The following is a 143,100-nucleotide window of genomic DNA, read 5'->3' as shown; positions in this document are numbered from 1 at the left end:
AACGCCGACTTTTAAAATTTAGGAGCTAAAATAGTAACGATAAAAAATGAAGATATGACAACCTATTTCTTTCCTAATGCTAATAAATAAGGATTAATAAGGAAAATATTCCTAAATCCATATTACACTTTTTTAATTTAGGTTAAAATTCTTGGAGAAAATAAGAGGACTAATAGAGAACAAACCCTGGGTACATGGAATTTCACAAGCGGGACGGTGTAAAATAAGACGCGGACGATGAAATATTTGTTTTATGTCACCACAAGAACGGGCTTAAGGTTAATATCTTTGGCTTTCTATTGGTGAAAAAAGGCATAGCCTTCACAAACAGCAACGTCTCAAGGTTTTATCATCGTCTTTTCCGATGTTCATAGCCTCCTTTCACTTGAAAGAGAATACAAAGTATTTTAAATTCGGATAAAGATAGAATAACAAACAAGAGGCAACTATAGCTAAAAAGTAAAAAACATAGCAAAGATTGGGGGAGATTTCACTGGATTTCAAAGGACGTACATAAAAAGAAATAAGGCTGAATTTTTCGAGGTGCACAAGCCGCCGTCAGTTTTAAGGTTTCTCCTTCCCATTCCTCCGTTAGCTTCGCCGGGCACTGTAACCTCAAACTCTTGGCCTACAATCAACGGCCGCGCAAGCATTTGGTCTGTCACTTGAAGCAGGTTACTGAGCGAATGGGCTGTTCACACTCATGCATGCTTTACCCACGAAGGAAATGATGGGTTAATGACTTCCACTAGACAAAATAAAGAAAGCACCAAAGGGGTCTTAGCCGAACCTCTGGAGTACGGGTATATACTGCATGGTAGAACGACATATAGTCACTCTGTAAAATTTCTTCAAAGTGACTATATGTTGTTCTACCATGCGGTATATATCCCCCTCGTGATTTCATTGTTGTCAGCTATATCTTCTGTATCCTGTAGTGTTTTCTGTAGCTCAGAAGTCGCAGGCAAAAACTCTTTTTCCTCAAATTGGAAATGGTTTTGTTTCTGCAACCGTGTTATCTATTTTCCCCCATTTATTTTCTCCTACGTTACTTCTGTATTATTCATTCCAGTTTTCAAATCGATATGCAATGCGAGCTGAAGCTAAACCCTTTCTTTGTACGTCTACTCGCCGAACTCTGACATTAGATATCCGATCATAAACTGCGGTGAAATACACCATGTAAAGAATACTAAAATAGGCTCGTGATTGCGTGAGGATCCGCGCTGGAGCATATCTCCGACATAAACTTAACTTCCCGTAATCATGAAAAATGTCATGTGTCGCTAATCTTCCGAAATCGTTTCCAACGAAACCCTGCTACGATACAAATGGTTTTAGTAGCTCACCTTTATCACTGAGTGTACGCCAACTAAATCACGACGTTAACTTCCCTATCGCCGACTATGGCTTCTGGCACCCTTCAAGGCCCTCCTGTTGGTCGTTAGACTGAGGGGAGGAGGTTTGGCCAAAGGTACCCTCTTCTTACTTTTGATCCAAGTTATTGGAAACTTTTCACCTCCTTTCTCTCTGATAATGACTTCGTAAATAAATTTCTTATGACAATCAGAAATGTCAGTGATAAATATGCTGACGACGCCTGCGTCAATCCCGCTTTAAAATGGAAGATGGTTAAATACATAAGTACATCGGTTATCTCTACGAAAGAAATTTGTATTTTTGGTCAGAAATAATCTGCGAAAAAAATTGTGAAATCTACTGTCCACTTCCTCTCTTTGCCTCTGTGAGGCATAACTGCCTGATACCAATCGACCCGTTTTTTTATAAATCATGGTACTCTTACGCCATCAGTTCAGAGGTAAGTTGCAGATTTATACAGTTGAAGTCTCGAATGCCTTTGCATCCTTGCATGAACAGAAAGAGCTTTTTAATGATAATGCAAATTTTGTCATTGGAAAAGGACTGCAATCTTCATTATTGAGGATTCATAGGAGCCAAAAAGGCCAGATAAGATTCCCCAATCTATATAAAAAGGATAATTTGTACACCAAAATTATGCAACATAAAATATAGGTCAGTGTTCTCAATAAAGAGCTTAAGACCATCGTCCCTTTTAACCTTGTCCATCTATTAAAATACATTAAACACGCCAATTCGCCTATATGACTACGTGATGTTTATGTACAGTAAAAGACGTGCAATGCAATACTGAGCAATCACATTAACGAGCTTCAGCAAACGAAGTCGTCAGCCATTACAACATATGCTAATATTCCTCGTGTAGATCGCTTTTATCAGTTCTTTGTTTAACTTATTTCTTTTATTCTTGACCGGAAACGCTTGATTGCACTCTCAGTAACACAAAGTTCCTCACTCCCCCCCCCCCTCCCCCAGCCTGGTATTTTAAAACTCAATACACCGACAATTTATACTAATATAGTACGTAGTTTCGAGATGGTCGAGCGGCAATCGTAGGCGCGCAACGAGTGCAAGAGAGGTCATCGAGGTCGCGGGTTCGAATCACGCTATAGGAGTTATTCTCAATCTGGCTTGGGGGCCGAATAACTTCTCCCCGAGTATGATTTAGAGCTGGCAGACAAGGAGTAACTCTCAAACTGGCTTGGGGGCCGAGGAACTCCTCCCCGCGGAACTTGCATTTTGTTTTTGCTGTTTTTTTTTTCTTCTTTTGCCCCTTATTACCATCATTTTTATCTTCTTTTTTCGTTTTTCCCTTTTTTGGCTTCTGAGCAGTTTTCTTTTTCAGGCCACTTTGTTAATTGTTATTTATATTCTGAATCCTGTGGTGTTTTGTGCTCAGAAGTCGCCGGCAAAGACTCTTTTTCCTTAAAATAGAAGAAGTTATTTTTTCTTTAACCGTTTTAAGTATTTTTTTACCTCTTTTCTCCCTCTGACGTTTCCTATGTATTATCCATTTCAAGCTCGTCATCCTTCGATAGGCAATGCAAGTTAGAAGGAGGTAAACGTTTTCTCAGTGTATCTACGCGCCGAACTCTGACGTTAAGATGTCGACATCCGAGCGTAAACCGTTGTGAAGTTCTCCTTGTCGAGAACAAAAGAAGAAAGAGGCTGGTAAGTGTTTGAGGATCCGTGCTGGAGTATATCTTCAACATCAGCTTAACTTTCCGTAACCAAACGAAATTTCATGTATCGGTTATCTTACGAAATCATATGCAACGAAATCATCAATCAAAATTGGACGGAGCCCTATGACATTAGAAAAAAGAGAGAAAATAACTCCAATATCATCTCATGACTAGAAGCAAGATTGAAAACATGGAATTAAAGGAAATATGTCGTTCTTGACGCTTGAAATACAGATAATGATTTCGTAAATAAATTTTGGACGACAATCAGAAGTGTCAATGATAAATATGCCGACGACACTTGTGTCAATCCCGCTTTAAAATGGAAGATGGTTAAATACAAAAGTACATCGGTTACTTTTACGACGGAAATTTCTATTTTTGGTCAGAAATAATCTGCGAAAAAAATGTGAAGTCTACCGACCACTTCCTCTCTTTGCTTTTGTACGGCATAATTCTCTGATACGAATCGACCCGTTTTTTTTTTGTAAATCATGGTACTCTTTGGCCATCAGTTCAGTAAGTTGCGGATTTATACAGTTAAAGTCTCGAACGCCTTTTTATCCTTGTATGAACTGAAAGAGCTTTTTAATGATAATGCAAATTTCGCTACTATAAAAGGACTGCAATATTCTTTATTGAGGGATTCATAGGAGCTAAAAAAAACCAAACAAGATTCCCCAATCTAAAAGAGATAATTTTTACACATATATTTTGCGATAGAAAAATATAGGTTAGTGTTCTTAATCATAAGCTAAAGACCATGGAACCTTTTGAGCTGGGCCATGGATTAATATACTTAAGTATATCGGTTACTTTTACGAAGGAAATTTGCATTTTTGGTCACAAATAATGTGCGAGAAAAATGTGAAGTCTACCGACCACTTCCTCTCTTTGCTTCTGTACGGCATAACTCTCTGATACGAATCGAGATGGTTTTTTTTAAAATAATGGTACTCTTTGGCCATCAGTTCAGTAAGTTGCAGATTTATTCAGTTAAAGTCTCGAACGCCTTTTCATCCATGCATGAACTAAAAGAGCTTTTTAATGATGATGCAAATTTTGCTACCATAAAAGGACTGCAATCTTCTTTATCGAGGGATTCATAGGAGCCGGAAAGGCCAGATAAGATTCCCCAATCTAAAAAAGATAATTTGTACACCAAAATTATGCAACAGAAAATACAGGTCAGTGTTCTCAAATAAGAGCTAAAGACCATCGTATCTTTTACCTGGTCCATCTATTAAAATACAATAAGCGCGCTTATTCGCCCATATGACTAAGTGATTTTTATGCGCAGTAAAAGATGTGCGATGCAATACTAAGGAATCATATTAACAAGCTTCAGCAAACGAAATCGTCCGCCATTACAACATATGCTAATATTCCTCGTGTAGATCGCTTTTCGCATTTTTTTGTATGATTCACTTCCTTTATTTTTAACCGGAAACGCTCGATTGCACTCTCAGTAACACAAAGTTCCTCACCCTCCACCCCCTCAGCCTGGTATTTTAAACTCAATACACCGACAATTTATGCTAATATAAGATGCAGTTTCGAGATGGTAGAGCGGCAATCGTAGGCGCGCAACGAGTGCAAGAGAGGTCATCGAGGTCGCTGGTTCGAATCACGCCATAGGAGTTATTCTCAATCTGGCTTGGGGGCCGAATAACTTCTCCCCGAGTATGATTTAGAGCTGGCGGACAAGGAGTAACTCTCAAACTGGCTTGGGGGCCGAGGAACTCCTCCCCGCGGAATTTGCATTTTGTTTTTGTTTTTGTTTTTTTTTTTACTTTTCCTCCTTATTATCATCATTTTTAACTTCTTTTCTCCTTTTTCCTTATTTTTGTTCCAGAGCAGTTTTCTTTTTCGGACCACTTTGTTAATTGTTAGTTATATTCTGAATCCTGTCGTGTTTTCTGTTGCTCAGAAGTCGCCGGCAAAGACTCTTTTCCTTGAAATAGAAATGGTTTGTTTTTGCTTTCACCGTTTTATGTATTTTTTTTTTACCTCTTTTCTTCCTTTGACGTTTCTTATGTATTATCCATTTCAAGCTCGTCATCCTTCGATAGGCAATGCAAGTTAGAAGGGGGTAAACGTTTTTTCAGTATGTCTACGTGCCGTTTTTTTTTCTATTCTTTCTCCTTCTTTTCCTTCTTTTTAGTTTTTTTTTTTGGAATCAAGTGGTCCGCAAAGATGTCTCCTGGGGTAAGGGCGTAGCTAGGATTTTTGAGAGGGGAATCGCAAATTGACTTCAACCCTGCTGATAGATAGGCACAATTCAATTGATGCAGCATGTCTCTCCCAGTTCATTACTAATTCCTAACTCTCCCATGATTTCATTGTGGTCAACTATATATTCTGAATTCTGTAGTGTTTTCCGTAGCTCAGAAGTCGCCGGCAAAGACTCTTTTTCCTCAAATTGGAAATGGTTTTGTTTCTGCTTCCGTGTTATCTATTTTCCCCTATTTATTTTCTTCTACGTTACTCCTGTATTATTCATTTCAGTTTTCAAATCGATAAGCAATGCAAGTTGAAGCTAAACCTTTTCTTAGTACGTCTATTCGCCGAACTCTGACCTTGGATATCCGATCGAAAACTGCGGTGAAATTCACCATGTAAAGAATACTAAAATAGGGTCGTAATTCTATGAAGATTTGCGCTGGAGCATATATCCGACTTAAGCTTTACTTTCCGTAATCATGCAAAATGTCATGTGTCGGTAATCGTCTGAAATCGTATTCAACAAAACCCTGTTATGCCGATGTTGCTTTTTCAGATCAAGTAGAGTTTTAATTAGCATCAGCTTTACGATTTGTTATGGTTTAACCCGATACAAATGGTTTTAGTAGCTCACCTTTATCACTGAGTGTACGTGTTTGCCAACTAAATCACGACGTTAAGTTTCCTTTCGTCAACTATGGCTTCGGCACCCTTCAAGGCCCTCCTGTTGGTCGTTAGACAGAGGGGAGGAGGTTTGGCCAAGGTACCTTCTTCTTACTTGTGATCCAAGTTATTGGAAACTTAACACCTCCTTTCGCTCAGATAATGAGTTTGTAAATGAATTTCGGACGACAATCAGAAGTGTCAGCCATAAATATGCTGACTACACTTGCGTAAATCCCGTTTTGAAATGGAAGATGGCTAAATACATAAGTATCTCGATTACTTTTACGAAGGAATTTTGTATTTTTGGTTGCAAATAATCTGCGAGAAAAATGTGAAGTCTACGGACCACTTCCTTCCTTGCTTCTGTACGGCATAACCCTCGATACGAATCGACCCGTTTTTTTCATAAATCATGATACTCTTAAGCCATCAGTTCAGTAAGTTGCAGATTTATTCAGTTGAAGTCTCGAGCGCCTTTTTATCCTTGCATGAACTGAAAGAGATTTTTAATGATAATGCAAATTTTGTTATTACAAGAGGACTACCATCTTCTTTATTGAGGGATTCATCGGAGCCAAAAAGGCCAAATAAGATTCTCCAATCTAAAAAGGGATAATTTGTACACCAGAATTATGCGAAAGAAAATATAGGTCAGTGTGCTCAATAAAGAGCTAAAGCGGACCATCGAGCCTTTTAACCTGGTTCATGAATTAAAATCCATTAAGCGCGCTTATTCGCCTATATGATAACGTAGGTAATTTAGTGTTAACAACTGGGTTGAAAACGTAAATTAGCCACCTTAAAGGGTAAAAAAGCTGACGTTTCGAGCGTTAGCCCTTCGTCAATCGCTCTGACGAAGGGCTAACGCTCGAAACGTCAGCTTTTTTACCCTTTACGGTGGCTAATTTACGTTTTCAACCCAGTTGTTAACGCTAAATTACCTGCTATACTCTCCCACCGACGCAGCACCACAGTTTCTTTAGAAACTTACCCCTTTATTTATATGATAACGTGATTTTTATGCGCAGTAAAAGATGTGCAATGCAATACTGAGGAATCACATTAACGAGCTTTAGTAAACGAAGCCGTCCGCCATTATAACATATGCTAATATTCCTCGTGTAGATCGCTTTTTTCAGTTCTTTGTATAATTAATTTCCTTTAATCTTGACCGGAAACGCTCGATTGCACTCTCAGTAACACAAAGTTCCTCACCCTCCCCCCCAGCCTGGTACTTTAAAACTCAGTACACCGACAATTTATGCAGTTTCGAGATGGTCGAGCGGCAATCGTAGGCGCGCAACGAGTGCAAGAGAGGTCATCGAGGTCGCGGGTTCGAATCACGCTATAGGAGTTATTCTCAATCTGGCTTGGGGGCCGAATAACTTCTCCCCGAGTATGATTTAGAGCTGGCAGACAAGGAGTAACTCTCAAACTGGCTTGGGGGCCGAGGAACTCCTCCCCACGAAACTTGCATTTTGTTTTTGCTGTTTTTTTCTTCTTTTTCTCCTTGTTATCATCATTTTATTGTTTTTTATTTATTGTTAGTTATATTCTGAATCCTGTGGTGTTTTCTGTTGCTTAGAAGTCGCTGACAAAGACTCTTTTTCCTTGAAATAGAAATGGTTTTGTTTTACTTTAACCATTTTATGTATTTTTTTAACCTGTTTTCTTCCTTTCACGTTTCACATGTATAATCCATTTCAAGCTCATCATCCTTTGATAGAAAATTCAAGTTAGAAGGAGGTAGACGTTTTCTCAGTATGTCCACGTGCTGAACTCTGACGTTGGGATGTCGTTGTCCGATCGTAAACTGGCCTCCGAAGAAATTCACAGTTTCCGCACCTTATTAAGCTGTGTCGATGCGTACATGCTGCCGATCGACCGATGAAACGCATCATCGAATTCCTTGGTCGAATTAGTCTCGTAACAAAGAGTTCCTCTTAAATTGGGGGGAAAAGTCATTCCGAATTTACAATGCAGTAAAGAAAAAGAAAGAAAATTGGGCAAAGTAAGCTAAGGAAAAAGAAAAACTTAGCTTCGATTTCTTCAGCCTGGGCTCTCTCGCGACTATTCGGCTGTTTGATGAATACTTTACTTATTAAACCCTATGCGAAATGTGCCATAAATTCCCTGTTGTTGTGTAATTGAAGACTCGATGCAAACAAAATGTGCAAATCGAGAGGCCTTTTTACGATTGTGACAAATACCAAAACCGAGGAAGATAAATGCTCAGAAACCAAAAAAGGAAAAGGAAAGATAACAATGATGAAAAGAAGAGGTAAAAATAGAAAAGTCAGCAAAAACACATTTTTCTGTGAACGTATTTATTATAAATAGATTTCCTTTACCTTATGTTACCTTATGCAGCACTCAATTGTTAGATTCATCCACAAAGACTTGAAAAAGAATGGAAAGGGAAAAGAAGCAAATGACAAGTACCGAAAACTGTACCAAAACCGCATAAAAAAAGAAAAAAACGGTGAAAACACTGGGAAGCAACAGTCTTTACCAAAACTTGAAACAGAATGCTTTTTTTTTTTTTGTTTGCTTTTTATGAGTTATGTCTTTAGTAGTTCCTCTCAATAATTGTCAAACGATTACCTCGTGCTCGATATCTCTCTTTTTTTTAATTATTGGATAGACATAAACTTCGTCACTGCGCAAAATTTTACCAAGATGGCATGGTAGTATTCTCATTTCTGGATAAAGCAAGCAGACGTGGGGTTTTAGCAAACATAAGTTATCAACAACTAATACCATTTGGAAGCTGACTTATATTTACATCTAGCGCGGGTAACACTTGTATGTCATGTATGCTAAAGTGAAATGTTCTGTAATTTCCGTGAAGCTTATATGGTTTCTATAGCCCTAGATACGTATCCGCTAAATACCTTTACACTTCCCCCGCCGGAGCTGCTACAAAAATGGCGACAGAGCCACTGGCGAAAAAAACTCACGTGGAGTTAAAGTTGGTAGAATCTTCGTTCGTCGTATAACCTTGAGCGATCGAATAATTTATATGTGGAATTTGCTACTTTTCGTTTTGGTGGGATAGTCTACTTTTTCAGCAAATTTCAACAACACTGTCTATAGTAGGTACAACTAGATGTATATTTTGTAGATTGTGTAGATAGCTGTACCTATTGTAGACAGTGTAGATAGTTGTATCTTCTCTAGACAGTGTAGATAGTTGTACCTTCTCTAGACAGTGTAGATAGTTGTACCTTCTGCAGACAGTGTGGATAGTTCTACCTATTGAAGACAGTGTAGATAGTTGTATCTTCTCTAGACAGTGTAGATAGTTGTACCTTCTGTAGACAGTGAGGATAGTTGTATCTACTGTAGACAGTGTAAATGGATGTATCTATTGCACCAGTTGACACAGTGATGTTCTACATAACAGTTCCACAAATTGACTCAACAACATAGCCTACATGATGAAAGTTTACAAAGTGACTATATGTTGTTCGACCATACAGTATGTACCAACTTCTTGGCTTCGAGTTATGAGATTAAAGCGTGCTCATCACCGCTTGCTCTCTGAGAGATGCGTTCCTGGCAGTAGATTTTCTGCAGCAGATTTACTGCAACAGGTAAAGCGACTCGCCCCGTTGAAACAGTTAGTGTTGGATTCCTCTATGTGCTCTTAGTTCCACCCCTGTAATTAACCCTTTAATTATCCGTGATGCTGTGGGCAAAATTGAACGTGCAAACCACATTTGATACAACTTCCTGCTAATAGCTGTATAAGGTATTTTTATTCTCCGGTTATTAACAGTTAATTGGAGTTTGAGGCTAAACTGGACCTCCTCTACCAACACAGTGTGTCAAAGTTTGCTCTTATTTATGTTCTTCAGTAAAAAACTAACCAGAAGTAGTGTCAAATGATATTAAATGGTCTTGAAAGATGATAAAACAGATAAAACGGAACAAAATTGGTGGGGTTGTTGCAGATCTAAATCTGTTTATTGGTATTTGAATCTGTGATATATATTTTACAAAGATGTTAACAATAAAGCTTCCGATCTTTTAATTCAGTCAATCCATAGACTCCGCTCATACGATAAAATTGCAATCCATGATGTCAAACCTCTAAAGACCGCGTGTGGTGATTTCAAAAACAAACAACAACACACTTTATTTGGTCACTTTTGGAAGGATTGTACTTCTTGCAGAAAAGTGTATCTAGGCTAAGGGTTATAAAGTGACATTGAGTGGTGATTTTGATGATTCCCTTTAAGAAAAAACGCAGTTAAAAGTGGTGCAAACTTTGAGGTGATAATTTGGAGATATTTTTCGTTTGGCGTGCAAACTACTAAAAATAAACTCAACGGTTCAAAACTTAGGTATGACGTGAGGTGAAAGTCGCTCGCCATCTGTTGTGAAAAACACCAAGACAAAAAATAAAATTCTTATTTTGTAATTCTACAACTTAAGACTTGAAACTACGACATTCTATTAAGTTTCGAGAGTTTTCCGTATATTCTGAGGCACTTTTCTGAAGGTTTTCAAGTGTTTGTATGACAAGGCGGCAATTTTTGTGGGCATTCTTCTGCCCATATTTGATGCAATCCTGTCAAAAGCTCCGCCCCTGTGATTAACGCTGACGACCAAGTATTGGTACAATTTCCTTTCTTTCACCGCAGATCACACGATTTCCGCAATAACAGAATAGCCGCTTCCTCTCTTGTTTGGACTATCGGATGGAGCTATCTCTTTTAATTTTTGAGGTGAGTACCAAAATTGCGTATACTCCTTTCTCTAATACGAATAATCGTTTTTGTTTGAAATGCGGTTGCGTCAAAGGTTTCCGGTGTTCAGCGATCTGCTGCATCTCCAGGGGTCTATTATTTAAGGACTGTTTTAGAATCGAAATCTATCTTTAAACATTAAAATGTCCCGTTGAGAAATTTCTGATAAAATTGTCGAAAAAATTGACAGTGGGTTTGAAATAATCCAGATTATTTCGAAACAATGTGTCTGAATATGCCTCTTAAAAACATGAGTATCGTTCATAACCTCGCCTCTCGAAGAGATCTCAGAACACCTTTCAAAAGGCAAATAGGCAAGCAAATTTCTATATCTCGTACACTTTCCTTCAAGGGTGAGGGAGACATTATAACTATCAGTATACATAACCAGACTGCTCTTTATGTGACGGATTTATAACAGAGGTGATTAATTTAGCGCTTAATTGAAGGGTTGATCATACTCTAGTGTGGACGAGCTCAAAAATGTAAAGCTTGCCCAGCACTCAAACAGCGATAATCTCTAAGTTTATTGGGGTCTTTCGATGTTCTGCTAATTCCACTTATCTTCATCCAAATGGAAGAAACGTTTTAACTTCTAAGCCGGGTGATGTCAAATAAGCTACGTTCAGATATCTTCAATCTGCAAACGGCGAGAAAATGAGAAGTTGGTTTTCACAGAATAGTTATGATAAAGAGTAGGAAGGAATAATTAGTAGGGAACAAAGGTAACTCTGGATAGATGAGATAACATGGCCTCAGAAATGACAAACTGTACCACATATAACGATACACGATCGTATCGGCTATGAACAAGACACCGTTCATGATCAAATAAAGCTGTGTTTATCCCCCGTAATTCGGATTGGGGCAACAGGCTTGTTGAAGCTTAAGTTTCTAAAGCTTTCCGGCTTACGAGTACAACATGATTTAACTCTTATAAAGAAGCGCCTTTATGGCTGTTTGTCACCTCTGGCTTATCATTAAACAAAAGTAGTCAGTATTTTAACTTGGAACCACGACCACAGATTTTTATTTTGCTTGTTTACTGTTTGTTTGCTCCTTCACGGGTTTGATCAAACAACAGCATATCAAAAGCATCATAACAAATATTACACTAGACAAACTCTCGCGATAAAAGATCGCGGGGTTTAAGACTTAGCTTTAATGATGTTGTGATGTGAGGGTCGCAATGGGGAGACAGAGCCTTTTACAGCTAAATGTTAAAATTTTGGCCAATTTACAGCTAACGGTCTGTATCTTTCTATTGTGGCCACCAGAAATTTTTCTACGGTTAATTTTTTTTTAAGGACTAAGGATAAAAATTCGTCAATTTTTACGCTTAACAGATAAACCTTTTGGCTGTTTCACGAACCTCCAAAGTATGTTGCCATTCCTAGCTCTTGGACGGATGTTGTTCCATCGCACGTATCTCTCTATCATTTCGTCAGTTTTCTGAGACAATCATTTACAGAAAATGTCTGGAAAATAATTTTTACGTGATATTGCTTCGTTTCGAGGACTGTTATTGCAACTTAGTCACTGCTGATGATAACTTGGAAGGTGTCGGTGATTTCCGCGTTATATTTATCTTGATGCAAGGTACACTCGTGTCAGGCAAGCACTGATATTAAACTGCTAAGCCTCAACGATGTTTTACATCAAAGTGAAGTAATTTGCTCTCAAGGATGTAAAAGAGTAGTTCACCAAGTATCTGCAACGAAGACTGAAGTGATTCGATGTTTATCATTGAATTTCTGAAAAGGAAATGAGATGTTCTTCTCGAATGCCTCCAGGATCACGGACTCTCTATCCATCTTTGAGCAGCATCAAATCTCGTAGAAAGTTATCTGCAAATAAAACGCAATTCTGTTATTGTAACTAAGCTCAATAAATATTTAGATTTCAAAGAGGGTTCATTCAATCACCCTCTGTTAGGAAAATTTTTATACAAACTACCTCATTAAGCCTAACATGCTATGAACATCTTACCATTTTAGCCTCTCAACAATACAATAGTAAGTAAGATATGACTCCCACAACGCATGAATTTAGCAGGTGATTTTCACATGTGTAGTGTCAAATGTTAGAGCCCATCCCAATAGCGCTATGTGATCTCCCAAAGGCGGTATTTGTGATACTAATAAGAGTAATTAGTAGTGATATAATAAGCAAACCAGTTCTAACCTGACAACTGCCGAATGGGCTATTGTATCAAAATGGTTACTCCTCGCAAATGTTTAATTCTTAATCTAGCAACATAGTTTCTTAGTAGAAAACCGCTTCAAAGGAAAAAACCCACTGGTCTCCAAACAAAACGGCCTCAGAGGTCGGAGTTATTAGAACGAGAGAGCCTTGAATGGGTTTGAAGGGGCAATTGGTTTATAACACTTTTGTGCGGTTATACCTTATGTTAAATCGGAACTTGTGATTGGTTTGTAGCTGTGAAAATTCTTGAAAGTCTTCCTTCTTTTGCACATTACAAGTTGTCGGCCGGAATGATAAGAGAGTCCAGTGTTTATCATTTTAAAATTCCCTTTCCACTCTCCGTTCAGCACTGTTGTTCTACTGCACATGTATCATTTTAATTTTTTTTTCTTTTCAAAAGAAGATTTAAGTAGCAACAAAGACATGCTGAAATGAGAAAATTGGCCCCATGACCCACTTTTTTAACCACCTTCCTCATCATCAATTACATCACAAAGATCTCTACCTGATGTTATAAAGATTTGAAGTCAAGCAATAACCTCCTGCAGAATGGTCATATGGGGGCTCACAGGCTATACTGAGATGAAAGCAAAATATTTCTGACACTTACCAGTACGGTGAGTCTGCCCAATGAAATGACTTAAGGCTGTTATCAAATCAGTTTCAAACTTTTCAGGATCTGATGTTCTGTGGATTGCTTCTTGGATCTCATTTCTGCCCAACATGTGCAAAGTGCTTTCTGTTAAAGAAAAAATAATAAACTGAGATGACAATTTCAGGAACACATGTAAACCAGGGACCAGGGCCCAGTTGTATAAAGGGTGGATAACGCTATCCAACGGATAAATCGCTACCCAGTGGATAAGTGATAGCAAGACGTACAGCGTTATTCACCAGATAGAGATTTATCCAGCTCAGTGGATAGCATCATCCAATCTTCAAACAACCAGAGCCAGTAGTTTAATTGAAGAGAGCACTTATCCAGAAAAATTTTTTTACATATTTCTAGTTCTTTTCAATAGTGAAGATCATGGCTTTATTTTCACTAAGAGTAAATTTCATCAATTTACTTCAACTAAATTTCTTAAGTCACTATATTATTTATTAGATACTATTAGATTTTATCACCCATGAAACTATGAGTCAAAGGTATTCCACTGGTGAAGCAGTTAGTACATGCACCCTTGCACTATTTTTCTGAGAAAAACAAACAAGCCATCACTATGAAGGGAGAAGTTTTTACAGAGATGGAATAAAAGAAAAAAGAAAATACCAGACAGTTTCACAGTTTCTTCAACCAGGAACACCTCACCAGTAATTATAGCCTTTAACAAATACTGTGCAAAAAGTTATGGCTCACCCTAATGTTAGTTGAAGTTATACAAGTACATATAATCTTATCATTATGCTAAATATTTGAAGTGAAATCTCCCACTTGTTTTTGAACTAGTTCCTGAATCTTAAGGTTGCTTTTACATGTCTTTCATATATCCACAAATCTTATAGGAAGAAAAAGGGCTAGTCATTCTCAAAACATACTTAGAGCCTACCTGGTAAAATATCAGCCACTGAAATGACAATCACTGGTGTTTGACAGTTGATGCCAACAGCTGACCTGGAATGAAAGCTGAACCCAAATTACTGAAGAACTTTATTGACTTATCACATATTCAATCTTCAAGTTCTGTATATCACAACCAAATGTTTGACTCCAAAGACATTGTGAGTGCTCAAAGAAATGCAAATAGGCAGAATGTTGAAGCTGTAAGAAAAACTTAATTATTAAGTATAACATTTACCTAATCAATTACCTAGGAAGGTTGTAGAATCCAACTTTGATTGAGTAATATTTTTCTAGTAATTTTTAGTCACTTGGTTTAGAAGGAGTGACATCTCTATTGCAATAGATGTACTATTGAAGTCTTTGGCATAATATAAGCAATATATTACTCAAAACATTTTTGGTTAAGGACTGGAATGAGCTACCAACCTAACTTTTCTGATCGGGGTAGGATCACTGACCGACAAAACTATCACTGCAAACTTGGAGTGCCTGCTATGTAAAGGAGCTTCAGTGGGGCTTTTGACTACAACAGGAATGATTCCACAAGTGAAGAGATATTGAGTTACTCTCGTCAGTAGCTGATGCTCTCCTGGAGGTAAGGCTAACATGCAGAGCTCTGAATCATACACCTAGAAATAACAATTACACCATGTTTTATCAATTACCTTCCAGAATCTACAGTTAAAGTACTGTTTTCAACTTCCAGTACTCTTAGTGCTGAAAACTTACAGAGGCTTGCAGAGAGTAGATTTGAATTGATCAATATGGTATGACACGAGGCACTAGGCCAGATCAAGATTGGACGAAATCAAGACTTAACTGTTCGTATGGGAGTTTCCTAAACTAATCGTAATTCATTGTTTCATTCTGTGTCACTGAAAGATTTTAAAGAAAACCAATTAAAACAATATCGGTGCTTAATCTTGTTGAAAGCTTGTTGACAACAATCGCTGATTGCCTACCTTTGGAGATTTCCTTTGCATATCTTGCCCATCACGATAAACTGAAGTCAGCTCGATCAGGTCTTCTCCTGATTCAGGAGAATCAGTCGACCACATTGGTTAATTCTTTAATTTCAGCCTCTGTGACTTGGGTACGTGCAAAAGAAAATCGGAGACGGCCTCGCCAGCGAGTATTGAGCTAATTCATCTAGATGACGTATCAAACACTTGACATTTTGCATCGACATCTTCGACAAAGGACATTGTTTTGAAATACGCCATACTTTCTGTCGTCATGATCGCCATCTTGTAAATAGTTCTCGATCCGCGAGAGCTTGGGTACAAGCGGAAAACTCCGCTCGAAAGAACTCATAAGAGCTGCATTAATTTCAACCGAAACTTTGTGATTCTTGTTAAGAGAAGTTCAGACCTTCCAACCCTCACGGTTTGACCGTGAGACTCACGGTTTGGGATGTCAACTCACGGTCTCACGGTTTTGCCCCTTAATCTCACGGTGAATCAGAAAGTTTTAAAATTGCCAAACAATTCCGGAAGGTATGAAGGAATAGCAAAAAAATCTGTGCTCATAACAGCCGAATCAGGCATCAAAACTAATTTGCGAGGGAAATGGCGCCAATGCTAGGCTCAGTCTCCAGTCGTGTCTTGTTGCGCCCAGGTTACTCACCGCTACCAGAGGATCGCGGGCGCACCAAGACACGGCCGAAGAATGAGCCCAATGCCAGCCTCATTCTAATGAAACATCGGTGCGCTAAGGTTTCTGGGAAAGCTTAACCATCGAACACAAATTTCAAAATGGCTACTCGTCGTCCAGCACACGAGAGTGAAACAAGTTCTCAAAATGACTCTGATACTTCGGAACCTCAGCCATCTACCGCGAAGAAAAGGAAACCAGCTACCCTTGGAGCAGCTAAGTATCGTACGACATTTAAGGTTGAGTGGAGCAATTTATATCCCGTGAAAGCAGTAAGAAACGACAAGCATTCTTTTTATTGTGTGCCTTGTCTCAAGACAATACGCTGTGACCACCAGGGTCTAAAAGACGTGAAAGATCATTGTAATACAGAATCTCACAAGTTATCGACGAAAGCAGCGAAAAATCAGCCATCAGTAGCGGGCATGTTTGGTTCAGGCGGTAGTGTTATACAAAGTGCAGTTACCAGAGCAGAAGTCCTAACAACAAATTTTCTGATCCAGCATAACCTCCCACTTGCAACTTCAGATCACCTTGGGCCATTGTTTAGGGCAGTATTTCCAGACAGTGAAATTGCTAAGCAGTATGGATGTGCAAGAACAAAGACTATGGCTATCATCAATAAGGCTCTGGGACCACATTGTCACAGATATGTTGTACAGCACTGTCAGAAACATCCATTCAGTATTGGAATTGATGGGTCGAGTGATACAGATGTTGAAAAGATGAATCCAGCAACCGTAAGAATTTTCGATGTAGAAAGAGCCAAAACTGTTACATCTCATTTTTATCATATGTGTGTGACAAGTGGCAGGGATGCGTCAAAAGCAGAAACTCTTTTTGGTGTTGTCCAGGAAAAGTTAGAGACTGATGAAATACCATGGAATCAGGTTGTCAGCCTTTCAGTAGATAACACTAATTCAATGGTGGGTGCTCACAATTCTTTGGCATCCCACTTCAAAGCAAAAAATCCAGAGACCTATGTATTGGGATGTCCTTGCCATTTGGCGCACATTGCAGCAAGTAGAGCTCATGACGAATTTGCAAAGATTATAGGAATCAGTGCAGAAGAGCTTCTTATTGATCAGTATTACTGGTTTGATAAAAGCACAAAACGGAAAGGGATCCTACTTGAGTACATGCAGTTTTGTAACCAGGAGTATGGTAAGATACTGAAGCATTCTTCTACCAGGTGGCTTTCTTTAGAACGCTGCGTTCAACGCACACTTGAAAAGTATACTGGATTGAAGTCATACTTTTTGAGTGAAGATGCTGGTGATGCGAGATTCAAGAGGTTACAGAAAGCCTTTGAAAATCCACTCACAGAAGTTTCCCTGTTTTTTCACAATGCTTCCATCCCACTGTTTACAAATTTTAACAAACTTTTGCAGTCAGACGAGCCATCCATTCACATAGTTTATGACTCTGTCATAAAACTTGCAAATACTCTTGGAAATCGTGTTATCAAGGTGGAGGTCATGAAGAAACCACTTAATGAAATTAATTTGCAAGATCCAACAATTTATATACCCCTTGCAGAAATTCACTTAGGAGGGACGACAAAGTTTACACTACAGAGGCTACTTAATCAAGGGGAAATATCTCAAACAGCCTACACTCGTTTCTTAACAGCAGCACATGAATATTTCAAGGCAGCCTTCCAATATGTTTTGAGCAAGTTTCCTATTACTGATGAGCTGCTGAAGCATGCAAGATGGATCAACGTTCAGAAACGTAGTCAGGCAAAATGGGAGAGTGTAGAATACTTTCTATCCAGGTTCAAATCAGCCTTGAACACTGTTAACATTGATGAGATGTATGATGAATTTCGTGATTATCAGTCTCTAACAGATGAAGACATTGGTGTGATTGCTTGGAAGGAAGCTAAAGTTGTTGATGGATTAGTTAATGATCAGGAAATTTTCCATTACAGAGTAGACATTCTCTGGTGGTACATGTCACAAATGGTAATTCCTGAATCCTCAGCAAAAAGATTTTGCCATCTTCAGAAGGTGGCAGAGCTGGTTGTACTTTTGCCACACAGTAATGCAGGGGAGGAGAGGCTGTTCAGCATGGTTCGCAAGAACAAAACAGATAGTCGGTCCTCCCTTAAACTGGAGGGAACTCTATCGAATTTACTGGCAATGAAGTTGCAGTACCCAGAGGAAACCTCACCGTGTTTTAAGTTCAACCCTGATGAGAATCTTCTCAGCTCTGCAAAAAAGGCAGCGAAAGACTACAACAGAGAACACTGAGAAGGTAAGGAATACTCTGAAACAAATAATCTGTCGTCGTTTTTTTTATTTGACGCATATTTTTGAAGTCTCCAGGTTTGAGGTCCTAATCTCCAGGTTTCTCTAGGCTTTTTTTTTTAAAACCTCCAGATTTGCATGTGATGGGGGTTGGAAGGTCTGGAAGTTGTGCTTTGGGATTTCGACAAAGACTGCAGAAAAAGGTTTGTTGATTAAATAATTTTATGTAAATTCGAATTTGGTGTGTTAGACATAAGTATCTTATATCTTTGGCATTTCTTTATTCAGATCAGTAATGTTTGAAGTTACAGTTACGCGTTCCCGCGTCAACAACTTCAAAGTGTTTTGATGCATTCTTGGATTGTCCATGTATTTTATGGAACATCTGTGAAATACAGACCAGTATTTTTATTGACTGTAAAGCAACCGTAATTATTTCCATCGAATTCGATCCGAATATACGTGAGGACACGTGTGTTCCAAGACTTTCAGCGACACTTTCGGATAAATTTGCTCAAGAAGGTTGCTAGAGAGTAATACGTCTATTTATTTCAGAATTCTGATTGGAGACACCTGTTGTTCCATTAATAATACACTCGATTAATTAAGAAGTGTTTGTTTATGGTTGTGGTATCGATTTTCTAGCCTCACAAGTACAATGCACATTGGCAAGGCGGTTGCGGATCAATCTCACGTGACTATTCCCAAGGGACCGGAAGAGGTGCACACATGAAAGAAAAAAAAATTGAGCACTTCCTCTCCCCGCGTTTCTGAATAGAAATCATGATATTAAACCGACTTTCAAAATTTAGGAGCTAAAATAGTAACGATAAAAAATGAAGATATGACAAACTATTTCTTTGCAAAAAAAATTATGCTATAAATGGGGATTAATAAGATAAATATTCCTAAGCCCATGTTCTACTCTTTTAGTTTAAAACTTTTTATGGAAAATAAGGGGACTAATAGGGGTACATGAAATTTTACACCCGGGACGGTGTAAAATAAGGCATAGAGGATGAAATATTTGTTTTATGTCACTTCAAGAACGGGCGTAAGGTTTATATTTTTTATTTTCTATTGGTGAAAAAAAGGCATAGCTTTCCAAACAGAAAAGTCTTATCATCATCTTTACAGATGTTCATAACCTCCTTTTACTTGAAGGAGAATACAAAGTATTTCAAATGACGTACCTAAAAAAAATAAAGCTGAATTTTTTCGAGGTGGTGCACAAGTCGCCGTCAGTTATAAGTGTTTCTCCTCCCCATTCCTTCGTGAGTTTCGCCGGGCACTGTAACCCCAAACTCTTGGCTTACAACCAACGGCGGCGCAGGCATTTAACCTGTCACTTGAAGGAGGTTACTGAGCAAATGGGCTGTTCGCACTCATGCTTCACCCGCTATAGAAATGATGGGTTAATGACTTCCCCACAGCAACATAAAGAAAGCACCAAAAGGGTCTTAGCCGAGCACACACTGAATTTTTGAGTATCACAGGAGTACGTTTTTTCACAAATGATATTCTCAAATAGGTGGAGACCTTTTAGTTGTTAGTTTAGATCAGCTGTTGTCAGCGTAGATGGCCAATCGGCGGCACTCACCAGCGAAACGCCTCTAGGTCGATCGAACAACACTTTACTTTATTAAACCTCACGCCATGCAGAGTCTTATCTTACAACTACTTCTATGATCAAAATCGCCATTTGTCGAACATATATCTTTCTTGATTCAAAAAATAGACGCAACAACCTTTTTTAACAGTTGTGCACTAACTACTTTAAATCCTCGTTTAAGAGTCAATTTTTGCTGAACGCTTAAAGGGGATAACTCAGTTTAACCTTTGTTTGTTACCTTTAGTAACCTCGCATAATAGGATGACGGAATCAGAGTAAACAAAATTGCTCATTCCAAATGGTTTGATCGCCAGAGGAACGAGTAAAAAAATTGCGCAAAACATATAAGCTAAACATCTTTTAGGAGAACGGAAAAGGAAAACATCACATCAGGGCTGTTAAGTTTTCACATAACTTCTTGGCTTCGAGGCATGAGATTAAAGAGTGCTCATCACCGCTTGCTCTTTGACAGATGCGTTCCTGACAGCAGATTTACTGCGACAGGTAAAGCACCTTGCCCCGTTGAAACAATTAGTGTCGGATTCCTTGATGCGCTCTTCGCTCCACCCCTGTAATTAACCTCAATTATCCGTTGAGGCTGTTGGCAAAATTGAACGTGTAAAACACAATTTGACACAACTTCCTGCTAATGACTGTCGTGATCGATCCCTCCAGCAGGTTGAGAGGCATCTTTATTCTCCGGTTATTGACAGTTAATTGGAGTTTGAGGCTTAAGTGGACTTCCTCTACCAACACAGTATGTCAAAGTTTGCTCTTATCCATATTCTCCAATGAAAAATAAACCAGGGGCAGTTTCGAATGATATTAAATAGTCTTGGAAGTTGATAGAACAGATAAAACGAAACACAACAAAAGGTGGGGCTGTTATAGATCTAAGTCTGTTTATTGGTATTTAAATCTGTGATATATATTTTACAAAGATGTGAACAATAAAGCCTGCCGATCTTTTAATTTAGTCAATCCACAGACTCCGCTCAGATGATGAAATTGCAATCCATCATGCCAAACCACTAAAGACCGCGTGTGGTGATTTCAAAAACAAACGACAACACACTTTAATTGGTCACTTTTTCAACGATTGTACTACTTGCAGAAAAGTGTATCTAGGCCAAGGGTTATATAGTGACATTGAGAGGTAACTTTCATGATTCCCATAAAAAAAATGTAGTTAAAAGTGGTGCAAGTTTTTAGGTGATAATTCTGAGATATTTTTCGTGCAAACTACTAAAAATAAACTCAACGGTTCAAAACTTAGGTATGACGTGGGGTGACACTCGCTCGCCATCTGTTGAGAAAAACACCGAAATAAAAAATGAATTTTTTATTTTGTGATTCTACAACCTAAGACTTGAAACTACGACATTCTGTTAAGTTTTGAGAGTTTTCCGTATATTCTAAGGCACTTTTCTGAAGGTTTTTCAAGTGCTTGTATGACAAGTCGGCAATTTTTGTGGGCAGTCTTCTACCCATGTTTGACGCAATCCTGTCGAAAACTCCGCCCCTGTGATTAACGCAGACGACCAAGTATTGATGCAATTTCCTTTCTCTCACCGCAGATCACACGATTGTCCCGCAAAAACAGAATAGTCGCTTCCTTTCTTGTTTGGACTATCGGGTGGAGCTAACTCTTTTAATTTTTGAGGTGAGTACCAAAATTGCGTATACCTCTTTCTCTAGTACGAGGAATAATGAAATGTTTGAAATGCGGTCGCGTCAAAGGTTTCCGGTGTTCAGCAATCTGCTGCATATCCAGGGGTTTATTGTTTAATTACTGTTTTAGAAACGAAATCTATCTTTAAATATAAAAATGTCTCGTAAAGAAATTTCTGATAAAATTCTCGATAAATTTGAAAGTAAGTTTGAGACAATCCAGATTATTTCGATTGAAACAATGTGTCTGAATATCTCTCTTAAAAACGTGAGTATCGTTCATAACGTCGCTTCTCGAAGAGATCTCAGAACACCTTTCAAAAGTTAAATAGGCAAGCAAATTTCTATATCTCATGCACTTTTCTTCAAGGGTGAGGGAGACATTATAACTATCAGTATACATAACCAAACTGCTCTTTATGTGACGGATTTATAACGGAGGTGATTAAGTTAGCGCTTAATTCAAGGGTTGATCATACACTAACGTGGATGACCTAAAAAATGTAAAGCTTGCCCAGCACTCAAACAGCGATAATCTCAAAGTTTATTGGGGTCTTTCGATGTTCTGCTAATTCCACTTATCTTCACCCGAATGGAAGAAACGTTTTAACTTCTAAGCCGGGTGATGTCAAATAAGCTACGTCAAGATATCTCCAATTTGCAAACGGCGAGAAAATGAGAAGCTGGCCTTAACAGAATATTTATGATAAAGACCAGGCAGGAATAATTAATAGAGAACAAAGGTAATTCTGGACAGATGAGATAATATGGCCTCAGAAATGGCAAATTGTACCACATATGACGATCCACGATCGTATCGGCCATAAACAGACATTGTTCAAGATCAGATAAAGCTGTGTTTATCCCCAGTAATTCGGATTGAGGCAACAGGCTTGTTGAAGTTTCTAAAGCTTTCCGGCTTATGAGTAAAACACGATTTAACTCTTAAGAAGAAGCGTCTTTATGTCGATTTATGGCTGTTTGTCACCTGGCTTGTCATTAAACAAAAGTAATCAGTATTATAACTTGGAACCGCGACCACGTTTTTATTTTGCATGTTTGTTTATTGTTTATTTGCTACTTCACGGGTTTGATCAAACATCAGCATATCAAAAGCATCATAACAAATATTACACTAGACAAACTCTGGCGATAAAAAGTTCGTCAGCACAGACATCTTTTTCAAGATCTCTTTTTTCAAGGGTTTAAGTCTTAGACATGGGGATTAACGGTCCACTATGCGGTAGTTCATCTCAGTTGAATTAGCTTTACTGAAGTTATGATGTGAGAGTCTCAATGGGGAGACGGCACCTTTTACGACTAAATATTAAAATTTCGGCCAATTTACGGCTAATGGTCAATATCTTTCGATTGTGGTCACCAGAAATTTTTCTACGGTTAATTTTTTTTTACGACTAAAGGTTAAAATTCGTCAATTTGTACGCCTAACGGATAAACCTTTTGGCCTTTTCCCGACCCTCTAAAGTGTGTTGCCATTCCCCTTGGACGGATGTTGTTCCATCGCGCATTTCTCTCTCTCATTTCGTCAGGTTTCTGAGACAACAGTTGACAGAAAATTTTATTTTTCGTGTTTGAAGAATAATTTTCACATGATATTGCTTCGTTTCGAGCACTCTTACTGAAGCTTAGTCACTGCTTATGATAAGTTGGAAAGTGTTGGTCATTTTCACGTCATATTAATCTTATACAAGGTACACTCGTGTCAGGCAGGCACAGACATTAAACTGCTGAGCCTCAGTGATGTTTTACATAAAAGTGAAGTAAGTTGCTTTCAAGGATGTAAAAGAGTTATTGAACAAGTATCTGCAACGAAAACTGAAGTGATTCGAAGCTTGTCATTGAAATTCTTAGAGGGGAATGAGATGTTCTTTTCGAATGTCTCCAGGATGACTCCCTATCCATCCATCCATCTTTGAGCAGCATCAAATCTCGTAGAAAGATATCAGCAAATAAAACGTAATTCTGTTATTGTAACTAAGCTCAATGAATATTTAGATTTCGAAGAGGTTAATTTAGTCACCCTCTGTTATGAAATTTTTTGTACAAACTACCTCATTAAGCCTAACACGCTATCAACATCTTACCATTTTAGCCTTTCAACAATACAGTGTTTGCCTTTAAACAGTGTTTCTTCTGTTCAGTTTCCCATAAACTTTCTTTGAAGTTTATGCTGACCACTGTGATGCCCTGTTCCTGATGACCTGTTTCAGGCTTTTCCTTTGTTCACGTTGTATTGAGCCGCAAAAAAAAAATTAAACTGATGTCGTGACTAAGCTTCAAACGGTACGAATGACTTCTGTCCCCTCGCGTGTGTTCTTTATTCATCTTTTTTTGGCTTACAACAAACGAGCAACGCATTTGGTCGTGTGTGCTAAAATAAACAAAAGGGAATTTGGTTGAATTGAACATTGTCTTTTGTTTGATTTTCCAGCTTACCTCTACATTGTGATCTCCAAGATTTAGGCAGATTTGCATGTCCCTGACTAAAAAATCGATCATGACCTTCTCTTGAAAGTGTTTTTATGAAGTCATCGATGAACCACCAGTTGTTTAGTTTCTCACCTTTGTAGGCACTTTAACGACTACCCCGTTGATCTTTAAAAAGGTTTGGCTCGTGTCTTTTCTTTATTTTTTAATTTGTTTATTTATTTAGAATAGTTTCAATTTATTCAAGTAATCCCTTGTGAATGACATACAAAAATAATTATTGCCTGAAGAATTGCTCAATTTTTCCCCTTACAAAAACTCCTCTCAGGCTATAAAACAAAGTATTTCAGAGTTCTTGAGCAAATGTGAATTTGTACGAAACCCCGACCCTTCTAGCATCGCCTGCTGTCACATTAAATTTTCTTATTTATTTTATTGATTCATTTATTAGAAAAAGCAATTTAAAATGGCTTCATCTTGAAAGCAAATAATGGAGACTGTATTTCATACTTTTCACTTATCATTGTAGATCAGCTTTTGGGATTATCTGTCGGCTGTTGGGCCTGTACAGGAGATTTTACAAAATTATTATCAAGAAGTAATTGGAAAAAAGCTATCGTTTCCTTTAGAAAAACAATCGGTTTAACCGTATTGTACAAAAACCTTGCTATGGATTGTTGAAAATATCGTTATTATTACAATGAGAAAAACTCTCGATGCGGTGAATCATTTTCCGTACCAAACGACATATATTTTATGATAGAAATTGTAAAATACCGGGAATAGAAAACAACAAAGTTGAAAAAAAATTCGCCACTGGATAATTCGTTTCACATGTTGTTGTTGTTCAGGTTTAGCCTTCCCACAGTCCTTCAGTTTCGGACAACACGATCGCGTTCTTCCTTTGACAAGTGGATTTCCGGCCTTGTCATTAGCTCGTAAATCAACATCACTTCCGCTTGCCAAGTATTCATGGCTGAGCTCCCCACAGACCTTATGTTAAGCAAATGGATTAACACCAGAAGATCTCAAGTAGTGATAGCCTCGAAATGTTGCCAAAAGTGCGCAAAAATTGCACACTCTAGAAAGTAAATTTGCGCAAAGTAAGATTTGACTCCCACAACGCATGAATTTAGCAGATGATTTTCACATGTGTAGTGTCAAATGTTAGAGCCCATCCCAATAGCGCTATGTGATCTCCCAAAGGCGGTATTTGTGATACTAATAAGAGTAATTAGTAGTGATATAATAAGCAAACCAGTTCTAACCTGACAACTGCCGAATGGGCTATTGTATCAAAATCGTTACTCCACGCGAATGTTTAATTCTTACTCTAGCTAAATAGTTTCTTAGCAGAAAACCGCTTCAAAGAAAAAAACTCGCAGGTCTCCAAATAAAACGGAGGTTGGAGTTGTTAAAACGAGAGAGCCTTGAATGGGTTTGAAGGGGCAATTGGTTTATAACACTTTTGTGCGGTTAGACCATATGTTCAGTCGCGACTTGTGATTGGTTTGCAGCTGTGAAAATTCTTGAAAGTCTTCCTTCTTTTGCACATTACATGTTGTTGGCCGGATTGATAGAAGAGTCCAGTGTTTATCGATTTAAAACTCCCTTTCCACTCTCTGTTTAGTGCGGACCAAAAGGAAGAGTAAATAAAGCGGATCGCAACGGGTTGGAAAATTTGGCTAAAAGAAATAGCTGGTAAGGTCCTTGCTAAGTAGCCTTAGCTGTCATATACTCGTATATCAAATTCTCCCCGCTCTTGACACATGTCAGGTAAGCGATGACATCTGTGGCAGGTAGCCCCGCTAGAAAACTCTCTTGTCATGCCGGTCATTGCTCTGTTATCTGTTGCACGCCGCAACATCTGAGTGGCCATAAGAGAGTATATAAGCACCTTGATTGTTTGTATTCCAGTCGCAGTTAAACAAAGTAACAACTTGCCTTCTGGCCGAAAATGGGACCGTCCCGAGCATGGATGCGGATCTTTTCTATGTTGATACTGTGTATTTTTAGAGGTAAGTGGGTTTTATCTCTTTCTGTAAATGTAAATATGTAATCCGAGCAAACCGATATTCGGTTCGACCGCCCCTTGTCGCGGGTCGCGAAGCTTCACTTGATTTATGCGAAAACTTCAGCGCAGTTTAAGCTAAAGCTATAAATCACTCACTGGGATTTCCTCTCGTTGTGGCAGATCCTTAATAGCTCCGAAAGTGGTTCGTTTAGAGCGAAAAAACAGCGAAATAAATCTGAAGCACAAGTCGGCGAGTTTACAAAAGCGTGTTTGTGCTGTCCGTCTTTGACAGCGGCACTGGACAGTGAATCGGAGTCGCGTCTAACTTGTAAACTTTGCTGCTCTGTAGCAAACTGAGCAGTCTCCAAGAAATAGGAAGTATTATGAGAGAAAAGTAGGGGTTTGAGTGAGTTTTTAAGAGTGTAAGGTGTAAAAATGACATATGTGTGAGAATGAGTTATGGTGTCCGGAATGTGGTCTGGAAGAAGGAAATGTACAGAGCCAAGATATGGTCAATTCGAAGCGAAACTTTGTGTTTGAAATGCACATTTGGGTTCTCAATCTCACAAATTATCGGTGACGTTAATTCCTTTAATCCTATCTGTTAGAAAAAGCGGAGTATTTAGCGAAGATTCTTTCATGAATAAAAGTATGTTGTGTGCGGACTCATGGGGTTTCAGTGGGGTCGTTCTTACTTCATTTTTCACTTTTTGACACAAACTGACTGAAATCCTCGGCGCCATACGTGGATTATGAATAATATTTGAATTAGTTTGTGAAAGTCGCACCAGCAGACACGCTACTCCGGAAGGTTTAAGTGAAAGAGCGTTTTTCGGCTCAAATGAGGACCAAGGACCATTTTTTTCTAACTGATTCAATTAAGAAGGCCTGCAGGAAGGTGACAAAAATTAACCAAAGTCGAACAGGCGCCTTGCCCGGATGTCACAAAGATTCCAGCGAAAATATTACCAATTACAGCTTTCCTACATTTCATGATTGAGTAATAACGTGGTGACAAAGTTCTCTTTTCGTCATCACTTAAATTTTCGCCTAACAACTAAGTACTGGGACTGAGGCTGAATTTGTGTGTCCAACTAATTCAAGCTTGCATTCATGAGAATTTTTTTTTCTTTGGCGGTTTCCAGTCTGCCAGACACCCATTCGCTTATACAAAACAGACATATGAGGAAATTTTTATCATCTCCTTCACCTCAACACCACCGTAGTAGCCAGGAATATTGTAAGCTACTACTGGCTCTTGAAGAATTATCGAGTTGTGAGATTGATTTCTTATGAAGGTGTTAAACTCATCAAAAAAAAAAATTCGTTGTTATCATGTCTGTAAAACTTGAAGTTACCGAGATGCGCCTTATTGTGATTCTCTATAAAAACAACATACAATGAGTGGATCAGTTTTCCGTAGTTTGTTGCTTTATCGATATTTGCAAATATGAAAAGCCGGGTGTAGTCAGAGGGCACAACAAGGGGATTCGGTGACTTAAAGCCACCGAACAAACTGAACAATTATTAGCGGAAGAATTAGTAAGATCATATTTATCGCGGTTTTGACCTTTGTGTAAGTTTAAATACAATTTTACACAATCCAATGTCTTTGTTTATCCCGCTGAAGGACATTCTTAAGCTTTTTTTTTAACATATTCCTCAAGTGGCAATTTCTCCTCAATAGAAGATTTCATTTTTTTTAAAGAATTAGCTCACTATAAAAAGATAAAACGAGTCCGACAGGATTCGAAATAGAAACGAAAGAATAAAATGAAGGTATAAACAGATGAAATATGCAATGTGTATGCAACGCAATGTGTATCATGCATTTGCCTTTCATTTTCGTAGGGAATGCGTAGACATTTAACGTGCCGGATATTATCCTCGAATGTAATTTTGTGCCGTGCATTTTTTCCTTTCTGCCTGAGTGCATTAAAAAATTTTTCTTTTTCAACGTGTCGGTCATTGTTACTACTAATTCTACATTTGTTATATCTCATTTTAAAAGTGAGTGTGCCTCGGTCTGTATTTCTGTGTCAACCTTAAAATGATGGCCTGGGCTGAGAATTCCCTCACTTGAAGGGGACATGTAGAAGAATGTGTAAGACAAAAAACTAAATGTGAAATCATTTGTGCGATAACTGCTTCAGACATAATAAAGTTGTAACTATTAACACGATGGTAAGTACACAAAGCGGATTTAATTTCCTTGCGTTAGGTTCATCCTTTGTTTGCAACGCAGCAAAAAAGATGATTGAAATAAATACAGCTCACCCTCATGAGTAGGTTAATGCCTTCTCTTGCGGATTTTTTTTTATGGAATTAGTTTCGAACCCGTTTTTAGGAGTAAATGGCCACCCTCCACGCAGAACAATAAATCTTTAATCCGCGGGACATTTTCGTTACCTTGTTAGAATGTACAAAGGTCAAGCTTGGATTAGTAAAGTGTTCTATGATGCGATTTAACTCATCTCAGGCTCCGACTCTTCTCGTTGGGTCACTCTCGTACCTCTCTCCATTCGCATGGGTCTGTAGTGCGTTTTGAGAAAAATTTAAATTATTTTCAGCTCACCTGGTCAGCAAGTTTTCTCTCTAGCATGTAGCGTTGATAACTTTGTCTGTAACGCGTACCTTTGCTGTCAGTTTTCTCGAGATTACAATTGATAATCGGTACATCTGATACGGCACAAGATATTTGCATAACAGAGATTTACATTAGATACTAGTGCGTTTATTGAAAGTTTGACTCTGGAGTTTTTGAAGTTAATTTATCATTGCAAGACCACTTTTGGTGCGGTGAAATATTCTGAAGAACATTGCATATTTTTCCCTCTGTATGTCAAACAATTGAGATTATTTTCTCTTTGTCAACGAGTCAAAGACATGTAAGTACATCGATAACTCAATCTTTATCCCTAAGAGTTTTCGCGCTTGACTGTTGTGCGCATAATCTAGTTACCAAAAAAATTATTTTAAAATAGCAAGTACAATATGAGAGTGAATTGGTAAACTCCTGCGCGACAAAATTTTTACATCAACATTTTAAACTAAGGCTCAGATGTAATTCCAGACGTCTTTGCATCCTCTGCTGTGAGTGTAACTGTCTACCGTGCTTGTAGTTCTTTCAAAGACTTTCAAAAATTAACCTAACCCTAGTTTTGAAAGCTTTTCCACTTTCCGAGATAAAACCTGAGCGCGGTGTCCTATTGGCGGAAACCGAGTTAACAATCAAAGGCGTCTGCGTGTATTTTAATGGCATGACGCGCGCATTACGTAGTACAAGTATTTAATTCATTTCCTCTCGACATGTTATTGCTAATGTAATCACTCTTTTCAAGACGCCGTTCGTAGTAACAGGAGTAACGCTGCAAGACCTCACAGACCAGTCGATCGATAACCTTAGCACTACTAATCAGGGAAGGGAACATTTCAGTCAACATTTAAGCCACAATGCGGATGAAAGTCTACCACGAGTTAAATTCGGGGAGAAAACGACCGCGTTGGGTGATACAAGTTGTAGTCCTAGGATTTATCTTGCTGCTTGTTTTGTTGGCTAATATCTTTGTACACATTTTTCTTCCATCCGGCGAGCTATTAGGTAAGTTTGCCACTAATTTAAACCACTCCTGCCCTCTGCTGTGATCGATTTTTTATTTTCTTTTAAGAGGATGCACTAATTCGAAAGGGGAAACAAATTAGAATGGAGGCCTTTGTGACTTCTGTTGAAAATCGTGGTGTTCTCTATTTCGCATAGCTTTCACTAAGCCCTAAACAATTTCAGTTAGGTCAATATCCTTATCATGAAGCGATTTCGTCAGCCAGCTTTGCATTTTGTGCGTCCCTTTCAACCATGTAGAGCTAGCAAACATGACTACAACGTAGAGACTGTCGAAATAACTACATTGTGATCACGCGCGAAGGATTAAGTTTTCTTAATTTTAAACGCCCGTCTTGATTCTGTTGATAGTTTCTGATACTTCTTTACTTAACTTGTGTGGTAATTTTTACCTGTTGGACCTTATTTAACCTCTTACTCTTTGATTATGTGCCGGGAAATTGTTTCGCGAGGCACTTTCTGCTTCAGTTATATTCATCTTGAATATTTATTACACAGGATTATTTCACTCTCCATGGAGGAAAAACCAATTACAACTGTAAACCCGTTTGACTCGGTTGATATAGCTCTTTCTAATGATGAGTCCGATCAGAAACTAGCTTGTAAACCTTGTTGAGTGTTTGAGTTTTACAAACCTTAGAAACAACATTTCAAAAAGCCGTTCCCAAATACCTTCCTTTTGTTTCGAAGGTATGCTTTCTATTTTCATGTAGACACATCAAGGTGTGAAATAATGATGTGGGTGAGAAAGTGACCCAAAAAAAGAGATTATACCCCAATCTTTATCAATTGGATTTCCCCTATGTTCCATTTTAGTTCTAAAATCTTGTTATTCACGCGGTACAAAGAGTATTTTGTTTTTGCAAATGCTTTAATGAAGCACGAGTTGCTCGCTTTCGTATTTGTATATGTTTTAATTTGGAGTGACGTGCGAGGCTAATGTAAACACTTGGTGCGGTTCATAATCCTTCCTTCACAATACGAAGCTTTTACAGGTCCATTATGTCACTTAAAAAATGTGACGGGTTTGATGATAAGCTAAAATCCGATCCTCAGCCTTTGTTACTTCCAGAAATGTTTCGATCGCAAGACAGATGCGCGAATGAAATATTGTAATGCCAAACGGCAACGCGATTATTCGATACTCTTGTCTCGACTTTCTCACCTCCCAAAGGAAATGTGTTCTGCGGTTTTCATTAGAGCGGCCTGAAGAATTGTGGACTAGTCACGTCTGTTGATCATACTTCAATCTTGGCAAGAAATGTTCGATAAGACACAAAAAAGTTTCTTGAAAAAAGGCCCGGACAGATCGATTTTGCTTGAATAAAAATATATTGGGAAATGGGTCAAAACAGGCCTTTTGGAGTCCACCCCCTAACTACCCCTGGGAATACTTTTGACGGAAATGCCTGCGACTTTACGTGGTGGTTTTTCAAGGAAGACAATGCTTTACTTGATGTGGTTAACATTCCAGGAAGCAAAATTAATTTACAATCCATCACCGCTAAAAATTTTGACAGCCGAAATAATATTACGTCCCGGTCTTATAATTTATCGCCAGCTTACTGGTAATTTTCTATCTTCGGGAAAACCGGTTCGGTTGTCTTTTCAGCACATGCGGTGCTGAACTGGTTAAAAAAAGTCTTTCGTTCAATTTACGAACATTTTTTCTTAATACCGAGTGACGCAAATACCTCGCCAGATGAACTACAGAAAACATATCCGCGGGAAGAACAGAACTGAAACATTTCTCCTTTTGCTGTACTAGCAGCAGAGGAAATGTTGTAATCTCAGTCTTTCATTAACGAACTTGTTTCTAATCGCGATCAGCATTGTTCAAAGAGATATTTCTTTGCCTAGGAATCTATCTCAACATAGCAATTTAAGATGTTACTGTTGGAACTCATGTAAAAGGTATCATGGTGGCCTTACATCGTTCGGTTCGAGTTTTTAATGTAAAAGATACTTATTTTAGGATAGCTGTTTTGATGTAACCATAAAATAATCTTTTAGCATTCCTGAAATAATAGAACTGAGGGCTGTTCAGGGAAATTTACACCATAAGTCGTGCATAAGTTAATCAAGGAATAAAAGCCGATAGAAGGATGTAGCACTTCTGGTTTCAAATCTTGAAAACTAGAAATGATCGAGGAGGATACGAACATAACATGAAGCGTAATATTTTAAATAATATTTTTTTATCATTATTAATATTATTGTGTTATGTGAAATTATCTAGTAACTAAACTCACATTGACAAAAAAAAGGCAGAACAACACCACTGAGGACTTCACTGCCATTAGTTACAACTTTACAATCATTTGGCTGTCTCTTGATTCTTATTTTGTCAGTCTTTAAGCTACTAAAAACAGCCTTTCGTTGTTACATTGAGTTTATTCCAAACTACAGCAGTCCCTCGACAGGGCGTGAAATTAACTTTTTTTTCTGATAGCCACTTGGCTCCTAAATTCTTCAAAGTGGTAGCCAATTCAAAAAAAGTTGGTCGCCATTTTCAAAGACAAACAAAATCTTTACGCTGTCAGCGTTCTAGATAGACCCTCCAAAATTAACTTAGGGAAAATATCTTTAACGTGCTACAAAGTGGACACTAGGATGGATGATAAATAACTTTCAGGCTCATCTAAATCCAAGATGGCGTCTAGTTATCGATCGAGATGCATATGCTACGTTTTGGAAACAAACTTGACGAGGAAGTTTGCCGCGGATTTATCTTTGCAAATCTTTTTAATTCACTATATCTCTTGGTAAGGTTATGATGAAACGTTCTAGTCGCCAATTTGGCGACTAACTTTCAGGATTTGGTCGCCAAAGTGAAAAATTTAGTCGCATTGGCGCCTGTATCAGGTGCAATTTCACGCCCTGCTCGAGTCTAACTTTTCTGAACCCATTTCATCCTTTCTCGAAGGTCGTGTTCTCCAATGAATTATACAATTGCAAGCCTTCTTTCCCTTCGAGAACATTTAACTACCTTCCCTGTATCACAAGAGACGATCAAGAAGCGACCTCAAGATAGTTACTGAAATTCTTTAGGGTTTCCTTCCTCTATCGCGGTTATACCGTTTGAATTTGGGCGTATCAAGAAAAGCATTGATATACACATGAGAAATACCGCAAGTGAAGTAGTTACTATTTTGGTCAGACTATAAACTTGCGCCGAAATATTTTCAATCAGCGGCATTTTACATGAAAAGAAGGACTAGGTCCTGGTGAGTTGTTAATTTTGGAATTATTATATGTTATGATGATTTTCGGATACTACGTGCTGACAGGTTTTCGCAAAGCCGCCTTTGACTCCTAAGAGTGACTGGCATCAAGTTTCTCCTTACCATGTCACCCCTGAAACAAACATTAAGGTCAGGAGTATAAAGGAACTGATCACCAACTTCAGAAGCTCTTGATTGTTAGACAAATTCCCCTTGTCGGCACCCTAGGAAATGTTGGAGAACAGTATGGAGAGTGTGCATACTGATGTAAGAGTGTAAAGGGTTTAATTGTAGGCCTCCGCCAAAAACCTTCATTTGAAGTATTTTAAGGATTAAGTCTCTCCTTATGAAGCCTCCTTAATTTATATTTTGAAGAGTGGCTTAAAATGGTTGAAACTCTATTCCTCAACACCTGATATGTTCTCGTTAATTAAAAAGTCGGCATTTTTACGGCTCCGGCAAGTCCGATCAGTTATGAAAGGAGATCTTTATCAAACAGTATAGGGATACATGAATGAAGAGAACAGTTAAAATATCAAGACATCTTTCTCTCTGAGACAGCAGATTGATTTTCAGTCGAAGGCTTAGTGTGCGAAAAATCTAAGTTATGGCTATCTGAACGATCAAAGTTATAGTTTTCTATTAAAATATATTTTAAGTAAAAATTCTACAGGATCAAAAGAAGGGCGAACTGATTACTTAAGACGCTCTATAAGAGATCGTGACGCTGCGCTTTAGAAGAGGTTGTGCTCGACTTTTAAATCGCAGCAAAAAACTGAAATAGAATCAAACGATAATTTTATTAGTGAAAGAGGTTTAAAAAATTACAAATGTCACGTATTTTATCTTTACCGAAACAGCTACTTCACAGTACAAATTCAATTAAGGGCATGGTGCATTGAGGTTGGTACATTGGGTCTTACATTATTGACTTGCGAAATCTAGTAAACAAACTGACAAATGGTTGAATGAATTTCTGTAGCTAATTAGTGTACAGTTGTACAGAGGGAAAGCTGGAATTGAGGTCAGAAGCTTACTGATACCTCACAAAAATTAACTGTAGAGGTAACAAGTAAGCTAGCTTTTGAAAGTTGGATTCGAAGAAAACAAACTTTTGGGGAATTGTGAATAATCAGTCGAAAAACTTGTAGGGGAAAACGACTCTGTTCTGATGTTGTCTTCGTGAGAATTTTTGTCTGATTAATATGTTACGGCAGGTGTTATCTAATGAACCACGCTGTTAAGCTTCATTGTTTCCCAGTTTGTGGGAAAAGCCTTTTTTCGGTTCAGCTACGAGGGAACCAAAACTAAGTAAATTTTAATTTCAGTGTATTTGCCTTTTCACAAACAAATTCCATCGACAAGTCAATGGTCGCGCACATTTTTATGTATATATAACCAATTCAACTAGTGGTTTATCTTAGAGTATTCCTCTGTTGAACAAAAAGTACCAATGAGAAATTTGCTCAGTTGAATGAAAATCGCCAAGCTGTTCGGCCGCGGTTGTTAACCTCTCGTTTCAAAGTGGGAGATCTAGCAATAGGTATGTAACCCCCATTGTTGATGTGTGACAGGAGATGCTGGCAGTTTTGTTCCTCTACCTTTACCTGATGCAGTTCTTAGGCTATGCTAGTGCTTCATACAGAAGTTCGGAGAAAAAATTATTTCTGTATCTATTTCCCGGATAGGTTTAAGATAAAACGACGATTTTCTCAATTAGGAGACTGACAACCTTCGGTTCTAAGATAATAGAAGATTGGAATGCGGTTCATCGAGAAAGCAAACACCATGGTTTAGTCGTGCTTCGTGTTAGGGTTACAAATAGAGTAAAACGATCTAATAAACTTATTGAATTAAACATCAAAGTTCCCCTCGATTTTGAAGAAAGGTGAAAATTTTCTCAATGCAAAGAGAACACTAAGTCAAGAAGATGCTTTGCAGTTGACTTTCGCTTGTGTCAGGATATCACTCGAAAATGAGAGAACCTTAACACAGCGTAAAGGACGTTTTCTGTGAAAGCAACTTGAGGAATACTTTTAACTTAATCAGGGACAGGTAGAAACAAACGGGCGAGTGCATGTTTTATGATATTACGTGGGAAAACTAAGCAGTCGTTAAAATATTTTCAAGCTCTATGAAGGCTAAGCTTGCAGGATCTCCTTACCCCTCAGTTGCTTCAATTATCGCTTAATAAATGGGCCTTGGGAATCTTAGCACAAAAGAGAGCAAAGATTCATCTTTGCAAACGTTAGTTTTACCAATGAAACTCTTAATCAGATGCCGTCTTTGTAGAAGCCATTTAGAAGCGGCGTTTTAGTTTTGTAGTGCGTTAAATAGAGTTCTGCCATTTAATTCAATACTTTGAAAAGTGTGCCTGTTGCCACGAAGATCGCCCAAGTTGTTCTGAGGCCCATGGAGAGTAAATTTCAAGGTTAGATTGTAAAACAAGAACAATGCACCTTTATGGCGGCAGTAATTCTTAGCAAAATTACTATTGCAATTGTCATACAATTCAATTTGGACTCAAACCGATTGAAAGTAGCCAAGTTATAGAACGATTTTTCAATTAACGATAAACGATCGTTTCGACTTTGAATATAATCGAATGTAATCGATTAATTAGCACAACTTAATAGAAATATATAACAACTAAACCGTAAGAATTTACTCGGAAATATCATAACGTAGCGTTTTTTTTTTCAAGTTCTCGACGCCAATATCATGATCGCAAACCATACAGCATGTCGAAGGCGCGTGTAATACAGTGATTACTTAAGTAGCTAGTGCCTTGGTCTGTGTGGCATGCCCCCGCTAATAGATTTAGGCTTCCGAACATGGAATAGAATGGATTCAATCGATTACTTCCTTCCATTAAAGTGTGAAAGTTGTTAATAGACCATCAGTGGAATATTGTTTTGTTTGATGAAGGCGTACAATCTTAGGCAACTACATGTTGTTGGTTATCCGAGTGGTCGACCAACGTCAGCTTTAAATAGCACTGAATACAACTCATGTAACATTAACAGAAACCCTACCAAAAAAAATGTATAATTGGTCTATGTTTCTCGCCTTGAAGTTATAATCACCTGTTTGTAAGAACACTGTAATCCCAAAACAATTTGAGGATGCCCAACACTAAAGATTAACTGTGGAATGAAACCTCTTCGAAACAACCAGAGCAATGTAAAACTGCGTTGGTTATATGTTGTGTTTTACTTCGTATCTGCGAAGAAAAAATGTTCTTTGGAGCCGAATTTACAAGTTACTTTTTAGTTTGAGAAGTGAAACATGAAGTAGAATGTTGTGAAGACATAACAGCCAGAATTACAGCAAGTTTCTACGTTGCGAAAGGTTTAGCACTCTGAGGACAGTAAGACAGTATTCAACCGACTTTTGTTTGCTCAACTGTAGCTGAATGACTTTGGTGTAATTTGCAAGAAATGAACTGAAACTTATACTATGATGAAAGCCCTGAAATGCTCTGAAATACCATTTTCCTTTAAGGGAAAACGAATCACTCCATCATGGTTCAGCACAAATTAATTTCACAGATCAGTTCGCCGTTACAATATACAAATATCAACAAGTTTGGTTTTGGCCTTGTTCACAAGGTAGAATTTTATTTAAGGCGAATCAAGAAAGATGTTTATCAGAGAAAAAGCATGCACATGCAACGCTCACCCAAATTGAAGACGCCACGAAACAAATGAAAGAAAGAGTGTCTGTTCTTTAGGGCGTTGCCATTCCTTTGTCTTCACCCGATCTTCCGTGCAGGCATCTGTTTCCATCATGCAGTTTAACTTTTTGTTTCTTAGCGCAAGAAAGTGCATCGTACTGATGGAGCTTCACGAGTGGGTTAAACATTTTCCAAGCAGAACCTTGTTAGCAGGATTTCATCAGTTGTTATACCCGACAAACAATAATGATTAATGATCTGTTGCCATCTTGTTGCGTGGTGTCAATTTACAGTTACGCGTCAGGTCTGGATCTTGATATGTGTTTATCTTTCTGAGCGTCACGGACTCGAACGCAACTCAGTTTATTTTACTCTTGCAGCCTGAATCAATAACTTGGATTAAGTTTTGAAACTTTAATATTGTTTCTTGTGTGTGATAAATGTCCACTTGCTACTTTGCCTTCTCGGTTAACAAGGGACACCGCAATCCCATTATCTTATCTCTGAATCGCAAATTCTACGAATGCTTCAGGAACGGGACCCACTTATCACAGAGCACCGCCTTTATGCTGGACCTCAAATTGGCCATTTATGTGACAATCAAAACATAGATATGCTGTCTTTCCATCACCTTTGTCTTAATCAGGAAACGCGCCAGTCAGTGGCTGATTAGCGCAGATAGTTTCTGTCTGTTTAGCAGCACGCTACGATCCATATCGAGTTTCTTCTGCATGCGATTGGACAAGTGGAGCGATGGTTTAGACGATTTATCTCTCAGGTTCAATCGGTTTAATCACATCTTTAAATGCTATTTTGGATTGTTTCTAATGATGAGGTGAAAAATCCCTTAAACGGCCTCTTGAATTTCTCAAAGAGACACTTCATACGAAAAAAAAAAAGCTCGGTTGAGTTTGGAATGATTTCCAAACGTGTACAGGTTGTTATTAAAATGTGTACCAAATTGAAACCTCTGTGATGATACCCATGTAACAATGAATGGAGCTTTCGCTTTACCCCTTTTTTTCTCTCTTTCAAATGGACTTATTTACCCATAGTTACCAGATTATTTAGCTGTTATTTTTCAGAACAAACAGCTCCTCCTCTCCTGTACAATTTGTTTGTTTTGAAGATTTTTTAACCCCTGTGTCAATTTACAGAATGGTTAGTTTATTCAACTTGGAGGAATGTCAAGATGTTGAAAACATTTCTTTCTTCGTCTTTCCTGTAGCTATGATCGTTAAGATAAATGTATTTCTGGAACTTTTAAGTCATTGTTCGTTAAGCCTTCTCATTGGAGGTTGCGAAGACCTAATCATGAAAAAAAGTTGACCAAATTGCTCAGTAGAAAGAATGCGTTGCAATGTATGCGGAGTAAGTTTGAAGGATGCGGATTTCCGCGTGCGGAATCGTTTGACGCATTTAAAAACGGTGGGTTAACCCTACCGGTGCTAACGACCTCCTCACTTGAAAAGTGTTCAGAGGGTGAAACGGCAACAACCTTGCTAAGCAGCTAAATCTCACAAAATGTTTCTCGCGAAGATTTCTCTTATTTTATATGTTCTTGCAGCAGTTAAAGTTGGTAAGTGTTGTAGAATGGGCAAGCGATGGCCTGTAGTAAAAAGGGTGACCCATTGCGTGCCGCCTGAACACAAAGGGTAATTAATCATTTCTAGACAATTTTAGAGACACACGGGAAGGAATTGGTTTTTGTAGTGCCTATAGAGTTCTTCAACTAGGTGTTAAACAAGAATCAATGTAACGGCGCACTATTTTTAATCTGTTGGGCTGTATTCTAGAAGACAGGGTACTTGTCTCACAGTTGTTGACTATGTTAAGCTTATTATAGCTTTCTTTTCAGGGTGGCTCGTTAATTTGGCAAGGTCCAACTTTTATTCGGCTTGAAACTTTCACTTGAGGTTCATTGAATTGAACAGTTAAAAATGATTTGATTTTTCGTATTTTCAATGTTGCAAAGTCACCATATTTCTTCTCCTACAAATCTTTACTAAGGGAGGATAACATTCCATATAGGTGACTCACAAGTCAAACTTATCTTGTGAAGAATTTCCTCACGTGTCGGTTTTAGTTTATGTGACATATTTAGGGATGACTCCATGTAATCCTCAATAGTTATTTCTTATTTCACCATCAAATAATAATATAAAGTGTACTACAAAGTTACTTGGGGTCCCCACAAGAAAGACCTTCAAATTTCGCTTAGCAAGTGTTCAAACTGAAAAAGATTTTTGGATGACAACAAATAGGAAATACCTCAGGAAATCAAACTTTAAACATTGCTTGTCCATCCTATAATTAACCATTTTGTTTTTGTTGGTGGAAAGCATTACCCCATCGATAAAGCTTACCGGTCTGAACTGGAGTCTTCTAGAAATAGTATTATCTTAAAGTTACTTTGAAACGTGATAGTGTAAACACGTCAGCTCGAGGCCTTCCTACCTTTCGCACCCCACAGTATTCATTTCTGTCTCTTTACAAGTCATGAACGCGCCGACTTTTGCAGCCATTGCTCTTTGTCTGCTTCTAAATCCAGTTTCTAAAGCTTCACTTTTGCCATTTCTGAAACGCGGTCTCGAAGAACTTAACCATTTTCTGAACATTCCTCATCCCTTCGTCTCCGTTTTGTTCCCAGAACCTGTCGAAGCCAAGAACATAACTATCAAGTTGGGCTTTATCGGCGCTTTAGACAACTCTCTTGGAGCCACGGCATCTCTGGGAAAAGAACTGGTTAGTAATTTGCTATTACCTATTACTTGAGGATTATTAGTGACCCAGCAGTTTGCTGCGTTCCTGAAACTCACCCTAATTGCTTTGTACTTTCAGAGCTCGGCGTTCAAGGTAGCAATCGAAGTCATAAATGAAGAGGCTGTCAAGCCGAAAGTTGGCAGTCAAATAAGACTTTCGATGGATTTTAAAAGTAAGAATTCACTTTATACTGTTTGTGGTAAATTGGCTTAAAACACCTACTTATACTCTTGAACACGCTTGAGAGGGAATTAAACTTTAGAACAAAGCAATCCCATCACGATCCTTTCCGTTTGTGTTTGCGCGCCAAGAATTGGCGATCTTTCTCGCTTTTTTTGAGTGAGGGTTATCCTTTTTCCTAATTAAAACCATGACATTTCTTTCGTTACAAGGCCGAGAGGTTTCCATCAATTGGTTTCACTCATCTTTTCTCTATTGGGAATGGTTTAGGGTATAATGTTATGTGTGAGGTAACGTTTCTCCTTAGAAAATTTTTGAAGAGTGAGGTTCATTTTGAGAAAAAGGAACAAATTAAATTTGGCATACTCAAAGCAGGGAAATTATGTTTGAAATTATCTAAGGAATAATGAGATTAGTCAACCCAATTATTAATCGAGTTATAGTAGAGCGTTCAAGCACTGAACATTAGAAGATACACGTATTTATTGATTTATTCCCATGATGGGTTAAGTGGCTGCCTACTTTTATAACTGTTCTTCTCTGATATAGTCTCGTTCTAGACATCCTGAAACAGATTTCATTAAGAGTAGAAAGTTAAAGATGAATTTCTTAATAATCGCTCTTACTAGTACGTATTGTAAGCATCATTGCATTCTCAAATTTTCTTCCTATTGCTCCCAACATGTAGCCAAGTCTGGGCAAGAAAGCAACCTGGAATGTTGCGTGTTGTTACAATGAAATTCGCATTTTTATCTAGAGATAAAGAGGGACCATCTCTTTTAAAAAAAATCTAGCTTAATAACATGTAGTAGCGCTATACTAAGAGGTCTTTTTCGCACTTCTCTAAATGTTTACAATGTTTCTCCTTATAGCCATGATCAAAGATGGCGGCACCAATCCATCAAAAACCTGTAAAATCGCCGCACAGGAGCTAGCGGCCGATCCAGAAATTGTTGGAGTTGTTGGAGCAATGCGTTCCTCTTGTTCCCAAGCATCTCATCAATACTTCAGAGACAAAGGTGAGCGAAAAAATTCGTAGATATTCAGTTCGTTTTGATATCAGGACACATCTTGTAACCGTGCGTGTCAATTTTAAATAAGAGTGTTGGTTCTTTCCTTGAATATTCTTCGCTATTCGCAAACTTTTCTTTACGAAAAGGCGTAGAAGTAAACTGCTTGGCGCCGAATTGTACTTCTAATTTGGAAATACAATTATTGTGCTGGTATCTGAGAGAGAAGAATCACATGGTATGCGTATGATTCACGCAGCTGAATAGGATGTAATCATTTACAACATTTTATTACAGTTGAAATATTCATTTTATCGCACTTACACATTAGAAGACAGTTGTGCCAATTTAAACCATCGTATAAGTGTTTCGCTGTAACGCTGCAACAACTTGAAAGAAAAACTTTATCAGCTTATAACAGAGGCAGTTTTACCAAGAGATCATAAATAGTTAAAGCTTTTTTTCGAAGTCGATTTGGTTACGGAAAACCTTCCCTGATCTGGAGTTCTCCGGACCCCTAATCAGTTTCTTTGCCCTTAATAAAAGTTGTAGTTTAACTGACGCAGACATAAGAAGGAGCGTAGCGAGATGACAGAGCAGAAAGGCACAACATTAAAGTGTTAAAGACTGGCCCCTTTTGCTTCTCGTAACGATAGTGCATGACAGCAGAAAGTGTCAGTGACACAACCTGATGTCGACTTTTACAAGGCGATGAAATCGTGAAACATCAGACATGTTTTTGCTAGCGTTAACACGTATGATTGTGACCTAAGAAAGTGGCGGCGAACGTGAAGACAAAGTGAATACGCCCCGACAATTGTGTTAACGTTTATTTGATAAAAAATTATTTATAGCTTGCTACGATGGGGGTGAACTGTCTTACATTAACAGTGTTTTTTTTATGGCTCTCTTTTAGCGCCGTTTATGACTCAGATATCTTATGCGTCAACGGCAGCAGAGTTGTCCAATAAGAAGAAATATCCTCGATTCTTCAGAACGTGCGCCAGTGACGTTGCCCAGGCAGAAGCTTTGGTTGGGTTGGTGACTCTTTTTAACTGGAGACGAGTAAGTATCAACCTGGCGTCTCCTTTAGGACACCTTTACCACGTGCTTACAGGCCTGGTTCAAACAAAAAATATTTCATGAGTAAATGGAGATGCGTTGTAATAAGTACATGTAAATTTCGTTTTCTTAAGTTTAGCATGTTTGAATACGTGGGGTACAACTCAGCCGTGGAATTAGTCTTAGTAATGGCTTTGCTTAGAACCCGAAGTGAGTTGCTCCCTGCATGTTTAGGTAGTTGCTTGATTCGTGAGTGGTCATCTCCTCTACTTGGTTCTGCCTAACTCTATGTTTAAAGAAGTATTTTTCTTTTAACTAAGCTTTACCTTTACTCACTTGGAATTTTTTGTTTTTGAGGCGAATATAATGGTAATATAATTTGATTTAAGAACTATTCCGTCAAACAATCAGAAAAGTTTTAAAGAATTGAGTTAAGAAATTCTTGGGCAATGATAATTGTATTCTTGCCAGAACCTGGTACGCGAAGAGGGTTAATGCTACATCTACATAAAACGCGGGGGTGAATGAGTTAAAATGTTGCTAACATTGTATTTGTAAGATAAATGATACATCATTTTTTGTATGTTTGTTTCATATAGTAGACACGAGTTTCGCCCCACAACCTTCTAAATCTTCTGCATTACCAACAAAAAATTCCTTGGGTTGAGGCTGCTTGTTGTCCGAAATTGCAAACATTCCCTCATTTCCTCAATAGTTCCTTTTGTCTTACCACGCAGGTCAGTACCATTGCTACGTCTGACGGGTATGGTAAAAACCTGGCTGATGCTTTTGAAACAGCTGCGCGATTGCAAGGAATTAGAATCCATGCATCTGCCCGATTACCAGCCATGGCAACCTCAGGAGATATAGACAGCAAGGTTCAAATGGTGAGGGACTTTCTTTTATTTTGATCAAAATGGTTTGTTGACATTAGCATTTGAAGGGTGGAGTTTAAAAGTTTACACCGAAATGGCATTTAAAGCATGTGTGTCAAAGTTTTGATGGAAACCTTTTTAGCGAAGTCAATGTGGTTTGTGCAGCTTGTCATTTCAAAACTGTTTTGTTTTGTCAAGTAATCGATGTTTACTTAAGAGTCGGATGGTTACACAACACGTCTTGTTACCACCCTGAAATGGTGTTAATGGCTTTGAAATTGCATCATCGTTGTTTATAAACGAGTTTTAACTTGACCAAAGCTAAAATTAGTCACAATGGGAAACACAGACTGTCTTTATCGGGACAGATTGGTGCCAAATGAATTGCTTTCTCTTTGAAGGTAAACTGTTATCTTTTGTTCTCTCTGGATTTTTTCTCAACGGATTGTTTCTGTTGTGTAAATCCACTTTAAAATAATCTAAGGTGTGAAAATACCTAAAACGCTTGATTATTGATATGCTTATTATTGGACCCCCACTCTCTCCACCCTGACAAATTATCACCTAACGAAATTGGTCATGTATTATAAGACCCTCCCTCTTGACGCTGGATTTTCGCTGAGAGTCGTTGAATGTCAACCGGGATTATACTTTGCATCCTGATTATCGGGATTAGCATGAGATCATCGCAAAATCGCGTAGGAAATGGCATATCTGTTTATTTCGTAATTAAAGCTCTTTACTTCTTCTCTCAAGCTGTTGTTACTTTGATCTTAAGTGTTTTTTTATGTTTTAATCTCGTAGCTAAAAGATGCTCAAACGAGAGTTAACCTCGTGTTTGCCTTACCAGAAGAAGCCCGCGCCATATTTAAAGCTGCAAAAGCAAAGGTGACTTAGAGTGATGACTTACAGTCATTTTAGTGATGTTTGTTTCGGTTGTTCAACTTGTTTGTTTCGGTTATTCAACTGTCGTTAGATTCTAGATTTCTAACATTCGCTGGACGTTTTTACTCTTCGATTCGTAATATTAACCGTATTGTCTTAACCTTTTAACACCAAAGAGTGGTTAACATCCAATTTCTCCTTGCAGAATCACAGATAAATCAACCATTAAGGGATATGATAGCCTACAAAAGATTTTACATGTAACCATTTGACCCTTAAGAGTGACTAGCATCTAATTTCTCCTTTCAATATCACCCTGAATCACAAATAAGGGTTAGGAGAATAAAGGAAGTGATCACTAACTAAAGACTCAATTTTTAAACTAATTCTCTTTGCACCTTAGGAAATGTAAAGAGAAAAGTATGGAGATCATGCATGTTAATGTTAGGGTCTAAAGGTTAAACGTTAAATTCTCCTTGTCAGTACTTTAGGGATATTTATAGAGAACAGTGTGGAGAATATCCATATCCATTTTTAGAATTTGGTCACCAATTGGGCTTTGTGGCTAAGATTATTTTATCATGTTTTTAATTTTTTCTTGCGTATACTTCCTTCCTTGCAGGGTATGACTGGGGAGGGGTGGGTGTGGATAGGAAGTGATGGTGTCCTGGCCACTCCACCGACCAATCAGAGCACAGCTACACAAGCAATGCAAGGAACTGTGGGAACTATGCCCAAAGGTACGTGATCAAAATTCAAGCTGCAGGTCGAGTACATCGAAAAGCAAAAAGCCTATTTTGATCGACTGAGAGAGGTGTTATCCTTCCTTGAGGTTAATTTGCCTTCACCGCGTTCAATTTTTATTTCACTCTCTTTTTATAGGAGGGATAGGAAAATGGATTCTCAGAATGCTGTTCAGGTGGATGAAACACAAAGACAACAGGAAACAGTATCCAGGAATTATTTATGACAATGTACGTCTGAATACAGGCAGTATATGTTTAATGCTGAAAAATTTCGTGCCGGGTTGTTCTTACTCTACTCTACAACGGTTTTCAGTTGAGCGTCGAAAATAATAACGTGGGATTGTTTGAGGTTCGCTCTACTGTGCGTTTTGTTTGGTTCAGGAAACTCTCACTTAATCGATCGCAACCGGGTTCATTTTTTCGGTCGGGAAATTTGCTTGTATTTAGTTTGAATTTTTGATGACTCTTTGCAGTACTTTACTCTGTACTGCTTGGCCTTTTGATTTTGTTACCTTTCATTTAAAGGCAATCGCGTAAAGTGGGGTCTATCAATTGATGCATCTCTCTCTGCGTGTAATGTATTAATTAGGGGTTTGACCGTTGTAAACTCCAGTCATAATAGCTTTTTTTCTTTGCACCTTTTAGATGCCTTGGACGTCGGTGTATGTCCCACAAGTGTTTGATGCTGTTTATGCTTATTACTTGGCTTTTGACAGATTAGCAAGACAAGGCAAAATATCTTCGGTAAATACAGTGTTATTTCATCGGTTAATACAGTGTTATTCTCGGGGTTATATCGGAAGTAATGCATTGCGCTCAATCTAAATGGAGTGTATTGATTTTTTCCTCCCCTCTTATTCGTTTTTCGCAGAGCGACTCTACGTCAACGTTAAGAAAGGTGGTCTTTGATGAGTTGAAGAAATTCAACAATAAAAACACAGGATTTGTCGGTGCTCAAGGTACGACAGAGATTCATAAGGATGGAACATTAAACCAATATCATGTTGTTTAAGTTTTATAATTTCGTACAGCGTTCAGATTTTGAAAACGGATTAGTAGTTCAGAATACATCAATTTAACGATCTCGATAGCGATTGTTTTATCACGACCGGTGAGAGTCTTCCAGTCGTACATGATAGGTACTGAAGGTAAGAGGGAAAACTGATCAGCTTTCTTTTCTTCCTAAGGTCCCACTTACTTCGAGTCTCCAGGATATGACGTTGGAAATCTTCAGGTTAGAATCACCCGAGTCTGTCTTTTTTTCTCATTCTATATTTCATTGTCTTTAGTCGATGAATGTTTTGGATTCTGCTCCCAACCCTCGCTTGTACGCTATCACAGATACTTGATCACTAAGCAGTAGGAAAACAAATCACCAACAGAAGCCCCTTGAATATTCTAGACACTTAACCTCAGGTTATGATACCACCGCAGTTGTATTTCTAGAAATACAGTTGCGCATCCACTCTCACTCCTATATAACTTGTCTGGTACTCCTTGATTTGTAATGAATCTTCATTGATAAACAATTCCAATTCTCGGGAACAAACTATAAGCGATTGCTATTAGCTAGTGATAAAAGGCAATAACCACTTCGTTCCGCCTCCTTCAGGGAAAGCTTTGGAAAAAGGTGGGGAAATGGAACAAAACCATCGGAGTCGAAAGAATGGATGTCATCATTTGGCCAGGCAATACCAAAATTCCACCAACTGACAAAGGACTACCCGGTAAGACGACGTTTAGAATCGGTTTCATCGCCCCGATTCACCCAGATTTGGCAGGACTGTCCGAACTCGGTAAAGAGTTTGAATCGGCTTTTCGCGTTGCTGTGGAGATGATGAACAAGGACCCAACGTTGGCAGTGGATTTCGATATCAAAATTCAAGATGGCGGTGTAGATGCTAATTCCTCGTGCAGAGCGGCGGCTGATCAACTTGCTAAAGACGGCGTCGTTGCTGTTATTGGTGCTTATCGTTCTTCATGCTCTCAAGCCGCTGCTACTGTTTTAGGTGAGTTCCACAACAGTCCATTGATTTCGCAGTATACTTGGTACATTATCTTTATTTAGTAAAAAGTACACTTCACTGATGAGGGGTGTAACTGCTACAAGACAGGCAATCACGAAGAAAGGAATCTGTTCATGGCATTTTCAGTCAGCACTGAATTTATATCTAGCCTTTTCTGCTGACGGTTACTCAGTGGGCGCGAATATACCGCCTTCACCCTTTCTACTTGCAGAGATGTATGACAATAGAACCACTCTATTGGGACTCCTCTTTTCAGGGTATACCTGCATATAAGGGACAACAATTTTGCTAACGACCGAAGCAAATGCCCTCTAACCTTTACATGTGGTGTCTTCATTTAAGGACTTATCTGTTCAACCTGTGGGTGTCTAATGAATGGTTATTCCTCTGTAACATTGTGTGGTACTGTCTTAACCCTTTAACCCTAAGAGTGACTGGCATCTACTTTCTCCTTACCATATTACCCCTGAATCAAACATCAAGGCCAGGAGAATAAAGGAAATGATCACCAACGAAAGAATCTCTTGATTGTTAGTCAAATTCTTCTCGTCAGCACCTTAGGAAATGTCTAGAGAACATTATGGAGAATATGAATACTGATGTTATGGTGTAAAAGGTTAATTTTCCTACTCCTATTTCCATTCTCAGGAACTTCAACCAACAGAATACCTCAGATCTCTTATGGCTCCACTTCGTCCGTCTTCTCGGACAAGACCAGTTACAAGTATTTCTTTAGGACTTGCCCATCTGATGTGCATCAAGCTGCCGTTCTCTCCGCTTTATTCCGAAAGTACATGTTCCCGGAGGTCGGCACTGTGGCTACAAACGATATTTACGGAAAAGATCTTGCGGACATGTTTGAAAAAGAAGTCACAGGCATGGCTGATGTGCCGGTCAGTGTGGTCAGCAGTCAACGGTTCGATGTAAATGCACGAGCAGCCACCGTCCGACCAAAAATACAGAAGGTAATTGAGCCTTTCGATTCGGCCTGAAATTTGGGGTGCAGACAATTATAATCGCCATACGACTGTAAGATTAGTTTCCTCGATTTGACCCGGCTGAAATTTCATCAAGAAAGTAAACACATTTAAAAAGTTCAATTTCATAGTTCAGCTATTTGTCCTTCTTGCCATACCATGAATTATATCTTACCAGTTTGTCTTCCGTTTTCTAGCTGAAATCGTCTGGTTCAAAAGTCCACCTCATCAGCATGGTTCGTCAGGATGCTGAGACGGTCTTCCAACAGATCAAAGAGCTAGGCATGACGGGTAAAGGCTGGGTGTGGATTGGAACCGACGGTGCAACCTCTTCCACTTTCAACCAACAGAAAGACTTGGAACGGGCTATGGAAGGTATGATAGGAACACAGCCAAAGAATGGAGAGGGAAGTATTTATTTGAAGTTTCTGGCAGCTTGGCTCAAGAAAGACTCCACAACGTATCCTGGAATTGTACACAGTAAGCCGGTGAGTGTAAGTAGTACAGATATAAATGTATAATTCGTCTCGCTTAGTTGGTATCCTTTGCATTAAAATCACATTGATATTGGGGTCTCATCACTCAAACTTCGTTGAAACTATCACAAGAATAGTGAATTTTACTTCAAGTAAAAACAGATAAACAAGAAAATTTCTCGAGGAAAAGAGGCGTTTAATTTATACATGCATCCTTGATAATATCCTCTACAACCACACCTTTGTTTTAGGAACATTGTAAAGGTTGATGTGATTTGTTTTTTTTTTAAACTGGTATCAGTTTTGCTTACGTTATTGCATCTCTGTTCATCCAGACTCCCATGTCAGCGGCATTCACTGCGCAGCTGTTTGATGCAGTACATGGTGTGGCTCTGGCTCTGTCAGACCTTGTCAATAAGAAAGTCATTAGCAGAACATCAGACGTGCAGACTGTGAGAGACGAACTGTATCAGAAGTTAAGAACATTTGATGACTTCAGTTCAGGATATCCGAGCGCGACTGGTACCAACAATGTGATGTACTTCGATCAGAATCAAGATCCCCCTCCTCTGTACGATGTTGTTAATCTTGTGGTGAGTACTTAATGTTGTTTTAAGGGAGTTTTGAATGAAATCTTCAAATGATAGGTTCCCATTGATGGTAGACATCAATATGTAAGCATGAGCAGATGGAGAGAAGCATAGATGAGATTGGAGAGGTTTAACACGAGGTATTTCAACGAGAAACTTCAAAAAAACTGAAATCGTGAAGGTTAAAGGACACTTAAAACTTCGTAAGGAGAAACTTATACCACATATCAGACAAATGATGGAACAAACTTTCCATAGAAATCCAACGTGATGGAAATTTGTCAATGACAAAACGGCCATTTAAATAACGTGGAGGAAAAAAAATCTGCACACGAAATAAACAATACGATGTCTTAAGAACTTGAATCTAATTGTTAAAAGCGAGAGTATACTTGATCCTTCAGGGTAACAATTGGATTACGGTCGGTCAGTACGACTCCAAAACAAAGAAAATCGGTTTGAGAAGAGATATAGTGTTCCCTGGTGGCGTGACAAGGATTCCTGGCAAAGATCGACCAACTTACAAGATCGCCGCTTTCTTTCCAACTCATGAAGATCTTGGGCCGTTAAGGGACTTGGGGCTAGAGTGGCAGGCAGCCTTCAGGATCGCTGTGGAGCTCGTAAATACGGGCCCTTTCAAGGTGGCCTTTAGCTATGTTCTTGTTGATGGAGGAGAAAATGCGGAAACTTGCCGACGTGCAGCACAGGTAGGATAATAACTTAAACTCAAGTTGTCAAGGTTTTCGCCGTTAGGTTGTCGGCTTTAATTGCTTATTTGTTCTGTGAATTAGTTCGGAATGGCTTTTATAAAGATATCACCCTACAGCTGATGAGATGATTTATTGTCATCTCTAACTTGCTGGTTAATGTATTGGTTATGTGAGTCGACCACTATGTCTTTTCTTTCAGAATCTTCCGGACGACGCGGATCTTATCATCGGAGAAGCCAGGTCGGCTTGTTCCATCGCAATTGCTGAAGCCACGAAACAAAAGAATATTCCTCAAATGTCGTACGCTTCCACGTCTGCGCTACTATCAGACAAGAAGAATTATCCACACCTCTTTCGCACATGCGCTTCTGATGTGTTCCAAGGGAAAGCTCTGGCTAAGCTGGTTGAAAGATACAAGTGGACGCAATTGTCCACCATAACAACACTTGATCTGTACAGTGAAGAGCTCGCTCGTAAGTTTGCCGTAGAAGTGCGGAAGAAAGGGGTCGACATTGTCACTGAGCAACGGTTTGAAGCGCAAACAAAATTGAGTATCAAGGAATATCTTAAAGAGGTGAGACTCTTAGCACCAGTGTATATATTATTACTACAGGCAGCCACTGAAAGCTTATCCCACATTACTTTTTAGCACTGAGTTTCGTTCTCCTTTTCCCCATACCCCCTCGACCTTCGTTTTTCAGCTTTTCTTGGTACTCCCTTCAGAGGGGTGACGAAATCGTGTTCAAAATTTCCTTATCTCATTTCCAACGAAACAAAATTTATAACAAATGTCTCTTTGAACAGATAAAGAAAGCTGGGACAGCAGTAAACTTGGTTAGTGCCACGACTGATGACGCAGAAAAAGTTTTTCAAGAAGCGATAGAACAGGTAACAAATTGATTTGTCATTGTTATCTACCCAACATATTGGGGGTTAAGTAGATTTAGTACTCAGATACTTTCGTTTTACACGGAGGAGTATATTCCCGTTTAAAAGAACCTCTTCCTCCTTTCCTGGCTTGAAGAGGCCATTTTCGATATAATAACACTAATACTTGGCTCCGAGGCTTGAGGAAATGAAACGTAAGAAATCACATTGACAATGAGAGATGAATAATTAATTTATTTTGTTTTATTCCCCCCTAGCCTTGGAGCCGTGTTAGAATTTCACATGGCTTATTGTGTTTGTCTTCCGTTGTCACATTGTTTCTTTTTTTTTTCCCGTTACCAGAGTATGACCGGTAAAGGGTGGACGTGGATTGGAACTGACGGTGCTACCACATCACCATTCGTGGAGTCTCCCAACTTACAACTAGCCATGCAGGGTATGGTAGGCACCAGGCCTAAACACGGTGAAGGAGCACTATACCAAAAACTGCTAAAGACCTGGAAAGAAAAAGACGCATCCATGTACCCTGGTCCTATCCATTCTCCTAGAGTGCTACAGGTTCGTTTGTATTTTCGTTATCTTATCCGCACTTCTCCCATCTTTCCCAACGACTTCCTTTTCGATGTAAAGTTTTTTTTTCTTTTTTTTTTTTAAGTTAATAGATTTAACCAGATTAAATCGCTGAAGCTGTATTCTGTATGCTCTTGAAATCCAATCGTATTTTAACCCAAGTTTACAGAGTTTTCACTAGAATTAGAGAGAGATCGGCGTCTTAATTATATTATTCAAATGTTAACTCCTGGTAATATTCTTTGTTTTATTATCCAAGTGTTAACTCCTGATCATTCATTCCACAGGCTTCAGCTTATGTTGCTCAGGTCTATGATTCTGTTCTTGCTTATGCGCATGCTTTAACAAGACTTCATGAAGCGGGAACCATAAATAAGGTAAGTTTGTTTAAAACTAAATCCATTTACGAACTAAAGGTCTAAAAATTACGTTTACAATTTTTGAGCTAAAGGACCCCAATCTAAGATGCTGTTCTTGAGGCGAATCAGGAACTTGAAATCAATCAAAATGGCAAACCAAACTGCAGTCCTACAGCTTTTTATCTCTTGTATTCGATCGAATCGGCAAATTTATTCGTGTACTCTTGGCTCTGGGTTTTGTTTAAGTCGATGAGGTAAAAAGCGGAAATTATTTGATAAACTTTAAACAACGAACCTTTGAATATTTTACCATGAAATATTGAAAGTGCTAGAGTGCTTGAGTGCTAAACTCTGAGTCTAATGACCAGCATGAGAACGTTTGCATGCTTTACGTGCCTACCTCTACCTTATTTCTCCCCCCCCCCCCCCCCCCCCCCCCCCTCTTTGAATGTTATTCATCCAAACGCTCTCCGCCTCGCAGTACTCCTCCCGTGCGGACGTGCAAAAGGAGATAATGACAGAATTACGCAAAATGAAAGACGCAAGTACAGGATTTGACAGCTCAACCGGAAGAAAACAGTTCTTCGATTCCAATCAAGATGCGCCGGCAATTTATGATGTTGTGAACCTAAACGGAGATTCATGGGTGAAAGTTGGTTCTTACGACCCTTCCCCAGATCATGGACTCAGTATAAGGAAAAAAATCGTGTGGCCAGGAGGGAGCCTAAATACCCCGAGTGATCACCACTCACCAAGGTATTAATTCGAGTTACCATAGTTTTTTTTTTCTTTTTTTCGCTTTTCTTTCTTTCACTCGCCAGTTACTTGAACACTGTATGTTTGCAAGACCTAAAACTATTTTTGGCTTGATTCGAAGTGTAATGTTGCTTATTTGGTTCTACTTTTACCCTTCACAGTGTAAAGGAATCTGCTGTAACCGAACCGCCTAAAGCAACAGGTGTCAGTGATGGTGGTATCATAGCTCTTGGCGTTGTATTCGGCACTTTTGCCGTCGCCATGGGAACTTTTATAGCTTACTTGATATACAGAGAGAAAAAGGGAAAACCCTCCTTTGGACCTCAGGTAAGAATATTCACATTTTCCTTCTTTCAACTTTGTTTTAATTTCTCTTTCAATAAAGACTTCGATCTATGTGGTCCACAGCCTCCTCCCTCTTAAACTCTCAATGAATGTACCTATGGCAATTACTCTTTTCCTCTTTTGTATGTGAGGATTTTCATTAAGAATACGGTAGTACTCAAGACAATATATATATTTACGATAATGAGTTCCCTATTCTCAAAACAAAATGCTTATTAAATGTGAGATCGGAATAGTTATGCTGTTCAGTTTTTTTGACGGTCTCTTTAAATTAATTGACGCGTAGTGTTTGTTACTATTTTTCTTCGTTGCTCTCTCTGGCTTTTCTTCTACGTCTATGTTGCTTATCGCGTGTGTTTAACATTGTTTTTAGGTCTTCAGACAAACTTATCATTCACCGGTAAGCGAGATAGCCTCTGTTATGGATAATGGAAACATACAAGTTATACGAGCAGTCAAAGAGCCTATAACATAAAGCTTACAGGTAAGATGAACTAAAGAATTTTTTTTTATGTTAATCTTCCGTTTTTGGACCTATCTTCGTTTCCTTTCACGTGGTTTTAAGAAATGAAGCTTCGTCGTTTTTTTCGCTCCTTCCTTGTTCAAGGGGTTTTTCCTTTTTGACGTGTCAGCCAAATTCAGTTGAATTGAAAATAGTCAGAGATAATTTAGTTTGCATACGATTTGTAGTGCTATTTGTTGTGTCTAACATTCATTGTTTTATTTTAGATTTCCTCAGAGCCTTAGTGACAAGAGACGATGACGGATCAAATCTGAACAAGTTTCTTGGAAAAGTAAAATATTTATTGAAACTTTGTTTCACAAATGCCGTGACTTGCTTTGGTCCAGCGGAATACGTTCAAATTCAGACGGCATATTGCACAAAGGATGACAGAATTGTTGTATAGGAAATTTTTAAGTTTTAAATATGACATTGTTGCTTGTAAATATTTATATGTTGAAACGTAGTTGTTCTTTGTATTCAACATGTTTCTTAATTGCTCTACATCACGACAAAGTGAGTCCCAGGACTCGCTAGCCAGGGATCGTATCATAATGTCTCATTTTCGCTTAGATTCTCTTTAGAAAACAGCAGTAAAGAGTAAAGTGGTCCCACATGACTCTAAATAAGCTAGGTGACAATGCAACTGCGACACTCGAACTCAAGAGAAGACACATCGGTGCTAATTTTTTTCAGAAATGTCATGCAAAAAAAAAATATAAAATCTGATTGGCTATGACACACAGAGCAGCTAACCAATGAGGTTAGAGGAAATCAGTTCAAAGCGAAGGAAAGGCTGCATAGGAAGAATTTAGACCTCCAAACCTAAAGATCTTTTTTGGTTTCAGCTTTGAATTGACTGCGTTAAAAACATCACGTTGGGAAGGTTGTCCCTTTTTTTGTGGCATTCATCAAATGACCATTTTACTGATGGCTTAAACATATTGACATTGGTTATCATTATCTTATGCGTGCGTTGAGTTAATCATACAAAGCCTTTGAGATTTTCACGTCGTGTAGTTTTAAGGTCGCTTTTCCGTACGGTTTAGCTAATTGCTTCAATGAAGCAGAAATCTGGTCTCAATAAATATGTGCGATAATGTTTGTTCGACTATCGTTGTTCATTTTCATTCGTTTGTCCGAAAGTGATGATTAATAATGCTTCTACTTTGTTCCCACGGGCTTAGATAGATTATTTGTTCTCGCTTGGTGCTAAGTATATTCTGCTTTACCAGATCTCGCTTCTTGGTTTACGTGACGCATTTGTGTGCTGGTCACATAAGATGTCACGCGGCGAAGCGGGTTGAACGAAATATACGATTACATCATAGTAGATACAATCTGTGTTTAGTTCAGTTGAAAATTATTTTCGGTACATGTAGCATATCACAGTAATAAAAAGATGATAAATGTAGAGTCCGTTTTCCATATAAATCCTTTAAACTCTAAGAGTGACCAGCATCTAATTTCTTTCAACAATATCACCCCAGAATCAAACATTAGGGACATGAAAATGAAGGAAATAATTACTAACAGTAGCAGCTTTTGATCAGTAAACAAAATCTCCTTGTCAGCGCCTTAAGAAATGTATAAAGAATAGTATGGAGAATATGCATACTGATGTGTAAAGGGTTAACAGCCCACTGGAAACGACTAAGGATGAATCAGTTCTCCCACGGAATTTCCTTCGCGTGTTAATCTTTAATTCCCAGAAGTGATTAACTAGTAACTTCTCCCTATAATATCCATACATTATCTAGCTAACATGTAGTGAGGATATTCAACCTTATCAGGTAGAGGTTGGTGGTCCTGATCTAACACCAAATTCTTGCGAGTTATTTGTATAGGTAATCACATGAGGCCAAGTACTATTAAGGATTAATTGCACGAGAGTTTTCAAAATTTTCCAAAATTGCCCGAGTCGCGAAGCGACGAGGGCAATTTGGAAAATTTTGAAAACTCAAGTGCAATTAATCCTTAAGAGTACGAGGTCTCATGGGATTACTTGTTTATCAATAAAGGGCAAAATTTATACGAAGGAAAATCACGCGCGCAGTCTATTTTTATCTGAGAAGCAACGGATTAGCAATGCAACGGATTAGCCAATCATTAACAGGTAATCATGCCCTCTCTTGATTACTAAAAATGCCCTCGATTAAGAAAAAAATGCCCTCTCTCTCAACCAATCAGCGCTCAGTAATTTTGCCCTTTATTGATAAACTAAGAAATGTGTAGCAGCTAGAGGGGAGAATTAATAATCAAATCCTGGGAGTTAAAGGGTTAAAGGCATTTGTAATGATGCGTTTAGAACAGGAATAAAGAATGGGCGTTTTTTTGCGTTGAAAGCTATGTGCAGCGGTCGTCTACCTGAGGAAAGTCCAGTTAGACGACCTTAAGAAAGGTAAGGAAGTTGTTGTCAACAAAAACTTAGTACTTATTTGCCGACCACATTCCCCAAGGCAACCCATGGGCATTTTGATCGTCGTCCGTGTCCGGGGGTTGGGGAAGTTGAACCTTGTCTGGCTGGGGTGAAATTTGAACCAGAAGTGTCAAGTCTTTCCAGTGTAAAGTAAATATTTCACTATCGCGAGTGAATGGCTCGAGGAAAGGGTTCTCAAGGTTTAGGGTTTAAAGCTTAGTCAATGTGTATAAAGTCTCAGTTGCTGATTTTGCCTTACAAGAAAATTCGGTAGGGCATTTGAACGCAATTTTTGCCCCAGGTAAAAAAGTTCAAATACCGAGCGGGGTACCCGGAGGGTTTGTTGAAGCGTGGAATTAACCGATGCATTTGCCAGCGCCTACATTCCAGTATTATTATCCAACACAGAAAGGTTAAATTTGGGTACCGAGAACTATCTGATAGGCATCAGTTTAACATGCTTAGTTAATCATTATTTTTTCACGAGGTCACCTTTAAAACACAGATTTGCTTTTGTAAATAGCAAACGTGACATCTGACTAAAGATTACTTATTTCACTCTTTATTAATAGGTGATTTTACAAGAGCAACAAGAGGCAATAGTAAGCTTCAGTTCAGTCCTCATCTCCTCCACCTCCTCATTCATTGATGTCCTCCGATACAAATTCCCTCTTGCAGTGTTCTCTAGCAGCTTTACACAAGGCTCTCCCGGCCAGTTGGTGCTATCATAAGACAAATCACTGGTGAGTGAATGCTAAGGGTATGGATGGGACGAAGAGAGCAGGAGGTGTCTAAGGGTGCATGTGACATACCCTTTAACCAAAAAAGCTGCGATACATCACAATACCACAACCTAGTTCGCCCTCCTCTCTCCTTTACTTGTACGACCCCACCTACTTTAAAATAAAGTTAACTCTCCGAAGGAACGAAGAGCATTTAATGAAATTAATTTTTTGGACAGAACGGCGCAAAAATCATCTTTTCAGTTGTGAAGCTTACACATTCTCACGTTACCCACGTGTCGTTACTCGCGATATATAATCCTGTGCGAGAGTGAAACTTTAGTTGCTCGGTCTATTTTCGAACATCGGATCTACTAGGTAGATTGAAAAAATTAGCCTGTTCACTACCAAGATCTCAAAGCTATTTCATGTAACTATTAGCGCACATTTCCTTGCTGGTTAGTACAAAGAATTTGCTGTTTTATTTTGACAGAAACCTCTATTTGAATGGCTTTTTTACTCTCGTCACCTGGGTGCTCAGCATGCGATTAAATTTTGAATAGGATAATATTAACACCAATAACTCTAGGGAGTCGCTATAGTTATATGGAAAATAAAAAGTGTTGTTCATCACAAAACGTTATATTGAGCATTACTTTTAAAAAAACACAACAGCACGCGATTAAATTTTGAATAGGAGAATATTAACACAGATAACTCTAGGGAGTCACTATAGTTATATGGAAAATGAAAAGTGTTGTTCATCACAAAACGTTATATTGAGCATTGCTTAAAAAAACACAGCAACAAAAACAACAGTTGAGAGAACTTACAGACTTCGCTAAGTCGCGCTTTCCTGCATAAGGAAGATTTCCCCCTCCACCAGCGGTAAAGGCTTCATTCTCCGCTACGAAAGTTGCAAGAAGGACGAGTGTAAAAGCCAGCAGAAATTTAGCGTTCATGTCGGAATAATTTTGCGACAGTTTGTTCCTCTCGTATCGCTGAGTTTTAAAGGAGAGATGCCAACTTCTAAAGCGACCGCATTTTATTCCCCCTTAGAAATGTCAACACAAACACTTCAGCAGTAATTTTCTTGACCGAACCGGAATTGAAATAAAATGAAGCTCTAATTAAAAATCTATAATTGTTTTGGCTGTTTGAGCATAAACACTTTTACGTAATCGACGCCGACGATTCCGGCCTTTTAAAGATATGAAATCAAAAAATGATTAAGGATGTTTTCCGCCTTTTACTGATATTCAATAAATTTTTTAAACATGATTTTATTACTAAGAAGTCATTCCTTTGCTTATCGTGTTGCACAAAGTCGATGCAGTCATAGATATAACAGAAGATTTCGAGACTGAGGATGGATTTAATTACTTCTCTTAGAAAATTGTTTCACCCATTATTTCCGTGGAGTAAGACGAGCCATTCTAAATTCCGTTTACATATAGTTGTATGTTGTCACTGTCGGTAAACATTCTACGGATTATTGAGTAATACCCTATCTTCTCTAGAAAACGAAAACCGTGTTTCGAAACAAATTCACTCATCCACCACAGAATTTCTTTATTTCTCTTTGACCAATTTGGAAAAAAAATTGTTTCCTGTTTTTAAATGCAATGATCTGTACACGAACGCTGTTTGAGTAAATGTGGCCACCTGGAATATATTTTATGTACTTGGGTTTATTAATGTACCCGCTCAAATCAACTGCCACCTTTTTGCAACTATCGTCACTCTTGATATTGACGTGAGGGGAAAAACTCTCTGGGGCCAAAGAGTGAGAAGGAATCAGATCTTTTATTCAGTTTACTATCTGAACCCACAAACTAATGCTCATCCAGATAAATACAAAGTTTTCTTTAATTTTGTGACGTTAAAAGAGGTTTGCCATCTACATCTTATTTCCTCATTTTTCATAAAATTATACAATATATATGCCCTGCTTTCCTCACGTTTTTACGTGTGAAATCAAACCGATTTTAAATTTTAACTATCCTAGATTAACGTCGCTGTCTTTCCTCAAGTAGCGAACTATTGCATTATTACTTTGGTAGCTTTCCTATCCTTTGTAAAAAAAAACGAAGGAAATGATAAAATGGTGGCAGAAGTGACAAAAAAAAGGAGGCGAATGTATTCAAACTTAATTTCTATTTTGACAGGAACTCAAGAATGGTGTGAGCATTTTTAAACTTTCTGTAAAAATCAAACTTCCTATTCAATTCGCGTCATTCGAACGGAAATTACAAAATTGAATGATTATTTTTCTAAACTGAATACGAATATTGTGCATTTAAATCAAAATAAATAAGAACCATCACCATTTGGAGAAAGCTAAATTAAAGTTGTCAAGTTTTAACGGTTGGTGGTCGAACAATAACAAATAATCTAAAGAGAGGTCTTCAATTATTATTTGTTTTTAAACAGGGGAAGTTAATAATAATGACTTTCAATTTTTCCTGAACAAAATTAAAAGCTTATTAAGTTATGAGTACACTTTTCTTCATGAAATTGTATGTTTTGAAATAGATCTCTATTAATTTTTGCTTCTAATTAAATGAGTAAACCTTTGATCTGATGCTGACTATAGAACTGATTTTCCACGAGAGTTAGTTTAACTTCACTGAACAATCTTCTTTTGAATTTTGAAGAAGCTCACGGTTTAGGAATTTGAATACACTCGACGGCCTAAATCTTGACACCTGAAAAGCATGACCCACGAACGATGACGCCGCACGACTCAAAAGGAATTGTTCGTATAGTTCCATGGTCAGAAATTTCTTTTCCGATTATTCCCGGGAAATATTTTTTTTAAGAAAATCTTTTTTCTTTCAGGAAAGCATGGATAGCTTCCATCATTCACCGCGTGCAATTAATGTCTGTTATCATGAACATGTATAGCAAAAAAACCGCTTTTTAGATGTGAACGTTTTTGCTACTGAGTGTGGGTTAGGTTAATCGTGTCTGCAGTCTTCTTTAGTCGTGCAAAAGCACCGAGTAAGTGCAAGCGAAGCACATCAATTTTATCAATTCCTCACTTAAGCGCGTTCCACCTGAGAAAGAAATAAAGTTAAGAAAACGGAGTAGCAATAATTGTAATGCAATGATCGTTGTACCTTACTCATTTTGTTTTGCTTACGTCTTTTGTATGTTCCTAATGTGGCATGCAGTTGTGGAGAGGTTTGACAGTAATATCTAAGTCTATTCCTAGTAGTTTAGTTATCACAGACCCCAAGAGAATATCAATATTTTCTTACAGTCCCTGAAAGCTGTTTCCGCCTGAGCACAACCCCTAAGTGGGGGAGAAAACGCTGTAAATCATGTAGACACATACTTCACAGGTTTTGACAAATGCACAAGAGAATAAAAAACATGAGATATGTGAGCACTATTAGTATTCATTGCTGTGTAAGCATAATCTAGAATGTATTTTCTGTTCGTATGACAAAGGCTGATGCGCTATGATAGTAAAAGAGATTATAACGTAACCTTGTTAATTAAAACGCCTGAAAAGCATGTTTTATACAAGTTTCTTAAACCGTCGGATAAAAAAAACCCTGGTTTACAAGGATAAAGCGTGAAGACAAAAATATGCTTTAAAATTTGAGAGAAGAGTTGATATCCTCATGTTGAAATTGTATTACTTACTATAAAATTATGTTAAGCATCAAGGCAAGAATCGACTGGGATATTACAATTCTACATAAGACATGAAGATGAATGCATAAGAGATGGACCTGGACACGCTCTCTGGACGCGTTCCGGTCCTGACTAAAAATAAATTGAAAAGAACGTGAACAAAAAATGGAAAGATAATTTGCATGAAATAGGATAAACAAAAGGGTAGTAGAGGAAGCAAACTTTTAAAACTTAAAGAGCTATTAGTAATAGACATGATAGGTAATGGGCTCTTGGTACGATTACAAGAAAATCAGTATAGTCACAAGTTCACTCAGAGGTCGTAGAAACGAACTTCAGGCTGCGGACAGAACGTGATTTTCTTTTACAGTACGAAGCTAGATAATGCAATTACGTTATTTACAATATTTATGTTTTGTCTTTTTTAAAAATTACTAGAAACGTGTGTGTCAAAGCTAGGTTTCGTTTTTTATGGTCTCAATAAACTGCACTGCATTGTAACTTTACAAAACTTTTCCTCTAAAACGCCTCTTCAAAATTTTCTTTTTCAACTGATCGGTCTTGGAATTTGACTGAATATACACTGGCTGAATAGTGTCACAGTCAAATACCAAGTGAGGGATAGAGCGCGATTGCTAGCGCTGTTTAGAGATTAATTTCTCGTTGAAGCTGGTTGTCAAACACAAATTCCACCGTGGTACAAAACTCAGAACAGCTTTAATTGTTACTTGATTACTTTGGCTCTGTAACAGAGAAAAACTGCTCACAGAAGGTAAACTTCGTGTGCAGATTATAAAAAAGTAAATGTAGCTTGGAAATTGTAGAGTATTCATAGGTCAAGTGACTCCTTTCATTCCTCTGATTCAACCATCCTTTATTCAATAATCAATATAGTATATCTACAATACAATACTTCTAATTAGTTATTTTATTTTTACTTAGGAAAGTAGATTTATGACACAATTGAGTAATGGGAAGTTTCCTTACTGTGGTAACGCTTTTTACTCGATACACCTCAGAAGTGTTTCAAGACTTATTTGTTCCCTTCACAATTTCTCTCTTTACTAATTTCACTTCACTCGGGAGGTTGGGAGAACTCTCGAAAATTATGCAAACCCGAAACGCAGTCGTGGGTTTGCATAACTTTCCTGAATTCTTCCAATCCCCATCGGGCATGTAATCAACCGTGAAAAGTGCGCCAAGCCTTATTTATTTCACTCCCCAATCAAGTTCAGGGTACTATAGCACAAAAGTCATCCGACAGCATTGTAAAATCAAGTTAATAAGGACGGAATCACATCCATAATAATATTGAAAGAGGAAGATAACAGTTTTGATATTGAGAATGTGGCAAATCTGGGGACGCTTGGTATCGCAACCGCGTTCGAATTGTGTGTCTTCGAACCTACTTGTCGCGTTGTGTTTATTTGCGATATTTGCACCTGTTTCGGGCCAAGATTCGTGTAGTGTTGGACCTTGCTATCCTTCTCCTTTGAACATTTCGAAGCATTTTAATGTTACGGCGACTCAACTTGCGGTAACCCGTCAGAGCAATACTGCGTTGGCTTGGATTGCACTAAAATTTGCAATGCGTCCGACGAGAAACGTAAACATCCTGCTAACTTTGTAAACGACGACTTTTGAGACAATACATTCTGGAAGTCAAAAAACTACGAGTTTCCTGTTGTTCTACAGCAAGAGGTTCGAAGAACTTTCATGCTGTATCAGTCTATGGTAACTTTTTTTCACGAGTTACCGGCTGCAATGTACATTTTGAAGTCAAATGACTCTGGAAGAACATGGAATCCTCTAACCTACTTTGCAACGAACTGTACAAAATATTTTAATCTACCAGAAACGCCTGAGAACGAAAGTGAGGCTTTGAAAGTCCAATGTTTCAAAATAGACACCGCTACAAATCTCAACAAGCAGGTAAGCTTTTTGATAGGACATATTTATTTTGTAGATGCTGCCGTTGGGATTAACTCGCTGTTATCGGTGCCAAAATTTCCTCGAGTTTTTTATGGAGTATGTTGCTTTATAAACTACCATAGCAATGGTGAATTATATGAGCATCGTATTTACATCAACCACCTGCAGATAGAGTATGTTTGAAAGAAGTGGTTACTGCGTTTACTTTAACCTAGAATTGTGCATGCAGAGGTTTCCCGTACAAGAGAAATGTATTAAGCTGACTGTGAACTGCATATTCAAACACTTAAGTTTCGAATCCTTCTTACCTTAAAACAATAATTATGTTGACGCCAAAACCATCTGAGGAAGTGAAGTTCGATACATCAATTGTCATGACGACTATTGACAGGCTTTCACGACTTTAGGCGCCTCGACCCCAGCTCACTCTTTCAGTTTTCCTGACGAAGTGGGTTGGTTTAGAACCGGGTCTGCATTTAACCCCCTTGGTAATGCGTTTTTACACGTTGATCTTTAAGATTAATGGTTCGGGAATGAATTTATTGTGGATTCTTTTCTATTGTGTTTCTTAAATTTCCTCTCCTTTAGTTACATGTTTGACCAGTTCAGAAAAGTGCCAGTCAACCACGGTACGTACGCCATGAACACTGTGAAGGCGTTGGGTTATTTTTTTGTCTTTAGTTTCTCTATGTGTGGGAGCAGGAAGGATCAAACAGCGACAGAAATAGAAGATGTTGCACGCTAACCACCCGCCCTTAACTTGAGGTGCATCATTATATTCTAAACGTACACGTGGTTACTTATTCTAGAGCCTGGTCAGTTAGCCGGAGATGGGCATTCTAGGCCTCCCTTTACACAAAAACATACCATTTCATCTAAAATTGCGACCCACAAAAATGGGCACTTGGAAGCATGGAGGACTTGCAAGGGAGGACATAGATTCCCTTACATCCCGTTGGCTGGTATCGATAAGATGGCTCGGATGGTATCAATGAGAAAAAAAGCCACCTTATCACAGTGTTTTTTGCACTAGGGGGTGCGGTAAGTAGTAATTGACACACGCGTACCATAACGACTGTAAGAGCTCACCCAATTCATCGGAAAAGGAAAAAATAGGTCCGCAATGCGTACATGTATGGCTTACGAAATTGAGCTGCTTTTTAGTGTCTGGTATCTTGACATTTGGGAAATGATGTAATCTACACTAGAAGCCATTGGGAGCTTGATTTGGTTTGAATGTGTGACAAATTTTGGACAATACATACATGTAAAGTAACACAATACTGAGTGTAGGTTTCTTTTGTCCATTAGGGCATAGAGTTCAACTTTCAGTTCGTTGAGAGCAAAACGTTTACTATAATTATTGTATAATTATTGTATTTAGGTTTTTTGGGACTGTATTTTCAATAAAGAACACAGAAAAATTTAGTTTAGGTAGGTAGATATGAGGTTGTAAATAGAAGAGTCTAGGGAAAAAAGATAGGTGCATTACAAGGTCAGAACACAAGCAATATTTTAATGAATCATATGTTGAGTTAAGTACTCTGAAATAACATTGCTAATAATTTTTAACCCAATAAGATTTACAATTTGACCTGGAAGTTTTATTTAACAGAAAGTTCAATAGAGATAGATCGTCACCATAATGGATTTCAGGAACAGTAATCAGAGACATAACTTAAACACAGCAGAGTTCAATGCCGCTTCACTCTCATTTGTCAGAACAAGATTGAACTTCTGGTACCAATCAAAATTCAGAATGACTGTGACAGTTTGGAACTGATCTGTTTAGACTGTGCTTTTAAGGGGTCTTCAGATATGATTAGGGGTCTTCAGATATGATTAGAACCCTTGGTCTCTGAGGATACCTGATGGTTATCTAATCCACATCAAGTAGCTCTAACTTTTCACTATAGACATAACAAATGTCAGTTCCATTGAACTGTTGTCATAAAAACTCAACAAAGTCTAAGCTAAGTTAAAATATACTTTGGTATTCTAAATAAGCAGAAGTCAATTTTTCACCAACAAGAAATGTTGAGCTCATAGCATGTGTGCAGTTTAAAGTATTTGAAAAATTTACCAGTGCTTATCATATGAGAAATCATGTTATTAATTATTCATAATGTATACATGAAAGATACACATTCACAGGAAATCAAAAAACTGATGGCAGATAAATTTGACAGTAATGACTACATGAAGTGTGCCATCAAAATTTGTCCTTCAGCTGAATTCTTACTCAGGAATGTAATTTTGTTAGTGTTTATCATTATACATAAAAGTATTCAAGCTTTTGTTTATTTTTGTCAGCTACTGCATGTATCAATCAGAACAACCTACTTTGTGTAAATCTGATTGGTTTCTACTGTGATCTATTGTTGCTGAGCCTAGTTTATATTATTTTGTACATGAGTTATTACTTTTTCACAAATGATAAATGAAAGGCACCTAGCTATTTTCAGCCAATCAAAAAAGAGTAATTTTTCATGTATATCAGTATTGTGATGAATTCACCAAACCAAACAAGTAACTGAAAAGGAGTTGTAGTCTACCAAATAAAGGCCTAATACACATGTATTGCTACCAAGTATAGATACCAATGCTTATCTGAACCATTATGAAGAGAATCTAGAAGACTGCTAGGCTTGAAGGAAGTCATGAAATGTCAAATTCTGAATAATTCTGGCCATAGCTTGGAAAACATAACACTAATCACATTTCAGTTAACATTAAAGCACTAGGCTCCTATTCATATTTTAATAAAAGCAAAACCACTTTGTCACTGAGTTTCAATGGATTACTCTCCAAAGTTTGGAATCAATCACAATAGACATTTAGCACCATGTTAATGACAAACCGCAGTCTCAGGTTAGGCATTAGACGTTTGTGACTTTTATTGGTTTAGCTATGTAAACATGAAAGTATAATTTCATTTAAAGAGGCCGTCAAATTGAATTTCCAGACAACAGCAGTGTTTGATTTTCTTATGGCAACAAAAAAGTCCTATTTTCAATCACTGGCTAAAAATTGGTTATTCTATTCGTATTAGATGACATGTAATGCCATGGGTGGCAGGGTGTTCTGCAGTTTAACCAAAATTTTATCTTAGCATGTACTAAAAAGACTCGTTAAGTAATTTCTTACTGAGCATGTGGTATGAACATACACTCAGGATAAAAAACGCTCCGGTAAATGACTTACGTGAAATGTGACCGCACATAGAGTCAATAATGACTCGTAAGTTTCAATGTGGCACGACCTGCACTAAAGGTCCAGACCATGAAATGTTGGCCTGTGAGAGCACAATTCCACGCTGTAATCCGCACTTAGAAGACAAGCCGACTGTAGGAAAGCCGACGTGTGAAATCTAAGCAACAAAGATAAACGAAAAACTAGATAAAAAAACGATCTTCGACAGCGTGTTACAGCCACCACTGCAAAATGGTCGCTCTCTGAAGCTTTGAAGCTTAGGTAACTTAGCCGAGCATAGACTGGAACCTATCTTCGACGATAGTAAACCACGTGACAAGCGCTCTGTTCACCGTGACAAATCCAGCCAGAAATAAATAAATATCTTCGATCATGACATAGCGTGGTTTACAATTCGTGTAAGCCACACAAAAACGAACAAGTCGTCCAGCAACGACCAAAGGGAAAAAAGATGAAAACTTCTCTACAAAAGACAAACTGTTATCAAGACATAGCTGAGTAGTTGCAACCGGAAGTGATATTCACAAAACACGTGACCTGTAGGGAAATTTCTCAGAAAAGCACCGGATGCTTATTTGTGATATTTAGATATGCTTCCATCAGCGCTTTTTTACTTGTAGGAAATTTCAGAAAATACACTGAAGAGAAAGCGTCGTAACGTTGATCCTTGTTGGAAAAATGAGTGAACTAAACACAATCCTAAATCGTGTTACTAATAAGATTGTGCAGCTTCGTCGAGACAGAAAAACGGAAGCCTTAGAATGCTGGGAACCTATAGTGAATGGAATTTTAGAATATGTGCAATCTAAAGATCGCCGATTTCGCGCTCTTCACATCTTTCCTACAGGAAGCTACTATGAAAGGGCCAAAGTAAAAGAGCCCGATGAATTCGACCTTATGTTGGTCATGGATAACTTAGAACTAGATGACGCACCATTTGAAGAAGACGATGGGTTTCGCGAGCCACCAATCGGTAAGATTACGCCTGTTTAGGCACTGGCTTTTCATGAGCAAGACTTGATTCAAGTTTGGACCGAATCAAATTCCAAGAAGTGTGCCGTTTCAGTAATACAGTTCCAGGAAATATTCTTCAACGTTGTCATAATTCAGGATTTGGTTAGGGAAATAAAAATTTCGGTTTCTGATTCATATACACTAAAGCCGTTCCAAAACCGTATTAAATGTGTGAAAATCGGCCGACCAAGCGCAACAGTAAGAACGACCCAGCTGTTTCAAATTTAATAAGTCGTTCTTGGCGATTGAGAAGCCGAACTTTTAACTGACCCAATTGAAAAGTTGGAGGTTGAAACCGCATCAATTGCAGGGCTTGATCATTCACTCAGTTCCGCCATAATTACGTCTTGCAAAGAAAAATGTACGATGTGGACATGTATGATTTAAAATAGGGGGAAAAGCCTAGATGACTCTGAGCTGGGAATCGACATTATTACCAATGAAAAATTCTTGAAAGGAGGTGAATTTTAAGGGTTACATTAAGGCATAGGGGCAAGTCATCTTTACAGGTTGTCAATTTGGTCGATACCTTGCCCTTAATGAAATCCCTAGATTTTCCCAAGACAAGGAATTTTTCATGGCTGACAATCAGCTTATGATACACATGTCAGGACGAGCAATATATTCATGTACCATCAAGGTAATAGATATTAGCAACAAATTATTAAGTCCATAACGACCATGTCCTCTCAGCCACAAGGTTCTTATGAAAAAGTCCTCTTTTTAAAGAAGTATCACCTAAACTCAATGAGGGTCAAGTTGTTTTACTCCCTTTCAGTATTTCTTCTGTTCTAAGTCCTATTGATCAAAAGACCACAATATTGACTAATTGTAATAAAATACAAGAGTATGATCAAGTTTTCCTCACCTTGTTGCACCCAAAAGTCGGGAGGTATTTCAGTCAGTTGGAAAGACTAACTTTGGGTTGTTGCTTCTTACTGCTTGAAAAGTAATATGTTGGCTAGCGAGAAATGACCACTGGAAATAAGTCTGGTGAATAAAAGGCAACAACCAGAAATACCCTTGCCATGCAGGTTGAGTCACAGGCAGAAACTATTGTTTCCTCCTAATGCAGGGTTTACCACTATAATGATTGACAAGGGTGAAGAAGTACTTTGGCAGAAAAATAAATTGGTGAACCCAAAAGGAATGCTGAATGCCTCACAGGTGAAAGCAGTTTTTAAAGGGCTTGTGAAAAATGCCATCAAAGAAAAGGGATATCAAAGGTAAAAGACAAGTAAGCATATTCCCTTTAGGGGAAAAACATAATTTGAGCTAGTACTAGGGCCATGGGCAGTTGTGTGAGTGGGACTGGAAACAGCAAGACAGGCTTAAGTATGGCCATGGGAGTGGCAAAATGCAAAAAGAAAGCAAAAAAGCTGGTTTATGATTTAAATCTCAAAGACCTATTCAGTAAGTGCAGGATAGAAAAATAATTCCCACAGGGCTTTTTTTATAAGGATGGGCCAACACAGTTTTTACATGTCAAACCATGAGGTTTTGGTATGGAAGTAAAATTCATTCACTCACTCCATTCTCATTAATTCATGTATTAGATGTGGATATAACACATTTTCCCTGCCTCCCTTACTAGGTTTGGTTCTATCCATGAAGTCTGGTAACTGTCTTCTGTTCATATATCCAGGGGGTAGGATGTAGGTGTAAATTTCTCCCTGAGTGCATGAAATGATCAACTTATTTCAAAATGGCATTCTTATGCTAAAATTATTAAGGTGGTTGTCCTTTCCTTCTGCTCCATTCCTGATCAAAAAACATCCAATAAGAGGAAATGTGTGAAAGAATACTCAGCTGGGAAGAATAGGGCTTAACAAAATTGAAATTGACAATGAGAACTGTCCTGTGAATTGTTGATGTTGAAATATTACTAGGTTAGGGGTTAAGGTTAATCAGAGCAAGGGTGTGTCTTCATCTTGCCTGCTTTGTACAGAGGCAGCCACCCTGATATAGAATATATCATAACAACATGTTTTAAAGGATCATAGTGGGACATTAATTAAGGCTGGCTGAAAAGTATCCTAATGTTTTAATAATTCTGGAATTTTAGGAATGTTGATGTTAAGTCTGAAGGCCCAGCAGTGACCTTGAAAATAACCAGCACAAATAAAAGAGAATATTCTATTGATTTGACACTTGCCATCAAGGAGAAAACCTGGCCAGAAGATGCTGAAGAATGGACAACAAGGTGCAGAAATGGTAATATCACTTTTGACACCTTAACTTACTGAGTGGCCATTTTAAAAGAAGTCAATTTCATGAGCCAAAGTTTAAGAATCAGCAAAGCTTTATATACCAATTGTTTGTCAACTGCTGGCACTGATTTCTGTCAATTTGTCAACCATTCAAAATGATTGAAAAAAATTATAACTATCATAGAACTTACGTAACAAAATATAATTTGAAAAGTTTTGCTCAAGCACCTAATGAATTTTTATTGGTATTGAAAGACAGTTCTTAAAACATGCATTGAAATCAGTTACACTTAAACATCCACAGAGATTCTTTCATTAAAATATACAGGGAAGTGCTTCTTTGTTACTGGTTCCCAATATTGTAACAGGAAATGTGTGGTGAAAGACTGTATTATTCTAGCTGTGCAAGTTATCTTTCAGGAAAGTTTTTAACACCGGCTGTTTTATTTTTAACTTATGAAAAGGTTGGCCCAATCGGAATCTTGTGAAAGATATTTGCAGAGAGGGATGTCATCTGGTAGCTAAGAAACCAAAGGGGTACGACATTTCTGACCAAGAGAAACAATTCCTGTGGCGTTACTCATTCTCAGCAGCTGAAAAGAAGCTGTTCCTTCAAGGTGGGCAAGGTGAAGCCAGCTCTTGCCGAAAGCAAGTTCTCCGAATAGTGAAAGCTCTTCGGGAAGAACTTAACCTAAAGCCACTGAAGTCATATCACCTAAAAACACTCCTATTTTATGAGTGCGAGTCCCACCCTGAGGCCTCAAAGTGGAGACACACTACCTTGTATGATCGATTTTTGGGCCTCCTTAACAGGTTGGAATGTTGTCTGCGCTCAAAGAAATGTGCCCATTATTTTATTGAAGATTTAAATTTGTTTGAATCGTTCAACCACCAAGAATGCATGAAATTGGCTGATAGAGTGAGGAAAATTATACAGCAACCAGAGCAAGTGCTAAATGAACTCCTTGAGAAATACCAGATGGCCTAAAATGAAACTAAACAAGCTACACCGATTTACTGCTTGTCTAACACATCCTCATAATGGGTCCATTTAGAATAATTATGTGCAATCATCTTTTGTACAACTACAGCACTGATCATTGTTAGTTCATAACTAGAAACATTGATAATTTCTTTTAGAATTGATAGTCCTGGACACATCTTGTAGCAAGTTTTAAATACTGTCACATGTTTTATTAACAAAGATTTGAAGTAATTAAAGTTGCATAATATTTGACATGTTCAACTAGGATTGCAAACAGATGATGCTGCTAGCACTAATCACAAGCAAGAGCTAGTATTTCTTGTTTGACCTCAGTGCCAAAGGCCAGGATAAGGTCTAGGAAAAAATGTCTTTAATGTTTGGGGAAATTCAGGCAATTTTGCTTAGAGGCATGGAAAATTTGTCTTTTAAAGAAGTTAGGGGAAAGTGAAATCTCAAAGGTAAACTCATTCATCTTGTCTTGGCTTTTTCATGATCAAAGATCCTAACACAAACTTTTGGAGTTTCCAGAAAAGATTCATCCTTTTCCATGTATCATTAGAGAACTATCATTAATTGTGTGCTGTATGCATAATCAGACAGGTGGAGAGGGTAGAGGCCATCATTAGGACTAATTTGTGAAGGTGTTCATTCAGTTGGTTGCAAATATTTTAAGGAACCAAGGATATCCAAATAACCAATTTCGCAGGCAAATATGGTTAAATGCATGGATTAACATGGTATGGCGAAAAAGATGCAAATATCTTTCAAAGGTTTGGGAATAAACAGTATTTGAAGGGGGGATTAGAATGTACATGTGTGTGTATTCCCTTAGGGAGGTTAGGGTTAGGAACCTTAGATTTGCCAAGGAAACATGAATAGGAAAACAAATTTTTGGCTAGGGGCTTTCAAAATTCACTTCTTACAATGTTTCTATGGCAAATCAGAGTTTCCTTGTTCCATTGCTAAAATTATCAGTTCTTCTTTTCATTAACTTTCAAAACATTCCTTGTTCTATGAGAGTAAATGTGCACATTCCCAAAATTGTCTCCTAAAATCCCTGAGGAACATTAAAATTAACCCCATTCCAAATGAAATGTAAAAGCAGTAGGAAATGGCAAAATCAATTGAACACTTAAGATTGTCATGCAACTGCTAGCAACATCTGAATTATTCACCAATTCTGGTGTAAAACTTCATATACCTGATTTCTTCAATGTTGGAAAGTCACGTTTACCATAATCACTGATCAGATTTCTTTCCTCACACATTTCTGTGTGATTTCCTCCAAATCATAAGAATTTTGAGAGTTGAGCATTTATGAGAGTTTCAAGGTGTCAATATGCACCCAACACTATAACAAGAGGTAATCAGCCATCAATACATGAAATGTGCTGTTGGTTAGTCTGACAACTTGTTCAGTAACTTAACCCTTTAAGTCTTAGTAGTGACCTGGAGAGAATTTCTCTTTACACTATCAGTACAATGTCAAGCAGACAAGTGATGAGAATAAAGAAGAATATCAACTAGGGGATCATCGGTTGATCCAATTCCAAATTCTCTGAACTAACATGACATGCATTGTATGGCAGACAGTAAGGAGAATTACTGATGAAATCTTAAGGGTTAACACCTGATTCACTCTGTTTCTAGACCAATGAATGAAAGGAGGCACCTGTTCATGTTCAGTCTTTTACTCTCTAAATCCATCTCCAAGTTCAAACAACCACCAACATCTTACATATTTAGGGTCGGTGCATGTACTTTCCCTAACAAAACACGATCTGTCTGCAAGGTCCTTTCCAATCAAAGTAAAATCTGTTGGTATACTCTTTTGGAATGTGAACATGACGACTAATTCTTGGTTTAGGAAAAACCTCACTCCTGAACCTTCTTCTTTACATTTGACAACCCACACCATAAGTATCTTGAGATCAATAGCTAATTTAGAATGCAGAGTTCTTTCAGGTGTGTCGATGATGTAATTGTCAAGTCCACCAGCTTTGTCGATACATCTCAGGGTGGGCACACTGACCTTCAGTGACATGTCTTGTTCCAACACTTGACTGTAAAATTTCTTTTCAAAGACATTTGGCTTCCATACTCATGGAGTTCTTAGCAAAATGATAATAGGTAAAACATATTTTAGTTAAAAAGTTATAAATCGTACAAATGTTCTCACAAGTCACCTCTTCACTAGGTATTTATCCACAATTTTAACACATCAGGTACATAAAATAAATTATCTTCAGGCTACGACAAGGCAACTGCAACAATATTCAATTATTTTTATTCTATATCATACTCAATTTAGCACGAGGTGAGTAACTATGTTCAACATTCAACTTTAAGTCAAGGTTACTATTTTTTAGAACCCTTGCTTGATTCACTCTCATACAGGTACTCAATCATGCCAGGATTATGCTTTGAATTTAAGTTTGATTTATTTAATATGTAATAGAGCTTACTTTTTTCCAGACCATGTTGTTCTGTAGCCAAACACATAATTTTCTCCGTGGTAAAGACCTTTATGTGGCGCTTCGCGAGACTCTTTCAATAGAGCACGTCCTTTTGCTTTCTGTGCGACCGTCCTTCCAAAGAGTAAGAAGCATAGGCCAAGGCGCACGATGATAAAGAAGAATTTGCCTATTTCATATGAGTGATCAGCCGATGACAAAGCGTTTACTGCGCAGGTGTGAAGGCGTTTCACTTCTATACATGACGGATACACAACAAGCTGTGAGCTCATACGTTAGTCCGCTGAGAATGTATGCCGTAGTAGACTCGTCGATGGTGTTTTGGCGCCAACCTCCACTAGCACGTCTGCACTCTTTAGTCTGTCTTTTAATTCCGGTTAGCATTCCGCGGTCTGTGTTTTACACTGACCGGGATCGCATCACCACTTTACTTTGCCAAATTTTGATTGACAAAAAATTGATTGGAAAGGTTCTAAGTAACATTTTCTCTTATATTTCGCCACAAATCCACTCAACATTCATTTATTACTTAGTTCATTAATGTGGTTCGACAAAGGGATTCATACGAAGTCAGGAAAAATGCAAAACTATCTCAGCTCAGGATTTTATTCAACACTCAACGGAGGTTAAGAGCAAGACTGCAGAAGCAATTAATTAATTTGTTTTACACATGTACTGTTCCCCTGTAGTAAAGGTCAATGGAGTAAAGGAGAAGTGTTAATGTTATAAATCTTTAAGCAAATATTAAAATATGTCTCGCAAAGCAAAACCAACTCAAGTCTGGGTTTTATTCAACACTTGACTGAACCTTGCCTTTAAGGCTAAGAGTGATTAGACTGCAGAGGGAGTTAATATGTTTTACATACAGTGTACATGTAGGGTTGCCCTGTATAGTAAAGTAATGCAGTAATGGAGGAGTGTTAATTTTATAAATCTTGGAGCAAATATTAAACTATCTCTCTCTCTTGTAGTCTTCGAAAAATCTACAAGTGCTTATTACACCAAATTGTGAGAGAAATCATGTTATTACTTGTTAATAATGTATATGCGCCAATTTATGTGCTTTTGTTTTCAGCCTAAACATGTGCTGAAACTTGTATCAGAAGTTAGTTATGTGTACAGTACTGTGATATTTTGACTGGATCTTTCTGTTTTACATGAATTTAGAATGCCGCTGCAATTTAACTGGAACAGTCAATAGTTCCAATGTGAGCAACGAGATAACTGGTCAGTGCCCCTGTAAACAGCTACTCACAGGAAGGACATGTGACCAGTGCCAAGTGAGTCTACTATTTCATGTGCAAATAATTTTATTATAAGAATAAGCAAACTGATGTCCACAAAAACAGATGTAAAAAAAGGTTTGCCTGTTTTATGTACTGTGGAGTTATATAATTTTGAATTCTGGTTAAGGCAGGGAGAGGGGGGCACTTTTTTAAGGAGGGATTCATTTGAAGGGAGGTGCAAGTTCAAGTACTTTCTGAACAGAAGTAGTTTGATAACTGAAAAATAACACATTTTACACATAGGATGGATACTTTGGATTGACATCTGAAAACCCTGGCTGTACTGCATGTTACTGTGACCTGGCTGGCTCAGTAAATACCTCATGTTCTTCATAGGGGAGATGTTTCTGCCGCCTAAAGTTCTCTGGGGAGAAATGTGATAAGATTGATGAAGGCTTCTTTGCCCCAAGTGTAGATTTTATGACATTTCAGGCTGAGGATGCTACACCCATAACTGTAAGAAGTGTTAATCATTATTCTGCAATCACAGAATTGATCACAATAACCATAGCAACAACCACCTGTACAAAAGAAAGACTAAGGAATTCCCAAAATTGATGAATTTTTTACTGTAGACATTTTTTCTACCGGAGATATTTGTCCTAATGTATTTGTTGTTTTCAGAAATTGCAACGGTTATGATTAGTTGGTAAAAGGACTTCGTGTCGTCCAGTTCTGTCTGTGATCATACTCGTGATTAACAACCCATACTCCCGTTCGCGGTTGCCGGATTTTGTTTCTCACTGGTATCATTACAGACCGAATTGGACTCCACTCAAACCTATTACCATTATAAATATGGAGGTTTTTTAGGTAACTAGGTCATGCATTATGTATCCTAAAACATTGCCTAGACCTATCAGTGCCTTTTTGTAATACGCAATACGCATAATGTTACATCTATTATGGAGCGCTCCTCCTTCTTTAACGATCCTCGTTACTTCTCGCTTTTCTCTTTACTTTTCCTCAACGAAGAAATAATTATTTTAAAGTCTCCTCCTATCTGGACCTGTCTGAAGGCAACAACACTGTGAGGTAGTTCTTTCATGGAACGTGGCTTAGTGTCAAGGACATTTATGTGGGGGGCATTTATATCCATCTCGGAAAGCATTTGTTATATATTTGGCAATATTTTCTTTCTTCATATCGCATGATTAGACATACGGGAACTGTAGCTGTAAACCGAAATTGATTGGTAAGAAGTGTGATGTGTGCAGTCCAGGCTTCTTCGACGCAAAGCAGGGTTGTTTAGGTACGATTTCTATAATAATTGATTTGTTAGAAATAGGAATTTCTCAAATGGCTATTGTAAGCTGAAAAATTATGGTCAAGACGGATAAGAATTTTGTGATAGCTGAAACGCACCCCACCCGGACACCACGTTTTCTCAGGCTACAGAAAAAGTGTGTAATCATGTACCTGATACTGCTACTAAGCGATCTCCATTTTATAGGGTCCGTAAATCAGTCTTCAAGAATCGAAACTAAAACTGCTTTAACCTTAGAATATTTCAGATATTCTGAAGGGAAACTTTTGAGAATAATACCTTTCCAGATGATCATAATTTGATTTGCAGCAGTACCAAATAAAAATAATAATAATGGTAGTAATAATAATAATAATAATAATAATAATAATAATAAAGAGGATGACGATAATAATAATGAAACGGCTAGTCATCACCGTGATCATGAGTAGCCGTTTCATTATTATTATCGTCATCCTCTTTATTATTATTATTATCATTATTATTATTATTATTATGGAGCAGTTGTCAATTGGCGTCGAAAGTCTCCTTCGCAGCCGTTGTTTGGTCTCGTCACGCAACGTAGTGGGGGAGGGAACGTTGCGTGACGAGACCAAAATAGGCTAAGATTGCTTTGGTTTTGCTTTACGTTGTCCCCTGATTGGCTTAGAAAACTCGAGCCACAAAGCGGATCAATCCTTTTGATGTTTTCCCCGCTCTGATTGGCCGATATGATTCATTTGCCTATGGTTTCTCGACGCTCAGTCGAAGGGCGCTCTCTTTATCATAGCTATATTGTACTAAAGGTCACATCATTTTTTTATGTAGCGTGCAACTGTAGCACAGTTGGATCCAAAATTCCTGATCAGTTTGACAGAAATAGTGGACAATGTTCCTGCAAGCCTAATGTTATTGGTCGCACTTGTGATCAGTGTAGGCCGGACTATTTTAACTTCGCCTCCGGTCAGGGTTGCCAAGGTATGCTAGTTCGTGATATGCAGTACGTGCAAATTTAAATTACCTACAATAGATGAAAAAATTGAGATTTTATGCGGAGAACGAAATTTTTCTAAGGTTTTTTTTGTGCCTCCTTCGGAAAAAATCCCCAAAATGAAAAGGGGAGGCTAGAGTCATTTTGAATTAATTTGGCCTGGTTTTAACAAAACGTTTTAAGGCTAGCTTTTATCTCTCCTTAAATTAGAACAGATAAGACCCAAATTTCTTCAAATCATAGAAAAGGCCTGAGCAACCAATTCTTCTTCAACTCTTTTCGTCTTTTTTGTTTTTTTGTTTTTACTTCTTTCAGATTGTGCTTGTTTTTTTACCTGGTGTCAACACTTCAGCGCACAGTGCCCAATGTGACAGAGATACTGGTCAATGTTTTTGTAACAGTGGTGTGCTAGGAAGGACTTGTGATATGTGCCGTAATCCTTCCATGAAATTAGGTTCCGTCAGTGAGGTTGGGTGTGTAGGTATGTTATTATGACTAAAAGGAAACACATACTCCAGAAATCATATGTTCTTTATCTCCGCCATTCAAAGTGTGTACTGACAAAATTACGACACTGATTACGTATTGCTATTCCAATGAGTTAACTAACTTTCGATAATTGTTTTCAAATTAACTGAAAATTGGACTACAGATGCCATCATTGTAAAATGCGCCTAACAACTTAGCTGCTCACCAAAAAACGAAAAAAAAACAAAAAAAAAACTTAAAAACCTTTTTTAAGTGCTCATCTTTCTCAAGTGTACACTTTCAGATTCGGTAAAGTGCGCAGTTTGAGATAGGTAAAACTTTGCACCTTCAGACATTTTGAAGTGCTCAGTTTTAAGTTTGTAAAATTATGCACTTGAAGTGTTCTTTACGTGCATCATGATTCTTTTAGATTCGATGAAGTCCTCACTTTGATTTTGAAAGTGAGCACTGTAAGACTTGTTTGAATGAACACTTTTGATTTTAAAATGAACACTTTAAGACTTATTTAAGTGCTCATCTAACGACTTGCTCAAGTGTTCACTCTTGTACTCGATAAAGCTACGCACCTTAAGACTCTTTCAAGAGCTCAGAAAGGTTATCAAGGTGTGCACTGGAAGAATCCATTAAGTGCCCTTCTTCAGACTCGATGAAGTGCTTGCAACAATACTGTTGAAGGGTGCTCCTCAAGACTCTTTTTAAGTGTGCTCTTTTCGACTTAGATTCTTTAAAGGGCTCATTTAAAACTCTTATACTTGCGAACTTTAGAACTCATTAAGTAAGCACTGATACGTTCTTTGAGATGGGGATCTTCGTGAGTCTTAGAGTGCAGATTTTAAGGCTTGGAAAAGAATGCTCTCTAAAACTTATGTAAAAAAAGCACTGAGAAAATTTTGACTGAAGCCTGTGAGACCTCTTCCGTCGGCCATTTTTTATTATATTGCATATGTCCTCATTCGGCTTCTATGATGTATTTTGTAATTGAAACTTCAAGTTTTTACTTTGTTTAGTGGTATTTTACTTTTCAGTTCTCAAGTACTCACTCGTGATGCTCGGTCGCACAACAGCAGTGAGGAGGGGAATCTAACTCTGTGACTGAGGAAGAAAACTGACAACTATTTGTATTTATGAAGATAACAATAATATGTCATTTCAGTAGACGCTTGTCGTAAACTTGTTACGAAGAGTCCTTCCAGCAGGTTTTGGCGAAGATGGCAACACGTTTATTTTGATAAAATGATGAAGACAGCCATCATTACTTATCCTATCTTTTAACTATGGCATAATGACCGATTTTTCTTTTTTTTTTTGTATAATAATCACGTATATGCATGTTTCAAAATGTTCTATGTATACAGATGCACTGCCTAAGAATCATTTATCATGAATTTATGAATAATTTGCTCTCGTATTATTCTTTTAGGATGATGCATTGACTTGACGCCTGAAAATATTGACCAGAGTTCCTATTTCAGCGACTTGGGTGTCTCAAGGAATACCTCGTGTTCTTCAAATGGGCATTGTTTATGTTTATTAGGTCGTTGTGTTACGTAGCCAATTCCAAGATCTCTTTGGAAAAAAGGTCTTTTGAACCACGGCTTAAAACTTGTTATGTGCAAATGACTCAAATTAAGTTCCTGGTGTGTATGAGAAATGACGCACAATTTAGGAATAAAGGACTGAAAGTGCATGGTGTTTTCCTGTTTTTTGTCGTTCTTGTTTTTGCTTTCACTTTCCTCCGCTAAGAGAAGAAATACTATTTCAAGGGTTATTTACACAAAATTGACCCAGAAGGAGCTGGACTGGGGTGCACTGAGGTGGTTCTGTTTAGTTGGGGTTGATAACGGTTAAGTGGGCCGTTTTGTAGTGGATTGGACAAGATTAAGTCAGAATCAAGGTTAATCAGAACGGGGGATTGGCGTAGATAGATTGGAATGGGTTGGATTGGATTAGGGTGGATTGGCTTACTCAGAGTGAATTGAGAAGGATTGAAGTGAATGAAAGCGATTGGAAAGATGTTATTACTTACCCAGGGGTATTAGGAGAATTGAAGGAAAATATTGAAGTGGATTGGCATCGATCAGAGCGAATTAAAGTGGGCTGGAGGGATTTAAGTGAATAGCGGTGGCATATTTAATAAATAGCATTTATTTATACCGCGCAAATTCAACTATGCAGTTTTCAAATGCGCCTTACAATTAAAGATCAAAAATTAAAATACCATATATTAAATATAACAATATATAGTCAAAATTACACGAATGAATAATTATCCAGTCTATAAATTACAATACTATATCAAAAAAGGCCTTTTTTAAAAAGGTGAATTGAAGTGAATTGGGATGGTGTAAAGTGGATTGAAGTAGGTTACACCTTGCGGCTACGAAGATACCAAACCTGCATGGCACAGGCCAAGAAACTAGTTATTTCAGCACTTGAAGAGTGACAAAACGTGAATTTGTGGGTGAGATGAATATCACTGTACCTGTTAGAAATAACTTCAGCCATAAGCTTCCTTTGATAAGGCTGAAAAAGGTGATTTAAGGAACTACTCATGATTAAGACTTTCTTGTCTTCGGAACTGATGAATAATATTGCTGGTGCGAGATGAAATTCGTATTGTTATCAACCGCTCACTTGATACAGCTGAATCTTTCAAAGAAACCACAACAAGGGTGAACATGCATGTGGATTCGATACATGAAAGTAAATGATGAGCAGGTTATAACATTACGAATGACTGAGCATTGTTTTCACTTATTAATCCTCTTGGCAGAAGACGAAGCATAAAGTTAGCACCTTTAGACCAATACACTATTAAGTTACTTCTGGGTTCTAAGTTTCAAAATTTGTAAGATTCATATTATAAAAATCGAGCAGGTGGAGAAAATTATAGCCTGTTGGCTGGCTACGGCACTGGCTAATACTCGTTGTGCGGTAATGATTTAGCTTTCTCATTGTTAGGTTAAACACTTTGAAGCAGTTACTTTGACTTGGTAAACGGAACTCCAATCTTAAGCGAGAATACTATGACCAGATAATTAACCTCGGTTATATTGAATGTTGATACTTAACAAAACAGCAGGGCCCAATTGTATACTGAAAGGTCGGATAACGCTATCCAACTGATAAATCCGGCGAAAAAGAGATAGCAAAACGTATAGCGTTAACCACCGTATAGAGTTTTATCCAGTGGATAGCGTTATCCAGCCTTTGAACAATCGGGGCCAGATGTTAAAATTAAGCATTTGGGTGCATGTTGCCGTGTGTTGCCAGAAGTTATCAATTAAAAAACGTACTAACTCGCCACATTGCTTACTCGTATAAAGCTCTAATGGCGAGAAAATTATGCGAAACTTAAAGGAAAATTTCAAGCCTTTCTGTTATCATTCTTTAGTAACTCGTGGCTATCCCCATGAGCTCCAGTTTCTAAGGGAGCGCAAGTGCTCTCCGTTTGTTTGCGCTCCGTTGAGCATCGCTTTTGAACGCTTCAGCCTCATAAATTTTCCATTATTGACGACTTCTTGTCAGAGCTTTATATTAGAGTAACATTTCTTCAAGTTTTGGATTACTTGTTGATTCGCTTATTATACTAAGCCTTATTCCGGCATTCCACATTTCACCATTCCAGAATTATTATATTTACGATTATCCAAAAATCGCAAGGGACTGGTAAGTAAATCGGAATCGTGAATCACGGGAAGGAAATATCAGCCAAAATGGCTGTGTTGCATGAAGGTGTTGAACACCTTCTCGCCATAATTTCCTCGTTTTCAAAGTCGCACATAGCTCCTTTGTGCACTGCGATTGTTAAAAGGTAAGTTTGTTAACTACTTATCTTACATTCATCGTGATAATAGCACTTATTGGGTTAGTCTCTGCGAGAAAAGATCAGGCAATTCTCTATGAAATCGAAATTGATACATGCATATGTAGTAGCTACATTCAGGTGATGATAACACATCTGTTGAGTCGTAAACAGTACACTGCCCTCGCGTTATAACTACAGGTTTTAAAATCTTGTATCTCCAGGTCTTCTCATATGAGCGATCGAGCCATCTTACTCCCTGCTAAATTTCCAATTATGTTTACTCGCAGGGAATATCTCAAATTTAAAGTTATTGTTTATTATTTTTGACATACACATGTACGGTGGAAGCTTACTCTGCAAATAAACGTTTGAGTCTGCATAACTTTCTAAGGACGTGCACGGAAACAAATTATTTTTATTGAGTTATCAGTAGCAGTATGGGGCAATTTATCGCATTGGTAGCAATTCCATAATACAGTCATAATTTAAATGCTTTACTTCTTTCAAGTCCTTTTCTGTGGACATCATCCTCTAGAGCTAAGCTTATACGATGTATGGTTGCTAGATTTTATATAGAGGATGTTAAGGAAACTCTATGTGAAAGGCCATTCTTTAACTTTCACTTTAATGCTATAGGAAATCTTTTGTACACCCTCTTCATTGCCTGGAAATTTCTTTCTTTGATCATATTATTATTTGTAGTGAAAATATCATACTTGGAGACGATGATCGTGAAGGATTTTTTCATTCTTTTGTGGCACTGTCTGCTCATTACATTGGATTAAATGTTACACAGTGTAAGTATGATGAAAACTTTTCCTTCCATCTTATACACTATAGGTGGTAATTTTCTTCACGAAGTTGGTGTGAATTAGTTTTGCAGTGGAATTGTACTTGTACTTATAAGTAAGTCATCATCAAAGGGTTAGATATCGATAAGTATTACTCCAAACACCTCTCAGTGTATGATCCTCTGTAGATAAAATTTGTGTACTCTATGCCTCTTGAGAAGTGATTAACCTCAAGACCCCCTATACACAGAATGTCACTGAGCCTCATGTGACACCAAGAATTTCACTTTCTAACATACTCATACATGTAGCAGATAAATTTCTTCCTTGTTTGCAGAAAATTGTATTTTTCAAGGAAAAGTTCAATGTCAGCAAGTTGAGCAGCTAAGCATCGATTTCTTAATACTTTCCTTTGAGAATTAATGCATGCACGTCTACTTTTAGCTTTCTTTAATATTATAAACAATTACACCTGTGCAAGTACAAATGTATGCAAATGGAAAATGAAATAGAAGCAATCTATTTTTCAATAGTCTTGATACATACATAAATAAAAGTAATTTAACCCTTATACTCCCATGAGTTACCAAGAGAGAATTTCTCCTTATAGTGTCAATGCAATATCAAGCAGACAACTAATGGAGATAAAGAAAAATAACTATAAGGGGATTTTTAGTTGATCCAATACCAAATTCTCCAAACTAACATCATATGAATTGTATGGTAGATAGTAGAGAGAATTACTGATGAGATCTCGGGAGTGAAAGGTAAAAGGTTGAGGGTTCAAGCCATGGTCTTAAAATAGGTTCTTAAAATAACTGATGAGAATGTGCTACCTTTGTATTGACTTTTGCAAACGGTTAGATATTCTAGTCTTCTTGGATATGGCTGAGAAGCAGTAGGCCCCATCTCTTGCATCTTCTCTGCACTGGTTAGCAGGGGATACAAAAAGAACCTCCCACTTATTGCAAAGAGAATGGAATGTAGCTTCTGAGGTTGTGGTCTGGCCTTAATTCTGAAAATGGGGACATCTGCAAAATTTTTCTTCAAAAATTATAAACTGCTCAATGCAGTCTGGCTAAAGTCTCCTATAAACTATTGTAAAGTACCCTGAGCCAATAGACATGGTGCTATAGAAATTCTTCATTACTTATTGTTATTCATTAGTATGTTTGTTTTGAATGCCACAGGTGGTGCCAACTTGCAAATAATCATCAAAGCATGTAAAGTACTCTTGAAATTTTCTCTTTTGGAATTGGAGAGAAAAAGGGAAACAAATCAACCCTCTGTGAAGGTGCAGTTGAAGAGAATTGCAAACACTGTTTTTTAAATATTGTAGATGATATTGCGATTCCTCTAATTAGAGAGAGCAAAATGAATATACATGTATGAACTGCAAAAATGTTTGCACTAATGATTGATGTGCAATACATTTAAGGTGAAAGGTTAAAAACTTAAAAAAAAAAAAAAAAACATGCTTTGTAGATCGGATAAGAGTTCAAAATGTTTCCCCTCAGAGCAGCTATATCATGGGATATATATCATTTTGATCTCATGTACAAACCCTTTGCTAATAACATTTATAATCAAAACTCTTTTTAACAATTTACCAAGGGAGGAAAATAAACAGTGTTACATGATTGACACTCAGTCTCAATCAACTATGTACTAAATGTACATATATTTTTATCATTATTTAGAAACATTATTTAGTATCCATCATTGAAGGCCTTTGTAAGGGACATGGTTGTCTAAAGAGAACAGAAATTGTCACTCTGACAGCAATCTTGAAGTCAGCCAATGTGTTGAAGGATACTGGCAGTGCAACAGAAAAACAGAAGGATATGTCCCTTAGTCAGGGTGAAGACTTTTTTCAAAGGCTTCAAACAGCATTTACTGAGACAGGAGAAGGTCATCCAAGCCTCATCAAAGACAAGAACAGGTATTTTACTTTCCAACTATTACATAGGCTTAGATGAATCAATTTGATACATACAGGTATATGAGGGATTTGGTAAGTAAAATTGAATACAATTTATAATGATTAGCATTTAAGTGACCATTTGTCTTGAGTTTGTAGCATTACTTCTGAGAATGGGGTGCCAAAAATTGCACTCAATTAGTATGTAGTGCATTGGATGTAACCTGACATTGACAGGGGTAGGTGCATGTATAGCTATAAGATCTTATATTGAGCAGAAGGTAGAGTTTTTACAGTACAACCCTACTGTATTTCAAGCTAGGCAGACATGTTAGAGGTAATGAAACTGGTTTCCATGTTCCATGATTAGTGCTCTTCTGACTGAAAATTTAGTGAGCCACCTTAAGGCCTTTCTCTTTGATGGTTATTGTACCAATTCAAATGAAGAGTGCATTATGGTGTTTTAAAAATACAGAATTATGTTCCATTGTTTGTGCAGGGCAGAAAATGAGAAGAGTTTGTCCTCTGATCTAAGTAGCACTGATGTCAAGAGCTTCTTTTCTAACTGCAATGTGGCAGCCCTGAGACAGCTTGGAGGTGGAAGAGTTCTGTTAGACCTGTGTCTTTCCTTGCCTGAATTTTCAAAGATTGCATCTAAACCAGAATCATCTGGAACTTTGATTAGTTTAACATCCTCAAGGTGCGTCCTGAACTTACAGCACTCCAAGTTGCAAACAATTTTAGTTTGCATGAGGAATGCAAAAAATTTTTTGGCTGCTACATATTTTAATTTTCAGCAAAAGTCACCAGGGCCCAGTTGTTCAAAGGCAGATTAGTGCTAACCCAAGGTTAAATTTTAATCCAGGTTTCTTTATTCCTTAATTCAAAAGCCTTTTTGTAATTTACCCTGTTTTACTCTCTCACTGAAGCAGCACCACAGTTTCTTTAGAAACTTTCTCCTTTGTTCATTTACCTTTTTCAGACAATTTTCTCAATTCTTTTAAGAGCATCCAATCATCAAGTTGTGGAAAAAATAATTATGCAGAATTTTCTTTTTAAAGCTCTCAGATTTGAAATCAGATTTCATACGAACTCTGGGTTATCTTAACCCAGCTTTGAACAATCTGGCCCAGACTGGTAACCTGTGTTTATGACTTTAACTTAATTTCATTTAATATTATACTGTAAGTGCTCTGTCATTGTCTCCTTCCCTGGGTAGGGCTAGAGTTTTAAACCACTTTACATTACTCCAACTTGTTTAAAATTGTTAAAACTACCAGTATGGTATTTTTTTTAATTCACACCACTCCTTTTTATATCATTATTTGAACTTCTGCATGTTTCTTTAGATGTCTTTAAAGCAATGTACTAAGAACTTGAAATTCCAAGTAATTTATCTATAGCGAAGTTTTTAGGGATCAGATGCAGGACCAAACAAGCTTATAACTTTAAACTCCTTCCTTTCTGGATGAAGATCATGATGATGATAATTACCCATCATTGTTTTTTATACGTGTTTAAAACTTACTTGTGAAGTTCTTGTTGCAGTATTCAGAGTCTGTCCTCAGAGCTGTTGGTTGTGTCCAGCATAATTTCCATCCCAATACTGGAACCTCTCTCAGCAGCTAGAGTGGAGAAAGTCTGTCAGCTGGCATTAGGATGCTTGGATGTGGCTCTGACAATTGCTACAGGAAACTTCAATATAGTAGGAGCTGCAGGTGGGTGAAATTGAAACACCTGTTACTGGTACATAATTAAGGGCTGATGCACAAAAACAGCAGCAAAGAATTTGGCTTTCTTGAAATGAATATACAACACTCATAAAATCCTCTAGGAGGTACAGTGTATAAATTATTAACTCTTATTTGGGCCTTCATTGTTCTGAGACAGCTGGAAACTTTTTCCTCATGAAAAGTTAGTTGTGCAGAAGCTGGGTACTTTGTGAGCAGAGTTGAAGCATTTTTTGCAGGAACAAAGAAGGAAATCTTGAGGCCAATCAGAACACAGAATTTGGGCCCAGACAATGGGCATCACAATGCACACTGTGAAATACCCTGTTCCTCATGTTAGTATCCTTTTATTTTCATTTAGGAACAACAGGTTTGAGTCGACCACTCTCAGTTAAAACACTGGGAAGGTCTTCCTTGTCAAAAGCTTCTGGAGCAAAATCTGTCAGCAAAATGTCTGGTGAAGAAGAAAGCCTTGAAAAATGTGCCCAAACCATTGTAGAAAATTGTGTAAGTACACTTGGGTGTTTCTGCCTTGTAGTACAGGTTACTGCCATATTGGAGATCAGATTTGTAGTAAGTTTTTGTTTATCATATCTTGGTAGATCAATGTGTTTGATGTGATATGCGGAGTAATACAATCCTCATCTCGGGCTGGAGGTCAGGTATTGCAGAATGTTCACATGCTAGCGGCACACAGGATTATTCAAAGCCTTCTTCCTGTTTTGGGACTTATTGCTGAGGATGGTACATCCAAGGAGAGTGCTGCTTCTAAATTTAAATGGTTGGTGTCCATTTGAAATTATAATGGTTATGTTAATATAAATACTCATTAGACAAGCACTCTTTTGATTGAAGGAGAGATGATTGGTGTTATTGGTTTTGAGCATAACTCAGTGTTGAAGGACACAGGGTTGTCTAAATAAGGTAGCAATTGGTGCAGAATCTTTTTGACAACCCTGGTAAAAAACAAACTTGTTTGATTCTTTTGTAATATGCTGATCAATTTGAAGCTTCAATATCCCCCCTGGACAACCCATGGGTATTTGACCATTGTCCATGCCTAGGGGGTGGGGAATTTGAACAATTCTTTCCAGTGGAACTAAAGTGCTTTTATAATATCTTTAGATATGGAGGTTTTTAAGGCAAATAGTTTACTTTGGCAAGAGAATGGCTCAGAAGAAAAGGTTTAGGTTTTAAAGCTTGGTCAATATGTAGAAAGCCATGGTGGCTGATTTTGCTTTTTTCAAACAAATTGGATGGGGCATTTGAAGACATTTTTTGTTGCATGGGGGGAGGGTGAGGGGGCAGGAATTTATTTGAATAAACCAAAGCCTCAGGGGCTGTCTTGAAGGGGGAATGTTGAACATAATTTATATGACTTGTTCATTCTACTCAGCATTGTTTATAATTTACAAAATCACTTGAGTAGAAAGGGAGGTAAGTGTTTTTTAAGTCTTCATATGCAAATTTTCATTGTAATTTTGTTCATTTGCATTAAAGGCTACAAGGAGTGAACACACTGGTGGTTGTGCTTGCCTCACGTGGAATCACTCTCCTGTCTTCACTTTTGGAAGAGCTGCAAGTGGAAGGATTACTGACAGACCTTGAAGATAGACATTCTTCAGTTGGGTCTGACTTCTCCGTCAATTCGCGCTGCTCTGCATGGAAGAGAGTGACAAAGCTGATGGATGAATTGCCTCTGTTGAATTACCTGTTTGCACAGTTCTCTACCTTGTACAAAATGGTAAGGCACACCAATCCACTTAACCCTATACCCCCCAACCATCGGTAGGCATATTCTCCACTCTGTTCTCTATGCATTTCCTCTGGTGCTGACAAGGAGAATTTGTTTGACAGTCAGGGACTTAATTCTTAAATTGGTGATTATTTCCTTCATTCTCATGACCTTTATATTTTATTCAATGGTGATACTGTAAGAAGAAACTAGAAGCCAATTACTCTTTAAGGGATTTAAAGGTTAAATAACTAGCAGCACATCTTACCTTCTGCTTGACTTATACCATACCCTGTATGAGCCCCTGCCTTTGGTGCCTTCTGTTGTAAAATTGTGTATACTTATGGGTATCATGTGTGGTTAAATAATTTATTATGTGAGTTGAATATCTCAAAGATTATGAAAATGATGGAGATGAATGAATTGTTTAAGAGGTTGTTTTTGTTTTTAGTTCTGATCAGTTTATATTTTTTTGTTTTTAACCTTACATCTTGATTGTTAAACATCAACAGGCAACTGCCATGATCACTCCAACAGTATCAGCAGGTCAGGCATCCTCACGACCAAGCTCAGCCAAATCAGACAGCTCAAAATCTCCAGCTACATCATCAGATGAAGGAGACAGTGAATATATCTCTTACTCTGATGGGAGCAGTGAAGGTACTGTACTTTCATCTCTTGTGGGAAATGCTAACATTGTTATTTACATTAACAAAAGTTAACAAACATTCACCAAAGTGGAAGAGGCAAGTGGTGGATATTTACCAAGCCATGAAGCCACAAGGTAAATATCCACAGCATGCCACTGACACTGAGGTTAATAGTTGTTTAGTTTATACTGAAAAAGTGAGATTATAGAGTACTATGGGTCTTTAACTCATTTATTCCTGCAACAATTACATTTTTACAGGCTAAAATCCCAGACACATTGCTTGATGGTGAATGGGAAAGGATATTTAGAGTTTGGGTAGCCAATTGGAGTGCACCCTCATTGCAATCCACTGTTTTAGTTTAGTACTAATCTCAATTATTAGCATTGATCAAGAACACCTGGATGATTATGTGTTCTTTGTACATTTTACTTTTGAAATTTATACTGGTACCTGCTTTTGTTGATGTAAACTTGTAAACTATGGGAAAATCTTATCAAAGCAAAGAAATATATTGTATAAATATATACAAGACTCATGTGTGTGGGGAAACAAAGTTTAAACAACTATCTTTTTCAACAAGTGAGCCCAAATTTAGCATCTTTCTTCACTCAGTTATTAATGTAATCCTAATTTGTTATCAAATAGTAATCCCACAATGGATAATTTTCTTTATTCTTGTCACTTGTCAACATGATTTTGTATAGATTTTGTAGTAAGGAGAAATTCTGTCTTAACCACTCACGAGAGTTAAAGGGTTAAGTTACAATTATCACCAGTCAAATATTTGTTTAACTCTCATCCTTAAGATGTTTAATGGATGGATTGTTATCATGTTGCAAATGTAATGTAGATTACATTTATGTTTGTCTGGGTTATGGTGGTCTTAAGTAGAAATGTCACTGGTAAATCAAGCAAAAGTGGGTTTAAATCAGCCAGTTAACAATGCAGTTCTGGCTGGCTGGCTCCATTTAGCAAGGGGTCATATTATTGGGACAAACTTTGCAATTTGTTTGTTTGTGAAATTTTAGCCTAGCTGGTGACTTAGGAATTCAGCCTGGACTCTAATAACTGTTTTAATATCAATAACCAGGTGTGAAACTTTGAACATTATCTTGCATGGCCCTTTACTTGGTAACTTTAAGCAAGAAAATTTCTGATATCATAATATTTGTTCAATCTGTAACCTAGATGAAGAATCATTGCTTGGTCAGTGGTTTCAAGACACATTATCATCAACACCAGCAATTCTATCTGCCAGCCCACAACCCCCAACAAGAAAGAAATCAGAAAGTGGAGATGTTGGAGATAGTGGGACAGAGACCACACCCTCTGGACGGTCATTCCAGATGGCACCTGAGGAGGTGTGTGTGATCTAATACAAAACATTTACTAGAATCCTTGCTTAAATTAAGGGTGGGTGCCCAGGGGAACAAGGGGCTTAAGCTGTGTCCAGCTAGCCCCCCTTTCAGAAAGCTACCTATGACTGGGAGGTCTGTGCAACCTAGTCCCCCATCCATTATTCTGGGCCACAGTGAACACTGGTTAGGTCCTCATTAGGAAAGCACTCGAAAACAATGGCTACACAACTGCTAAATGTGTATATATATAATTTATATACTGTACAAGCAGTTTGTGACTGTATTTTGCAGTAAGATTGATAGAACTTAGAATCTGTAAACTGTATATATATATATATATATATATATATATATATAGATATATATATATATATTATATATACAGTTTACAGATTCTAAGTTCTATCTATCTTACTGCAAAATACAGTCACAAACTGCTTGTACAGTATAAATGACTTTTTTTACTAAACATACTGTGAAGAATACCTTGCTGAGACTTCTCTTTAATTACATCTGAATTTGTACTTCATGTTGAACTTTTTTTCTTGGCAGTACATCTACTTAGCAACATGCACCCTCCAGTTCTTATCCAAACACTTATTGAGCAGCTCAATACCAGAAATGACAGAGTATGTTAGCCATTCCTTTACTGAGACACACATCGTTGGGCTTGTGGGAGTTGTCAAGGATCTGGATCAACTTGCTGTGATCAGCATGCCAAGTTATGTTGACATGGACAAGCTTTGCAGTGCTGTTGATCAGGTGGTCCACCTGCTTCTTGTATCAGACTTGCTGACACAGCATCAACAGGCAAGTTGAGACAAAGGCCAAGTTTATTTATGGTGTACATGTTATGTTTTTCAGGTATGATGAGTCACATAGTCCAAGGGCTGGTTACTGAAAATGACCAATCAGTAAATGATTTATTGCCAGTCATACATAGTCAAGTAATTTTAAATCAATGGAACTGGAATTGTCCTGTGTGATCTGGCAGAACATTTTTGCCTGTTCAACTCAAGTAGACAGAAGGTGTAGAAGATGTTGTGTGTAGAAATTGTTGTAAACCTCTTGAATTGGTTGCTGAAAATATTGGGTTTATTTCAACTTCTTTTTGTCCTTCACAGCTTAGTTTGGATAAAGCTTTAAAATTGGCCATTCAAATAGTGTTTGTTGACTGTGGTAGTCTCAGATTGAAGTTCTTGCTTACCAAGGTCAATGAAAAGTTCACAGGTTGATTTTTAGCAACATATTCTTTTCTCTATCAGGATGTTTTCCTCAGTCATCTGGGTTTGGCACCTCTAGGTCATGGACCATGGCCATTAAAAGTGAGTCAACGTTGTCTGGGTATCCTTGCTAGGGTGTTACTGGCTCGACAGCAGAAGGCCTTGCAAATTTCTAGTACTGGGATGGATATTGAAGAATGCATTAATGTTTGGAAAAGGTTGATTGACACTCTTAAAGATTACTGTCTCACAAGTGAGGATTTTACTCCACTTACCATTCCAGGTACAGTATGTTTGAGTTATATGCTGCTTAAATTACTCCCAAAAGTGATTCACATGTAACTTCTCCCAACAACATCCATACACTTTCCAGCAAACAGGTAATGAGAATACTCAAATGTATCAGGTAGAAGTTGTCATCTTGACCTAACACCAAATTCTCGCAACTTATTAACAAGGAAATGATTAGCAGCTAGAGGGGAGGATTAACAATCAGATTCTGGGAGTTAAAGGGTTAATTCATTGTACTTCTGCACAATCAGATTTGTTCTACAATGTGTATTCTACATACAGGATATATACAGTGTAGTACTCACAGCATAATGTGGCAGATTTCACTGGTTCAATCATTGGTTGTTACTGGATTTATTCATTGCAGTTCATGATAATTGCATTGCGTCAACTCTAGTTGGTTTTTTCAGTCATTTCCATCTGTCTTCTTTAGTTACAAGTTTTAGTCATAAGGAGGTGTAATTTACTTTACAGAAAACTGTTTTCCTTGTGGACACAGTGAGAAAACCATTTGAGATGTTTCTGTTGAACTCTAAGGACCACATCTAGTCTTCCTTTTGCTGTATATGTATGCATAGAGCCAATTCTTGCTATTTTTACCTTTTTTGCTCATTCCAGCTATTGGTCAATAAGTCTTACCTTCTTGCAGCACAGGAATTCTATTGGAGGCTCAAAATGCTCATTAAGATTTTTATCTTGAGCTAGTATAAAATTAATGTCAGTAAAAGTAACAAATTGAAGGGGGGGGGGTGGCTAAGGCTAGCTTTATCCAAAAAAGAATACCATGGTCATTGCTGGAAGATTCCAACCCAGGCATAAATCCTTACTCCAGGCACCATGTTTTCAATGAATGAGTACCTACAAAGAAAATAGAGGGTATTGTGCAACAGGGAAACTGAAAGAATCTACCAACCTGTAGCTGTCAGCACAGATAGTTATTGTAAGTCTAAGCAAATATTTCATATTTTCTTTCAGATCTCAATGTGGAACATCTCCAACTTCTGCTGTTCATTTTCCACAACTTTTCTCTGAATCAGCGTAAATCACTCATCACTTATTGTGTCAGTGTGCTTATAACCATTGCCAACTCATTGTCAATATTGCATTCTCCTCCCTTGGCACTGGGTCGTCTCTTATTGCTGTTGGATTACTTTCTTCACCATTTGTCAGCACCACCAGAAGATCTATTTAAACAGGTCTGTGATACACAATAATTAGTGTATACGCTCTAAATTGAAATGTAAAGCTTATGTGTACAGACTGCCCTTTTTTAAAAGTTGCATATGATATCTGTGGTAAGTTCCAGGGCCTTGAATTGCATTGTTTTTCAGTTTCTTGAGATTCAAATGTAACAGATTCTAATTCAAAGAAAAGCCATAACAAAAATTTATATCACAAATTTTTAAAATTTTTTTATGCCTAAGAGAATTGCAATTTAAGTAGATGTGTAGTTTCAATTAGTCACATGACATTAGCCAGCTATGTGTATTAGTTATTAGTATTGGATTATCATTCACATTAGGTGCAGCATAACCTATTCCAAAGCTGTGCCTCAGCCAACTCAAGATTTATGGAGGACCAAGGCTGTGCAGATTCCTTTGAACCTTTGTATTATGCTGCTAATAACTCTGAAGAAGACTCTTTGAAAGTTCCTTTACTGGCTGATGAGCTCAAGTTACCCAAGTCTCACAGTTTGACGCCCAGATTTTATGAGATAAGATCTGTTCTTGTAGGGAATGACATGGATAAAGAGGTGTGTTGCTGACCTGTTGTTAGTAATCTCCCTATTTAGCAGTGGTGCAGGGCTTTGTTTGTATCCCTCTGAATGAACGGATTGGCAATTGCACTTTGATTGAGTTATTATGTTGTGTTCCTGGGCATGACACCCTACTCTCACAGTTACTCTGTTCACCCTGGAGAATAAATGGGTTCTGGCAAACTGTTGCAGAGACATGATAAATTTCACTCAGGATGTTACCTGTGGTGACCCACATCCCATCTACTGTAGGATGGGAGTCAAAACTAATTGCTTCATGCCAGTGATAAAACCAGGATAAACTTTGCCAGTAAGGACAGAAGGCTAGCAAGTCTGAACCCTTTACCTCCCAAAAGTGATTAACATGTAACTTCTCCCTGTAATATCTAAACATCATCCAACAAACAGGTCATGAAACTACTCAAACTTATCAGTTAGAAGCTGTTATCGTGATGTAACACCATATTCACATAACTAATTTACAAGGAAATGTGTAGCAGCCAGAAAGGAGAATTAACAATCAGATTTTGGGAGTTAAAGGATGTATTGCCATGATGGAATTTTTGTTTATATTTTCTATGACTAATATAATAGCATTTGGTTGATTTAAAAATTTCAGGCTTGCTCTACACTTTTAAGTTTGTCTGGAGATGGTCAAAACTACAAGGATTTTTATTCAGCAATGATCAAGTTTCTGATGGTGGGATCTCACCCAGGAGATAGTTATCATTCAGGGCCAGTTGATGGTGCAGTTGTGAAGCACAGCTTCAACCTTGCATGGCGGATACTAGACTGTCTACCACCATCAGTTGATTTTTTTCAGAAACTTCTTCAAGATCTTGAGAGACAGCATCTTCAAGTAACTGTAAGTAAAGTGATAGTTACAGTTGTACATGTACTCAGTCCTGTAACTATCAGAAGCATTCACACTATCAATTTTGCATCCACTATTTGCACAGTGTCAAACAAAGTGAGACCAGTTGTAAGGGACCTTATAAAATTTAATACTAGAATAAGCAAGTGTTTTTCTCATCTTTTTCTATCTATCCCATTTCCATTCTATTAACACATTTTCCCTTTTTCAAAGGACCCCGACCTGGCAGAACTTTTGTGTAGTCTGAAATTTGTGTCAAAACTTGGCACTTCAAGTCCAGATGCTGCCTTCTGTGAAACACTCAAGGTATGAGCATGATGTGTACATTTGTAAACTGTGTGTACATATTGCAAAATGATACTGTATTTATTTATGAACTTGATGGACCTCCTTGACTGTACATGACCCTGCTGTAAATGAGGATGGTTTTATGTTTGGGTGAAAGTGGTCTTGTCTTTGTACATTGAAAGTGAAATATCAACATGTACACATAAGAATGAACAAGAATTTCAAGTTTCTTTTTTTTTCAGTTTTGCATATTTTTATTGGTTGAGTCAGTACCTTGCTTCTTGCTTTTACATGTACATGTACATGTACATGTACATGTACATGTACCCTCATGGACATGCAATTAAATATTGGAAATTCAGTCATTACTGAGAATCTTTCATTGATTGTGAAATGTAGGGAGCAGTGTTTGTGATGTTCTTTGCTTTCTTTTTCATTAACCTCAGATCAAGGGGTTTGGTACATGTAAATTTTAAGCTTGATTGTCAATTAAAAAAGGATGTTAGACGATTACTATGATGTGGAATGGAGAAAACATTTTAATTCCCAAGGAGAATTTAAACCTAAGACCTTCTGATTATGTAGTCGCATGCTCTACCAACCAAACTGAATTACATCTATCGGCACGCTTGGCCATATATTTGATTCATTCAACCTTTTAATGAATGTTTTAGGCGCTGCTTGGATCAGGGGTGTCAGAATCATAGTTAGTTGTAAATTTTGGATCAGCCATAGTAATAATCTTGTTTCACCTTACAGAACAGTCTTGTTGATCAAGGAATGTCCAGTGAAGACTCTAAGAAAATGATTGATAAAGTAACAAGTTTGAGTGGTGATCTCCATCACAGTGTCATGATGGCAAAACAGTTCTTGATAGAGGTAATGATTATTACATTGAACAGACTAATTTTTATGTCTTTGTTGATCAAAGCTCAATGACTCTTTATTTATACATACATATACAAACTGAAGCTTATATTCTGTTTAAATCTCTGTGAAGAATGTTTTTTGAAGATGGAATGGGAGTGACTTTGTTAACAGCACCTTTTTGGATAATTTACACCATACGACCTAAAGTTTTTGATCTATGGTTTTTTGAGAGTTGAATTGCTGAAAGTTTTAGATAGCACTTGGTCTTGAATGTTTTTTTTTTTTTTTTGACAGAAAAGGATACATGATGTAATTGACCTCTTAACTTGTGTACCATTAACACTGTAGAACATCATGGTGACTATGATTGGAGACCTTATCGCCATTGTGGGTGACTAAAACTAATGTACCTAAACATGGGTTATACAAGGGGTTCCAAAACAATCAATTTAAAAATTGAGAAAATTTGTTTCACAATGGGAAACTCAAGGTTTGCTATAATCTGTGTGTCATATGTAGATCTTAGTGTTCTCTTCCCCTTTGCAATAGCCATGGGTGTCATATTTCTTTCCTTCTGCCTCATGCAATAATCTTATAATTATGGTGATTTGTTTGTTATTTGTGTAGATGTTGAAACTTCACACTGAACTTGTCCAGGCTGACAGACCTTATAAACTACCAGGACTACTGAGCCTTTGCACACTTGATGCTGTCATTGGAAAAACTCATGTGGCACTAAATTCTCTCTTTGGAAACTGTGATGAAGATCCTGATTTAACCCTTGTTGTGGAAAATGCCAATGAGTTATTGCCTGCACTCATTGACTTGATTTTATTATATCAGAAATTTGTTGGGTAAGGAGTTTTAGAATGTGACAATACTGTGAAGCAAAGCTGCTGTTGTTCTCAGTCTTAGAAATGTAACCCTGTCCTAAATGTTTACTTAACTGTGAGTTGTGAAATAAGGAATGAGTGAGTGTAATTCTCCAAAACCCAGTCTTTTGAATAAATCCTTCTCTTAGACAGCACTATACTAAACTAAGAGTCTGATATCGAAGAAAATGTGTTTGCCATCAGTTTTATTTTAACTTATTTCTTGTTTTTAGGCTTTGTTTGCTGTTCGATGCTACAAAGCAGAAGAATGACGATAGCGAGGGAATGGAGGCATTGCAGGCGTACTCCAGTGTCCTAAAGATTGGGTGTATGCGACTTCCTAAACACTCATGTCTTTCAGTGACATTCTTGGCAGGTATGCAAGTTGAATGAGTCTTGATAACTCAGAATTTATCAACTGAAGTTATCCTAATACTTTACCAAGATTTGGCCTTGCGAGGCAGAAAAAAGCTTTTTTAACTTTCTTAAAAAAATTTTTTTTTTTGCAGGTCTTCCCTCATCTGTGAAAAAACATTTGGAGAAATGGAACAACATTGTGCTCACAAATTTTCCCTCTGCATCATCATGGAAGACATCATCATGTCTAATTGAAGTCGGCACAGAAAACTTTCTGGATTCTCTGGTGTCAGCTCATGTGTTGGCTGTCTGCAGTGGTAATATCTTGGATATTGCACCAGCTCTTAAACACACTCTTCACTCATTGGTTCAGCTAGCTGCTGATTTGCTTTCGTAAGTCTTTGTTAATGCCATTCTATTTGAACTCTGGGTGTAAAATTTATTTAACTCTCTCCTAAATTGATTTGGATGGAAAAATCACTTACTGTACACTCTCATAAACGTGGAAACATATATTAGACAATGTGGCAGTAATAAATATTTCAATTTGTATTAAATTCATGAAACTTGCCAAATGTGCTTTTAAACTGTAATATAACGGTAATATCAGGCTGCATGTTCTCAATACTGTTTTCTATACATTGTCTTAAGGTGCTAACATGGTGAATTTAATTCACAATCAAGAGCTTCTTTAGTTGGTGATCAGGTCCTTTAGGGATATTATAAGGAGAAATTATATTCAAGTCACTCTTAGGGGTGGAAGGGTTAAGAAAGCAACTCTCTTAATTCTTAGGTTGAAAAGATAAGATTTCACCACATTTATTGCACATGCTGTGTCTCAATTTTCTTATTCGAAATCCCTCATTCAGTGATTTTTTCTGCTCACAAGGTGGTGTCCAAAAGAGGAACACTCAATGCAAACTGCCTTGGGGAAGCAACTGTGTGATAACATAGTACCACTTATGGTGGATGCCACTACAGAGTATTTGTCTGAACAGTGTAACACCATCTTGGAGCGAGTCATTGACTCAGCAGACAGTGACAAATTTGCCAATTGTATTCAGTCTCATGTGCTATCAAAATGTCACAAACTTCTTTTAGACCAGTCAAGAGCTAGTAGGTACGTCAAAGAGTCAAATTATTATTGTTCAGCATTAATATATCAAGAATAGAGTTTGAAAATGCAGTGATCATTTTTCTCGTTCTTAGATCTGATATTGGTGAAGAGGTTCTGGTGGACTGTTTGAAATACATGGATTCCTTGTTGGACAAAGTGTCTGACCACTCACTATTGGATCAGTTGTACTCAAAGAACAGAGAACTCTGCCAAGTTATTGTGTTCTCTGCAAACAAGCGCCTATCTCTTGGATATGTCAATAGAACACTGAAACTGGCAGTTCGCTTCCTGCAACTTGGTAAATTTTGTTGAATTTAACATCATGGTCATTGTTAACTTAAGAACTACTTTTACAAAATGTGCAAATGTCATTTATTTTTTCACAGCTGAGAAACCTGTAAACTCCAGTATGCGCTCATTATGTTCAAGTCTCTCTGAGCTTTGCCACATAGACCATGCAAACATTGAGGCATGGCTGAGAAGGATCATCTTAGGAGTGGAAGAAGACAAAGGGAACACTGGAAAGATGGCAGATAACAGACTTCTCTTACAGACATTTGCCACTCATATTGTCAAGGAGTCAAGGTATAATACCCTGAGGGGCCTTGTAATGTAGAGTGAGGTAAAGCTTAGAATGTAAAATGATGGTTTAATGACTTAATTACCGGTAAATGGATCTGTTTAAATTTTTGCTTTTGGTATGTTGCCTAATTAGTCATCTTCTAAAAATGAATTAAAAGGAATTGACACTTCATGATAAACTTTGTGAACTTCAAGATGGCAGGAGATGAGAAGTCCTATGTGTAGACAGATATACACTGTACATGTAATACTCATCACAGAATAGATTCAAAGTATTTCTGTGGGTTATGGTTTGGAATGACATGTTATGGTGTTATTTGTACAGCCCTGTTGGTGAAGAAGTAAGCCACTGCCTGCTAAAATGCTTAATTCCACTGGGAAATGAGCTCCTGCCAGATGTCCCTGGAGAGTGGAGTAATATTGGATCCAAATTTGGTGACCTCATGAACACAGCTGCTGTGCTGGCCAGTGCAGGTGATGGAGCAGGACATCTTACACTCTGTGCTGCCATCATTAAGTGGCTGGAGAAATGGTATGCCTAAACGAAGCAAAGATTACCTCTTCTTTATCAGTCTTATCCTCTGCAAGTGGAAGGTTGCTGATACTTGATTGTGTTAACTCTGTCACCTTTTATTCTCAGTCTTATTCTTAATTGTGGTTAACATTGAAATAAGTTGCTACAGGCTGTAGGTCTAATAAATAAAGTTTGGGGAGTTACACATGAAATTTCAAAAGTTTGTTTATCTTTCTTCCAGCAAAACCCAACTTCTCATGGTAGCAGATAGTGGCGAGAAAGGAAAAGAGAGTGGCATTGTAGAAGCTGCTGGGCCTCTTCTCCGGTATCTAGCAGAGCTAATGAGAGCTCTTAAATACTCCTCAGAAAAGGAATGCCCTCCATCACCATCACTGTGCCCAGTTGATGGTGAATCATTGCTGCAGGATGTAGAATCTGATTGGATGGATGATATGGGTGGTGATGATGAAGACTCTGGTGGAGAAGAGTCGGTAAGTGAAAAGAAAATTAGGGTCAATAGTGATAGGGTCTTATTCTTGTTTTTTATGTCCCATGAAATCACGACAATTTATAGTCAGGTGCTTTGTAGACCCTTATGTCTTTTATGGTCCAGTCCAGTTGGCTTCACTAGAAGTAGAAATTTTTTGACAGATTTATTTACACTCCCCAGTTTCTTAACATCAGGCCAAAGTAGGCTTAGAATTTCATTGAGAATGTTTCTAAGGTCATTATTGTCAAATAAAAGTCATAAAGGATGTCCTTTCCTCAAGATCATCATATGTTACTCTGTTCGTGTATTTTGGCATGGATTCCTCTAAAATTGTGATGATTCTATCTCTCCCTCTAAGGATGAAGATTCTCTTTGCAACAAGCTCTGTACATTTACAATGACTCAGAAAGAGTTTATGAACCAACATTGGTACCACTGCCACACCTGTAAGATGAATGATGGGGTTGGCGTGTGCACAATATGTGCTAAAGTCTGCCATAAAGATCATGACATCTCATACGCCAAGTATGGTTCGTTCTTTTGTGATTGTGGGGCTAAAGAAGATGGGAGCTGTACAGTAAGTGTTGTCCCTTTCAATATCAAACATTTGCCTAAAATGTGAATGCTTGGGTGCTTTGATTCTCTTTGTTATTTGGATGTTATCACGTATCACATGTGCTGTACAGCCTACAAGTCAATGGTTTGTAGTTTCTTCTGTAAAGACCATCTCTACTGGATTGCTGTACAGTGAGGTACATGTATTGTTTTTAATTGTCTGAACCATCTATAACAAAGCAATTAAGTTTGTGATTGTGGTAAGGAAGTTCAGTTGGATAGCCTGATTAAGGACAGGCAGGGGTAAGGGGTTAGTGCGCTCAACTCCGGATCAGGTGGTCCGGGTTCGAGCCCTGGCCGGGGTCATTGTGTTCTTAGGCAAGACACTTTACTCTCACAATGGTTCTCTTCACCCAGGCGTACAAATGGGTACCAGCAAATGTGCTGGGGGTAACCCTGCAATGGACTAGCATCCCATCCAGGGGGGAAGTAGCAATACTCCTAGCTGCTTCATGCTAAGAAAACCGAAGGTAAGCACTGGCCCCATGGGCCACTTAGGCCCATATAAAGGCTTACTTTTTTACTTTAGGGGGTAAGGAAATGTTCAACTGTTGCACTCACATCAATTATGTTTAGTTTACAGCAAAGGTTTGTTACTCTATATAGATTACACGAGACTTAACAAAGTTGCAGGCAAACGTATAATTTCCTCCTCCTTCTTATTTAAATTTTATGTAAGATACACTAGGTGGTGTACCTGTTGCAATTGTATCAATCGAATTGATTGCATATTGGATTGACTTGGTTATTGTATTAAACGCAAACTGGGCTGGCACAGGCCACGCTGGCCAAACACTTAAATGTTCCAATCAACCTCATATTTGAGAAATACCCTCACTGCGAAGCCATTTAAGGTACACGTATATTTGATAGATAACAATCTTTTGAATGATTATGCTGCTCGTCAGATCATTTGATAAAGTAAGCCACTCTTTCTTTGGTAGGCTTTGGTTAAACGCACCCCAAGCAGTGGAGGGGATAGTCAGGTAGCTGTTCCACCGTCACCATTTGCCACAGGAGAAATGGATGAAGGACATGATGATGCTGAAGGTTCCACCTCTAGTAAAGTATCATCCTCGGTTTCTGGAGCAAGCTCATCTACAGCTGCTGCTACTCCTGGAATAGCATGTTCAAGTGGAACGGGAAATGATGGTGGCCTTGAAGATTCAGCACTTACGTCTAAGTCTGTGGAAGCCTTGGCAAAGCAGCTTGAGGTTTGATAATTGATCTTAGAGATTAGGTTTTTCATATTTTTTTAATTAAAGTTGGCGAGATAGTTTTGGAAGGGTGTGACCTATATAATAAGCTCAACTCACATCATGGGCACAAAATGAACTGAATTGTCGGAAATGTTGAAGCAGCTGCCTTAAAGTCACATTGCTGTGGATCAACTTTAGTGTGTTCCTTATGAAATAAAACCTACATTTACTACATTTTTTCTTGTAGCAACATTTTATGTTGTGAAGCTAGGCTTTCTTTCCCTATTGCTCGATGGTCTTCTCTGAAAATACTTTCCATGATTTTGTGAGTCCACCAATTTTTAGCGTTTTCCCTTTTAACTTAAAAATTGATTTTAGGCAACTTGTTTTACCCACAGAAGCATAAGATTGGACTTGTCAGCCAGCTGGAGAACTCTTCTGTGATAACAACTACCTTAGACCTTCTTCAGTGGCTGATGGGGCCTGATGCGGGAGGGCCCAGTAGTGTTGGAATGGGAGTGTCCAAGGCTATAAAGGGTTCTATGACACAACTGCACTTGACGGACAAGAGCGTCGAGAATACTGATCAACTTTTGGTTAGTTTTTAGTTTAAGAGCTTTTTCCCAGTTTGTGCATCTTGAAAATTGGAGCCTAACTAGTGTTTTTTTTAATGTTACACTGAAGTTGGTGTCCTAAGTCATCTTCTTAAGCCTTTTTACTATTTTATTTTATACGTACATGTACCTCTTTGATGGTTGTCTACCTCAGCAGACGTTAAATTCGTGGTTTTATTTCTAACCAATACTAAAACACATGTACTCAAAATAAATGGATTTGCAAAATTGTGATGCAAGTATGGAATTCATGTTATTTTCTGTCGCGATTTTCTTCAATCACTTGGTGCATTTCACAAAATTAACCTTGTAGATAATCAAGTATTAGTAGTTAGTGTTTGTCACTTTTATCAGTTTCTTGTTCCGTAAAAAATTCAGGTTCCAACTTTGGGATCTCAAGAAGGAGCTTTTGAGAATGTCAGGATGACTTTCAGTGGAGAACAAGGACAAACCATCCGACAGCTGATCGGTGCACATGTCCTGAGGCGTGTTGCCATGTGTTGCTTGGCATCACCAAAGGGGAGAAGGCAACATCTCGCCGTTAGCCATGAAAAGGGCAAGGTAGTTATCTGATAATTAGTTACTTCTTTGCACATGCACCTGTATTGGTGCTTTTTGATTGATTTTTGTAAAACCAGAACACAAATTATTTCAATAGCCATTCGGAGCAAACGTTTGTATTATAAGGAGTCAATGAGAAATCAGAGTAAGCTATCTTTATCTACCTAAATGTATGAAAGTGTTGATTACACTTTAGGTACTCACAAGTCATGTACTGTTTATGTTCAGTAAACCAGCCGCCTGAAAACAATTTTTGCTCAAATTAAAACTCCCTTTCAACCCTATTGATTACGTTTTCTCACCTTATGTGATGCATTGTGCTGTTGCTCATTTGCTACACAAATGTAAAGTACTTTCATGTTGTCGATACTAAATAATTTTTTTGATATTCTTGTTTCTTAGATTACAGTTCTTCAATTGTCAGCACTCTTAAAGCAAGCTGATTCCAGCAAGAGGAAACTAACCTTGACACGCCTTGCAACAGCTCAGGTACCCTTTACAGTTTTATCTATCTCAGGGAACCCCTGTAATGAGGACTTTCTGGCAGTGTGTGGATTGAAGGATTGCCATGTGCTGACATTCAGCAGTTCTGGATCTGTGGTGGATCACCTTGCTCTTCATCCTCAACTGGAGACTGGAAATTTTATCATCAAAGCTGTTTGGCTTCCCGGATCACAAACACAACTAGCTCTGGTCACTGCTGACTTTGTAAAGGTAATATTTAATTCATCATCATCATCATCATCTGTAAAAGCCGGTTAGGCAACACACCAACCTCTTACAAAATGCAAAATTAAATATTACAAGCTACATTAAGAACAACCCAGAATAAAACGTTAACTGTACAAATTGGCACGTTCTTATTAAGCTAATGAACCAAGGTAATTCTTAAATTCGGCAAGAGACGTAATATCAGGCATAATTTAACGCAAACACGTTTGAATTTCAACGCAACAAGACAGACAAGTTGACTTTTTCGATTATGTCTGTCTTGTTGTGTTAAAATTCAAACGTGTTTGCGTTAAACTATGCTAAACGAAATTTAAGCATGTTGGGCTCTTACCGCTTAAAAGTTTGGTTCAAGCCCTGGCAAGGGTCTCTCTAGCACTCTTAACTCTGTAAACTGGCACTGTGTCTCTTTGTTCTTTTTACTGTAGATTTATGATCTGTCTCAAGATGCGCTGAGTCCTCTGTACTACTTCCTACTACCAAGTGGAAAGATCAGAGATGTCAGCTTCATTTTTAATGATAGCGATCAAAGTTTGATACTAATGTCATCAGGAGGACAGTTGTATCTTCAGCCTATGGATGAAACCAGCAGTGCAATCAATGGCCCTTTTTATCTGACGAATACATTACCCATCGAACATTCTGATTTACAAGATTCCAATGGCCAAGTTGCCGGCGGAGGAGTGTCAGTGTATTACTCTCACATCTTACAGCTGCTGTTCTTTAGTTACAGTCAAGGTAATGACTGTGTGCACTGCGTGAATGAAATAGCAGCTGTATCTATTATACACCGTAAACGTATTTTTCTCTCGGGGGGGGGGGGGGGGTGTGGGCGGTGAGTCTGTATAGCAGAGGTGTATTTGATTTCATTCAGTCATTAAGACTCGTAGAGGAAAGTATAATGTATTGATATGAACTGTAATATTTCCACTTTCAAGTTTTCGAACCATCAAAGCGATAAAACAAATAAACCAAAATCTAAACAGGGAAAAAGGAAAACAGCAGCGGTAGCATAAATTCCTAAGAAATTTTTAGAAGCGTCGTGATGTCCACGAGTTAAAACATACTTATAAATACACAATACCAATTGCAGCTTAGGGGCTTTTCTTCTTGTTTTGTCTGGTTCTGAACTTTCAGTATGAAAGCACAAACACACTTGAGGTTTATCCATGACATGTTTTACCTTTCCAGTATCAATGTTCAGTGTGCACCCTTGCATAAGAAGTTGTGTTGTGTCTGAATGGTACATTTATCACTTTTTACAGGGAAAACGTTTGTTGCTCCTTGGAGCAAAGACCAAAAGGAAATTAAGAAGATGTTTCCAGTGAACTTCAAGAGCAGTTCAGGCGGAAATAAAAACTCTCAGTATGCTGCTCTGTGTCAGTGGAGCGAAGTGCCACAGCATCCTGGACTGGTGTGTTGTCTGACACACACAGCTGGTGTTCCTGTGGTGTTGATGGTCAAACCACATCAAATATTGGTAAAGGGAACTGTTAAAATAACGTTAAACAACTAACCATATTCACAAGTGAATTAAGCTGTATTCAGGGATGGTCAATTAAGGATGATATAGTTGTAAATTTGTAAGTGAAAGTGTGTAGATTGCTTCCAGTATTAACCATGCAAGTGTAAATGGTACTTACTGTCGTAAACAAGACAGAAGAGGAGGCATGTCTTAAGTTTTTTGGGCATCAAAAATGATACTTGATTGGTTCAAAGTCTTGAAAAGCAGTTTCTAAGGCTTCAGATATATCATCATTCAATCTGTGCATTGTGCATGTGTGATATCTGTTGGTAGCAACCTTTCCTAACAATCTATAGTAACGTTTTCACCAAGGAGATCTAAAGCTCTGAAATGGCTCACTGTCCCAACAGATCCAGGAGATTAAAGCAACATCATCTAAAGCAAAAACCCAAGACATGGTAGCTATCCGCCATTCTGTGAGCACGTCTGATCAGCTACGCACCACCATGATTCTCCTTTGCGAAGACGGCAGCCTTCGTGTATTCATGGCCAGTGCTGAGCATACTGGCTATTGGATGGCTCCTGAATTCCAACCTGTGAGGTCAGTGGTCGGTATTAATATAAAAAATTCTGAGTATAGAGAAATACGCTTTTTTCGTCTCGTCACAAGCGCGGAATAAAGAAAAAAGCTTCTGAATCCTCTCAAGTAATCGAGCCCCAGCCCTTCCAATACCGCGCTTTGGTGCCCAACCACTGAGACTCTATGGACTTCCTTGACCGTCAGTGAGCTTACTTTGTGGTCACTTGATGCATTTAACAGTCACCGGACTTTCTTGAGCTCCATTAAGATTGCTTCACCGTCGCCGGAGTTATTAAACCGTCCCTGGACCAAAACGCAATTAAACGTGCAAACCCTCTTAGTAAAAAGTCATATAAATCAATTGGAAGATTTTGAAGTAAACCGCTACGAGATGAATCTTTTGGACTCTTCTCTATCAGTTTAATCACAAATTTGAGTCAATTATTACTAAAAAGGAAGATAATTATTACGATGACTACGATAATTTATGTTACCGTTTTTTCTTCTGCTCATGTATAGGCCCCTCAACATAGTGAAGCCTGTTCGCAAGAAGAAAACATCCAAAGCCAGAGTTAAATCCACAGCTGTCAGTTTCCCAGTGGATTTCTTTGAGCACTGTCAACCATTTTTCAATGAAGTTGAGTTTGGCGGAGGAGATATTCTTCAAGTTTATAACGTGCAGCAAGTAAAACACAGACTAATGACTGCTGGAATGTATATCGCAAGTACAAAGGTTTGAACATACTTTGCTTGTTACAATATGAAATATAGGCGTTAGGTTACACTTCCTTTGTGCGCTGATCGAGTTGTTCTGGATAACACTGAAAATTGAAGATAAAGTTGGGCGAGGACTTACATGTATGAAAAGGACCTTTAATCCTTTACACGCTAACATCAACATGCATACTGTTCCCAGTATATTTCCTAAGCTGCTGACAAGAAGAATTTGTTTAAAAATCAAGAGCTTCATTAGTTGGTGATTGAGGGGTGATATTGTAAGGAGAGATAAGGTGCTAGTCACTCCTGGGTTAGAAGACTAAAGTTATCATTTGCAACGTTTTATCTCAGATAAACATGATGTTAGTCCTTTGTTAAGAAAGAAAAAATGGAGCCTGTTCTTGGCTCTTGGTCAGTGGAGATGAGTACACAAGTGTTTGGAACAAAACTAGGAGTTGTCTGGGAAATGGCAGTAAAAGTTTGTTTACACGCTAGCTTTTTTTCACTCGTCACGTATTTCCATTGTCTTTGGTGATCAAAAGTCTGGTATGGGAAGTGATAATACCAGTTTCTTCACTGCTTTGAATGTGTGGGTGTGTTACCATCGTGTTAAACTGGTCTAAATGTATTCAATTTTTTACTTTACAGCCAAATGGTTTCAATATTGAGATAACCAACACAAACCCTCGTGTTATAATGGTTGGTGTGAGAATTCAAATTGGCTGTCAGTCAGTGGAAAAAGCGCCATCCTTTGTAGAAATATTTGGCAGAGTTATTCAGTTGACACTAACGAGAAATAGATGGTTTGATCTTCCATTTACAAGAGAGGAATCATTGACTGCTGACAAAAAGTTTTCTTTGTTCAGTAAGTAAATATTGATTCTTATTTGTTTTTATCATCCACCACGGTTCCCGCAAAATTGTTGTGCCCTTGCTGTTTCTCTTGCTTTCCGGGGATTTTATTGAAAAATGTATGTGAAAAATGAGATAATTTTGTTTTATCAACTGGATTGATGATTAAAATTGTAAAAGAGTTTCTAAAGCTGACTTTTCGAGCGTTAGTCCTTCGTCATTTGCTCTGAAATAGTCTTTTTAAGGACCTTAGATTTGCCCTTGTCATTGAAAACACATGTAGCCTGCGCTTGCTCAATCATACAGGTCCAGATTTGTCTCCATGAATAAGAGTTTACGCACAGACAGTTGTACAAAATCTGGAACATATACATGTAATTATAAGCTCTGTGAACAGTTCATATCAGGTTATCGGTTATTGTACTAACTGAATGCTTGGCACAGTTTAGGGGAGCTTCACACTTATTATCTTGTATTTGCCTCCTTAGTTGGTCAGTCTTTAGACCCATCAGGAGTGACCATGTTGGACTCAGTGAAGGTGTATACCAAAACAAAAGAGGCGTTTGGTTGGCCTGATGATCCTCAGGAGGAGATTTCTTCTACGCCTGGTCTGGGCAGTGCAGCTAGTGTGGATACTGAAACGGAAATAGTAAACTCAGTTCCTCCAATGACACCCTCTGACAAGTAAGGGAACTACTGTTATAATTACCCTTTTGGGTAGCTTATCAATGGGGCTACTTTTTTCACTTTTGATTGTTATACTGAAGTGTGTCCTTGCTTTCAACCCGGGTCATGTTTGAGACATGTATAGGGCATAATGGTTACGGGGGTTTGGCTGTATGATGCACTCAACATTGTACCTCATACTGGACACTGTGCATCTTGGTTTTTTTTTTTTATTTTTTTAATTTTTTTTTAAACAAAAATGAAGATCACCATTGTGGTATTTATTAGTAAATGTGAGTGTAACTGCAGGCTCAGGAGTGACTGTCACTGTGTGGTTTATTCCTGTCAGATATTTAAGTTTCCATTCTAGAACTAGACAACTTGTTTGTTTCAGACTGGTGGTGCACTTACTGGAGGTGGTCGATGGCTGCTTCTCCAGCTTTGTGTCTCAGGATGGGTCCTCAAGGCAGTCGGCACTTGATGCTGCTACCTCACTCATGACCAGTGCTATGCCATCCAGTGTCCAACATCAAGCCCAGACTCTCCTCGCCACTTTACATCCGTCCAAAGTTTCTTATCACAGCCACAAGGTACAGTTTCAAAGTATTCTCCGTTTTCAGCGAGTTTACACGGGTACAGGCCAGATAAAGCAACCAACGTAAAGCAGCTTTCTTACGACTCTCTCTCTGTGATTTCTTTCGATTTCTCTTCAAAACCTTTTTTCCAAAATTTGAGTTGCCAAATTTGATAGTAGCTTATCTACGAGTGTGGTTTACACGCCAGTGTTTACAGTAGATCTTGTTGCTCTGCACTACAAAGAAGAGTGCTTGTCTCCACGAACTGCATATGAAATGACACCCATTACCGTAATAGTGATCCCTTACTGGTGATTCCCCTTACGGTTTCTTTGATGGATAATAGTCTTGTAAATTTCCAAATGATGTCCCCGAGCTTATTACTATCCAACATTTTCTTCATTTGTTTGCCCAGGGGCGGTTCTAAGAATAAACGTATGTAATGTGGATACCCGGTATAAAAAATAGTAGTGTTCTTGGATGAAACGTATAGTTCTTGCTTTGTGGCGTTCATTTTGCAGAGCTGATAAGCATGAAGAAGACAACTGTAGATAAGATTTTAGGAGTGTGCGGAATAAAACCCCAAAATGACTTATGATGTAAAATCAAATTTTTGTGTTGAACAAGGGAATAAATAGAAGGTTTTTAACGGGGCAGTCATTCCAAGGCATTCAGGGCTATTTTCATGCTTTCTTCTATTTGTAATGGTTAGAGATGAACATTTTGTAACATGTATCTAGATTGCTGGTTAAATAGCGTTTGTTTACTTCAGGATCAGGCACAGCTTTCACAAGTAGTAAACTTCCTCTGTAAGCTTGAAAGTCCTTGTGATGAAGAAGAAACAAAGGAAGAAGAGAAAGATACAGAAGTTGAAAAGACACCTGAGACAGAAAATAAAGAAGAAACCGAAGAGGTTGTGGTGAATGTCAGTGAACTGGATGTAGAGAGTTTCCAGCATCTGGTGGTGAGTGCTAGATCTGTGGCCATTACAAGACCCAGTAATCTGGCAAAGTATACCGTCCTGCCTGAACAAAAGACAAGAGATGGTAAGTTGACGAACGGATCAGTAACGACAATGTTGGCTCGATACATTTGTCGCTATTTAATATGATTATTCGTACTATAAAATTCTACTGTTTTCTATTGTGACAATGCATGCTTTGTTTGGAACTTGTTGTTTGGTCACACTGTGTTCACCTCTTGTCAGTTGAACGAACTCAACACAATTCATCTTTTCGTGGCTGGGTTACGGGTTGTGTTGGTCAGTCGGGTGTTCTAACACCTCGAGGTGCGACTGCGGTTGCACCCACCCAGGCCCCTCGGGCACCTAACCTCATTTGCGACTTGGGCGTTGATAAGACTGACAAAATTTCCATTCGGCAGATCTTATCGTCGTTGGTGTAAGTCTTATTTGTGAACATAAAGATGAATTGGTGTAGAACGTTTTAAGTAGTCTGCAGGAAATATGTCACCATGAACCAAGAGTCTCCTACAGCTTAGCGCTAGAGCATCCGAAGCACTAATCGGAAGATTGTAGGTTCAACTCCTTCTTGGAGCAACATAACCTTTCACAAAAATGAAATTGAATGCGACAATAGCGTTGCCGATTTAAATTTATTGTTTTCTCTTGCCAGAGAGTGATGAGAAGCACCATTTCGCTGTATGTCTAATGAATGCCTTTTGGAAGCTGCACAGTTGTCAACCTGTAAACCTTGTTCTGTCGCCATTGTCTTCTATTGGTAAGGTTACAAAAAGAGAATGTAAAATTTGCAAGGGCTTAAAGTTTAAGCACGTTCATTGCACGTGCGCAGCTGCTGTCTTCACAAGCTTGGAAAAATCATATCAGTCTTTTTTAAAAGAGTGTTGTTTTGCAGAATAGTGATAAAAGGTTGTTTTAATTTCAGGATTCCAAAATGTGGAGTCGACGGTGACAGCTCTTGTTGACATCGTACATGCCTTTGCAATAGCAGATCCCTCCAAAGTTGGACTTGCCGTCAAACAGTACGTGAAAATGCTGCTGTGCGAGGTATGTGTGATGACAATGTGCGCACAGTTTGTAATTCAAGTTTGAAGTTATTTTTTATTTCATCTTCTCTGAACTGCTTGATTTGTTTCCTCTTGGAGGATTTTGCTTATCTACCATGATCATAAGCTCAATATTTAGAGCTTTTGTTACTCGTTTACGTTCTTTCGTACTATCACATATCAAATAAGTCCGTGAGTTATTTTTTTCTTCATTTGTAATCGAGGAAACCATTTTTTTAATTATTTATTGTGGTATCCCATCACATGATTCTTATAATTCCACTGTTTTATTATGTGTCTTCATATTTTTTTTCCTGTCAATAGTATTGGGGACGAAGGTGGCTAACGACTTTCGCACTAAATTTTGAGTTGCTTTTTATGCTATGCAAAACTACTTCAAATTGTTTGTCTAGCACAATCACAAAAAGACGGAAAAGGTGACTACAAAACAAGAACGAGCAAGGATGCTTGATGACTAGAAGATAAAATTGAAATAAAAAAGAAGATACAATTAACGATAAAAAGATGAAAACTCCAACTGCTTATGAACAACATGAAATTTAGGCTGAATTTTTTAGATGCATTAGCCTTGTCGTAACTCCTTTAAATGAACACTAGCACCATAATTTCTTTTTTGTCATCTCTTTAGGACCAATCTGTCAGCTTTGCCTGCAAACAGGCATTGATGCGACTCATACACAAACACCGGCATGGGACGGGTAACTCCCCTCTCCAGTGCAACACACCCGTAGGGGAAGGAGCTGGAGGAGATGAATTTGATGGGGAAGATGATGAAGCAGACCAAGATAGAGCCAATGGAACCCCTCCAGACGAACCAAGTGGAACTGAAGCAGATGAAACTGAGACAGGGAGGCAGCAAGCTGCGGAGGCCCATGAGGTATAGTGCTCCTTTTAGGTATTATTCGGTGGTTTTTGTTGGTGTTTATTCTTTTAATGGAATTTGTGATTTAGAAGTTTTGTATACTAATTCCTGTGACTTCCGGAGAGTCACAGGATAGCGTCTGGTAACGATGGCGAGGTAGATTAGCTCACGGTGCTCAACAAAACGAACGCACAAATACCACGTGTGACACTTTCAAGTGTTTATATCGAAGATACGAAGATATGACATACGTAGCCAAGTAGCGAAGAGTAGGGTATCGGTTAAAAACTTAGTTTGGTAGTGATTGTGGTTGTAATGTGGTAGCAAATTGCGTGGTTCGAACTAAAAGGCAACAGAAAACGAAACGACCCTTATATAAATATAATTGACTAACTAACGATGACACTATACAGTAATCTATACTGAAATCAACTAATAACTAAAACAAACAATAAACTAACTTGAGCGTAAAACAATAAAAGTAACTTACTTTGGTCGAGCTCCTTAAGTGCTTGAAAAGTGTAGCGAAGACGACAAAGTAGTGAACTCTCGGTAGCGGAGCGCACGATGCTTTTACAGCAATAGAAGTCTATCGTCGGCGTAGCGGAGCGCACGATACTTTTACAGCAATAGAAGTCTATCGTCGGCGTGTAATATGAATGAATTGTGAACTAAATTACAAAACAACTTGCAATGATACAGCAACAAAAAAACTTGACGTAATCAAACATTGACTTAACACCAGGAATCAGGCGGCTAATCAATAATCTCAGGCACAAAGGAAATAAACTGCGTTCCAAAAGTAACAATTCCCGTCACCAGACACACATCCTTTACTTTGCAATGTGATTAAGACTTAACCCACGGCCGGGAGGTCTCCAGGTAGTTTTCTAAGCCTTGCTTGTAAACAGCCAACGTTACGCCTCCTGCATGTTGAATATTAATGTTTTGGCCTCCCAGCCTTTTTGTCACGAGCACTGCTGATAGCGAACAGGTCATTAACTCAATTTTATTCTTTGAAAAATAATTTCGCTCTTGTTCTGAAGGTTGCACCAGAAGAGCCTGCTCAAGAACAAAGCCAGCCATCAGCAGCGGTGCCATCCATAGCAAGTGCCGCCAGTCATCTAGAGGCCTTACTTCTTGGTGCTGGTGGCTTACCAGGCATGTTGGATCTGCCTCCAGATGCAGATGATGAAGCCATGGTGGAGCTTGCCATTGCTCTTAGCCTTCAGGACCAAGCGAGTGGACAAGGTCTCAGTCTTCCTGGTTTGCCACTTCCTGCTGCTCAAGCTATCGGAATGCCCGTTGAAGCTGCCATGTCGTCTGATACAGCTTCAGGTAAACGTACCGAGAAATTGTTTGATTTGAGCAGTTTGCAAATGGAGTTTTGATATTTTCCTGAACTCATACAAAGTTACCTTCATCTACTTAATATATAAGGAAATTATTGGGCTGCATTGACTGACAAGGGAAGTAATTATGTGATTATTAACTTGAAGAAATAGTAAGATAAACCAACGCAGCGAATTCTAAAATACTGACATTTCGAAGATTAGCCTTATGTCTAAGCAAAGTGGAGGGTTCGATAAAGTACGATCGCTTAAACGTCATCGTTTAAAAACACTGTTTATCTGCCTTTTCATTTTTTGGGTGGTTGTTGTTTACGAGTATCCATATGCCACTCGTGATTAGGTCAAGGAAGCGAAGATGAGTATGAAGTTCCTCCTTGTAGTGCCCAGGGCTCTTCAGCAGGGCATAGTGCTCCCAGGTCACCTCTGCCACCAGACACGGGACATGGTGGGGCTGAGTTTGAAAGTGGAAGCAGTGTGGACTCAGTTTCTGCGGAGACTGGGACAAGCATAGAAACTGTCACCGTGGGAAATGAGCAAGCAGGTTAGTATATTATCCTTCAGTTCTGGATGTTGTTGAGTCGAGAGGCGACTTATTTCCTCATGGTCTGTTCTTTACTTCCGACTAGGCCGGAAGTAAAGGGGATTCCCAGGCGCATTTTGCTTTGTCACTTCTGTGACTTGATCAAGGAAATAGTTATGGAATACAAGTTGGGAGAGGGGTTGGGGTGATGAGTAGAGAGGGTGTTCACGTGCGGTGGACTGTTTTTCCGTCATGGAAGAATAGTTGTTTCTCGCAAAGTAGACAGGAACAACCTTGGGCAAAGATTATTCATGAGGCGTGTAACACTTAGTCATTCAAATAGAGAACAGGAACTACCTAGACTATGCAAACTATCATTTACGGCCAAGACCTATCAAAGAATAAAATTATTTGATTGATTCTGTTGCTCGTCTTTTCAGCTGCTCTGGACAGCCAACCTGGTAGCGGGAGTAATGGAGATGGGGAACAGGGTCGGGCTCATGCGTCAGGAGACAAAGAATCACAGATGGATCATGAGAAGCTACACTCGCTGAAGCTTCTGCTTTTGGATGAACTGTTGCTTCATCTTCCTAAGTTGCAAGATGTTGGTGGTGTCCAGGCCATACCCTTCATGCAGGTTTGATGATAGGACATTATTTAAACATGCTCTATTTTTTCATTTCAGGGCAGGATAGTTCCAAGAAAATTCACGAAACTACTCGTGGAGAAATTATGGTCGTTAGGACATCAACTATCATGTCACTTCTATAAGCTACACACTTAAAAAACAACGAGGTTGAATAATGTAGAGAAGTATAAGTAGGTGTTTTGTGATGACCGAATGCCTTTAAAACCTTAACAATCTGTAGGCGTACAAAGAAAAAAAAGCATATGTTTTCGAAAATTACTTTGTCATTAACACGATTACTAGGTTTGCAGGTCATAGCAATCCACCCTGTGCCTCTTCAAACATTTTGAGCGCCAAGAACGAAAATTGGCACGATCATATTTTGGGTGTGACTCTGTAATTTGGACAATTCAAACAAGAAAAAACCGATTACGCTGGAACTCATAGATTTCGTCGCCACACATAATAGAAATGTGATATAAACTGTACGCTTCAGGATGAACATCTGATCCAATTTCTTAATTTTAGGTCTTGCTGATGCTGAGTTCTGATTTGGAAGACAGCGAGAGAGACAGAGCAGCATTGAGTAAAGTGTTGTCGACATGCCTTGAAGAGCTGAAGCTGGATCAGATGGTAACTGTTCATGACTTCCCTGTTTTATTACCATCCTCTCAACCAATCAAATAAAAAAACTAAAACTAATCGCGATTTAGTCACTCGCGTTCTGCTGCACCTTTAGCTGTTTGGTTGCTTGTTTATACTTTGCGTCTTCATTGCTTCCATGTGATAGTTTCTTTCCTTTGTTTGTCTGTTTTGATTAATTTGGTTTTTTTTTTTACGGCTCTCATAAGAAATGTCACAAGAGATTGCTTGTTTACTGATTATTCTTTACACTATGTTATCTGCTCGGAAATTTATGAAGATGTTTGGGTTGTAACAAAGTAACTGAAGCTAGCTTATAATATATATTAGCAAGCTTCATAAGTGAACTAGAGAGAAAATAAGAGTTTGTTCGTTGCAGTTTTTCTCTTGGTATTACCAAGCATAGTTTCAAGCTGGTAATCATTCATTTCAGTTTGTAGTCACCATTATGGTCGATCACAGTTGCATACTATGGGTATGAAACTTACAATGGAAACACCATTGTTACATTATTTTAGCAGGATGTGAAACACATTTCATCCCGAACCAAACAACACGAGGTCTGGCTGATTATCATGAGGCTGTTGAGTGTACTGATGTCAAGAACAAAGTCCAGTTCAAAAACTGGTTCTGAGGTAACGAAAATTGTCAATTTTGTTAAAACCTGAGGGCTCGGAAGCGAAATTTTCAGTATCAACTGTGGAAGTAATACAGGATTGCATCGGTTTTGCTTTACTTTGCTAAGTGATTGGCCTTTTAAACGTATGTTGTCTCGGTCACTCGCGTTTTCTCCAAAAGCAGAAGGGGGCCATGTACACCTTTTCCTTTCTAAATTTTCTGAAATAGGAGAATTTTTTTTACCGAAACTAGAGGATCTTAACCGACAGCCAAGTGATCCATTTTACATCTGTGCTTGGTTGTTTAGTACAGTGCTTATTCAACAGCTACGCCAAAAGTGCAACCTTTCAAACGTGTAAATTTAAGAGAATGAGAGTGGAATGAACTGCAAGAATTGTCAGTAGAAAAGAAGTTTGTTAGAATAACTGCAAATTTGTTTTTAAAACGTGTGTAACTAGACACCAGTAACTCACGACGGATATTTTTCCCCTCAAGGCTTCTTCTCTGGTGTGTAGACAAACGTCTGCCACATTGTGTGAGGTGGGAATTACAAGTAACTGTCTGAACATTCTGAAGACTCTTTTGGAGCACTGGAGAGAGGTGGCCAGCCACGAGGAAGTAAGATTCCATTTGGAAAAAAAAACACCAAGATCTTGTCATTGTTGCTTGAACAGCTTACGTGGACGTCCAACTGAAGTGACGAAAACGTCAAACAAGAATCTTATATTATTGCAAAATAGTACTCTGATATTAATTGGAAATGCACATGGTACTTTTAGGCAAAGAACAGAAGTATTCGAGTTGACCTGAATAATATTAACTCTGCAATCATGCAAATTTCTTCTGTATTCGAGTCTTCCAATTTCGCACTTTATTTGATAAGAGACTTTCCATCTAAGATATAACATCATGCTTTCGACTTTGAACGCTTTCAACCGAGTCTCTAAACTTTAAGAAAAAAATTATTTTTGTTTATGTAGGAGGAGCCGTCAGGTATCGGTGGAGCACTACTGAAGCCTCATCCCACAAGCCCACCGCCGGACATGTCACCATTCTTCTTGAGACAGTATGTCAAGGTGCGTTCTGTTAATAAGAAGATCGTTTTGTCTGACGACGGAGACTTCGTATACTTTAGTTAATGTAGTCCAATGAAAGAAACCCACTGAGTGGTGAGCAATGATAAGGAGACATTTTCAAGTGAGGATCTAAAGTTATACGGCACGACTTTGGCTAAGATCTTCAGCGCTGTTTGATTGGTGAAGAAAAACTCGCGCCAACTTCTCAGCCAATCAGTTGCAAAATGCTTGCTTCTGACAGTTTCCTTCTTTTTACTTTGACTTCATAACAACTGCTTTTGATACTCTCGTTTGTTCCTGTTGGCCGTTGTTGTGGTCTTCAGACACCCTTCGAAATGCACTTGTCTGCCTTTAATATTTACTGCACGTTGTATCAAATCACTTGCGAAATGTAAACGTTCCAATATTGTTCAAAGTTCGCTTGTGTTTACGCAACACAAAGAAAGTTCTACAGCGACTGGATTTGATTGGAAATATTTGTGACATTGTTCTAAGTTCATTCGTCATTTAGGGCCACGCCGGAGATGTTTTTGAAGCTTATCCACAGCTACTAACCGAAATGGCTCTGAGACTTCCATACCAGGTAAGTGTGATAACAATCGACTTTTAAAAAATAAACAGCCAATCGTGCATTAAAATTGATTGTTGGTATTACATTGCGCATACGTATTGTGAAGATAAGAGTAATTTTATGTCAAATGGATGTACGACACTTATAAGTGTGAGTAATGTAGTTGTGTTAGTCCTTTCACTCGGAGACAAATAGAGTAAAGTCATAATTGTAGGCATAAGTCTAGATGATTGGTTTAAACTTTGTTCGATTGCAGGTGAAAAAGGTTGCAGATTCTCTTCATCTTGACAATTCCCCAAAGTTTGGCGAGGAATGGTATCAAATCTTGTGCGAGGTTAGTGAGGCAGAATTTACGGAAATGTTGACTTAGTTTGGTTTAATCTTAGCAATGCATAGATTGCGTTTTACGCAACACAACCTATATCATACACGTAATATTTCACTTGTAACATCTGGATATCCTTTTCTTGTATTTTAGTACCTTTTGATTCAGCAGACTCCATTTGTGAGGAGACAAGTGCGAAAGGTAAGTAATCATTCTAAAAGGTTGCCATTCACTTTCATCTATGGCGAAGGAGAAGATCTGACCTTTTCTGTCATCCTAAGAAACAGAAATTTGTAATAGATGTGTTTTCCGTTCGAGAAGAAATTCTTTTTCCTCTAAAAAGGTACATTGGGGCCTTCCAAAATTTACTTAGAGCTTTCTTAATTAGTGCGAGGTAAATAACTGGTTAGAATTTTAAGAGCAGGTTTTCCTCAGATTCAAGCATTTTATGTCACGATGTGTTGGACTGTATTCACATAACCTTGAATCTTGACTTGTGCCTCGTTCTCCTCCTCCACATAATCGTTAATCATCTTTTTCTTTCTGTAGCTGTTGCTGTTCCTGTGTGGATCCAAAGAAAGCTATCGTCAGTTGAGAGACCTTCATGCTCTCAAATCACACATGAAAATTGTTAGGTGAGATTTCAAAGTCTGTTTTTGTCGTAGAAAGTCAGAATTAATCTATAAAATGTAAAAAAGATTTCTCCTAAAGCCATTATTCTTACTATTATCTCCATTTTTCGGGAGAGCCTATTTTGTTTTTTAATGTGAAAGATTGTTCAAATGAACAAATGAACTAAATTTACAAAAATAAAATTTAGGAATTACTTGTAGCTAGAGTTGTTAACTTTGTTTGTGTGGTAGCATTTGTTGTAGTGGTGATGGTAGTTGCTGTTGTGTTTTTGTTGGCAAAAATTTTTAGCGATACGGTGCTTTCTTATTTCAGGACATTCTGTTAATCCAAATTTTAAGATCATAAACTAGGCCCCAGTTTTTCGAAGGATGGATAATGCTATCCACTGGATAAATCTCCTTACGGTGGATAACACAGAACGTTTTGGTTACTTTTATCCGCTGGATAGCGATTTATCTGTTGGATAGCGTTGTCCGCTCGTTGAACAACTAAACCCAGGTATTTATCAGAGTATACCATTTAATAGGGACCTGAGCAAGCAAGGTGGTTTTAGATATGAAAATCTGAGCAATCCTCCGATCAACTTACCTTATGACACTCTCATTACACTGGTGAGTAATCTTCGTACCATTTTATAGCTAGACAACTTTAATTGATAATAATGCAATGCGTTAGTAATTCTTTCTCTTTGTTAACTGTTTTACCTTGTAATGTGATAAACTTAGTAAAAGTTGTTGGGTATTTTTCCTGGAGCAGTTTAAATAGGTAGCTATAAACAAACTATAAGAAAGTCGGTCATCATTCTCTCACGAGGGGAGTCTTGTTACGCGTAATTTTCGAATTTTTTTGCGATTGCATTTCTTTTGGAGAGAAATGCGTGGCTGCTAATGATTTCGCTTTTGCACTAACGACTGCTTTCTCCATACATAGTAGCTGAGAAAAATTTCGCTGGGTTTCAATAGAAAGATAAGTTTGGTTTTATCAACTGATTTGATAATGTAAATTGGCCACCACACACAGTTTCGCTCTGACGAAGGGCTAACGCTCGAAACATCAGCGTAGGAACTCGTTACAGTTGCCAATTCACCTAATCAATTCAGCTGATAAAATATATGCTCCACTACCAACGCAAAAACACGGTTTCTTTAGAAACTGACCCCCTTTATTCATTGGTTTAAATAAAAAGCCGGTTCCCAGTTTACCGCCTCCTGTAAGACCGCTCACCGCCTTCTGTTGAGCCTGCGAGCAGGCTTTTGTGTCTGGGTCTCGCCCTACGTTACAGCTGCCTATTTCACTATCGGCAGCCCCTTACGGAAAAACGTTATTGAAACCCCTGCATTTTGGTTCTTGTATTTGTCATAAGGTAGATGTTATTAAGGTGTGCAGTGCAATGTGAGTCTGTTTATTCATGTTATGTCATTACGATTTTCCTTCCATGCAGATTGAACACTTAAAGGCATGTTCTGAAATTGCGTCAAGTCGTATCAGCAACTGGCAGGCATTCTGCCTTCAGGAAACAGGTCAGTGTATCTTCCACTGGTGTTTATCATCAATACAGTGGGCCCTCTCCTGTAGGACTCCTCTTTGTGGGGACACCTCACTCTAAGCGACATATATTATACTCCAGACTAAAAAAGAAATGCTCCTATAAACGTTGTATCTGGTAGCGTAATTGGAGGGAAATCCTTGTATAAGGGTCACTTTTCTTAGTCTGAAGGGTGTTCCCTGAATGAATGCTCCATTGTATCATTATTATATCACGACTGATAACATTGCTGGTGAAAGCAACGGAGTAACAGTCATCAGAGCGGTATGTGCCTCTGTTTTGACTCCTTGTGCGAGGGACGGTAAATGAAGGTGAAAGTACCGTAGACAACCTACCCCTCCCCTAACTCAACATCAGTCAGTTGATAACAAGTTAGGGTTAATTTTGGGTTCGGGGAGGGGTAGGTGGGCAGTTGCCCAGATACTGATATTGATGCGAAACTACTTTACTTTACTCAAGTCGTGAAATGGTGAACAATTGATAGAATCCTAGTTGTTAAATGTTAGTTTTAAAAGCTCTAAAACGCATGTAGAGATTTACATGTAAGGTGATAATGATGCTCTTGGCCTCATGTTGCAGATACCCTGCCATTTCTGTTGAGGAGCAGCTTCCTGTTTGAAGAGGGTGTCACGCCTCTAATGTTACAGTTGTTGGGATATGCCATTTGTGAAATGAAGTCACAGCCATCAAGCTCTCCACAGAAGAGCAAGAAGGACAAGGACAAAGAGAAATCGAAGAGCAAAGATAAGGAATCTGACAAAGACAAAGAAAAACACAAGGACAAGGAGAAGGCTTCAGGTTAGTCTTTTAATTGCCAAGGAAAGAGATGCCCATTGTTGGGATGTTTTTAGATTGAGCCCATATTTAGACTGATACCAAGGTAACGTTGATTCCTTCGGCAGAAATTTCGTAGGAAACCAATCAGAACTCAACGTTAAAACCAGGAAACTAATGAAGGCTCGAAGAAACGCGAGTGATTGAGAAACTGGCACCAATTCTCTATACCAATCAAATAGCATAGTAAAGTAAAAGAAAAGAAAAGAAGAGAAGTCTTTAACTCTCAACACTCGACTGAAAGTTTCTTTACATTCTGCAAGAAATTCTTGTGCCCTTCCTAAGGTGAACTAGTTGTTTGAATATAGTTTGCATATTCCAAGTGGTGAACTTTCTTCTTGCTTATTTTTAAGTTATACTGAAAGTTACTTTCGAATTTTACCAAAATGACAGCATCGTAGTAATGATGCATGCCACTTAACCACAGAATAAATCTTTCGTTTCCTTTTAAGCTCCCGGGTAGTTCTTTGACACTGTAATAAAATAACCAAACAATGCTTTTGGTTACGTTTCTTTTGTTTAAGAGAGGGGAACAGTTCATCAGCTAGTCGTAGAATTTTGTTTCATTGAGAGTATAAGTTTGGAATATTTATAGTGGATTTATAGTGGCTTTATAGTGGCCTTAAAGCTATGCATATGTTTTATCAGCCGCGTTTTAAAATGTGGTTATTTTTGTAGGCTCAGGAGACACTGGGAGGAGTGAAGGTAGGTTGACCACATTTTAAGGCCATGGTAAAATGTAGGGTAAATTGTCATCGTTTCTCTTTTGGGGGGGGGGTCTGTCTCACCTCGAAGAGTGACTAGCTTTTAATTAAACAAATTCTGCTCATCAGTGCCACGGGAAATGTTTAAAGAACGTTATTATATCTCCCAATTAGCGGGCCGTATTTCACTGTGCAGCCCGTCAAATTGAAAGGTTTGTTTGAATTGAAAATTTCCCCCTCTGTTTGAACTCAGAGGTGTAATAAATATCTTAAAATCCTCGTTTTCTCGATCCGTACTGTAAGTTACGGAACCTCGTTTTGTCCACTTGGAAAATGCAATTTATAGAACAGACCTCGAACTCGGTTAGTGAAAGGTATGTAAGAAAATATGTATACATGCGTGCTCATTAAAAACACAAGCTTCCACCCTTTCACTTCAAAAGGTTACTGGGTTACTGTTTCATAAAGGGAACTTCTCCCTCCTGTTTTCTTACATTTTCAAGTTTAAAAGGTGATGAGAAAAAATAACAATATTCGACTAGGAAATAATTGTTTTTGTAACATTAACTTCTCAGAGCTAAATTTCACGAAATGTGACAACCAGTAGTGAGAATGGACATTTCGACCTTTCACTCATTTAGAGTGAAAGGTTAAAAAACGATACTTTATCCTGGGCCCTTTTCTATCCTTCCCTTGGACCCCTTTTTATCCTTCTGCTGGGGCCCCTTTCAATCCTCCCCTTGGGCCCCTTTCTGTCCTTCTCCTGAGCAGTCCATCGATTTCGGAGTGGACTGACCTCTTCTTGAACGAAACGGGACATGTTTCCTATGCATTGTTTTGTGAGATCTAGTTCAATTTTGCTAAAATGACATATCTGTTGTATACAGCAGCTGCTCAGAGTCTGGTTCAGTTGCTACATGACAGTGTCGATGGAGAACTGATGATTCAGTTTGTTCAGACCTTCCTTTTGGAGTCTAATGCGACTGCCGTCAGGTGGCAGGTTCACGAACTGCTTTACAATATGCACAAGTATGTCCACGTTCTTTCTGTTTTGCATTGCTTTAAATCATTTTTAGCCACAGAGAGGGTTCACATACTCTTCTTCATATTTCTTATTATAAACGCTACAACAATTCCCCCTCTGAGATCGAACGTGTGATACATAACTTTTCTTCTCGCCCTTTCCAAACTTTCCTTATTACTCTGAAGAGTTTGCATTTTTTTTGGTTGCATTTTTTTGTTTTTGGAGCTGCCGTTAGGTTTTTTTGCTTGTAGGCTTGCAAGGATGTTGAAGCTTCGAATTCATCGGCGCATTACGGGGCGTGTCAAAGCGTTTATTGTGTTATAGTTATACATATTTAAGAAGTAACCTCGTCTTTATATTCAACTTGAATCTGCTAGGTACTCAACTAACGACCAGCAAGTGAAGTTGTCCAAGATGATGTGGAAAATCTGGCCATACCTACCAGACTATGGCCGACGAGCGGCTCAGTTTGTTGATCTTCTGGGCTACTTTTCGATCAAGTGTGAATCAAGCTCTCATGAGGTATTTGCCTCAAACTGATAAAGTATTCGTGCGATGATATTACAAGAGGTGGCGATTAAGTCTTTCAAATATCTCTTCTTATCTCTGGGTTTAGCTAAAACTGTATACATTTTGTCACATTTTGTTCCTTCTGTTTTTGTTACCGTGGATACACTACGCTATTGCGTTTGCCAAACCTTATATTCGCCAGCAAGTTTTCCTTGAAAAGTCTTCCGCGGCAGTGTGGGTGAAAAGATATGAAATAGTTTTTGCTTAACCCTTCTTTCCCCCCCCCCCCCATAAAAAAAAATAATAATAATAATTATAATCCCTTGCAAACATTTCAAGGTGATGGCTCATCTCTCCCCTCCCTCCCTTGGTGAAAACAAAGACGTTCACGGAACTCTTTGTGAATTTTGTTATGCTGTCTTCAAGAAGTATGTGCTTTGCGACCCCATCAGTAAAAATGCTTCCTCTTAGGGGAAAGAGAGCGGAAGGTGGCCGACCCACCACCTCAATGAGCCAATTAGAGCCTAGAGTTTGCTAAATCTTTCTAGCTCACAGAGCAACTATTATAATAAATATGAAATAAATGGCGGCTTATAATGAGCCAATTAGAGCCTAGAGTTTGCTAAATCTTTCTAGCTCACAGAGCAACTATTATAATAAATATGAAATAAATGGCGGCTGAACCATTAAAATCAATGACCATATCTTTCTAATACCCCGCTGACGATATGGTCGTAAAGACATTCTGACGAGTTTGTGATTTTCAGTTGCAGGAATATTGTGTAAAGGCAGTTCAAGTATTGATGGTACAGAATAACGTTCTTGCAAACCATCCTAACTCTAACGTTTACAGGTCAGTATGTGCGTGTGCAACGTTTTGTTATTACTGGTTGCTCAAAGTAGCGTGCGACGTGCCATAGACACTGAAGTATATAACCTCTGATTTTGTCATACAGGAAAATGTTTTAAAGTTTGATAAATTGAATTCAAAGTTTTAATCCCTTTTTGCATTATACCTTTTTTATGTCCTTATGTAGCATCCTCGAATTGCGTCAATGAAATGTTCCATATCCCTTGATTTTTGTGCGTTTTAAAAAATATCAGTTGAGTTATCTTACGAATTTTTGCGTAAAGTTTTCTGGTTTTTCCCCCCGTTTTCAATTTCCATTTTTGCCATTGTTTTTCTTCTTCAGACCGATTTTTATTTTTAATGATGTGTATCATTTACCAAGTGGCAATCGCAAAAATCATACACGATTGCAGCGTTTTCGGGAAGTAAATGCATTTTTTTTTCGTGTAGGATGCTGTCCGGATTTGTTGAGTTTGATGGCTATTATCTGGAGAGTGATCCCTGTCTTGTCTGTAACAACCCAGAAGTTCCTTTCCAGGTATGACTTTCCTTATTCATCGAAATCCTTTGTAGCCCTTCCTCGGTTGTTTTTCGGGATTTCACGCAACATCTCCAAGAAAAAGGATTCGAAGGAGAATATCGAATAGTAACTGAAAATATAAATGTTAAACCGCACGAGAAATGTGTACACTATATTGGAACCTACCTTGTGATAACACTGTCGCGGACCTTTTTCCAGGTTCTCATTACTAAGTGCTATTTTAACCGACAAAATTATATATTTTACCCATAACAAAACTATTGGATTAAGAAGGAACATTTGCGTACATACTGTAGGTTCTTTAAACACAAGAGAGTCGAGAGAATTCCACTTGTTATGCAATTCCAAGACACGGATCAGGGTTTGCCGAGTTTTATCCTACAAACTTGTTTCGTTTATAAATTTGGCTCATTTTATAAACTTTTATTTTACAGTTACTAGCGTTTAATGTTAAATGCTATTTTGCACAGAAGTTAATGACCTCTCAATTGTACAATTCGTATTTATCAGAGCCTGAAGCTGTCTGCCATCAAAGGAGATTCCCGGTTCACCACAACATGTCAGCTTGTAAAGCTGATAGGAAGTCACACAATCTCAAGAGTTACGCTGAGGATTGCAGATCTCAAGAGGCAAAAAATGGTACAATGTTACACTGTCGAGATTTTTTTGCAAAAAGGTCCTTTATTCATCGCGATAGGTATTTTATTGGTACCATGGAAGACACCTTTTATCTTTCTGTATTGACTCGCTGATTAAAATGTCGTAGTTATATGTTCGGTCAGTACACCAACTTGTGACCATTATGATGATCCACATGGCGAGTAAGGAAAAGTTTAGGCCACTGCATTGGCAACTAGGCAGTATTTTTTGGGGGGCGTTCAATGAGCGAGTGATAATTTTGTCTTTATGATCCAAAATAACCCTGAGACGAATTTGGTAAAATTTAAGATTTGATAAAATCATTGACGCCTCCTTGTTTTCGTTACAAAGATTTGCCTTTTCTCTTTGGTTGTGCGTTAACCTCTAAAACTGTTTGCCAGCCAGCTTCCTTTTTCTCTCTATTTTTTATGGGCGAGCTATCTATTATTTCTACCGATGATTTCGTCGAAGTCGACTTATGGCGAGTTTGAAAAAAAAAATTAGCTTGGAGCATAGGCTGCTGTGCAAAGGAAGGTGTGAGAAATACTCACGTCTCGTTTCCTTTTTTTATGATAGGTCCGAACCATTAATTTGTACTACAACAACCGCACCGTGCAAGCAGTCGTGGAACTGAAAAACAAGTAAGTTCTCAACGTTGCCGTGTGTTTACCAGCTATCCAGCTGAGTTTACATTCTAACGTTTTCTCCAAATTAATCAACGTTTGAAAGCGAATCATTAGGTTGGATCGCTAACGTACAATTTAAGATTTCGAAACAATGAGTATACCCCCAAATTAACAGTTGACTGATAATGGGTCTTTACAACACCATGATATGATTGAAATTTAATGAAACTAGTGGTCTGAATTTGAAAAATTGTTTTCTGAAGCGTGTTGAAAACCATTTACTATTGTAGGAGGTCCTTGTGGCACAAAGCAAAGAAATGTCACCTTACTCCAGGCCAAACGGAGCTGAAGGTTTGAAAGATTTGATTCAAGTTTTTATTCTTTAGTCTTCTTTTAACTCGATGAAGGCTGTGTTATAATCTTCCCCACTTTATTTATAGGTTGATTTTCCACTGCCTATAGTTGCTAGCAATTTGATGATCGAGTATGCTGATTTCTACGAGAATTTTCAGGTACTCTTCTCTTTAAGTGAGCTCAATATTTCCGATTGCGCTCGCGAAATTCAGTGTCTTTGTTAAGTGAACAGGGGTTTACTAACGCTTCTGTAATTTTTATCTATAATCACTCTTTATTTTTTTTCTATCTGTAAACACTGGTGCTTGTTTTGTCTCAAAGTTCTTTATTTGAATCAATGTAATTTCTCTTTAGTATTGAGCAAGTGTATCCAGGCTACCATTTAAGCTACTTTGTCTGTGTTTCAGTCAACCGACCTATAGAGATCTTTCAATTCCAAGATCTGAAAGCTTATTCTCCTTACCCGTGAACATACAAACCTTTTTTTGCCTATTCCTGAAAGTTTAGTGTTCTATCAAGACACTTTCCCCTATTTAATAATTTTCTAAATCTCATTAGCTCGACATGTTGATGAAATTGTAAGGAGAATTAGTAGGTTGGTCGTTCCTGGGAGTAAAAACGTTAAGTTCTTTCTTGATATATTATGTCCTTCATGGCTCTCTGGCCCCACTGTGTGATCAGGATCGCAAAGGGACTGGAAATTGAAAAAGCTCAATTTAAGTTTGGATTTTTTTTTTGTCGTGCAGGCCTCCTCCGAAACTCTCCAGTGCCCCCGTTGCAGTGCATCCGTAAATGCTAATCCTGGTGTTTGCAGTAACTGTGGAGAGAATGTTTACCAGTGCCACAAGTGCAGGTTTAGTGTTTGTTTTGGGTTTCTGCTTTTAATTTTAATTTTGTAGCGGAGCACGTCGGAGTTGACTTCATCTCAAGACAAACTATAATTCCTCACTATTCTTATCTTGATTTATTGTTTCCTTCTGCTTGTTTAACTGTCTGCTCTTTACGGTTTTTCTATAGTTTAGTTTTTGTTGCTGTTGTTGTTGTTGTTTTTGTTATTTTCGTTGTTGTCATTGTTGTGTTTGAGGTTTAGCTAAAGTAACTCTAATACGCTGGTGGATTCTTGTTGATTTTTTTCATTCTTTGAGAGTCTTTAAAAGAAAGAGAGATAAGGGTATGGCTTCGTTGGTATTCATTCAACTGCTTGAGTAGTTTTCGTGTCGACAGCATTTTTACATTTCGTGGGTTTGCGTCGTTGAACCTCCCCACGAATTAAATCCAAGACTTTAGCGAAGTGCAATTGGTCACTTGCATCTCCTGCTCTGGAAACCGTTTACCTGCACCATAAAATAATAATCTAATCACTTTGAGCTGTCATTAGCTCTTGACGACAATATCATTTGTTTTGATTGACCGGAAGGAGTGTATTGGGTTTGGTTTTCAGTTCTCCGTCGCATTGTAGGCTTATTTCAAACAGATTTCACAGGGCAGTGACAATCAAACCGCTGTTGAATCCTTTCAGGTCAATAAACTATGACGAGAGGGATCCATTTTTATGCAATGCATGTGGATTCTGCAAATATGCCAAGTTTGACTACACACTTACAGCTAGACCATGTTGTGCTGTGGACCCGATTGAGAATGAAGAGGACCGAAAGAAGGTAGATTTTGAGAAAAACACAGAGATTATTACGATGCAATTAAAAAAGAAAAAGAAACCTTCTTTGGAAGAAAGGCGAAGCCCTTTTATTTCAGCGATGCATTTTTACATAACTCGTGTACATGATAGACAGGGATTGTCACTCTTAGTAAGGTAGAGACTGATTTAAATTTGAAAAAATGGGACTTATAGAGGGGTGGGTAAATGTAATGTAAATTTGGTCTCACTTTTGGATACTGGCACTTGAAAAGCAGACTTAATGACGAAGTCAATTTCACGGATTGTTTGTGCTGACAGGCCGTCGGAAACATCAATTCACTGTTGGAGCGAGCAGATAGGGTTTATCGCCAGCTTGTGTCTCACAGACAGCCCTTGGACCTTCTGTTAAACAGGCTTCTCGAACATGGACAGCAAGAACCACTACAGGTGATCAGTGCACTGGCTATGAAATATCAGTATGATATTAAGTAGAAGAGAGAAACTAACATGAGATGCTGTTTTGGTTGCATTATTTGGAAAGGTTGTCAGAGATAAAAGGATAGACTAAGGTCTGGGAGCATGTTTCCCAAGAAAATTATTTTAAATTTTTGCTTTGAATTAATTGGTGAGGGGCAGCCCTGCTTCACCCCGCTCTTGTTGTCTACATTTCTCAAACGTTACAAACTGAAACAGCTAAAAGTAATACAAGTTTGGATGGTTCAATTTTGACGGGATACAAACCGTACTTAAAGGGTGGGTAGGTGAGAATCTCAAATGGCGGACGCTGAAGAAAGAAACTTACCGTCTCCAGATCGAATGACCCATTAACACGTTCTAGCTTAGTTTTAGTCGACCCTCTCGACTTATTTTGTTCCATGTTCCATGATACTAGAACATGGCCTCCCATGATCACTCTGTTGCCCTGTAATATCACATTCTATACGAATGATGCTACGTATTGAAAAGAACAAAAGAAAGTGTCATTTTTCAAGCTCTCCTGGCATGGAAGCTTTATGTTCACCAAACTAAGAGAGCTAGGATTGATAACCTTAGCTGTCTGTTTTGTCATTTATTCCGTGTTGTATACAGTATCATGACAATTTTCAAAGTGGTAACCTTTATCCCTCATGTGACAGGAGAGTATACCCGCTGCCGCACCTACAGCAGCACAAATAGTTGCGGGAGCTTCAGCATCCAGCAGTTCTTCTGCTAATACGGGAGTCAACAAGGCCATCCAAGCTTTGGCTCATCGCTATTGTGTTGAGTGCAAGGGCACATTTGATGAACTCAGCAAGATCACTCAGGTTTGAACAATCTTTTTTCGAAGATTTCAACTGATAACCTGTAATACACGTGAATTCGAGTCTCGTCCCCTTAGTTACGGCTGATCAGACAAAGATCGATAATTTTGTCAGTGGATGTAGATTTTCTAACTGCTCGTTGAAAGCAAGAGTGTGTTGGTGTCCTGACTGTGAATTGTTTGCATGAAACTTCTAACACCTGAAATTTAGATTAATCTGTTGATCAGTAACAAGTTTTTTTGTGGGATATGTAGAGCTGCGTCGAAGCGACGTTGTTGTTCATCTATTCCATTAAGTAATTTTTGTTCAGTAATCGTACACTTTAGATAGACGCACAACTATAGACAGATGATGGTACTCTGAAGCCGCTGATACACAGGTTTTTTTTTCCAACACGTCCCATCTTTATCCAACAGAAAGTACTAGCCTCCCGGAAGGAGTTGCTCGAGTATGACTGCCGCGAGTGTAAAGGTCCAACAGAAGGCGCTAGCGGTTCTTTGTTGCTTACGACGGGTGCTAAGGGTTTGCCTGGAGAATGTTATGGTTGTGCATCGGCTGCTATAGAGCACTGTGTCACACTATTGAGAGCATTAGCCATGGTGCCAGGGACTCGTAAGCAACTGGTGGAAGAGGTACGTAAAGCAAGTATTTTGGATATTCTCTGTACAGTTTAAAACACTGTCAAGGAAACGAGTGGCTATATTTAAGAAACCGTCGTTGAGGGGAGAAACTGCATATTGCTATGGAAGCAAGATCGAAAGTATCTTGCGTTGGGATAGGGTGAGGGAGATGCTGCAATTTTAATTCAGTCGTCGCTAGACATAAATGTTTCACATTTTCATGTTCTTGAGTTTTAGACTTGAATTCTGATCTCGTTGTTTCTCTAGGGCCTCATACAAGAACTTGTCGAGTTTAACCTGCATGAAGGCACTCCGCAGATGAGGAGTGACGTGAGACATCTGCTGTGTTTGTTGACCAAAGATAACGAAGTTGCCACAAATCAACTGAATGAAATATTAATCGGAGCTGTTGGTGAAGCTGTCGGTAGCCATAAATCTAATCCCGCTGTGGTAGGTATTCGTGCTTCGTATGTCAAATTTTCATATGAGCTATGTGAAAAAGTTAAAGTCGTTTTCCGCGACGAAAAACGCAGCTCTTTAATGAAGCGAGAAACAAACCGCAGTTGGGGTTGTCAGAGAAGCCTCTGCCATTGTTCGTAAGTTTTCTTTTAGCTCTTCTCCACAAACCGAAACTCTGGCTCGGATTGATGATTTCAGGGCACAAAGTTCTTTTTTCTGTTTGGCTTCTTCAACGAAGTCAACCAAATCACAAGGTTTATATTTATCTTTCCTCGTTGCAGGTCTCAGGAATCAGTCGGGAAATGCTACTTTTGAGTAATGCAGTTGAGATGGAGGATTCATGCTGGGAGATGCGTTTGAGATGCGGTTAGTATCTAAATGTTGAATCCATTGCAGTTGAAGCGGTTTACTCGAAAAATAAAAATAGGCACATTTTAGTGTTAGATTGTCCTTTGTTGTATTTGTGTATTCTGTACTTCTAAAAGTGAATCATATTGGTGTCTGTCTTTATCTCTTAGTAATGACACTATTCATGATGTCTGTGGAGGTACGGAGTCCCCTTATTATGGAAAGCATCACCGTACCCTGTCTAAAGATCTTACTTAAACTTGTGAAACCCCCTTCACCCAGCAGTAAAACCAACAAGGTGGGTTTCTTTGTTTATACAACTGGCATTTTAGACATTTCCAAACAGACTTTTGCAGATGTAAATGTTTTATTCTTTAGGCTTATTGGAAGATTCTGCCCCTTTCTAAAACAAACAAGCAAACCAGCCAACAAAAACAGCAAAACAATTAAAGGAAAGCTTTGGCTGTGGTTGTATTAGTGTGTACGAGACACTAGCGTAAAGCCTTAATCATAAAACTTCGCGCTAACGAAATGGTCCATGTTACCAGTGTTTCTTCGCATTATTTCTTGCAATTAATTTACTTCGAGATATTCTTTATGGCTATGCGTTTGGTTTTCAGCAAGAATAGATGGCGTTATCTCAAATGATATTAAACATCATAAAAAAGGAAGTTAAACTTTAAAAATATAATTTCCTTGGGTGGACAAACAACAAACATGTGAGAGTGAACTAGAAGGGAACCAAGATAGTAGAAGATGGCGAGGATTGACACAGATTGCAAATCATAAACTGCAAAAATAGGGCAAGTTACTTGAGCCGAGGCTTGGTAGCTTTTCATTTAGTGGTTTGTGCCTTTTTCCCCCCCGTGAAGGACAAAGATTGCAAGTCGTTGGGCTCAGTTCAAGGTTATAGTGACGTGCGCATTAAAGCCAAGCAATGGATGGATGGAGATGCCAGCCATACTTATTCTCATTGGAAAGCCATGGCTCCCACTAAATCTAAAGTGACAAATGGGGAAAACCGCAGTGAAGCACGGAAACGACACCTGATGGAGAAGTACGGCAGGAAGTGGAGAGAAAGGACCAAGAGGAACGAAACAAGTGACGAGCAGGATCTGCGCGAGGAGGAGTGGCTGAGACAAGTGCTGTTTACTCCGTCTAACAGGGCAGCGCGAGAGATGGCCTGCACTATGATAGAGTCTTTGTGTCAGGTACATTTAAAGACATTAAAAACATTATTCAAATGTGGAAAGGGGGAAATGATGGTTAAAGGAAAATGTACCTAAGTCGAAGGAGTAGATTTAGTCAATTAGGTATTTCTATGATCTCAGTTAGTGAAGGTGAACGAAAGAACAGGTAGAAACGGCCGCAACTGGAAAGAGTACGTACAGGCCTGTTGATTATCAAACTTGATCATGGTGCAGTCACCACCACCTTTTTTCTGACAACCTGACTTTGATGCTGTTAGTTGCGAGTATTACTATTTTTTCTTACCAGAGAAGGACTAAACTTCTGGTATTCCCGTGTTCGTTTTTGTATATTACGATCACGCTTGACAACCCACAGTATTCCTTTCAAATCTGGGAAGCACACTTCTTAATTTTATCCTTTAAATTGATTGGTTAAATTTAGATACCCAGCCGACAGCAGCATATGTTGGACTTGCTCACAAGGTAAGTAATTTTGAGTTTATCGTAAACTTTGCAAATCACAGTGTTGCCTTACTCAGGTGTCAAGGGCTTGTGATTTCGGTAGGTTTAATGGTTTCCCTCGCTTCGTCGGCGAGTATTCCATCACATGAGAAAAATTATTCGCAACGCAGAGCCAAGATTACCATGGGACAGTCTTCATAAATACTAACCAAGTGGATGCGCCATGGTGGATTTGCAGTAGCTACTTTAATGCTGAATTAATTGTTTGAAACCAAGGCCTTGTCCGGGATGTATCGTGATCATCCTTATTATATTACTATGTTTTACAGTTATCTGGAGGAAGTTCGAACTGCAGGAGAGAATGCTGCTGAGTTCTTCCAGTTGTATCAACGGTTGACTCAGCCTACTTACTGGAAATTCTACTTAGCACTACAAGGAGCTCTGTTGCAAATTGGTCAGCTGTTGACAAAGGTACGATTAGTCAAATAGGTTTCTAGTTTCTATTCCTTTTATTCTCTAGTCTGAAGTTGCTAAGATGAAAGAGAATTTATTTGTGTTTGTAGGAAATAGAGCATTTGACCTACCTGGAGCAGTACACTCTCAGTTCTGATCTGTCTCAGGGATATGCTTTGAAGATGTTGGCTGGTAAGGAAAGATGAGGATCAGTTTAGGGCCTCATGAAAAAAAAATTAAAATTAAAAAAAAAACTAAGAAGGCTCTCTAAAGAAACAAAAAAAGAGCAATTAAGGATTATCGCGTTCAATGAAACTCTGATATTCTGGTCGTTTTCACTTGGTACGTGTGCTTAATATGCGACAGGGCCTTGCGTGTCTCGAATAGTGCCGGCGCAGAAGTGTTGCTAAAAGAAAGTACTTTGTCTTCGTAGCCTTTCAGAAATATTTACCTATTTACTACTGATTTACTTGTGTTCTCTCTTCTCAGAATTGATGTCTTCCTTCCTTGAACATGAAGCGATCAAACAAAAGTTCAAAGGACGCCTAGTAGCCACAGTGCTAAATGGTTACTTGTCCTTGCGAAGGTAACTTTGTTTATTTAACTTACAGACACGAGGTGGCTACTGATCTTTCACTGCCTTTCTCGAGGTGAAATTTGAAAGATTCATTTGTTTGCTTGTCAGATTGGTTGTTCAGCGCACAAAACTGATTGATGAAACGCAAGAGATTTTACTGGAATTATTGGAAGAAATGACTACTGGTGAGTGAAGTTGAACATTACCCGTACGTAGTTGTGTTAAAATAGATCTATATTGTTACTTCAAGAAGTTGAAAAAAAATGTTTGAAGGTCAGGGAATATGAGTGACGAAAGTGCGGTTTGATGGGCGATTGTTCTTTCGTTATCTATCCTATTAAACCGAGGTGACACTTTCAATGATTCTATTTTCAGGTACGGAGACAGAAACCAAGGCTTTCATGGCTATTTGTGTGGAAACCCTGAAGAGGTTTGTTGATTTCACAGTGTTCATAAAGGGGAAATGTTACAGAATTTTAAAAACTACTTTGTACCACTGTGCCACTCATGTTGGTTAGTTTTATTCTATATTTAACGAAGCTCAGCCCGCCCACCTTTCAAGAACAAGAGGCAACTTTTTCACATATTTCTAAGAACATATCTATGGAGTCAGTTTAAACAATGCACTCTTCTTACGTGATTTGATATATATTATCAGGTATGGTCTGGATGACCTCAGGACTCCAGTGTTCATCTTTGAGCGGCTTTGCAGTCTTATCTTTCCCGTAAGTACAGTACATCAGCCAGAATTATTCCAGCGCTTTTCTTGAGTTAAAAGTTACTTCGCGGGTTATGCATCTTGAAGCATTTAGCCTAGACGTTGAACCCTGTAGTAAGATCCAATTAGTATTTCTTCCTTCATAATGTCATACAGTTCCTTGTAAATTAGACAAGAGAATTTCGTGTTATATTAAGATAACACCCCCCCGCTGATAAGCTTGTCTGTTCTCATTACCAATTTGCAAGGTAACATTGGAATCGCAAGGAGAAGTTTTAGTAATAGAAATTACCAGTAAAATTGTGATCTAGCTGCTCACAAAAGCAACATTTTGCTGTGTTATTGGACTGTATTGACGAAACTCCTTCCGAAATACTTGATCGTGCTGGAATGTGAAATGAAATGTTTTAACTTATATTTTGTATTTCAATGTCAAACATCTTATTTCTTTATTCCTCTTTCAAAAGGAAGAGAACGATGTCGGCGAGTTCTTTCTTACGCTGGAGAAAGATCCTCAACAAGAAGACTTCCTTCAAGGACGCATGCAAGGAAATCCTTACAGGTATCTGAGGGGTTGAATATGAGCTACTTTAGGGTGAATACAGAGAAATAAAAACAATAAGGCCAGACGAAAAGCTTCACTTTTATTCTGGATTGGAAGGTACATAATTGCCAAACCTGATTGCTGGTCTCGATGCCTACTAAATTTCCCAAACCCTTGGAGAAGTTACAGTGACGGGAAACAATATTCTTTAAGCTAAGGCGCAATTTTTGGTCACGTCTTGAATTCGTCAACAAAGATTGTTCTGTGATTGGTCCAGAACGCTCGCTCCACCCTTTTGAACAATGCGATGCTAAACTAAAACTCATTGTTATTTGGTTCCCCGCGTTTCGTGGCGCTTCGTTAGTTCACTTTTTTTTTAACTAAATTCCTTTTGGCTTCCTGTCACATTTCCCTTTGTTTTGATTGGCCGTTTGGTTTTTCAACAATCAATCTAAAGGCCCTCTTAAGTGCCTGATTTTATGTCATCACTTTGGTCCCATATTTTCTTGCTCCACAGCTGCAACGAGCCTGGTATGGGTCCGCTTATGAGAGATGTCAAGAACAAGATATGCACCGGTAATTAAATAACTTGGGAATTATGTTTATTATAGACTATGTTTATAGTAGACAAAAGCCCTCTCTGAGTTTTAGCAGAAATGAGTGAAGGTATTGAAAGTAAAATAATAATAATAATAACTTTCTATTCATTTAACCTTAGATTGTGAATTGGTGGCTTTACTGGAGGATGACAGCGGAATGGAGGTAACGTTCCTGGTTATGTGAAAAATCTCTAGCGATTATTGAAGCGTTTGTTACCTGATTGACGAGCAATTTCAATGTGTATATTTTGTTTCAGCTACTCGTTAACAGCAAGATCATAAGTCTGGATTTACCTGTAAAAGACGTGTACAAGAAAATATGGTGTCCTGAAGGAGAGGTGTGTACAGCTATGTGGAATATCTGTGTTTGTGATAACTTGGCGAAAATTAACGACTGACTTTTCACTGTCCCAATTTCAGGCTTGTATTTGATCAGTGGGACAAGGTTTCATATTTTTGCCAATCTTTCCGTTATAACTGTAGCGTTGGCGGATTGTAGGGTATTACGAATAAAGGGATAAGTTTCTAAAGAAACTGTGGTGCTGCGTTGGTGGGAGAGTGTAATAATGTAATTCAGTATTATCAACTGAGTTGATAACTTAAAGTGGCATCAATAAAGAGTTTAAAAGCTGACGTTTCAATCGCTTGGACGAAGGGCTGACGCTCGAAATGTCAGCTTTAAATCTCTTTACGGTGGCCAGTTTATGTTATCAACTCAGCTGATAATACTTAATTACCACGTAGTGTATGATGGTGATGCTGTGTACCTCACCAATTCTAATTTCTTGAATTCTTGTTTTAAGGGTGAACCAATGCGGATCATCTACCGAATGCGAGGTAAAAAAAAGGGATTTTAGCAGTGATCTTTATAAAACACAACTTCGATGCAATCAGTTCTTACTTAGTTCATTCAATTGACCATAAGCTCAGGTTGTTTGCTAGGGAAGCCTGATGATATGTTGGGGTGAGTGGGTTGTAATCTTGCGATGGACCGGCGTCCCTTCCAGGGGGGAAAAGTAATACTCCTAGTTACTTCCTGCTATGGAAACCGGGATAAGCTCAGCCTGTAGAGGCCACTTGGCCCCAGGCTGTAACAACCTACCTACCATTTCCACACAATGCACTGATATTGAGATGAAAACTTTTGTTGACCGTTCAAGGGATATTCAAGGCCCAGACTCACCCGACTGGCTTTGCACACTTGTGTGTTCAAAACTTATTCACTTGAAGAGTTTTGTGCTCCGATGTGCAAAATTTTCCTCGTTTGACAATTTGTTTTAATAGCAAAATTTTTTTCAAGTCAGTACTGATGGGGTGTCAACTCTTATAATGATTATAGGTTTTCATCTTGTTTTATACCTCAATTCTTCAGAAGTTTTCTCTGTTTACCAGTACTACTCTACAGATTTCGTATTAGTGTTTGCTTGATTAATGCAATCGAGAACAAAGATGACTACAAACTAGTTATCTTAAATGTAAATTGTGTTTGTTGTGTCCTTCATAGGTCTGTTAGGAGATGCCACGGAAGAGTTTGTGGAGAATCTTGATACTCAGAAGGGTAAGTCAACGTTTACTTTGTTCGGCCAGTTTCCGCCTACTGTTGTGTTCTTTATCGAAAGTTGCTGCGGGGATAAAATAGTTTTCTAATCACTTTGACCGTCTTGTTTACAGAAGAGGAACTGGATGACGAAGAGGTGTATAAGATGGCCTCAATTATGTCTACTTCTGGCGGGCTCGAGGCCATGCTGAGCAGGTATTGTCAACGTTCCTAACCCTTCTTGTTTATGCGAGAAAACTTTGCGATGCGTCGTCGCACTCTTATCATATTTAACCGATGTTCCCGCGATGTTTAACATTCCCTTAAATTTCTTTCCTATCGAGTACCATGCTTTCGCCTACCAAACACATACAAGTGGTGCTTCGTCTCTAAAGTTAGTTCAACGTTGTGTTCTATCGAGAGGAAACCTAAACGGTTGTGTAAAGAAGGTGCAAATTATAAAAGAGCTTCGATCTGTAAAATATTTTTGGACAGGAAATGTTTTTAACGCTTTGAGCCCTTAGTGTGGCCAGCATGTAATTTCTCCTTACAGTATCACCCCTGAATCACACATTAAGGCCACGAGATTAAAGGAAATGATCACCAACTAAAGATGCTCTTGATTGTTAAACAAATTCTCCTCGTCAGCACCTTTGGAAATGTACAAACAGTATAAAGAATGTGCCTATTGATGTACTTAATACGGCTAGCTGTGATATGACTGGCCAGTAACAGCTCTTGCTACGTTATTTTGAAGGTTAAGCGGCATCAAGGATCTTGTACGTGGCAAGCAGTTGGTGTCAGTCATACTGAAGCTCATGGGATATTGCGTGAAACTCAAGGTACCTCACTGATTGCACCGTAATGATTCCTTCTTAAAACGTTAATAATTTTTGTAGCTGTGTGCTGTAAACTGACAGAATTCATTGTTTCCTTGCAGGTTAACAGACAATACTTGTGTCTTCCCACTTTGAACACACTCAACGTCCTTCTTGGAACACTGAACCAGGTGTGGTTTCATTTCTTTTCAACCCCAGCTTTGTTCAACCGTCAAATATGTTCAACCCCCAATTGTGGCATGACTAAGTAATAAAGAAGAAGAAAGATGTATAAATCTTGAGAGATTCTCTACCGTGTTTATAGAAACAGGCGTGGCTTTAGAGACAGTTACGTTAACCTTTAATTTCTGATTAAAAATTCCAGCTGCTATGAATTTCCTTGTAAATCAGTTAGGGGGGAATATGATGGGTTTTAATCTCTCTTCGTTATCTGATTGTTGCTCGGCATATTAAAACTATCAGAAAACCATGGACCATAACTTAGTGAGAGGTGTTTCCCTAAAGCTTTCCTTCCATAGTTGGTTTGCGCTTGAATACCGTCCTAGAAAATTGGTCTTTTGATGGTCATCTGTCCGAAGAGAGTCAGAATAACAAGCAATCTTGTGTTTTATTAGAATCAAATTAATTAGTCAGTTGCTGTTTATGACACAGGCCCTTCGACTGGAAGCTGATTCCGGAGGTGGTGCAAGCATTGCAGAGGACGTGTTAGGGATCATGGAGACTGTGCTGCAGGAAGCCACCAGCACTCCTACTCCAGATATTCCCATCCAACAGGGGGATGGCTCCCAGTTGGACATGCTGCTCAACAGGATTACAAGTCCTTACGTGGTACGGTATTGTTTGTACATTGTGAGCTCCCTGGCTTTCCCCTCCTCCACTGACCGCCACCAGTTTTTAAGCATTAACAATAGCGACCAGCCCTTGAAGGGCGAATGCGGAGCAAAACAAGACATTAATCAAAACTTTCTCATAAGGACTGTGTATAGGTAGTGTGACCTCTTCAGTGGTCCCACATCTAACGATAAATGGGCAATGAATCTGAAAAATGACAAGGATACATGGAAACTTAACGACCTACAATAAGTGGGTACACATTTAAATGGACGCGAATTTGTTATGAGCTCAGGTTACATACACTTTTACAGCTCCTAGACGAAATCGCCGGAGGAAGTCTCAACTCCTTTTCCTTAGATTCATATCACGATCAGAACTGCCAAATGCTACCGGAGTTTGTTTGCCGTCATTGACAAAAGTAACCAGTCACTATCCAGGAACCAGACTTCTCAGACGTACCACGCTCAAAATTATAGACTGTGAATTCCATAACCTATCGAACTCTTATCAATCTTACCACGCAACCGAGTGCATGTGTCGTATGATGCTCCTTTGTTTTTTTACAGAGGACCCACAGCAGTGTGCTTCAAGCGATGATGCGAATCATTCCCTTCTTGACATTTGGAGATGAAGGAAACATGAGGACCCTGATCAACCATTTCCTACCATACCTCGACTTTGAGAAGTAAGTTCTTGGCTAACTGTGGGAAAGAAGTGTGACCTGTGAATTCTTTTTTTCAGTTTAACTGGCCGAATTATCTTCATAGTTATCCATTGGCCCTACAAAGACAGTTCACTGGTAGTTTGTCTGGCTTGTGAAATACATTGAATTGTGCTAACATGTTTATATAAAATGAAAATGACTCGCTCTTCTATTTCTTTCTTATTTTGCGTAGGTTTGATCGGGAGCGTTCCAATGACGAAACTCTATTTTGTGACTGTTTCTGCAGTATAGCAAGTAAAATTGAGGTAAGACTTGCACGCAAGCTAGGGATCCTTCTATGTTCTTTGGGATGCGGTGGCCAAATGCAAAACGCCATGGATTCTGTATGGAGTAATTCTGGTTCGATCCCCTGAATTTATTGAGTTGTATTTTGCTGTTGTTGTTTTTGTCCTTATTTCTGTTAATATTGTTCATGTGATAGTAGAGGCATTTTGTTCGATTCATAATCTCCGTGTTCATTTCAGGATATTTTCTGATGTATAGCCATAAATATTATATTCTCTCAGTTCGAGTTTGTGTCGCTTCAACTTCAACTTCTTAAACTTGTAATATTTTGTTCTTCCTGTTTTTATTTGTTTTACAGAACAACCACAATGGCTTCAAGCTAAAGGACATGATCATTGAAAATGGAATTGTTGCTAAAGCAATGACATACCTCGAACAGCAAACACCTCAGAAGCCCTTTAGGTACGAGCAATAATATGGTTTGCGCTGAGTTCGTTCATGAACTCATTAACCCAAGACATCCAATTTCTCTACACATTATCACTATTGAATCAAACATTAAGGTTATGAGAATACAGGAAATGATCACACACTCCAGAAGCTCTTGATTGTTAAACAAATGCTCCTCTCCAAAACTATACAAAATTTGTACTGAGTGAACAGTACGGAAAATTTACATGCTGGTGTTAAAGTGTAACGACTTAAGGCTGTCGAGCATTTGGTAGTTAAAGGGTTATAGTCTTTGTGTAGTCAATCAAGGCAGCTAATCCACTTGGTAACATCATTAATTTATTTTATTCCCTTATCGTCCTCTCTCCCCCCCCCCCATATTATTATTTTCTGTGTACATTTTATAACTTGTAGCCACGCGTAATGACTGTGCGTGAGCAAAGGGTCGGATCATCAATTTTTCAATTTTTTTATTTTATTGTTCTTCAGCAAAGCTAACCTTCTTGAGGCTGACGTTTGGAAAGAGTTTTTAGCGCGACCGTCTCTTCCTTACGTTCTTCGACTTTTGTCTGGTCTCTGTAAGGGACACGCCAATACTCAGGTACAGTGGTCTGATCGGTTTGGAAGGTGATGTACTGATGTTACATGTAAATCACCAGTAGGAACTGTGTTGATCGTTGCTGCCATTTAGTTCTTTCCTGGAAGACCTGTTTTTTTTTTTCGACGATTTTTCAATTCAGTGTGATTAATGGTGGAATTGGCTAACCCTTAACGCCAAAATTGGTAACTTTGCAGAATAGCGAAACCTCGTATCGTAAGACTTAACTGTGCGACTATTGTAAACAGTTTTGCTGTAATAAGGCAGTTGGTCATGTAAGTGTTATAGATGTCCAATTACGAAATGACAAGAGCTTTCTCTCTTTTTTTTTGTTTTGTTTGATCTTGTTTCATTTATGAGCGTCGTCTAAAGAGTGTGTTTTCCTTTTTTATTAGGTTCTAGTGGGCGAAACAGCTGTGCCAGCCATACATCGCCTTGAGCAAGTCTCATCCGAAGAAAAAGTTGGCTCGTTGGCAGAGAACCTAATGGAAGCGCTGAGAGAGCATCCTGATGGTGAAAAGAAGGTTATTTTCATTCCTCTTTTGACTCGTTAAATGTTATTTCGGAACGGGTTTTAGTTATGCATCTCTTTGGATTAGAGGGGAGTGGTATGATTTTTTCTTGACCAATCACTGAGCATCAGAGTGTGGCCAACTTAAAAGCGATGTACACTTTCGACACACTTGAAACTGAATTTGTGTCGCTGTTGTTAGCATCTCCCGGCCTGTAGAAAATGTATGATGCGCGTTCCCAAGCGCAATGGAGGAGGATTTTTTATTTAATTTTCCTATTATATACCTTGCTTTGTGGAACTCTTCTCAGGTAGAGGAAGTTCGCCGCTCAACTCGAAATGAAAAGAAGAAGCTCGCAATGGCCATGAGAGAAAAACAGCTGGGAGCTCTTGGGATGCAGGTCAATATATACTCTCCACTGATTTGCAAATAGACCGCTGATTTTCAATTACGACATTGAATTAAGAAGTTATAAGTGCTTTTGTAAAACTAAAACTCCTTCTGACTTTGTGGTTTCTGCGAAGGTAATGCCCTTGTCGTCAAAATTTTACTGCTCTTGTTGGTTCACCCTTTGGGCCTCCGCGAACGTAGTCCTTCGGTATATTCCATCCACTTTAAATATTTATTTTCTAATTTACCAAGCCCTTCGTTCTGTACAGAGGTTCATCATCAGGGATTTTAACTTTTTCCAGAGGTGATAGCTGTTGCTTTCCTCGTTTTCTTTTAAATATAATTATTGTTTTGGTGAAGGATACATGGATGCATTAGAATTGAGAGCAGCTCAAACCCCAAACCATGGAGTGTTACTTTGTCGTTTCATTTGAGTATCAATTATATTTTAGACAACTTCTGGAGGAAAGATCATTGCCAAACCGTCAAATTTACTGCGTGAGATGGAAGAGCTACAAGAGGAGTCCGGACTGGCTTGTTGTATTTGCCGCGAGGGTTATAAATATCATCCACAAAAGGTCTGTTGTATCTTTGGAAATGAAGCTTACTTAAAGAACTGAAAGTTTACTTCGAACGTGTTCTTGAAACATGGAAGTTTAAGCGACTGAGCTGTTTTAAAACATCACAATGTAAAATAATTGTCCTTGGTTAACCTTGGTGTCTTTTTGCAGGTTCTCGGTATCTACACATTCACCAAAAGATGCATACTAGAGGAATTCGAAAACAAACAACGAAAAACACAGGTGAGAAAACTCTGAGGATTTGGTAAGCAAGTTATTGTTCGTGTAAGAGTTTAAATTTCGTCGAATTGCAACAGTTACTGTGTTTTCCAATTGAATTCCCAGTTTGTACGAGAGTACTATCTCATGGTATCATTAAAAAGAGCGAGATATTTACTTTACCGGATTTAGTACATCTTTGGTATGTTTAGTTTCTGTTTTTTTATATTCGCAGGGGTATTCAACTGTAAGTCACTTTAATATCGTGCACTACGATTGTCACATGGCCGCAGTGAGGTGAGCAAACTGTTAAATTCACTTGTCCAAATAAGTAAAATTTTCTTTTCTCTCTTATATTCCCTTTTTGTTGTTGTTTTTGTTGTTCGTCTGTCGGTCTGACTGTTTATTTGTCTGTGTATTGTTGTTTCGACGTCATACAAATTTTTAAAGTGTTGTAACAATTTTGTCTCCTAAATTGCCGTCTAGTTACGTCCCTCGTTGTGTTGTGTTGTTTGTTATTTTTATTGTTTTATTTTTTTGATTAAGTGAATTTTTGACGTTTGTTTTCGCTAACAGACTCGCTCGGGGTCGTGATGAGTGGGAAAGCGCCGCCCTTCAGAATGCAAACACCAAGTGCAATGGTCTTTTACCAATCTGGGGTCCACAGGTAATTCATCCAACAGAATCTGATGATCAATGATTTAAGAGTTGCAGAATGCTACTCTCTAACGATCGAAGGAACTCAACATGTGTTGACGCTTCAAAGCGTGCAGTAATTTGTTGATTGTATTTGAGTTTACGAAGCTTATCTCACGGAATACTGTTCTGAAAATATAGCGGAGTCGTTCGTCAGCCCCTTTTGATACAAGAGGCCTGCATTAAGAGGAGTAAAATTTAACGTTTTTTTGTTTCCTTACAAGGTCTCTGAATCAGCGTTTGCGAGTTGCTTAGCAAGGTGGGTGTGCTTTTTTTCGCTTTATAGTGATCATAGAACGGTGCATGTTCTGAATGGTCGAACAAGTACGTCAGGTACAAACAATAAATCACCTTAGTGAACGTTTTCGTACAAATTCCAGCTTAGGTTTAGATTGTAAATCTAAAGGTTTCTCCAAGCGCAAGATCTGATTAGATTGACGTGATAAATTTTCATGACATTAGAAATATTATTCAGATCTTAAAGTACAATCGAAAACAAAACTGCTTGTCACCAATTGTATTTTCCGCCAGCTTGTTTGCACTCTGTGATTAAGTGCACATATTTCTTAAAAAAACAAACAAACAAATAAACAAAAAGTTGGTCCTCATTCCCCTGTTATTGTCTAGCTGTTTAAGAGGAACTTGTAGATGTTTTTAAAGAATCGCCACGCGAAGAAAAATTTATAAAGTGGGAGAGAGCTCAAGAAATACATCCAATGTTAAATTTCATGCCTGTGTCAGTGTTGTCCATGACTGGAATCTTTGTTTTACAAAATGAGTCGTTTTCTTTTTCCAGACACAACAGTTACATTCAAGAATGCACAGGTCATCTGGAGCCGACATATCATGCTTCCATTCACGATCTACGCCTGTTGCTACAGCGTTTTGCGTTTGAAAAATCATTCAGTGAGGACACTGGTGGCGGAGGACGAGATTCGAACATCAAATTTGTGCCATATGCCATGCACATGATCCTCTACGTTCTGAACACGTGAGAGCCCTTAACTTGTCAGTTTAGTTGTAAAGCTTGTACAAACGTGGTCCACGAGAGTGGTGGGCGTTTGAGATACAGTGGTCTCATGATCAGCTCTCTGTACTATAGCTTGAGAGATCTTGACCTTGACACTCCACTTTCTTTTCACCGCACCCCTCTCCCCTCAAAGGTATATATGGGTACGAAATTCTGGGGGTGGACGGGGGGGGGAGAGGGTTAGGGAGCCCATGATTAACTACAACCCCATCGAACTCGGCCCACTGAGTTGCCAGTTATATGTTCATCTGGCATTAAATTACTTGTCACCTTTCTCTCTCAGAACGCGGCAGTCGAGTCGAGAGGAGAAGTCCCTAAAATCCTTCCTGGACATGCCCGTGGAGAAATGGGTTGAATCGTCGTTCGAGGTAAGTTGCCCGATCGGCCCGGCTCTCAGCAGGGTTTCTTTCGTGTATACCCTGCTTAAAGGTCAATTACATAATAGAACATCAGAATCTTTGAATGGCAAGCCGTGCCAGATACTTCAATTTTTTCTTAAGCCCCACAAATTTTTAAACAACACCAAAATCGCACTTGGGGAACATGTATTCTTAATCCTTACTTGTGAGAAGCTTCTTAGTTTATAAAGAATAACTGCTGTCACTGATGAGGACCTTTTTATTTCACCTTGCAAAGTGATTTGAATTTGATAAGCCAGTGAATGATTAGATTTTTTTTCCTTTTTCTCATTTCAGGTGGACAGTCCCCTTTACTTGACATTATTGTCACTGTTTGTTTACTCGCTGGAAAACTGGAATCAGTCAAAGATCACTTTCCTCAAAAGACTTCTCGTTACTGCGCACGCTCGGCATACAAATCCCTCGGGAACGTCTAAGTACGAGCCACCAATTGACTCTATTTTTGTTAGTTGTTTATGTCTACTGTGTTGTGTGATAGTTTTTTGACACAAAGAGACTTTAAGACATGCTTTTGACTTTCATTTCTCCAATGATATGGGTTGAGTTTCCTTAAAATTCTCTTAACGTAATGTTTGTATTATGTGCCTTTTGCTATGAAGCTCATATTTTCTGTATAATAATTATTCAACCTTGGTTTCCATTTTCCTTAAGTGTGCGTCACTGTAACTCGTCCGGAAACACCTATATCACTCTCTATGTCAAAATTTAAGGCCTTCACACCTTGACATCGATATGTATATTCTCCCAATTTTTTCTTTACATATCCTATGGCACTGGCAAGGAGAATTTGGTGAAAAATCAAGAGCCCTTTAACTTTGCGATCATTACCTTAATTCTCATGAGACTAATGTTTGATACAGCAGTGCTACTTAAATGAGAAATTAGATGCTACAAAGCAGAGAATCTGATTGGTGGTCAGAAATACGTTGTTGTCATGACAAATTTAAAATATGTTACGTAAAGAGCGCAGCAGTCACGTAATTTACGGTCATTTCACATTAACATTAACTTTGTACTTGTTTTTGAATCCCAAACCATCGGCTTTAAGCCGAACCCCGTTTCTCGTGGAAAAATCTCCCAAACTTTTGTGCCAAATACTGAAAACATCGCTCGGCTTATAGGTGAAGAAATATGGTAGTCACCCTTAGGGGTTAAAGGATTAAGTGTTAACCAACAGATAGACATTGCACCCTGGATTTTAAGTTCTAAGAATTAACTTATCGATCTCCATTTTATGATACAGGATAACGAATGTGAACATGGCCGAGTACTCTGTATACCGACCCTACATCGTGTACTTTGTACTAATCGATAGACTTCATCAGCTGCTGAAGGTTAGTTCGCTGAATACGCTATTCTAGGCCTATGCAATCAATCAATGGCTGCTCGATTTCAGTCGATGGCCAATCGACAGATGCAAATACAAGTTCCTTGATAGAATATATTGTCATTAATATAGTTGTGTAGTTAGTGAACAGGTTTAAAGGACATGTAGAAAACCAGAGAGGATTGCCTTCCATTTAGCCAGGATGTTCCTTTGGTCCTGCGTGAGCAAATTCTCAAACTGTCAAGTCTCCTGGAAATTTCGAAATCGGAAGTGACCGAAGTAGAATCTTTACAGGGACGACCGTAGTGAGAGGCTCTATATGAGGGACCGGGTCTCATAGTTTTAGTTCCCTGTGGTTTCATGTGTAGTTCAATGACGGTAACCACATATCAAGTTATTGGAGCGTGTTTTTATTTTCTACGAGCCCATCACCTGTTTATTATTTTTTTCTTCACTTAGAAACATTTGGCAGCGGATGATAGTGGATGGCCACAGGGAATGCTGGACTACATTCGAAACAACGATGAAGCCGTGTTGAAAGGCGGTGACAAGGTGAGAGAAGTACATGTCGATAGTTTTCATTTTGTTGTTGTGCAGGCTGACTGTTTTTTTGTCGTAATTTATTTTACAGATTTTGTCATTCTACCAGACGGATCTTTTACCTTCAGAGTCATTAATGGAGTTGTTTGATGTGGCAGGTATGTGCCATGCTGTTGTGTTAAAGCTGGTACGAAGCATTCTGAAAACTTGTAATGGTTTCTAGAGAGGCCTTTTAAGGCATCATCCCATGGATCAGCGAAAGCTTGTTCAGTGTAATCAGCCGGTAGCCTAAGGCTTCATGTAAACCATGGTGTAATTACTATGCTACAGAATGACAACATACAACGATTCTGAAACTGTGCGGTGTATAAAAGTAATTAAGAATAGTAAACAATCCTTGAAAAGGAAAAGGAAATAAGTGCTTCAGAAAAGAAGAGAATATAGTATTCCGACCTGGGGAAGTTCAGTTCTTTAACTACATCAAAAATTAAACCTTGATTAATTAAAACAAACTATCAGGTAAATTGAACTTAAATCGTTTGTCTGTGGTTTTGACATTTAGACCGTAATGGTGCTATTCTTCGTCACGCGATGTGGTAGAATAATTGAACGCCACTCTGGATGGTAAATTCTTGTTCTGTCATTTATGTATTGTAATTCTCATCCAGTCTATCCATGCCGTAAAACATTGTATTTTACCTGCATAACCTCGGTCAGGAATAGTCACATTTTTAACAAATTATCCCAAAACTAAGACCTTGTTTAACGTTCCTTGGTTGATGATTCACAATCCTGTCCTTTATTTCCTTGCAGAACTGCTATCCGACATCCCAGAACCAGAGACGTTTATTTCTGAGCTTCTCGCGTCACTGCCAAAGTAGACTCCCGCTTCAAAGTGCCGACCCCATCTTAACCGACATTGGAATGCGTCGCTTGTAACAGACTTAGAGTGTTGAAGATAAAGCTTTGAAATAATTTGGACTTTTAAACTATGATTCAAAATTTTGTTAAACCTGTTAAAGTAGTGTGTTAAAAAGTATCACAATTAAAGCTGGAGTGAAGCAAGATGTTGTGACTTTGGTTTGAGTTTCTTTCTAACCTGCAACGAACATAATGACCTCACCTTAACCGTTTACACCCTAACATCAGTATGTATATTCTCCATACTGCTCTCTGCGCTCTTCTTAAGGTGCTGATCAAGAGATTCTTTAGTCGGCGATCATTTCCTTTATTCTCGTTACCTTCATGTCTGATTCAGGGGTGATACTGTAGGGAGAAATTAGATGCTAGTCTCTCCTAGGGTTCAAAGAGTTAACAGTGGTAAGAAATATTGGTCTAGAAAATTCATTTCACCCTCTAAACCAATGAGCTGCTTTAGAAATATTGATAACGATGAGGTTATCGGCATTTTCACAGTCCAACTTGTATCTGCGTGGAGTTCTTATTCGCTGCTTATTTCGCTGACTTTTTCTCTTATTGGGTGTTCCTTAGATAAGAGAGCTGCATGTAGCTACTTCATGTAGCTTCTCTTGGGAACTATTTTGACTTTCACGGCGTAACATCGACCATGTTAGAGAAACCAAAGGATGGTGTGTT

General features: G+C 38.3%; 5 protein-coding genes, 1 long non-coding RNA gene and 2 pseudogenes across 13 annotated transcripts; 5 read left to right on the top strand and 3 right to left on the bottom strand.

Moving 5' to 3' along the window:
- Window positions 1–11,796: 11,796 nt before the first annotated feature.
- LOC136280561 (uncharacterized) lies at window positions 11,797–15,672 on the bottom strand. Its single transcript, XM_066165986.1, has 5 exons — window positions 15,440–15,672; window positions 14,904–15,106; window positions 14,464–14,540; window positions 13,524–13,652; window positions 11,797–12,555 (listed from the first exon to the last, which is right to left on the bottom strand). The coding sequence occupies exons 1-5, from the start codon at window positions 15,533–15,535 to the stop codon at window positions 12,515–12,517; spliced, it is 546 nt and encodes a 181-aa protein (XP_066022083.1). The 5' UTR covers window positions 15,536–15,672; the 3' UTR covers window positions 11,797–12,514.
- A 5,932-nt stretch (window positions 15,673–21,604) lies between these two features.
- On the top strand, window positions 21,605–53,783 carry LOC131795997 (uncharacterized). 5 transcript variants are annotated; one of them, XM_059113642.2, is made up of 26 exons: window positions 21,605–21,657; window positions 26,031–26,131; window positions 39,297–39,391; window positions 39,488–39,581; window positions 40,462–40,608; window positions 41,516–41,664; window positions 42,399–42,548; window positions 43,341–43,424; window positions 44,044–44,161; window positions 44,304–44,395; window positions 44,813–44,911; window positions 45,039–45,126; window positions 45,355–45,401; window positions 45,780–46,176; window positions 46,843–47,159; window positions 47,369–47,659; window positions 47,983–48,240; window positions 48,642–48,944; window positions 49,147–49,521; window positions 49,752–49,835; window positions 50,178–50,393; window positions 50,693–50,782; window positions 51,246–51,520; window positions 51,682–51,847; window positions 52,239–52,349; window positions 52,595–53,783. In XM_059113642.2, exons 2-25 carry the CDS (start codon window positions 26,071–26,073, stop codon window positions 52,338–52,340), a joined length of 4,098 nt encoding a protein of 1,365 aa, XP_058969625.2. In that variant the 5' UTR covers window positions 21,605–21,657; window positions 26,031–26,070; the 3' UTR covers window positions 52,341–52,349; window positions 52,595–53,783. The 5 variants fall into 5 exon arrangements, with proteins under 5 accessions (XP_058969625.2, XP_066021011.1, XP_058969624.2 ...); XM_066164914.1 differs by lacking the exon at window positions 21,605–21,657 and having other exon boundaries at window positions 25,978–26,131; XM_059113641.2 differs by lacking the exons at window positions 21,605–21,657; window positions 26,031–26,131 and adding an exon at window positions 29,462–29,728.
- Window positions 53,784–55,326: 1,543 nt separating this feature from the next.
- On the bottom strand, window positions 55,327–56,579 carry LOC131796056 (uncharacterized). Its single transcript, XR_009341080.2, has 2 exons — window positions 56,342–56,579; window positions 55,327–55,508 (listed from the first exon to the last, which is right to left on the bottom strand). It is a non-coding gene; the product is annotated as an uncharacterized lncRNA (long non-coding RNA).
- Window positions 56,580–60,388: 3,809 nt separating this feature from the next.
- Window positions 60,389–63,867, top strand: LOC136280234 (netrin-1-like; annotated as a pseudogene).
- An 816-nt stretch (window positions 63,868–64,683) lies between these two features.
- On the top strand, window positions 64,684–69,534 carry LOC136280233 (cyclic GMP-AMP synthase-like receptor 1). The gene is made up of 4 exons (XM_066165137.1): window positions 64,684–65,271; window positions 66,388–66,538; window positions 67,378–67,526; window positions 67,987–69,534. Exons 1-4 carry the CDS (start codon window positions 64,977–64,979, stop codon window positions 68,508–68,510), a joined length of 1,119 nt encoding a protein of 372 aa, XP_066021234.1. The 5' UTR covers window positions 64,684–64,976; the 3' UTR covers window positions 68,511–69,534.
- A 648-nt stretch (window positions 69,535–70,182) lies between these two features.
- Window positions 70,183–71,253, bottom strand: LOC136280292 (uncharacterized; annotated as a pseudogene).
- Window positions 71,254–71,324: 71 nt separating this feature from the next.
- LOC136280463 (laminin subunit beta-3-like) lies at window positions 71,325–76,673 on the top strand. 2 transcript variants are annotated; one of them, XM_066165669.1, is made up of 6 exons: window positions 71,325–71,606; window positions 72,149–72,261; window positions 72,511–72,723; window positions 73,426–73,519; window positions 74,342–74,491; window positions 74,820–76,673. In XM_066165669.1, the coding sequence occupies exons 3-6, from the start codon at window positions 72,688–72,690 to the stop codon at window positions 74,873–74,875; spliced, it is 336 nt and encodes a 111-aa protein (XP_066021766.1). In that variant the 5' UTR covers window positions 71,325–71,606; window positions 72,149–72,261; window positions 72,511–72,687; the 3' UTR covers window positions 74,876–76,673. The 2 variants fall into 2 exon arrangements, with proteins under 2 accessions (XP_066021766.1, XP_066021765.1); XM_066165668.1 differs by having other exon boundaries at window positions 71,325–72,261.
- Window positions 76,674–78,703: 2,030 nt separating this feature from the next.
- Window positions 78,704–142,571, top strand: LOC131796048 (E3 ubiquitin-protein ligase UBR4). Of its 3 annotated transcripts, none has more exons than XM_066166162.1 (109): window positions 78,704–78,807; window positions 79,504–79,598; window positions 80,783–80,886; window positions 81,293–81,534; window positions 82,013–82,213; window positions 83,062–83,231; window positions 83,605–83,750; window positions 83,846–84,024; window positions 84,744–84,987; window positions 85,491–85,638; window positions 86,820–86,992; window positions 87,542–87,799; window positions 88,255–88,495; window positions 89,479–89,699; window positions 90,026–90,256; window positions 90,879–91,124; window positions 91,347–91,439; window positions 92,181–92,300; window positions 92,919–93,145; window positions 93,397–93,539; window positions 93,673–93,913; window positions 94,410–94,640; window positions 94,730–94,935; window positions 95,024–95,222; window positions 95,545–95,751; window positions 95,975–96,224; window positions 96,582–96,800; window positions 97,783–98,052; window positions 98,436–98,633; window positions 99,030–99,212; window positions 99,615–99,926; window positions 100,370–100,679; window positions 101,207–101,421; window positions 101,817–102,007; window positions 102,506–102,719; window positions 103,352–103,568; window positions 104,044–104,239; window positions 104,616–104,811; window positions 105,569–105,842; window positions 106,431–106,535; window positions 106,701–106,822; window positions 107,471–107,719; window positions 108,751–109,042; window positions 109,397–109,597; window positions 110,017–110,213; window positions 110,733–110,837; window positions 111,368–111,481; window positions 111,960–112,082; window positions 112,445–112,540; window positions 113,052–113,123; window positions 113,368–113,445; window positions 113,590–113,637; window positions 113,986–114,071; window positions 114,596–114,680; window positions 115,511–115,589; window positions 116,195–116,413; window positions 117,128–117,154; window positions 118,041–118,182; window positions 118,555–118,699; window positions 119,455–119,540; window positions 119,988–120,075; window positions 120,589–120,717; window positions 121,294–121,358; window positions 121,634–121,694; window positions 121,784–121,855; window positions 122,444–122,550; window positions 123,217–123,355; window positions 123,652–123,780; window positions 124,470–124,637; window positions 125,051–125,266; window positions 125,522–125,704; window positions 125,995–126,079; window positions 126,232–126,359; window positions 126,934–127,272; window positions 127,694–127,734; window positions 128,043–128,184; window positions 128,277–128,358; window positions 128,656–128,752; window positions 128,852–128,928; window positions 129,119–129,173; window positions 129,402–129,468; window positions 129,929–130,023; window positions 130,523–130,581; window positions 130,724–130,767; window positions 130,862–130,942; window positions 131,408–131,441; window positions 132,109–132,162; window positions 132,276–132,357; window positions 132,899–132,983; window positions 133,082–133,150; window positions 133,632–133,808; window positions 134,381–134,499; window positions 134,711–134,783; window positions 135,122–135,225; window positions 135,703–135,814; window positions 136,207–136,335; window positions 136,634–136,723; window positions 137,166–137,291; window positions 137,445–137,516; window positions 137,728–137,789; window positions 138,069–138,159; window positions 138,413–138,447; window positions 138,985–139,179; window positions 139,502–139,586; window positions 139,914–140,053; window positions 140,881–140,971; window positions 141,424–141,516; window positions 141,596–141,662; window positions 142,318–142,571. In XM_066166162.1, the coding sequence occupies exons 1-109, from the start codon at window positions 78,710–78,712 to the stop codon at window positions 142,383–142,385; spliced, it is 15,582 nt and encodes a 5,193-aa protein (XP_066022259.1). In that variant the 5' UTR covers window positions 78,704–78,709; the 3' UTR covers window positions 142,386–142,571. The 3 variants fall into 3 exon arrangements, with proteins under 3 accessions (XP_066022259.1, XP_066022258.1, XP_066022257.1); XM_066166161.1 differs by having other exon boundaries at window positions 111,365–111,481; window positions 118,044–118,182; XM_066166160.1 differs by having other exon boundaries at window positions 111,365–111,481.
- Window positions 142,572–143,100: the final 529 nt, after the last annotated feature.

This window comes from Pocillopora verrucosa, chromosome 4 (genome assembly GCF_036669915.1).
Source record: "Pocillopora verrucosa isolate sample1 chromosome 4, ASM3666991v2, whole genome shotgun sequence".
Classification (NCBI taxonomy): Eukaryota; Metazoa; Cnidaria; class Anthozoa; order Scleractinia; family Pocilloporidae; genus Pocillopora; species Pocillopora verrucosa.
The sequence above is the reverse complement of the archived record's forward strand: the minus strand, read 5'-3'. Positions and strand labels throughout refer to the sequence as shown.

Bases quoted from the DNA above. Each gene is read 5' to 3' on its own strand.
- LOC131795997 (XM_059113640.2), top strand. From the start codon at position 39,146: ATGAACGCGCCGACTTTTGCAGCCATTGCTCTTTGTCTGCTTCTAAAT. The intron at 44,912-45,038 runs GTAAATACAGTG...CGTTTTTCGCAG, and splicing joins GACAAGGCAAAATATCTTCG to AGCGACTCTACGTCAACGTT. The intron at 46,177-46,842 runs GTGAGTTCCACA...TTCCATTCTCAG, and splicing joins AGCCGCTGCTACTGTTTTAG to GAACTTCAACCAACAGAATA.
- LOC136280233 (XM_066165137.1), top strand. From the start codon at position 64,977: ATGAGTGAACTAAACACAATCCTAAATCGTGTTACTAATAAGATTGTG. The intron at 65,272-66,387 runs GTAAGATTACGC...CTCCTAATGCAG, and splicing joins GTTTCGCGAGCCACCAATCG to GGTTTACCACTATAATGATT. The intron at 67,527-67,986 runs GTAATATCACTT...ACTTATGAAAAG, and splicing joins GACAACAAGGTGCAGAAATG to GTTGGCCCAATCGGAATCTT.
- LOC131796048 (XM_066166160.1), top strand. From the start codon at position 78,710: ATGGCTGTGTTGCATGAAGGTGTTGAACACCTTCTCGCCATAATTTCC. The intron at 93,146-93,396 runs GTAAGGAGTTTT...TCTTGTTTTTAG, and splicing joins TTATATCAGAAATTTGTTGG to GCTTTGTTTGCTGTTCGATG. The intron at 141,517-141,595 runs GTGAGAGAAGTA...TTTATTTTACAG, and splicing joins TGTTGAAAGGCGGTGACAAG to ATTTTGTCATTCTACCAGAC.
- LOC136280561 (XM_066165986.1), bottom strand. From the start codon at position 15,535: ATGTGGTCGACTGATTCTCCTGAATCAGGAGAAGACCTGATCGAGCTG. The intron at 14,541-14,903 runs GTTGGTAGCTCA...ATTTGGGTTCAG, and splicing joins ACCCCGATCAGAAAAGTTAG to CTTTCATTCCAGGTCAGCTG. The intron at 12,556-13,523 runs GTAAGTGTCAGA...TTTTATTTGCAG, and splicing joins TGGGCAGACTCACCGTACTG to ATAACTTTCTACGAGATTTG.
- LOC136280463 (XM_066165669.1), top strand. From the start codon at position 72,688: ATGACATTTCAGGCTGAGGATGCTACACCCATAACT. The intron at 72,724-73,425 runs GTAAGAAGTGTT...TCGCATGATTAG, and splicing joins AGGATGCTACACCCATAACT to ACATACGGGAACTGTAGCTG. The intron at 73,520-74,341 runs GTACGATTTCTA...TTTTTTATGTAG, and splicing joins CGCAAAGCAGGGTTGTTTAG to CGTGCAACTGTAGCACAGTT.